Source organism: Cricetulus griseus, chromosome 6, assembly GCF_003668045.3.
Source record: "Cricetulus griseus strain 17A/GY chromosome 6, alternate assembly CriGri-PICRH-1.0, whole genome shotgun sequence".
NCBI classification, from domain to species: domain Eukaryota; kingdom Metazoa; phylum Chordata; class Mammalia; order Rodentia; family Cricetidae; genus Cricetulus; species Cricetulus griseus.
Window position 1 is genome coordinate 155,011,198 of NC_048599.1, and position 141,549 is coordinate 155,152,746.

At 49.0% G+C, this 141,549-nt stretch overlaps 4 protein-coding genes and 1 pseudogene across 10 annotated transcripts in view; 1 reads left to right on the forward strand and 4 right to left on the reverse strand.

Annotated features, from left to right (window-relative positions):
- The first annotated feature begins 9,568 nt into the window (after positions 1–9,568).
- LOC103163672 (natural cytotoxicity triggering receptor 3 ligand 1) lies at positions 9,569–26,786 on the forward strand. Of its 3 annotated transcripts, XR_004770541.1 has the most exons (7): positions 9,569–9,700; positions 10,709–11,055; positions 12,161–12,508; positions 20,386–20,706; positions 22,754–22,870; positions 23,849–24,597; positions 26,386–26,786. XR_004770541.1 is itself a non-coding variant. In XM_027420551.2 (6 exons), exons 2-5 carry the CDS (start codon positions 10,812–10,814, stop codon positions 22,846–22,848), a joined length of 1,008 nt encoding a protein of 335 aa, XP_027276352.1. In that variant the 5' UTR covers positions 9,569–9,700; positions 10,709–10,811; the 3' UTR covers positions 22,849–22,870; positions 23,849–26,786. The 3 variants fall into 3 exon arrangements, 2 of the variants coding, with proteins under 2 accessions (XP_027276352.1, XP_027276353.1); XM_027420551.2 differs by having other exon boundaries at positions 23,849–26,786; XM_027420552.2 differs by having other exon boundaries at positions 24,387–26,786.
- A 1,432-nt stretch (positions 26,787–28,218) lies between these two features.
- LOC100764986 lies at positions 28,219–29,671 on the reverse strand (annotated as a pseudogene).
- A 9,474-nt stretch (positions 29,672–39,145) lies between these two features.
- On the reverse strand, positions 39,146–40,318 carry Kcnj11 (potassium inwardly rectifying channel subfamily J member 11). The gene has a single exon (XM_027420550.2). The coding sequence runs from the start codon at positions 40,316–40,318 to the stop codon at positions 39,146–39,148; it is 1,173 nt and encodes a 390-aa protein (XP_027276351.1).
- Positions 40,319–44,510: 4,192 nt separating this feature from the next.
- Positions 44,511–112,137, reverse strand: Abcc8 (ATP binding cassette subfamily C member 8). 5 transcript variants are annotated; one of them, XM_035446631.1, is made up of 39 exons: positions 111,990–112,137; positions 110,645–110,786; positions 106,438–106,559; positions 104,481–104,647; positions 102,053–102,292; positions 101,106–101,294; positions 93,028–93,192; positions 90,160–90,315; positions 87,477–87,611; positions 87,052–87,214; positions 79,872–79,912; positions 78,371–78,516; positions 77,244–77,349; positions 76,992–77,108; positions 76,558–76,633; positions 75,846–75,951; positions 67,009–67,038; positions 64,968–65,006; positions 63,984–64,082; positions 62,962–63,046; positions 62,154–62,234; positions 60,653–60,790; positions 59,289–59,414; positions 58,316–58,415; positions 57,539–57,780; positions 57,283–57,449; positions 56,192–56,261; positions 55,544–55,701; positions 53,649–53,741; positions 49,985–50,087; positions 49,187–49,300; positions 48,779–48,899; positions 48,550–48,680; positions 47,118–47,196; positions 46,805–46,913; positions 46,424–46,527; positions 45,652–45,785; positions 45,320–45,382; positions 44,511–44,648 (listed from the first exon to the last, which is right to left on the reverse strand). In XM_035446631.1, the coding sequence occupies exons 1-39, from the start codon at positions 112,135–112,137 to the stop codon at positions 44,511–44,513; spliced, it is 4,743 nt and encodes a 1,580-aa protein (XP_035302522.1). The 5 variants fall into 5 exon arrangements, with proteins under 5 accessions (XP_035302522.1, XP_035302521.1, XP_027276348.1 ...); XM_035446630.1 differs by having other exon boundaries at positions 67,009–67,041; XM_027420547.2 differs by having other exon boundaries at positions 102,050–102,292.
- Positions 112,138–126,177: 14,040 nt separating this feature from the next.
- Positions 126,178–141,549, reverse strand: part of Ush1c (USH1 protein network component harmonin) — a 39,868-nt gene continuing 24,496 nt past the window's right edge. Inside the window, exons 16-26 of the mRNA XM_035446848.1 lie at positions 139,020–139,172; positions 137,804–137,920; positions 136,865–137,347; positions 134,637–134,756; positions 133,991–134,041; positions 131,582–131,623; positions 130,850–130,903; positions 130,465–130,564; positions 127,845–127,954; positions 126,612–126,667; positions 126,178–126,211 (exon numbers count right to left, since the gene is read on the reverse strand). Of these exons, the coding sequence (XP_035302739.1) occupies positions 126,178–126,211; positions 126,612–126,667; positions 127,845–127,954; positions 130,465–130,564; positions 130,850–130,903; positions 131,582–131,623; positions 133,991–134,041; positions 134,637–134,756; positions 136,865–137,347; positions 137,804–137,920; positions 139,020–139,172 (1,320 nt within the window). The remainder of the gene's footprint in view (positions 126,212–126,611; positions 126,668–127,844; positions 127,955–130,464; positions 130,565–130,849; positions 130,904–131,581; positions 131,624–133,990; positions 134,042–134,636; positions 134,757–136,864; positions 137,348–137,803; positions 137,921–139,019; positions 139,173–141,549) is intronic.

The following is a 141,549-nucleotide window of genomic DNA, read 5'->3' on the forward strand; positions in this document are numbered from 1 at the left end:
GCTGTCTCCCTCTATCAAAGCATCTCCTTTCTTGCCCTCCCCTTTCCTCCCCTGCCTCAGGCCTCTTGTTCTCCTCCCCCTCCCCTTCTTCCCTTCCCACCTCCTTCCTCCTCTCCCACCCTCCCACCCCCACTCCCATTTTGGTTCTTGCCTCCATCCCATTCTTCGAGGGACTATGCAAACTTCTCATGGGGTCCTCCTTGTTTCCTAGCTTCTCTGGCAGTGTGGATTGTAGACTGGTAATCCTTTGCTCTATGTCTAAAAATAAAAAATGAGAGAGTAATACTATGTTTGTCTTCTTGTGACTCACTCAGGATGGTTTCTTCTAGTTCCATCCATTTGCCTGCGAATTTCAAGATTCCATTGTTTTTTTTTTTTTCTGCTGAGTAGTACTCCATTGTGTAAATATACCACATTTTCTCTATCCATTCTTCAGTTGAGGGCCATCTAGGCTGCTTCCATGTTCTGGCTATTACAAACAATGCTGCTATGAACATAGTTGAACATATGTCCTTATTGTATGAGTGTGCATTCTTTGGGTATATGCCCAAGAGAGGAATTGCTGGATCTTGAGGTAGACTGATTCCCATTTTCCTGAGAAACCACCTGATTTCCAAAGCGGTTGTACAAGTTTTCACTCTGACAAGCAATGGAGGAGTGTTCCTCTTTCTCCACATCCTCTCCAGCATAGACTGTCATTAGTGTTATTGATTTTAGCCATTCTGACAGGAGTAAGATGGTATCTCAGAGTGGTTTTGATCTGCATTTCCCTGATGGCTAAGGATGTTGAACACTTTCTCAAGTGTCTTTCAGCCATTTTGGATTCCTCTATTGAGAATTCTCTATTTATTTCTGCACTCCAACTTTTAATTGCATTTTTTGGTGTTTTGGTGGCTAGTTTCTTGAGTTCATTGTATATTTTGGTGATCAGCCCTCTGTCAGATGTGGGGTTGGTGAATATCTTTGCCCATTCTGTGGGCTGGCGTTTTGTCTTGCTGACTGTGTCCTTTGCCTTACAGAAGCTTCTCAGTTTCAGGAGGTCCCATTTATTAATTGTCTATCTCAATGTTTGAGCTACTGGTGTTAATGTTCAGAAAGCAGTCTCCCGTACCAATTTGTTCGAGGGTGCCACCTACATTCTCTTCTAGGAGGTTCAGTGTGGCTGAATTTATGTTGAGGTCTTTGATCCATTTTGACTTAAGTTTTGTGCATGGCAATAGATACGGATCTATCTGCAGTCTTCTACATGTCTGAATCAAGTTATGCAAACACCATTTGTTGAAGATGCTATCTTTTTTCCATTGTATAACTTTAGCTTCTTTCTCAAAAATCAGGTGTTCATATGTGTGTGGGCTAATATCAGGGTTTTCAATTCGATTCCATTGGTCTATCTGTCTGTTTTTGTGCCAATACCAAGCTGTTTTCAGGACTATGGCTCTATAATTGAGCTTGAAGTCAGGGATGGTGATGGCTTTGGAAGTTCCTTTATTGTACAGGGTTGTTTTGGCTACCTGGGTTTTTTGTTTTTCCATATGAAGTTGAGTATTGTTCTTTCAAGGTCTTTGAAGAATTGTATTGGGATTTTGATGGAAATTGCATTCAATCTATAGATTGCTTTTGGCAAGTTTTACATTTTTACTATGTTGATCCTACCTATCCAAGAACATAGGAGATCTTTCCATTTTCTGGTATCTTCTTTAATTTCTTTCTTTAAAGACTCAAAGTTCTTACTACACAGGTCTTTCACGATTTTGGTTAGCGTTACCTCAAGATATTTTATGTTGCTAATTGCTATTATAAAGGGTGATGTTTCTTTGATTTCTATCTCAGCACATTTTTTATCTGTAGATAGTAGGGCTACTGATTTTTGTTTTTTTAGTTAATCTTGTACCTTGCCACTTTGCTGAAGGTTTCTATCAGCTGTAGGAGCTCCCTGGTAGAGTTTTTTGGGTGACTTACATATCATCTATAAATAGTGAAAGTTTGACTTCTTCCTTTCCAATTTGTATCCCCTGATCTCCTTTTGTTGTCTTATTGCTCTAGCTAGGACTTCAAGTTCAATATTGAAGAGATATGGAGAGAGTGGGCAGCCTTGTCTTGTTCCTGATTTTAGAGGAATCGCATTGAGTTTCTCTCCATTTAGTTTGATGTTGGCTGTTGGTTTGCTGTATAGTGCTTTTATCATGTTTAGGTATGTTCCGGTTATTCCTGATCTCTCCAAGGCCTGTTTTTTTTTCGAGACAGGCTTTCTCTGTGTAGCTTTGGAGCCTATCCTGGCACTCGCTCTGGAGACCAGGCTGGCCTAAAACTCACAGAGATCCACCTGCCTCTGCCTCCCGAGTGCTGGAATTAAAGGCATGTGCCACCAATGCTCGACTCTCCAAGGCCTTTGTCATGAAGGGATGTTGGATTTTTTTTTGGGGGGGGTGTTGGATTTTGTCAAAGGCTTTTTCAGCGTCTAGTGAGATGATCATGTGGTTTTTCTTTTGCAGTTTGTTTATATGGTGGATTACATTGGTGGATTTTCAGATGTTGAACCATTCCTGCATTCCTGGGATGAAGCCAACTTGATCATGGTGGATGATTTTTCTGATTTGTTTTTGGATTCGATTTGCCAGTATTTTGTTGAATATTTTTGCATCGATGTTCATGAGGGATATTGGTCTGTAAATTCTCTTTTTTAGTTGTGTCTTTGTGTGGCTTGGGTACCAAGGTAATTGTAGCCTCGTAAAAAGAGCTTGGCAATGTCCCTTCTGCTGCTATTGTGTGGAACAATTTCAGGAGTATTGGTATTAACTTTCTTTGAATTCCTGGTAGAATTCTGCACTAAAACCATCTGGCCTTGGGCTGTTTTTGGTTGGAGACTTTTGATGACTGCTTCTATTTCCTAAGGAGATATAGGTCTGTTTAAATTGCTTATCTGTTCTTGATTTAATTTTGGTAAGTAATATCTATTCAGAAAATTGTCCATTTCCTTTAGATTTTCAAATTTTGTGGAGTACAGGTTTTCAAAGTATGACCTGAAGATTCTCTGGATTTCCTCAGTGTCCATTGTTATGCCCCTCTTTTTCATTTCTGATTTTGTTAATTAGCATTATCTCTCTCTGCCTTTTGGTTAGTTTGGACAAAGGTTTGTCTATCTTGTTGACTTTCTCGAAGAGCCAACTCTTTGTTTCATTAAGTCTTTGCAATGTTTTCCTAGTTTCTACTTTATTGATTTCTGCCCTCAGTTTTATTATTTCCTGGCATCTACTCCTCCAGGGTGAGTTTGCTTCCATTTGTTTTATAGCTTTCAGTTGTGCTGTTAATTCCCTAGTATGACTATTCTCAAGTTTCTTCATGTGGGCACTTAAAGCTATGAACTTTCCTCTTAGCGCTGCTTTCAAAGTGTCGCATAGGTTTGGGTATGTTGTGTCTTCATTCTCATTAAATTCTAGGAAGTCTTTATTTTTTTATTTCTTCCTTGACCCAGGAATGGTGCAATTGCACATTATTCAATTTCCATGAATTTGTAGGGTTTCTGCAATTTATGTTGTTGTTGAATTCTAACTTTAAATCATGGTGGTCTGATAGAATACAGGGGGTTATTCCAATTTTTTGTATCTGTGTAGGTTTGCTAAGTTGCCAAGCATGTGGCCAATTTTAGAGAAGGTTCCATGTGGTGCTGAGAAGAAGGCATATTCTTTTGTGTTTGGATGAAATGTTCTATAGATGTCTGTTAATCCCTATTGGGTCATAACTTCTGTTAGTTTTTTTTTTTGTTTCTTAAAAGTTTCTGTCTGTTGGTCCTGTCTAGTGGTGAGAGCCGAGTGTTGAAATCTCCTACTATAAGTATGTAAGGTTTTATGTGTGATTTGAGATTTAGTAATGTTTCTTTTACAAATGTGGGTGCCTTTGTATTTGGGGCACGGATGTTCAGAATTGAGACTTCGTCTTGATGGACTTCTCCTGTGGTGAGTATGAAATGCCCTTCTTCATCTCTTTTGATTGATTTTAGTTTATAGTCTAATTTGTTGGATATTAGGATTGCTACACCAGCTTGTTTCTTGGGTCCATTTGATTGAGAAATCTTTTCCCAACCCTTTACTCTGAGGTACTGTCTGTCTTTGAAGTTGAGATGTGTTTCTTGTATGCAGCACAAGGATGGATTCCGTCTTTGTATCCATTCTGTTAGCCTGTATCTTTTTATAGGTGAGTTAAGACCATTGACATTGAGTGATATTAATGACCATTGATTGTTGATTCTTATTTGTTTTGGATTTGTTGTTGTTTGTGTTATTATGTTGTGGATTTCACCCCTTTTATTTTGGTGTTTGGTAAAGTGGGATTATCTAGTACCTATTTTTTTTTTTTTTTTTTTTTTTTGCGTAGTTATCTTCATTGGGTTGGAGTTTTCCTTCTATAATTTCTGTAGGGCTGGATTTGTGGATATGTATTGCTTAAATCTGGTTTTGTCATGGAATATCTTGTTTTCTCCATCTATAGTGATTGAAAGCTTTGTTAGATACAGTAGTCTGGGCTGGAATCCATGTTCTCTTAGCATTTGTAGTACTTCTATTCAGGATCTTCTGGCTTTCAAAGTTCCATTGAAAGTCGGGTGCAATTCATATAGGTCTGCCTTTATAGGTTACTTGGCCTTTTTCTTTTGCTTCTCTTAATATTTTTTCTTTATTCTGTAAGTTTGGTGTTTTGATTATTATGTGGCAAGGGGACTTCTTTTTGTGGTCCAATCTATTTGGTGTTCTGTAAGCTTCTTGTACTTTCATAGGCATATCATTCTTTAGGTTGGGAAAGTTTTCTTTGATGATTTTGTTGAATATGTTTTCTGTACCTTTGAGCTGAATTTCTTCACCTTCTTCTATACCTATTATTCTTAGGTTTGGTCTTTTCACGGTGTCCCATATTTCCTGGATATTTTGTGTTAGGGACTTGTTGGACTTGAGATTTTCTTTGGTTGGTGACTGTATATCCTCTAGTGAGTCTTCAACATCTGAGATTCTCTCTTCCATCTCTTGGATTCTATTGGTTATACTTACATCAGTGGTTCCTGATCGTTTACCCAGATTTTCTATTTCCAGCATCCCCTGATTCTGTGTTTTCCTTATTGTTTCTAATTCTGCTTTCAAACCCGGGCTGTTTGAATTGTTTCATTCACTTGTTTGGTTGTTTTTTCTTGGCTTTCTTTAGATTCTTTAAGAGATTTGTTTAAGATTCTTTAAGAGGTTTGTCTTTTCCTCCATTTCATGTAATTTTTTGCTTGTTTTTTCATCTATTTAAGGGAGTTCCTTCTTTCCTCTTTAATGGTCTCTATCATCTTCACAAGATAATTTTTAAACTTCATCTTTTCTTCATCCTCTGCGTTGGGCTTCTCAGTTCTTGTTGGTATGGAGTCCCTGGATTCTTTTTTTTTTTAAGATTTTATTTATTTATTATGTACACAACATTCTACTTCCATGTATATCTGCACACCAGAGGAGGGCACCAGATCTCATAACGGATGGTTGTGAGCCACCATGTGGTTGCTGGGAATTGAACTCAGGACCTCTGGAAGATCAGTCAGTGCTCTTAACCTCTGAGCCATCTCTCCAGCCCCGGAGTCCCTGGATTCTGGTGGTGTCATATTGGTCTTTCTGTTGTTGAGCGTGTTCTTTTTCTGTCATCTTCCCATCCCTTCTTCCAGTGGGTGCAGGTGGCATCTCTCCATCTCTGGACAGCACTGAGGGGTACAAGATGGCACAGCCCTCCTGTGCGCCATCACAAGCTTCAGAGGCTCATCAGGAGACTGAGAACATGGGTCCTTCTCTCACAATCCCTAACTATTAATATTTTTCTTTTTCCAAAGCTATCCAGGATCTGTTCCCATACATGGAAGCGAGAAGCCTTATAACTCTATACATAATATCTGGACAGTCAATTTTATGTACCTCTGAGTAAAAGATCATACCTTATGTTTTGACTAGGGTATGTGTGTTATATGTAAGCTTATGCCCCAAATAGCTTTGATCTGTTTTTTAGACAGGGTGTCCTGGAACTTACTATGTAGACCAGGCTGGCCTTGAATTCACCGGCCTCTGCCTTCCCTGCCTCTGAGTGCTGAGATCAAAGGTATGTGCTACTGTGCCTGGCTCTAAAATAGTTTTGAATACAAAACCATTCAGTGTCTTCAGAAAAAAAAATGTGTCTTTTGGAGTTAAAATATAACATTTTCATTATTGCTTTTCCTTTTAATGAAGAAAGCTATTGACTAGAACTGCATAGTAATGTTTCATTAACATTTGTTGTTAATGTTAAAAGACATTTAGTGACAGTTTATATATACTTTTTTGTTTTTTTGAGTCAGGGCCTCATGTAGCCCATGGTTTGAACTCTTGGAAGCTAAGGATGACTTAACTCCTGATCCTCTTGATTCCCCTTCCTGGTGCTAAGATTACAAATGTAACCCACAACATCCTCTTTGAAAGTCAATGTTTTAAAAGCCATTATTTGTTACTACAATTTTTGTGGTATTTTTGAAAAAATTAAGTCTAAATGTTGAATTAAAAATATAGCCTTGTGGTAGTTTGAATGTCATTGTCCCCTATATTCTCATAGGGAGTGGCTCCATTGGGAGGTGTGGCTTTGTTGGAGGAAGTGCGTCACTGTGGCAGTGGGCTTTGAGGTCTCGTATGCTCAAGCCATGCCGAGTATCTCAGTCCCCTTCCTGTTGCCTGGAGATCAAGATGTAGCTCCTTTTCCACTCTCAACTCCTTCTCCATCACCACGTCTGCCTGCCTGCATGCCACCACGCTTCCTACTATGATGACAATGGACTAAACCTCTGAAACTGTAAGCCACCCCAATTAAATATTTTCCTTTATAGGAGTTGCAGTGGTCATGGTGTCTCTTCACAGCAATAGAAACCTTAAGACAAAACTTTTGTAAACATGAAACTAGGAATGATTTCTTATTTTTAAATTTGGAAATAAAATTTTACTAGCCTAGGGATGAAATTTAATTTTCTTAGTTTATTTTGATCTTTAAACTTTTTTATTTTATGAGACACGATTTCTCTGTATGTAGTCTTGGCTGTCCTGGAGCTCACTTGTAGACCAGTCTGGCCTCAAATCACACAGATCCACCTGCCTCTGCCTCCTGAGTACTGAGATTAAAGGTGTACACCACCACCACCTGGCAATTTTTGGACTATTTTTTTTTTTTTGAGACAGGGTTTCTCGTAGCTTTGGAGCCTGTCCTGGAACTAGCTCTTGTAGATCAGGCTGGCCTCGAACTCACAAAGATCCGCCTGCCTCTGACTCCTGAGTGCTGGGATTAAAGGCGTGCACCGCGGCTGCCACCACCACCCAGCTTCTTTGGACCATTTTTTTCCTTTTTTTTTATTAGAAAGAAAATTATTTTACATGTCAATCCCAGGTCCCTCTCCCTCCCCTCCTCCCCTGCCCCACCCCAACTAATGCCCTACCCATCCCATACCCTTTCTGCTCCCCAGGGAGGGTGAGGCCTTCCATAGGGAGTCTTGAGAGTCTGTCACATTCTTTGGGATAGTGCCTAGGCCAACCCCCTTGTGTCTAGGCTCAGGGAGTATCCCTCCATGTGGGATGGGCTCCCAAAGTCCATTCCTATGCTAGGGATAAGTACTGATGCACTACAAGAGGCCCCATAGATTTTCTTTGGACTATTTTTAAAATTATAAATCAATAATTGGATTTCAAGACATAGAAACTTTATATAATATTTATTAATTTTGTTATTTTGAATTCATTGTATGGATGTTAGACTTCTCCCAGCAGTACTTGTGGAAAATATTGTTCGAAGTAAAGATTGTATATGTTCATTTAAAATTATGTTAAAATCAGGAAGATGCATATTTGTTATAATTTCATTTCTGATTTTTGCATGTGTTTATATATGTTGAATGCATGTGGGTGCATAATGTGGTGTATTGTGGAAGCAGAGGTTGCTGTGTTCTTCAATGATTCTCCTCATTATTTGAAGAGGCAGGGTCACTTGCTGATCCCAGAGTTCATCAGTTCAACTAGTCTTGCAAGCTAGCTTGCTCCTGAGGTGCCCTGTCTCCACCTCTAGCGTGCTGGGATGATAGGTGGGCCTCTACTCATGTCTGGCTTTTATGTGGGTACTGGTGATCTGAGCTCTGGTCCTCAGGCTTCCCACTGTGAGCCATCTCCTCAGACCATCCTTTTCTTTCCTTTTCAGCACTGTTGGGAACGGAACCCAGGGCCTTGCCTATGCTAGGTGAGCATTCTGCCATGAAGCTTTGCCCATAGCTCCATGTAAGGAAAAAGACAAACTGGACAACATTGAAAGAATATAGTTGGCAAACCACCAAGTATAGAGCAGAAGGGTCTGAGTGGACTCCATATGTGGGAGTCTGTCTCCAGAATTCCTAAAGGCAGTTATCCAGCCCCTGCAGGGTCCTTCCTGGCAGTGCAGAAGCACTATCTGGGCTTGCTTCTCTGCAACTCAAAGTTACCACAGAGAGTAGAGAACAGGGATCCCTGGCTTCCATGTCCCGGACAGAGATCCCATGTTACCCTGGTGAACAATTCACCTTATTGTCAGTTCTGGTTACTTTTAGCCTGAAGCAAAGGTAAGCAGGGCAATTGCTGTTCATTGCTGTTAGTTACTGCTTAGCAGACAGTAACCACCTAAGAAGGTGTGGAGGCAGCAAGCCCACAGGGTAGGAACATGGCCATAATTCCAAGAAGGGAGGGGTAAGAGTTGACTTTTTCCCCGTGCCAGTGAGAGCACCACCAAGGTACTAGTACTCTAAACTCCCAAATGCTCCAGTGGCAGCCAAGGCCCCAGGTCAGTGGAGGCCAGGACCCAGAACACAGTATGTTCTGGGAACACTGGTGCTGAGGTAGGTGGGCCAGTTTCACAGGGGAGACAAACACTGTAGGGTCTGGACGAACTGGAAGAGTGCCCTCATGTCTTACAGGGTCTTTGCAAATGTGATTCTAGAGGCCCACCTGGACGGAGGGTGTCCCACTTCCAATGACAGATGTGAAGACAAACAGGGAGAAAAGAGACTGACACAGAGGACAAGTGAAGGGGGCAGGCTAGAGGATGCAGCCAGGAATCCAGGATGCCTGGGGCCACCCCAAGCTGGGAGAGGCAGGAAACAGCCTTCCTTAATCTGCCAAGGAAGCAGGGAAACGAAGGAACTATGTCCTAGCTGCTGCTGTCACTGCCAAGCTCTAGTTCAGAGCTCTGGCCTCTTGTGGTGTACAGGCCATCGCCGAGGGGGCCAGCAGGCTGCGGCGGCGGCGGGGTTCCGGGGTTGCGGTGTCTGGGCTCTGTTGGGCAGGCTGCGGGGTTCCGGGGTTCAGGATTCCCTGTCTGGACTCTAGGAGTTCCCCTGTATGAATCTGTAGGCCAGGGTAACGGGTACCAAGGTTCAGGTTTTCCAGGCTCTGTAGGGCAGGCGGCCCATCCCGTCCCGTCCCGCCCGCTCTCGCCCCGCCCCCGCCCGCTCTCCGCCCCGCCTCCGCCACGCCCCCGCTCTCCGCCCCGCCACGCCACGCCCCGCTCTCCGCCCCCTCCGCTCCAGAGTCCAGGAACGCCGGCGGTGCCGCCGCTGTTGCAGCAGCCTGTTGGCCCGCTCTGCAGCGGTGCTCTAGGGTGGGCTTGCCCCTTGTAATTTCTAGAAAATCTGTGGACGGAGCAGACAGATTTGGTGTTGGTGAGTAAGACGGAAAAAATCTCTCTCTCTCTCTCTCTCTTAGTTTTTCGAGACAGGTTTTCTCTGTGTGACACTCCTGGCTGTGTTGGAACTCTCTCTGCCTCCCGAGTGCTGGGATTAAAGCGCCGCCACCGCCCGGCGAAAAGTCTCTTCTTAAAAATCTTTGTATAACTTCGAGACTCTGGTGGGAGCAGATCCAGGGGAAGGCAGATCTGGTCTTCCGAGTTGGGGTCCACCATCTTGTGTACTTGTCACGAGCTTCAGAGGCTACAGAGATTAGACCGGGGGGGGGGGGGAGGGGGGCGGGGCCGGATGGCGGGCGACGACGACAGAGGGACAGAGTGGGATGGAAGAGAGGGACCCGATCTAAGGGAAAGAGGACAGAAGGAGAAGGATTGTCTAAGAGTTGAGTTGGGAGAAGCGGGGCCCCAGGCTGGAAGGAGAGCTGTGATAGCACAAAATGAAGTTACCGCTTCTTATCAGACTGGGCATCTGGCTGAGGCGCTGTCTGGATGGTGGGGGAATGTTAGTTTGTTGAAGAATGTCTTAGAATGACTTTTTTTAAAATTTTTTCTGGGACTGCCTGTCTGCGCCAAATATGTGAGTGACAGGCTCAAACTTCTGATGCTCTGATCTTGTTTCCTTTAAAAAATTTTTTTAGGCAGGGTCTCATGTATCCCAGGCTGACTTGGAGCTAGAGCTCCTTGCTATTCCTCTTGCTCGGGGCTAACATTGGAGGCTTGCCTGGTGCTGGGAACCTGCCCCCTAAGCAAACACTGCCAACAGAGGCTTAGTCATCTTCAAAGACTGCACTTTGTAGAGAAGGCATGGGACTATGACATCCCATCTTTTCCTAAAAGCCTGAAGTTAATAATTGATTAAACACCTTCAAAGCCCCTGCCACACATATAGCTGAGGCACTTGGCTGAGGAGCCTGGATGTTCCTTGTCTTTCTGCTTAAGAAACACATTGACTATTCTGAACTTGTTTTCTGCAACACACTTCCAGGACCCAGGATTGCTGGCCGTGTGTGCCCCACCATGCTCTGAGGGGACCACCTCTGCTTCACTGCTCAACTGGTGAAATTGCATGTCCTGCTGCTCATGACAAGATGACTTCACAGAGTTGCCAGAGGGGTCCAGAGAGTGCACACATGCCCCACAAGGGGCCATGCCATACCATTCTCTGCAGTCCTGGCTCTTCACTGTGTGGCAGCAGCCTAGGACCACCCAAGAAACCTGGAGGGCACAGCAATCCAGCCAAGTCCAGCACTGTGGTCTCATCATGGGTTGCAGGGTGCCAGGCTGGCTTGCTGGGGTTGCTGTTGTTACTTCTGTGGTGCATGTCCATGGCAGGTAGGATGTGGATGGAATGGGAAGGAACAGGGAAGCTGCTCTAGCTCCTGCCATCCCTGGTGGGCTCCGATGGGGGTCTCACCGTGGTTGTGGCCTGCCATCCCTTACCTTGCCTCTTGTCATACATAGTACAGATATACATACCCTGCAAGCACTCTTGCCATAGTGCGGATACACAGACTGATGGCTCACACATGCTGTGAAGACCTGACTGTGCGCTCTTCCTGGGCTGCATCCCTCTCGGGGATGCCTTGCTACTTCACCCACGATGGGGAAACTGGGCAAGGTTGGAGAAAAATTACCTTTGGGCATCCAGACATCTTTACCAAAGTTTCGCAGAGGCGGGGAGGGACAGTTTTCATCTCATGGTGATGTTCTAAAGGTAGCTCGAGAATCTAGGAAAAGGGCCTGGCTAGTTTAGCTCTGGGATAACTTCCTGTTCCGTCATTATAGCAGCTTACACACTTGCCAATGGCTCTAATCCCATTCAGAGGGCTGCAACCTCATGCCATAATCATCTCCCCAAGTCCCAGTGGGGGTTCAGCCTCAACGTATAAATTTGGGGAGGATGAAGCATTCTGCACTCAGCACACCACCAAACATGTTAACTGAAAATATAGCACCTTTGTACACCCAAATGGTCCTACAGCCCCGAGGTGACTCCTATCAGACTTTGTGGAAATTGATCAGTTGGGACTGCTGAGATGATTCATCAGATTAAGCCTCATGAATTGAGTTTGCTGTCTAGAGCCCACATGGTTTAAGGAGAGAACGTACTTCTGCAGTATTCTCTGACATCTATATAGACACCACACACACACACACACACACACACACACACACACACACACACACCACTAACACACATACTCAATAAATATAATTTTTAGTTAAAAATTTAATTATCTGGTTCTAAAATGCACATGGACCCCTGATAGCCAAAACAAACTTGTAAAAGAAAGGATAGGGCTGGGGGAAATCTATCTGGATTAACAAGGGCCCTTAGGTAAGAGCTGTTCTGAGTTATTCAAGGGGCTGTTCATTGATCCCAGTCAGTGCCTGGGTACCAAGAGCCTCCTGTAACTGAGTTCTTTTATTGCCATAGGTGGGCTGGAAGTGAAGACCGCAGAGGAGACACAGATAGTATTCCTACATGCCAATGTCACTGTACCCTGTGAAATCCCTGGTTCACCCCACCTGGACATCAAGACTGTGGGAATCATCTGGTCTTTTAAGAATGTGTGGAATGAATCCGAGGTCCCAATATATGAGCTTTATGGAAATCACCTAAAGGTGTTACGACCTGGAGCCAATGTGTCACTGTTGGGGCTAGAGCGTGGAGATGCCTCGCTCCATCTGCCTAGGATCAAGCTCAGTGAAGCAGGGGAATACCGATGCAAGCTGGTGGTCACCCCAGAACATGCAGAGGGGATGACCAGGGTAGACGTTGTGGGTGAGTCCTTGTGCTTGCGATGGTGCCGGGTCTAGTGGTGGACATGTGGATGGCCAAGCAGAGCCGAGGGCTGTGGTTTTCAGTTCTGTCCTTTGCAACCCATGCTGGTGGGCAAATGCTAAAGAGGATGAGGCAGGAGGACCTTGGATTTAAAGGCATCTGGGATTACACATTCTGTGTGGAGATGTATGAAGCTTGATTGTAAAGTGTTTGCCAGGCTCTGGCTCCAACCCCCACTCCTGCTCAAACTAAACAAAGGCAAAACAGTTTGACAACCTTTAGGAACTTACCATTCACTCTGAACTTCAGCATCCTTTTCTGTCCTCATAGGTAAAGATAATCTCCCTAAGAGTTATAGGAAGAGTCGGTAAGCAGCCTGCTCTAGTGGCAGCCTTGGTAATTCTGTACTTCACCTGTGGCGTGAACCGTCCATCTGCACTTAAGAGGTGCCTCGGGAAGGTGGCTGGGAGAGGAGTTCGGTGCCTGGCTGGGCTCCATGATCTCAACTCAGATTCAGCTTTGCTACTTCCAACCTGAGAGACTGGACCAAACACTGACTATCTTTGGAGTGAAATTTTCCCATGAGTCAAATGGGACAGGGCCTCAGTAAATTGCTGAAAGGTGGCTTGAGCAGTAGAAGAATTGTTCTGCTACTCAGATCAACCTTGTCACAGTGCATGTCTGTGACCGCTTCTGCCTTCAACCCCACTGCATTCACCTGCAGTTACTTAGGTCAGTGTCATTAACTGCTTCCTGATGTCAGGGTGTTGTGCATTTTGGTATTTAGTTAGACTCATTGGCACAGTGTGTTTGCTTGTTTGCTTTGAGATGGTTTCATATATCCCAGGAGGTTGGTTCTGAACTTGCTATATATTTTGGATAAAAGTCGTTTATTGCATGCTTTTCACAAAGTGTGTTCATTTTACTTTGCCAACTTCTACACAGAAGTGTTGAGTTTTTAGTAATCCTAACTTGCTATTTTTTTTCCTTCAGAGTTTATGACCTGACATTATTTCCTTGTTTGGCTTTTTGGAAAGTGGTTTCAGGTAGCCTAGGCTGGCCAGGAGTTGCTGTGTAGCTGCAGATGGCCTTGCATTCTGATCCTCGTGCCTCCGTCTCCTGAGAGCTGGTATTGCACTTTGTGCCTCCACACCATGCCTTATTTGTCTTCTCAGTTATTGCTATCACAGCAGCATTCCTTAAGGATGCTTCCTGGAAGGTGCTTTCGTGCCTCTGAATAGATCCAGGGTGACTGCACCTTCCTACAGCATCTCTTTAACCAGGACAGGTCATTCCCAAGGCAAACATGCTGAGGATCAGTAGTGTTCACTACAGGCATGCTCCAGTGCTTTTTTATAATCTGAAAAATGTCTGACAATAGCTTCAAAAACTCTACTTGACAAAATTGCTTTGTAAATGAGGGTCACAGCACTACCACCAGCATACCCAGAACATTTGATTAAACAGTCTTAACCTGTTCACTCACCCACCCTGAGCGCTTGCCAGGGGTCAAACATGCCAATAAGATCTTCTCGGTCTATCTCCAGGGAGCTCCCAGTCTGGTGTGGTAAACTCGGGGGGGGGGGGGTCCCCCAAGCTCATTGCTGAGTTAGAAGCTGTGGTGTGAAGAAAGAAACAGGTGGTTTGCTCTAGCCAGATTGTGGTTCTTATTTTTCCCCAGTTTTTAATTTAAATTAGAAACAAGATTGTTTTACATGTCAATCCCAGTTCCCTCTCTCTCCCTTTCTCCCCTGCCCCCCACTAACACCCTGCCCATCCCATATCCTTTCTGCTCCCCAGGGAGGGTGAGGCCTTCCATGGGGGGCGTCTTCAGAGTCTGTCATATCCTTTGGGATATGGCCTAGGCCCTCCCCCTTGTGTCTAGGGTTAGGAAGTATCCCTCTATGTGGAATGGGCCCCACTACCAGAGGCCCCATAGATTTCCATAGATTTCACAGACACCCTTGTTCATGGGGTCTGGATCAGTCTTATGCTGGTTTCCCAGCTATCAGTCTGGGGACCAAGAGCTCCCCCTTGTTCAGGTCAGCTGTTTCTGTGGGTTTCTCCAGCCTGGTCTTGACCCCTTTGCTCATCACTCCTTCTTCTCTGCACCTGGATTCCAGTTCAGCTCAGTGTTTAGCTGTGGGTGTCTGCTTCTACTTTAATCAGCTGCTGGATGAAGGTTCTAGGATGAAATATAATTTAGTCATCAATCTCATTATCAGGGGAGGGCATTTAAGGTAGCCTCTCCACTGTTGCTTAGATTGTTAGTTGGTGTCATCTTTGTAGATCTCCAGACATTTCCCTAGTGTCTGATTTCTCTTTAAATCTATAATGGCTCCCTCTCTTATGGTATCTCTTACCTTGCTCTCCTCTATTCTTCCCCCGACTCAACCTTCCTTCTCTCATATGTCCTCCTCACCCCTCCTCTTCTCCCCTTCTCATTCTCCTGGTTCCCTGTCTGCTCCCCCCATGCTCCCAATTTGCTCAGGAGATCTTGTCCCTTTCCCCTTTTGGCGGGGGGTGGGGGGGACACCATGTATGTCTCTCTTAGGGTCCTCCTTGTTTCCCAGCTTCTCTGTTGGTGTGGATTGTAGGCTGGTAATCCTTTGCTCTATGTCTAAAATCCATATATGAGTGAGTACATACCATGTTTGTCTTTTTGTGACTGGGTTACCTCACTCAGAGTGGTTTCTTGCCTGTGAATTTCAAGATTCCATTGTTTTTTTTTTTTTTTTTTTTTTCTGCTGAGCAGTACTCCATTGTGTAAATGTACCACATTTTCTCTATCCATTCTCCAGTTGAGGGGCATCTAGGTTGCTTCCAAGTTTTGGCTATTACAAATAATGCTGCTATGAACATCATTGAACAGATGTCCTTGTTGTATGAATGTGCTTCTTTTGGGTATATGCCTAAGAGTGGAATTGCTGGGTCTTGTGGTAGACTGTTTTCCATTTTCCTGAGGCATCGCCATACTGATTTCCAAAGTATGAATTGGCACTCCCACCAGCAATGGAGGAGTGTTCCCCTTTCTCCATATCCTCTCCAGCATAAACTGTCTTTGGTGTTTTTGATTTTAGCCATTCTGACAGGAGTAAGATGGTATCTCAGAATTGTTTTGATTTTCATTTCTTTGATGTCTAAGGAGGTTGAACATTTTCTTATGTGTCTTTCAGCCATTTTAGATTCCTTTATTGAGAATTCTCTATTTAGATCTGTACCCTACTTCTTAATTGGATTATTTGGTGTTTTGGAAACTAGCTTCTTGAGTTCTTTGTAAGTTTTGGAGATCAGCCCTCTGTAGGATGTGGGGTTGGTGAATATCTTTTCCCAGTCTGTCAGCTGCTGTTTTGACTTGCTGACTGTGTCCTTTGCCTTACAGAAGCTTCTCAGTTTCAGGAGGTCCCATTTATTAATTGTCGGTCTCAGTGTCTGTGTTACTGGTGTAATGTTCAGGAAGGGGTCTCCTGTACCAATTCATTCAAGGGTCTCCTGTACCAATTCAATTATTCTCTTCTAATAAGTTCAGTGTGGCTGGATTTATGTTGAGGTCTTTCATCCATTGAGACTTTAGTTTTGTGCATGGTAATAGGCATGGATCTATCTGCAGTCTTCTACATGGCAGCATCCAGTTATGCCAGCACCATTTGTTGAAATGCTTTCTTTATTCCATTGTATAACTTTAGCTTCTTTGTCAGAAATCAGGTGTTTGTAGGTATGTGAGTTATTATCAGATTTTTCAATTTGATTCCATTGCTCTACCTGTCTATTTTTGTGCCAATACCAAGCTGTTTTCATTACTATAGTTCCATGTATAGCTTGGAATCAGGAATGTTGATGCCTCCGGAAGTTCCTTTATTGTACAGGGTTGTTTTGGCTACCTGGGCCTTTTGTTTCTTCATACAAAGTTGAATATTGTTCTTTCAAGATCTGTGAAGAATTGTGTGGGATGTTGATGGGGATTGCATTCAATCTATAGATTGCTTTTGGCAAGATTTCCATTTTTACTATGTTGATCCTACCTATCCAAGAGCATGGGAGATCTTTCCATTTTCTGGTATCTTCTTTAATTTCTTTCTTTAAAGACTCAAAGTTCTTGCTATACAGGTCTTTCACTTGTTTGGTTAGTGTTACCCCCAGGATATTTTATATTGTTTGTGGCTATTGTAAAGGGTGATGTTTCTCTGATTTCTTTCTCAGCTCATTTTTCATCTGTATATAGTAAGGCTACTGTTTTTTTTAGTTGATCTTGTATCCTGCCACTTAGGAGCTCCCTGGTAGAGTTTTTTTGAGTGACTTATGTAAACTATCGTATCATCTGTAAATAGTGAGAGTTTGACTTCTTCTTTTCCAATTTATATCTCCTTGATCTCCTTTTGTTGTCTTATTGCTGTAGCTAGAACTTCAAGTACAATATTGAAGAGATATGGAGAGAGTGGACAGCCTTGTCTTGTTCCTGATTTTAGAGGAATCATGTTGAGTTTCTCTCCATTTAGTTTGATGTCAGCTGTTGTTTTACTGTATATTGTTTTTTATTATGTTTAGGTATGTTCCTGTTATCCCTGATCTCTCCAGGACCTTTATCATGAAGGGATGTTGGATTTTGTCAAGGGTTTTTTCAGCATCTAGTGAGATGATCATTTTTCTTTTGTAGTTTGTTTATATGGTGGATTACATTGATAGATTTTTGTATGTTGAATGAACCCTGCATCCCTGGGATGATGCCTGCTTGATCATGGTGGATGATTTTTCTGATATGTTCTTGGATTCAGTTTGCCAGTATTTTACTGAGTATTTTTGAGTCAATGTATTTTACTGAGTATTATGAGTCAATGTTCATGAGGGATATTGATCTGTAGTTCTCTTTCTTAGTTGTGTCTTTGTGTGGTTTGGGTACCAAGGTAATTGTAGCCTTGTAAAAAAAAGTTTGGCAATGAACCTTCTGCTTCTATTGTGTGGAACAATTTGAGGAGTATTGGTATTAGCTCTTCTTTGAATTTCTGGTAGAATTCTGCACTGAAGCCATCTGGCCCTGGGATTTTTTTGGTTGGGAGACTTTTGATGACTGCTTCTATTTCCTAAGGGGATATAGGTCTTTTTAAGTTGCTTATCTGTTCTTACTTCAATTTTGGTAAGTGATATCTGTACAGAAAATTGTCCATTTCCTTTAGATTTTTGTATTTCGTGGAGTACAGGTTTTCAAAGTATGACCTGAAAATTCTCTGGATTTCCTCTGTGTCTGTCTTTATATCCCCCCTTTCATTTCTGATTTTGTTAATTTGCATGTTCTGTCTCTGCCTTTTGGTTAGTTTGGATAAAGGTTTGTCTATCGTGTTGATTTTCTTGAAGAACCAACTCTTTGTTACATTGATTCTTTGAATTGTTTTCTTTGTTTCAACTTTATTGATTTCTGCCTTCAGTTTGGTTATTTTCTGGAGTCTACTCCTCTGGGGTGAATTTGCTTCTATTTGTTCTAGAGCTTTCAGTTGTACTGTAAATTCTCTGGTGTGACTATTCTCAAGTTTCTTCATGTGGGCACTTAGAGCTATGAACTTTCCTCTTAGCACTGCTTTCAAAGTGTCACATAAGTTTGGGTATGTTGTGTCTTCATTTTCATTGAATTCTAGGAAGTCTTTTTTTCTTTCTTTATTTCTTCCTTGACCTAGGAATGGTGCAATTGCACATTATTCAATTTCCATGAGTTGGTAGGTTTTCTGCAATTTGTATTGTTGAATTTTAACTTTAAAGCATGGTGGTCTGATAAGGTAAGACATAGGGGGTTATTCCAATTTTTTGTGTCTGTGTAGGTTTGCTATGTTACCAAGTATGTGGTTGATTTTAGAGAAGGTGATGCTGAGAAGAAGGTATATTATTTTGTGTTTGGATGGAATGTTCTATAGATGTCTGTTAATCCCAATTGGGTCATAACTTCTGTTAGTTCCTTTGTCTCTTTGTTAAGTTTCTCTCTGGTGTCCTGTCCAGTGGTGAGAGTGGGGTGTTGAATTCTCCCATTATAACTGTATGAAGTCTTATGTGTGATTTGAGTTTTAATAATGTTTCTTTTATGAACGTGGGTGCCTTTGTATTTGGGGCATAGATGTTCAGAATTGAGACTTCTTCCTGATGGATTTTTCCTGTGGTGAATATAAAATGCCCTTCTTCATCTCTTTTGATTGATTTTAGTTTGATGTCTAATTTGTTAGATACTAGGATAGCTATACCAGCTTGTTTCTTGGGTTCATTTGATTGGAATATTTTATCCCAACCCTTTATTCTGAGGTACTGTCTGTCTTTGAAGTTGAGATGTGTTTCTTGTATGCAGCAGAAGGATGGATTCTGTCTTTGTATCCATTCTGTTAGCCTGTGTCTTTTTATAGGCGAGTTAAGACCATTAATATTGAGGGAAATTCAGGACTATTGAGTGCTTATTCTTGTTTGTTTTGGATTTGTTGTTGTTGTTGGTATTGTGTGTGGATTTACCCTGCTTTTTCTTTTGGCTTTTGGCAAAGTGGGATTATCTATTGCCTATGTTTTTGTGAATGTAGTTAACTTTCCTAGGTTGGAGTTTTCCTTCCAGTACTGTCTGTAGGGCTGGATTAGTGCCTATGTATTGTTTAAATCTGGTTTTTATCGTGGAGTATCTTGTTTTCTCCATCTATAATGATTGAAAGCTTTTCTGGGTATAGTAGTCTGGGCTTGCATCCATAGTCTCTTACTATTGGTAGAATATCTATCCAGGACCTTCTGGATTTCATAGTTTCCACGGAGAATTCAGGTATAATTCTGATAGGTTTGCCATTATATATTACTTGGCCTTTTTCCTTTGAGGCTCTTAATATTCTTTCCTTATTCTGTATGTTTGGTGTTTTAATTATTATGTGATGAGTGGACTTTTTTGTGGTCCACTCTATTTGGTGTTCTCTAGGTTTCTTGTACTTTTATTGGCATGTCTTTCTTTAGGTTGGGTAAGTTTTCTTCTATGATTTTGTTGAATTTGTTTTCTGCACCTTTGAGTTGGGTTTCTTCACCTTCTTCTATACTGTTATTCTTAGGTTTGGTCTTTTCACTGTATCCCATATTTCCTGGATATTTTGTGTTAGGGATTTGTTGGACTTAAGATTTTCTTTGTTCGATGAATCTATTTCTGCTAGTGTGTCTTCAACATCTGAGATTCTCTCTTCCATCTCTTGTATACTGTTGGTTATGCTTACACCTGTAGTTTCTGATGATTTACCCATCTTTTCTAATTCCAGCATTCCCTCAGACTCTGTTTTTCTTATTGTCTCTATTTTGGCTTTCAAACCTTGCAGTGTTTGATTTGTTTCTTGCAATTTTTGGTTTGTCTTTTCTTCCATTTCTTTGAAGGATTTTCTCATTTCCTCTCTTAGGGTCTCTATCATCTTCACGAAGTTGCTTTTAAGGTCATTCTCTTCTGCATCATCTGTGTTGGGATATTCAGGTCTTGCTGGAATGGAGTCCCTAGACTCTGCTGGTGTCATATTGGTTTTTCTGTTGTTGAATGTGTTCTTATATTGTCGTCTTCCTACCTCTTCTTCCAGTGGGTGCAGGTGGTGTCTCTTCCTCTCCTGGTGTGTATGGGTCCCAGTTTCTTTTCCAGTGGGTGCAGACGGGTCTGAGGCACTCGCTCTCCAGGTGGGTGGGAGCTGGACTAGCACAGCAATGTAAGCAGACTCAGGGTTGCCTGATCCTCAGGGGCCAAGTCGACCTGCCTTGCAGACCCCAGGACAGGAGTTCCCAGAGTGGGCAGGCCTAAGTTGGGTCCAATGCAGGGCCGAAGTTCACCTTTGCCCCGAGTGGGGGTGGGAGTAGCCCAGCGATCTCAGCAGACTCCAAATTGTGGTTCTTTTCTCTGGCAGCTGACCCGGCCATAGAATTTTTTGTGATACCAGCTACAGAGAGAATTGGTGAACGGCTCATATGCAAGCTAGATGGATTCTACCCAGAAGCCTTTGACATAAAGTGGGAGAGACACAGCCTGAAGGACTCCCATTTCCAAGTGATTACTGAGGGTGTAATCACTGGCCCCACTGTGAGGAATGATGATGGCACCTTCAGTGTTACCAGCTCCTTGGCCCTGAAACCAGCTCCGGGAGACCATGGGATTATCTACTACTGTGTGGTGTCACACAGATCCTTGCTTGTCCCCAAGAAGCTTAATGTTATACTGCCTAAGAAAGGTGAGCATCCTCCTGCTCTCCCCACTTGAGGACATGTGACAGGAAGCTTGGGATTTTGAGAGGTCTAGGATCTTTGCTGGGGAAGAAGAGGAAATTTGGGGTTGAAGGAGAACAAGTAAGGGTCTAGTTCAGCTCAGACCCCAGAGCAGCAGTCCAGATTTGGGTCCAGAGTCAGCTGCAGGGGGAATAGAGCCATCAGGGCTGTTTGTCAGCTCAGAACAGCCTAAGGGTCTGGATGGTCCTGTGACAGGGAGTGGGCAGCTGGCCAGCTCCTTGGAGACCGGGCCAGCATCATCCTCTGAGAATAAGAGACTGTCGGGGGCCAGGGGCCAGCAGTGCCAGCACCCTTTCTTGTCAGGTTATAGGTCCCCCTCGGATGCTGTTAGATGTTTAAATCCAATCGGTAGTCTATGGGCAGTGTGTCGAGATAAGGAGGCCACAGAGGATGGTCGTGATGACGGCTACAGCTTCGTACAGAAGTACTGTACTTCTAGGCTAGCACACCCACTGCAGTTATGCTCCTCCTAGTAGGGTGGGGTGTCTGAGCCTGTATCCTGGGCTGCCCCGATTGTGGCTCCAGTGTTTAGTGGGGATGACTCTGCTGATCAAACACTGAACCGAGAGGAATAAAGAAGGCAAGGACTGAATAGGGCTGTGTGTGTGTGTGTGTGTGTGTGTGTGTGTGAGAGAGAGAGAGAGAGAGTGCGTGAGTGTGTGTAGTGTGTGAGTGTGTGTAGTGTGTGAGTGTGTGTGTGCGTGTGTGCGTGTGCAGTGTGAGTGCGTGTGTGTGTGTGTGTGTGTGTGTGTCTGTGAGTACGTGCGTGTGTCTGTGTGTGAGTGTGTGTGTGCGCATTTAACTTAAATATGCTGTGTGTATCTAATATGCACTTTTGTTTGGGTGGATGTGATGTTATATGATGTAGCCTAGAACCTTGTGTGTGATGTGTTGTCTTTGATATTACTTAGACCATATTTTATCTCTCACATACTCCTTCCTTTTCTCCATCCCCTCTTTCTTTCTTTCCTCCAGCCCTCCTCCTTTGTTTCTTTTACAAGTTTGTATGTGTATATGTGGGGGCATGCACAATGGTGCATGTGTGGACCTCAGAGAACAACTTTATGAAGTCTGTCTCCTCCTTAAGTGGGCAGTAGTGACCCGGCTCAATCACCTTAACTCACCGAGTCCTCTCGCAGACCCTCCTTTCTCTAGACACAGGCTGTAACGTGGCCGTCTGGCCTCGAATTTGCTGTGTAGTCTACGATGATCTTGAGCTGTTGATCTTCCCACTTCTACTTCCAGAAGCTTAGAATTATAGGCACATATCAATCACTATGCCCAGCTTCATGCAGTGCTGGGCCTTGAACCCAGGGCTCGGTGCATGCCAGACAGGTGCTCCATAGTGGAGCTACATCTCTACTCCCTTCCTTTCCTTATTTTATTTTAAGACAAAGTTTCAATTTTCAGCCCAACTGACTTGAACTCATGAACCCCTTCAGGCTGGGCTTCCAAGCATGCTGCGTTAAATACTCAGATGTCTGAGGGTGTGTGTGATAGGAATGCTGATGCTAACACATGGCAGAGGCCTGGTGGTGGCTCTGTGATGAGAACTGACATCAGCCACACAAATTTTAGCACCAGTCCTGTGTAGTCTTTGACCTAGTAAGCTTTTTCTTTGTGTTTATATTTGCTACTTATTCCTGTTGCCATCATAAAATACTCCGACAAAGGCAACTCAATGAAGAAAGGGCTTATTCTTGGCTTACCATTCAAGGGTAAGTCCATTAAGGCAGAGAAATGATGGCTCCAGGTACCTGAGGCAGGTGGCCACAGTTTGTGTGAAGTCAGGACACAGAAGACGCTGAGTGCTCAGCTTGCTTTCTTCTTGCTTAGTCCAGGACCCCAACGAATTGAACAGTGTCGGCCACAGTTAACCTAATATAGACAGTCCTTCAGGCTGTGCACAGAGGATTGCCTGCTGGGTGATTCTCAGTCCTGTCCAGTTGACAGTATTAACCATCCCAATACCCAATTTCTCTTTCTTTCCAGGATCTGTGGAGATATATGTTACCATTGTTAGTCCCTGTGTTCTGCTGGTTTTAGTACTCATTTTAGCAGCAGTTTATTGCCTCTGGACATGGTAAGAGCCTGCAAGACAAAGCACAGGTCAGTATCAAGAACTTAGCTTCAGGTGTTTGTGATCACAGTCACCAGACAGTGTTAGGGTGTTCTGGGGATGGGTGCTGGGGTGTTCTGTATTGTTTCTGATATTGCTTTAGGAAGAGTTTTTCCATCTGGTCCCTCCGTGACTCTGTGGAGAAGGGCCATGGAGCTGCTGCCTGTCCATGGGGTACGGCTTTCACTGTGCGTTGCATCTGACCTTATTAGTTGAGACCATGAACTGTGAGTGGACTATAGTGTTCTGCCACACACAGAATCCTCAGTGGAGGGAGTCAGGTCCCTCATTGCTCATATTTTGTTAACACCTTAGCGGGCTAACTGACCACAAGTTTTCAGTGGGGTGACCAAGAATTTCTAACTTCCTGCTAGATCTTTCTAAATTAAATTTCTGATTATTACCCAGCCAATTGAAGAGAATGGTGCAGCCGCTTCAGAGGCTCAGGATCCAGTGCAAATGTGTTGGTTAGAAGGTTCTAGGTAGTCAGGTGCATTGTCATCACTTACGGGCCTGCCAGGGCACAATCTGTGCAGGGCTAATGCTTCTCATTGTGCTACATTAGGAGAGGTGGGACAGTCAGACAACAGGATGCCGGCTGCAGCGCCTGCAGATATGCTTGGCAGCTAAGAGCACTTGATGCTCTTGTAGAGGGTCAGGGTTTCAGTTCTCAGCAGCCACATGGTGGCTCACAACCTTGAAAACATCTTCTCATCTCCACAGGGTCATGCACACACACACAGTGAAATAAACTCATGTAGGCACACACACAAACACATACAAATAATAGAGAAATAAGTCTGTTTCAAAAAGAAGGAGAAAAGAGGCTGCTGATACAAGGCAGACAAGCTGTTTTCTGGAACTTACTTTCCTGGTTGGGCCTGAGCCAATGAGAAACCTGTGCATTAGGTTTAAGGAAGTGTTTCTTGTGACACTGATTGTTGTCTTTTATTCTTACCTTTCTCTAGCTCTGATCAAGGTGCTGCTTGTCATCTTGCAGGAACCCCTAAGTGAAGAAAAGGCACAAAGCCTGAACCTTTGCAGCTATCTCTTCTGTCTTTATTTTGTCCTTCAAGTGGGCAGCTTCTTGACTTGGGGTCCAACCATTTGGTGTTCTGTTTGCTAAGAAAGCCTAAGCTGCAATTTTTAAAGATCAATTTTTAGGATTATTTTCTACATGAGATACTTAATCATGAAAACACAGTATGCCAGAACTTCCAGTGAAAACAGTCTTCGGGGGACATTTACAGCTCTAAGTGCCTATTAATATAAACAATTTAATGATACACCATAGGGCCTTGGAAAAATAAGCTCAAGCCAAACCCCAAATCTATTGTTGGAGTTAAGATTAGGGCAGAGATTAATCAAATGGAAACAAAAAAACATGTTAATGACTCCAAGGAACAAAGGGTTTGTCCTTTGTAAATCTGATCAACAAATCCTTACCCAGGTTTATGGAAGTGTTTGTGACACTGATTGCTGTCTTTTATTCTTTACTTTCTCTAGCTCTGATCAAGGTGCTGCTTGTCATCTTGGAGGAACCCTTTGGCTACCTGGCCGAAAGCAAAGCCGACCTTACTAAAGTCAGAGCCACTCAGAAGCTCAGGGAGCCACTAGGGCATTCTTTAAAAACAGATATTCCACTAAATTAGAAAATTTTAAAGTATTGGATGAATTACTCGGTGCATATGATCTACCAGAATTAAACCCAAATGAGGTAAATAATTTAAACAAATCTGTTAGGGCCAGGTGGTGGTGGTGCACACCTTTAATCCCAGTACTCTGGAGGCAGAGACAGGCAGATCTCTGTGAGTTTGAGGCCAACCTGGTCTACAGGTCTACACAGAGAAACCCTGTCTCGAAAAACAAAACAAAACAAAACAAAACAAAACAAAACGAACAAACAAAAAAACAGAAGCAAAATCCCAGATCTGTTAGGAGCAGTGAGATTGATGTGATGATGATGATGGTGGTGGTGGTGGTGGTGGTGGTGGTGATGATGACAATACAACAATGTCTCCAGACAAAGCAGTGTTGACGGGCCTTCAGTGAAGTGCTCACACCAGCTCTTCTGAAGACAGGAAAGGTCACCACCAAACTCTCTTACAAAGCCAGTATCAGTGTCATACCAAAACTAGATGAAGACACAAGAAGAAAGGAAATATTTTTTAACATTTATTATTTATTGATTTATTGCATGTGTGTGAGTTTATCCGTGGATGTGGAGGTCAGAGAAGAAAATTGCTGTGTTTTCACTAAAGTCAGGCAGGAGACAAGGATGTCTACTTTCTCTGCTCTTATTCAATATACTTCTTGGAGTCTTAGCTAGGGCAGTATGATGAGAGAAGCAAATAATTCTTTATACCTGTCTGTTTACCAATCATCTGTCTGTCTGTGTGTGTATGTGTTGGTCTATGTCTGTCTGTCTGTGTGTGTGTGTCTATCTATCTGTCTGTCTGTCTGTGATCAAGGCAAATAGAAGGAATATCAGGACCAATAAGATGGCTCAGCCTGGGCACTTGAGTTCCATTCCCAGAATACAAGTGAAGGTAGAAGGAGAGAGCCAACTTTGTATAGTTGCCCTTTGACCTCCACACACTCCCCAAGGCATGCCCTCCCATCATGCACAAACACAACAAAATAAGGAGTGTGGGGTGTAGATAGATAGGAAGGACATGCCAAGGTCTCCTTGTGCAAGTGATACGAATGAGAGACCTCAACAACTCCACCAGTAGACTGCTTATGTTGATGTTTTAAATGACCTATTTGGAAGCAAGTATTTAAAAGTGAATTTGTAAAGCTGAGTATCTGAACTTGATGTGTTATTCAAAAGTTTACAAAGCCAAGTGGCCAGTGGTTGCTCTCTTTTATATGAAATATATTGTGACCAAGGAAAGACTTGACAAGTACAGCCCTGCTATTTGAAGCTCTTATCTACCTCTGTTTGCCTTGAGATAAGTGTTTTGTTATATGTATGAGATGCATTTGCATTTCAGAGAAAGGGTCTGTTTGTGGACCTTACAGTTTTACTGGCCAAAGAGTCTTAAGTTATTCTTCACTGATAGAGAAGAGATTTCTGTGCAATGACCATGATTAGTTCTGGCTCCTTTATGTGCTAAAGGTATTTGTGTTCTGTTGTGTTACATAAGCCTTCTAAGATGCAAAGCTTGGGGGAACAGGAATTTATGTTCTCCAAACTAGAACTGAGGCAGGATAGAAAAACGGGGGAGAAAATGGAGAGAGGATGGAACCCCTGCTCTGGAGTCTGGTTGGAGCCTCTCACCAGCTTAAAAGAAAGTTTTGGTGTAATTCGTGTTTATGAATTGTGTGACAGTTGTTATCAACAGGGACATTTATGTTAGGAGTGTTAAAATAGCAATACACCAGTCCTCCGTATCCAGGGTCCCAGGCAAGGCCTCCCCCTCCCTGTGTTTTGTGAACCTCCCAAATAAGAATAGCTTTGTTTACAATGGGATGTCTAACTGCCTGTATCTCTGCAACCTAGACTTGCTGCCCTGCCAGGTGCACCTCAGGGATCACCCTTTGGAGACAGTGACTTCCAAAGCCACCATAACTCTGTGTATAATTTAGACACAGCACTGCACACCTTTAACCTACCACTGGGAGGCAGATCTCTGTGAATTTGAGGCCAGCTTGATCTACATAGTGGGTTCCAGGCCAGCCAAGGCTGCACAATGAGACAATGCCTCAAATAAGTAAGATAAATAGTAAATTCTATGTAATAATACTATAAAGCCCATGAAGGGAGGTTGTTCTCTGGGAAGCCCACAACCATGGGCCTTGATTTATTTATTTTTATTTTTTACTTTCAAGTGCCTTATTCTTGATCCTTGTGTTAAAATGTATGGTAACATCTCTTTGTAATAAACTCCAAATATCCTTTACGATGGTTTGTTTTGAAATTCTTTTCTTCAGTGAAGTCAGAATCTGAGTTTTTCTGTGGCAAAGTTAAGAATCGATCTGTACCTGAGTCAAGATCTCTGAAAGATTAAAGAGCGCATGTGGCTGCTGGTGGTAGTTCTGTGCTGTCCCCACGGCCACTGCTACAGGCATCTTTTGTTAGATTGTTTGGAACCTTGTGGGTGTATGATACTTTTGTTTCTTTGTTTCTCCTGTTTTCTGTTAGGACCCACAGGGTATATAGTAAGTATCCTGACTTATGAAAAAGCAATCCTGGAAGACAGCCACTCTGTTCCTGGGTCAAATTAGGCACTTGGCAGCCTTCCTGGGGATATCATTATGAGGGTGATTCTCCAGACATAGCAAACGTCTTTTCTAGTTAGGGTTTCTACCACTGTGAAGAAACACCATGACCAAAGCAACTCAGAGAGGAAAGGGTTTATTTGGCTTACACTTCCATATCACTGTTCATCATCAAAGGAAGTCAGGACAAGAACTCAAACAGGACAGGAACCTGGAGACAAGCTGATGCAGAGGCCATGGAGGGCTGCTGCTCACTGGCTTGCTTAGTCTGCTTCCTTATAGAACCCAGAACCACCAACCCAGGAATGGAACCACCCACCATGGACAGGGCCCTCCCCCATCAATCACTAATTAAGAAAATGCCCTACAGGCTTGCCTACAGCCTGATCTTACACAGACATTTTCTTTATTTTTATTTTAAAGGTTGTGTAAGGCCAGATAATGAGGGTGTTACAGTCCTGGTTGATCTGTTAATGATTATCAATGAGGAAGAAAAGAGCAGTGGCCTAAGAAAGATTTCCACGTTGCATTTGGTGTAACCATCCACCAGTGATGTAACCATTTAGTTAACTATCTGTTAACCACCCAGAGACGTCATTCAGACTCATCTCTCTACACCAGTCATTTTATGATTGCAATTTCTAGACCTGAGGTAACAAAATACATTTATTAAAAAAGAAGCACATTAAATTTTTATTAAAACCACAGCTACTTAACTGAAATTAAGGCGTGGGTCACTTTAGAAAGCAGTATCTGAGAACAGTATTACTATACACCAAAGGCTGATGCACCATGACCGAACACCTTTGAGGTATGCTTTTTGTGTCTTAGTCTTTAAACTTATGTTTATTTAGACAGCACGTGGTAGCATGACAACTGACGGTTTATCATAAACACAAAACTCCTGAGAGATGCTCTGAGTGATGTGTTAACTGCTAAGATTGTGGGAACCTTTCTCAAGGCCATAGTGGCATGTACACCTCTCAACACAGCAACATCTGCCATTGTCAACGACAGCTTACAGCTTCTCCAGGTTCTCGTCCCTTCCACAGATGTCAGCCACAGCATTGTGTGACTAGTGACTCAGTATGAAATAAATTCTCTCCAGCACTCCTTATGGAATCAGTCCTCTATAAATACTGCAAAATACATTGTCAACCTGGATGGCAGAGTTCCATGGCCTAAAAGGTGTAACTCCTGTCCCAGCCGTGGCTGCATGGCCAGGAAAGTGAGCACCGTGATGAGCTCCTGCATTCTTCACACCATGCTCAAGCACAAAGTCAGTGTAGTTTCCATGTGCAGCCCAGGGTTGGGGCACAGCCCTTGAGATCCCCTGGTTTCCACCCCATTGACAGTGGTCACTGGTGGCAGAGAGCCATGTCCTGTTGAGTTGGTCTGCTGCAGAATTCTGTGGAAGGTTCTCTTTCTCCACCAGCAGAGGACCAGAGGGTGAGGAAGGAGTCACAGGCTCAGGAGACATCTCATCCCAAACTGACTGGGAGTCATTACTCTGGGTTGAAGCATTATGCATGCCAAGATCTTCAGGTTGTGTTGTGCTTACTTTCATCTGTAGGGAACGCTGGAGTATTGCTTGCTGGGCCTTCTTCTGCAGGAGGTCATCGTCTTGTTTCGTTAGTTTTGTGATCTGATACCGTTTTCCCACTATCTAATCATGATCCTGGCCAAATGAATCCTGATTGATGCAAACTTTTGGACAGGTCCTTGGAGGCAGAAGAAGGCCTAGTCCTCCATAGCCCACTTCTGTAAGCCTTTGCAGGCTTTGGATGAACTAAAGACAAAGGTGTGCTTCTGCTCTGTGCCCTGGTCAGCATCTTCCACAGCCACGGGAGTTAATTTATTCCTAAAATCCAATCTGGTTACCTTGGGCCATAATAAAAAGTTGGCTCCAAGCCATAGTCATTCCTATCTCTAGCTTTGACCACATGCATATCAACTCCATCCATTTCTAACTATTTGGCTTTATTCAGCTACTTGGTTTCAGTTTGTCCTGGAGTCTGACATCTGTATTCTTCCCATTTCTCAAAAAATAGCCAATTCAGCACATTCAGTCACCAAGTTCAGCTTGCTGATTATAAGCTGCCAACTGAACTGCTGTATCAAAGGGAAAGTCTAATTTCCCACAGAGAATATCTTGTTTGAACTGAAGAACAAGTAATACCAGTTAGCTCCTCATGAAGATTATTTGGTTTCTAGGAATAAAACTTAACTCCAAGATGAAGACAATAGGATGAACCATTTTTCACTTTTTTTTTTTTTCACACTTTTTGTATCTTCCAACCAATGTGCCACTTGGGCTGAATCCATGAATCTCAGACACAAACAGTCACTTCCATGAAGACCAGGTGATGCATAATTTGATCAAACAGCTCTTTCCCTTTGGCCTTTTTTGGTGGGTCCACACTTTCCACAAGGGACACCTGCACGTGAGGTGGGCTGGGCATCCTAACTGCAGGAATGTGTGCCGCACACTGTGCCTGTCTGAGTCACTTCTCAGAATGTTTGCACACAGATGAGTGGCCAAGTGTTCTTCACAGGATGCCCAGCATTTCTGTACCAGGTGGTGGTGGAGGTGGAGCTGGGGCTGGAGGTGGAGGTGGTGAAGACCACGTAACAACAGAGACCACAGTGACCTGACCGCATTCAACCCCTGGAAGAATCCCCGTGGAGGCATTTTCTTAATTGAGGTTCCTTCCTTTCAGAAGACTTTAGCTAGTGACAAGTTGACATGAAACTATCCAAGAGAGCTGCCAAAGACCCCAGCGAGGTGAAGCAAGCCTTCATTGACCCAGAACTGATCTCACGAAGCAGCAGTGTGTTTATCCGAAATCACCCCATCCTGTGAATTCCCAATCTGTTCCCTCCAGTCCTATAGGATGGAGATTTCAGGGTGTGGGGTGTCTCCATCATGCTTATCAGGCTCATAGGCAAGCCTAACAAAGCACACACTGCTTCTGGATTAGAAGGCATTTCATTGGCTCAGCGGGGGAAGACGTGTTGGTTGTTCCTTCAGTGTTCAATCCCCTTAACAACAAGCCCCAGTGTTGGGAACTGACTGGAGGACAGCTGAAGGAAGTGCTCCCCAGAGCAGTACAGTGTGGACCCCAGACAACACTAGCAATGGCCATTTGGAGGGACCCACAGTGCCTGCTTCAGGTAGGGAACTCAGAAGTGTGGCAAAAATCCTATCCCATGATGCTTTTTGTCTCTATCTTTTTCTTTCTTTTTCACACACAGGCAAAGCCAGGGGGAATTAAACATCTTTTCCTGAGAACTTGCCCTTCGCTGCATTTTATGGAATTGGGGCCACTTTAAAGCAGAAGATGTATAAAAATAGAGATTTGTTACATTTGTTTTCTGGTTTGGTCACAGAACAAGTTAGAAAATGGAAACTTGGACTATAACAATTTTATGCCTGGATTGGTTCTTTAGAGAGATGGGGATGGACCTTCAATCTTTTTCTTTTCTGTTCTTTTTGAATCCATTCTTGTTGTTTGAGAGTGTTACTTTAATCACAGTGTTTCTTCCTTCCCTTCCCCCACTCTGAAGGCTCTTCAGTTCCCAGTATTCAGACGCTGATCTCACTGTGTAGGATTTGCTATCCTCATTGAATGAATATACAATGATTCCTCTAACTTGGTGCTTGCTTGGGATGTTCTAGTCAGTGTTTACATATGTTCACTTTAAATGTCTTAAAATCATGAAAATTCATAACATTTGTTAAAATTCCCTTTTTCTTTTTCTGGTGGTACTGGGGATTGGTCAGGGGCCCCTGTGCACACCAGGCAGGTGTTCAACCGCTAAGCTTTAGCTCCAGCTCCTGGGATTTTCTGAGGCCAAAATGGCAAATTTGAAGACAACACAAGACTACAGTTCACAAACTGCTAACACAATAGTCACAGAGCCGAAGGGCCTGAGAACTTGTCACAGAGAAAGATTGTGTTCCCAGCATTCCCAGGGCAGCCATTCAGCCTGCTACTTTCCCCCTTCCCAGGGAATGCAGGCTTGTCCGCATCTCTCAGTTACCACGGAGATTAGAGAAGACTGATGCCTGGCTTCCATGCCACGGATTGAGATGCATTTCTTACACTTTATCTGATCAGTTTTGCACTGAAATGCTTTGGCTTCTGCCTTGAAGAACAGGACCCCAGGTCAATGCTGCTTCACAGGAGCTCACAGTCCCTCTCCCTTGTCACTATTCTGCTTTTTTTCCAGGGAAGGCCAATGCAACATGGGATAGAGACACCGAGGGCAGAGTGGGAGTTTGGCCACAATTCAGAGAAGGGATAGTGCCAGTTAATTTTCTTTCTTTGCCCGGAAGAGCTCCAGCAAGACACTAATACCACCTATTCCCAACTGACTCTCCAGGGTCACCTGTTCTGAGGAACAGGGTCGAGAACACAGTATAGTTATAGAAGAAAGGAAGGGAGGTGGGCCAGCCTCACAAGGGGACAAGTCCTGTATGGATGGGACTGTGACCCCCCACGTGTGCAAACTGTGAATACGGCCTCGTGTGAGAAGGGTCTTTGCAAATGTGACTAATTATTTAGGATCTTAGGATTCATCCGGAATAGCAGCCAGTGTCTGTTACTGCCAAGCCACCTCTCCAGCCCTGTGACATCATCATTGCTTTATTCTATCTCCACTGAGGAGCACCTGTGTGGCTCTATAAGTCGACTCTTTTGAATATTATAGCAGTATGCATGTGGTATAGGGGTAGTAGATATTCATATGGTTGCTTGAATTCCTTTGGACATATACCCAGGGGCTGTACAGTTGGCTTCTTTGGTAGTTCTACTTGTAGCTTTTTGTTTGTTTGTTCTGTTTTTTTTAAGAAATCTCACACAGATTTCCTCAGTGGTTGCATCACATTCCTACCCACTACCCTCAATATTTTCCTTCCTTTGTTCCTCCCTCCTTCCCTCCACCCTCCTCCCTCCCTCCCTCCCTCCCTCCTTATTTCCCGACCTCCCCTTCTTTCTTTTCATTCCTTGAGATAAGGTGACATGTAGCTCAGACTGGGTTCAAACTTGCTCTATAGCTGAAAATGACCTGGAACTCTGGATCTACATCCCAAATACTGGGATCACATGGTGCACTAACGATATCAGTCAGAATTCTCTGGAGTAACAGAACGAATCTCTCTCTCTCTTTGCGTGTGTGTGTGTGTGTGTGTGTGTGTGTGTGTGTGTGTGAACAAATGAGGGCATTCATTAGAATGACTTACAGGCTGTGGTTCAGCTAATCTAACAAGGGCTGCCTATGAATGGAGGATCCAAGAATCCAGTAGTTATTCAGCCCATGAGGCTAGATGTCTCATGTGGTCTTCAGATACACCATAATGTGAAGAAGTAGGCTCTCTTGCCAGTGAAGGCATGGACTTGCTGCTGAGGCATGGAGCAGAGCTTCCTTCTTCCACGTCCTTACACAGACTTTCAGCTGATGGTGTGGCCCAGACCAGAAATGTGCTCTCCATCTCAGAAGACCTGGAGAGAAGGTGTGTCTCCTCACTTCAAAGATCCCAGTTGGAAATGAATCTTCAAACGAGGCAAAAGTGCCTCACAGGCATGTTCCTCCATTTGGAGGTTCTAGTTAATTTCAGATGTAGTCAAGTTGACAAACAAGACTAGCCACCACAACTACATAGCCTGGTGACAGCCCTTGTGACCAAGGTGGGGCAGGATTTATCTCTGTTATTTGATGTGCATTTTTCTGACAGGGCCATGTTGAACATTTTTCATATATTAGAAATTCTTAAATTACATTTACTTATGTATACATGTGGGGTATACATATCATAGCATGCATGTGAAAAGCAGAGGGCCACTGGGAGGAGTTGGCATTCACCTCCCACCAGATGGGTCCTAGGGACAAAACTCAAGTTGGGCTCGGTGGCAGGCACCATCACTCACTGAGTCATAACACTGGCCCCATTTTCCTTATATGTTGGTGATTTGTGATTTTGTGGTTGATGTTGTTTGGATCTTGAGATGCAGTCTCACCCCGTAGCCCAGGCTAGCCTTAACCTTAGAATAATCTTTCGGCCTCAGCCTCCAAGTGCTGTGCTTACAGTCATGATCCACATGCCTGCCAAGCACTCCACTTGAGAACTGGTTATTCTACTTATTCGTGCATTATTGAAAGGAAAGCTTGTTCTTCTGGGTATAGCTTTTGGGTTCTTCATATAGTCTGCATATTAATCCCCTGTTGGATGACCAGCTGCCAAGATTTCCTCCCATTCTGCAGGCTGTTTTCATGGTGTTGTTTCCCTTGCTGTGCAGAAGGCTTTCAGCTGGAGTCACTCTACTTCTTGGTTATTGGTGTTGTTCCGAGAGGCACTGAAGTCTTTTCAGATCGTCTTTGTCTACGCCATTCTCCCTTTAGGGTTTTCAGTTTCCCACATCTTACGTTAAAGTCTTCTTGTGAGCTGCTTTTTGTGCAGGGTCAGAGAGGTGACGTAGGGATGTTCTGTCTTCTGCATGTGGGTATCCAGTTCCCCGGGTCGTTTGTTGAAGAGTCTGTCTTTTCTTCTGCGTGTATTTGTGGTGCCTCTGTTGAGAATCAGGTATATGGCTGTGTGGGCTTATTTCTGGGTCTCTATCTTGTTGTCTATGTAGATGAACCAATAGCATGCTGGCTTTGTTCCTATGGCTCTATAGTGCTATTTGAAATCAGAAATCGTGACCCCCCAGCAGGGTTCTTTTGCTCAGGACTGTCTTGGCTTTTCTGGGTCCTTGGTACTTCCATATGAATTTCAGGAGCTTTTCCCCTAAGGAATAGTTATTTTATAGAGCCTCTGTTAGGTTTGCTTGTTACATAGCAAAAACTGACTGGTACAGTCTCTCAGGAAGCTGACCTTTAGGGGAAGGTGAAGACACAAGGTCTCCATTGAGAGAGTGCCTGCTCTGGGCACTGTAGTCTGTAGATATCCTTCCTAGGAGCTTCAGGCCAAGGCAGCACTTCAGCAAATGTGCTCCCCCTGAATAGCCCCAGCCTGACCTAGTACAACAGGAGTTCCCTGTTGGGATGGAGTCTCTCTCCAAGAGCCTCTCTTCCCACTCACCAGCCTATGGTGAGCCTAAGACCTCCCCTCCTGCTTGTTCTCCTCTGTGTCTTCCAAAGAGCTACCCCCAAAACTCTTGTATTTCCAACTCCATCTCCACAGCTGCTTGGCTGGGGACCCAAAGCAACACAACAGACTCCATGGAAAGACTTGGCTCATTCCTGACTACCTCAGGATGGGTAGTGGTAGTTTTTACCTGGAGATGGCAGAGAACAGTTTTTCAGCTGATTTCAAATCAGTCTCTGGATGGCTTTCCCCAGTGACCTATGAGAGGTCACAAGGGTGCACTGTAGAGGAAGAACTCAGATGGTTTTCATGCTACCCCCCAAAACGAATGGGAAACTGTCCAGCAAGTGTATGGCGGGTGTTTGTTTCTCTCTTAGCTACCATGAAATACCTCCCCTCCTCTCCCAGTTATCATGACATCTGGCCAGAGTTGGCCAGATGGAAATACAAAGCAGGCCGGTAGAGCTACCCTGACTCTGGTTGGCTTTGGCTGCAGGGCGATGGTCTGGGAGGAGTTTGAGGTGTGCTTGTGCTGCAGCGAAGGGGATGGCTTCATGATGGGGAGGCTCAGAGCTAACCCAAAAGAGTCACCCTGACCAGAGGTGGAAGAGAGCTGCTGGCGCTGACCTGCACAGGCGGCTCCTCCGCTCCTCCAGTGGTTGGGGGTGCACACAGTCTCTGTGCGGTGCTGAGTCAGGCTGCACTTGAGGAAAAGGGCTATTATGGGGCCTATTAATGCCACAGACAGATAGACAGCCTGGTGAGAAGTATGAGGAGATAAAGTGGGGTTCCTCTCATACTTGTAAGAAAGGAACAGGGTCCTATGTCATAGAAGTAGCCCATAGGGTGCAGTTGCAGGCAGGTTGTGCCTGGCTGCTGTGTGGTTGAGGAAGGGTTTATTTAATGTGTGTCCTTCACATGAAATGGTCACCTGCAGCTCTTGGCTTCTAGGGGAACCCAGCACACTTCTTTTGGGGGAGTCTGGACTGAGACATTGCAGGGAATCACTCGTCCGATCTCTGAAGTAGTGAGCACAATGCTAAGAGGGTCAGGAAGGTGAAATGGGCAGGGCCTGGCCTGGGGTCTAACATTCAGTTCTTTACCACCAGGACCTAGGGAGAGTCAAGGTGAGGCATCAGACAGAAGGCCACACCCTGGACTCAGGTTGCTCAGTGCAGGTAGCCTGGTCCTCCCTCAGGTCACTTCAGAACTGGGCCCACCAAGGGTTGGAGCAGAATGGCTTATAGAAGGAACCCATTTCCCTTCCTGTGAGGGTATGTGGTGGCCCAAGCAGGTGGGCCTGCTAAAGAGGCTGCAGCCTAGAGTTATCTCCTGGTCCCGGCTCTCACTGTTCTTCCTCTCTCGTGGGAATGGAGCTGTGGTTCTTCAGATCTGTGGCAGTCTGAGGACATGGGGACAGGGGGACATGGCTGATGTGCAGAAGTCACGCCTTCTTTTTCAGTCACCTGCGTGCCTTGGTAAAACTCAAGCTATAAGATCCTGTGACCTTGGAAGTCTGGGGACAATGAGACATGTGGGGAGCCACGGATGTGTCCCCCTGGTGACAGCAAGCTCCCCAGGGAAGGTGTCAGGAAGGGACCCAAGTGAAAGACAAAACTGGACAGAGGCCACCTGCAGGGGGAGAGTGGGCCCTGTGTAAGTTTGGTATCATCTCAGAAGGGACACCCGCTGCAGATGTCAATCCCCAGGGGTTATGCCTGGATGGGTTTCCAGTGTATTTTGCCAGTTCATTTTCAGACCAACAAACAGCCCCCAAGAGGATGAGAGCAGCTTGGCTTCCCTCCCCTGCGCAACTCAGACCTGAGGTCATACACCATAATGAGCTGGGGACGGAGCGGTGGTATGTGCGCCTCCCCAGGCTTGGCTCACACTAGACTCAAAGGCAAGAGAAGATGGGGGGGGGTCTACATGCAAGTGGATCAAAGGCCAGGAAGGTCCCCTGGATGGCATGGGTATTTTGGACACATCCGAGACTGTCGCTTAACAGAGTGGTCCTGCTGCCACTTTTCAAACCTGGGAATTCCAGGCTTCCCTGAGCACATTTTCCCTCCAATTTTTGGGTGACTGTCTATCTCTTTTGTTTGTTTGTTTTGTTTTGTTTTGTTTTTTGAGACAGGGTTTCTCTGTGGCTTTGGAGGCTGTCCTGGAACTAGGTCTTGTAGACCAGGCTGGTCTCGAACTCACAGAGATCCGCCTGCCTCTGCCTTTCGAGTGCTGGGATTAAAGGTGTGCGCCACCAACGCCCAGCCTGTCTATCTCTTCAAGACTTGAATTTTCTAGTTCCTCCCTAAGCTAAACTTCAAGGTTTGGGATCTCTCATAGTGGAAATCAGAGGACCCCCCAGCCCATTTCCTGGGCTCTTTTAGGTCTTCTCTGTGTCCAGCAGGTGGCACCATAACATCATTTCTACTGGCTCCAGGCTTATCTGGGAGTTAGCAAGGTTATTTGGAAGGGACACGAAGGCTGCTGCTACTCAGCAGATTTTACAAGTGACTCTAGCTCCTCACCGTGGCCTCAAGGGTAGCTGAACTGAATCCCAGAACAGACACTGCACCTGATTCGTTGCCCCCAGCCTGAGGAGATTCTGAGGGGCTTTTCCTTCCTTCTTTCTTCTCTCCTCTGTGCTATGGGCCATCTTCTTCACCTTGTTTAAGGTCTGGCTCCCCATCCCTAAGTTCACATCTCCTCCAGGTCAGTGCCAAGTCAGCCTCTGGAACTGAGTAGATGCTTTCTTTCTTTCTTTCTTTCTTTCTTTCTTTCTTTCTTTCTCTTTTTTTTCATCCCCCCCCCCTTTTAAACTGGAAACAGCTGGTTCTGCTAAGAGGAGGACTCTGCACTGGGGACTGTGTGTGAAGGGAAGAGGTCAAGGAGAGAGTAATTTAGAGCTCTGGTTTGTAGCAACAACTTCCTGGCTGGCCATCCCTGCCTTTGGAGCATCCGGAGGCAGACCTTCCCTGATCCCTTAGGGGCCGCCATCTTTAATGTCACTATAAATGTAGCTCTGGTTAGAGGTCATGTGCATAGCCCATCCATCCACCATTGGGTCTTAGGTTGAGCATCTACTCAGTTCCAGAGGCTGACTTGGCACTGACCTGGAGGAGATGTGAACTTAGGGATGGGGAGCCAGACCTTAAACAAGGTGAAGAAGATGGCCCATAGCACAGAGGAGAGAAGAGCCTCTCTCTTCAGGGATGGTCAAGGAGAATCACTGGCCCGGGGTTTTCATGGCTATCGGCAGAGGAGGCCACCCTTGATGGGAAGATAGGGAGCTACAAAATATTTTGCACAGTAGTGAGGGATCACCACTCTTTTCAGCGCACTTGGGTGGCTGTGGGACAGATGAAAGCAGGTGGACTGCCATGGGGGGCGTGCAGAGACAAGAAGACCAACCCTGCAGTCCGGGTGTGAACTGGGAGGGCACCATGCAAGGAGTCCGACCAGGTAGAGATCATGGAGAGGCAGTGGAAAAACACTGTTTTGTCTTAACACGTGGCTAGTTCAGCAGCAGTCACAACAGTTAACATTTATTGAGTACTTGTTATAGACCAGGCACTTCTGAAGCATGGTACATGTGCTTTCACCTGCTCCCGAGTCAACTCAGTGAGGTAGGGACTATTAACATAGATGAGACAACCGAGTCAGCCATATGCCTGGAGTCAGGATTTGAGCCAAACAATACCCTAATTGGAGCCCAGAGCTCTCTGCCCCTCCCTCCCCATGGGTACCTCGACCTTGCAGCTGAGTCTCAGGAGGGAGGCCAGGCCTTCGCCTAAGATGTCTGGTGGAGGTCAAACGGCTAAGATGGCTAAACAGACGGAGCATTGGTTGCGGAGTGGGGGGGGGGAATGAAGTCCTCCCGAGTCGAGGGAAGGAGAGCCAGCTTTCCTGGCCTCCCTGCCAGGGCCATGTCGGGTGGCAGATCTGGCAGCGCCCTCTTTTTCCCAGCAGTGTACCCACTCCTCGCCACAAGAAAAGCCCAGAGTTCAGGTCACAGACGGGAGGGCTTTATTGACAATGGGACAGTGGAGTTCTGGGCAAGGACACATGGCACTGCTCTGAGAATCCAGGCTCAGGTCAAGCCCAAGGGCCTCTGCCTTCCCTCACCACTGAACTTTCCAGTGTTTCTTTTTCTAGCAACCGAGACAAGCCATCTCTGCCCACCAATATCCTCCAGACAAAGTGACTCACAGCTGCCCATGGGGTGCCAGGAACAGAGTTTTGCCTGAAGTGGACTTGTATGGCAGGCACAGGACCCTTTCCTGCCTCTTAACCAGGCATATCAGTGTTTGCCCAGAACCCTACTTCCCAGCCTCAGGGTGGGGACAAAATGAGGCCAAAGGACAGGGACACATGGTCTTCAGTCATGTTCTTCCTGCTTTGTCCCCTTTCTGGTACAAGTCTGCCCTATGGAGGGGAACCTAGGCACCAGCATCCTGGCCTGTCTGTGTGGGCCCCTGGCTCCCATGCTCTGACACCGACCTCCTCCTCTGGCTGGCAGGAGTCTTCAGCTATCTCTTTTACAAGACATGAATAGGGCTGGGGCCTGGCCAGGTATTTCTTAGCAGCTACAGAAACAACAGTAGGTGCCCAACTTGGGGGGCTGCTTTCCCACCAGTTACCTGTCTGCTTGTGGCAGGATGAATCATGAAGGAACCCTGCACCTTCTATAGCCTCCCCAACACTCCTCCCTGGTCCTGAGCTGGGCCTGGGAGGAGCAGGAACAAAAATAACCCGGTACAAGCTCCTGCTGGGGCCAGAAATAGCATAGTGACAAGTGCCTTGTAACACCCTGTGCAGGGAGGCTGAGCCATGGAGGGCTTTGTCTCACACCAGACCCTCACCCGGCCAACAGGCTCATACCCCATCCACTCTACATACCATACTTTACTCTCCGTGTGCCCACATAAGTAAGTGGGGCCTGAGGGACCGCAACTCAGGACAGGGAATCCGGAGAGATGCTAAACTTGGGTTTGGCCTTCGCCACCGCCACACTGCGCTTGCGTAGGGGCCCTCGCGTAGAGGCGAGGGTCAGGGCATCCAGCAGGCTGCGGTCCTCATCAAGCTGGCGGGCTGTGCAGAGTGGTGTGGGCACTTTAACGGTGTTACCAAATTTGGAGTAGTCCACAGAATATCGGCCGTCCTCCTCGGCCACAATGGGAACAAAGCGCTGCCCCCATAGAATCTCGTCAGCTAGGTAGGAGGTGCGGGCCTGGGTGGTAATGCCTGTGGTTTCCACCACGCCTTCCAGGATGACAATGATCTCCAGGTCTTGGTGGTGGTGCAGGTCACTAGGAGCCAGGTCGTAGAGGGGGCTGTTGGAGTCGATGACGTGGTAGATGATGAGTGGGGCCACCAGGAAGATGCTGTTACCACCCACGCCGTTCTCCATGGGGATGTCCACCTGGTGGAGAGGCACGACCTCCCCCTCAGGGCTGGTGGTCTTACGCACCACCTGCATGTGGATCGTGGCGCTGATGATCATGCTTTTGCGGAGGTCCCCCACCCGAAGCATGAAGCAGAGGCGGCCATGACGCAGGGTGATCACAGCGTGCTTGCTGAAGATGAGGGTTTCTGCTCTCCGATGGGCCTGGGCCGTCTTCATGAAGATGCAGCCCAGCATGATGGCATTGATCATTAGCCCTACGATATTTTGCACGATGAGAATAAGGATGGCCAGGGGACATTCTTCCGTCACCATGCGCCCGCCGAAACCGATGGTCACCTGGACCTCGATGGAGAAGAGGAAGGCAGATGAGAAGGAGTGAATGCTCGTGACGCAGGGCACAGTGGTACCCTCTCCGGGGGCCAGGTCACCATGGGAGAAGGCGATGAGCCACCAGACCATGGCGAAGAGCAGCCAACTGCACAGGAAGGACATGGTGAAAATGAGCAGCGTGTGGGGCCATTTGAGGTCCACCAGCGTGGTGAACACATCCTGCAGGAAGCGGCCCTGCTCTCGAATGTTCTTGTGAGCCACGTTGCAGTTGCCTTTCTTGGACACGAAGCGAGCCCTCCTTTCCCGAGCACGGTACCTGGGCTCTGTAGGGTCCTCTGCCAGCCGGGTCAGCACATACTCCTCAGGGATAATGCCCTTTCGGGACAGCATGGCTCCGCTGGCCCCAGGAAGGGGCTTCCCCCATGGGGGGCACCGCTCTGACTTGCTCTATGGCCTCTCTGTGGGGTCCCCTCTGGGAGCTCTCTCCCCCTCCGGCCACCCTAAACTTGTACCAACCTCGCTGGCCTGATATTGCCCCCAGCTGGGTCCTGCTTCTTTTGACACCAGCTTCAGATGCCAGCTCCACTTGCTCATTGCTTCCTGAACCCCCAGCCCAGCCTGTGCTCTACCTGGCCCTGGATCCCGGCTCAGCCATCTACCACCACCCTGGACTCCCCTGAACTCCCCCCCTCCCCGCCCCCAGGCCCAGCCTTTCTTCTTAAGCGACCTCAGAACTTATCACCTCCGGGTCTTCCAGTTCACCGGTCCTCACTCCATCCCCGCTGTTCTCTGGCCTCACCCACTCTGTCCCCTATCCCCTCCAAACCTCAGCTTCACTTCTCGACCCAGTCTCCCCTCCAGGTGTGCCCCGATTTCCCACCCCACCCCTTCCCTAGCGCTCTCTCGATCCTTCTCCAGCTCTCGTCCTCTCTGTCTCCTTGGGATCCCGCGCCCTTCGAGTCACCCGGCAACCAGCTGCGCTTGGGATCCCCTCGTCCCCTGCCGCCCAGGCCCCGATGGCTCCGTGTCGCGGCCTCCCTGCTGTCCGTCCGCCCGCCCGCGGTCCCCGCCGCTCCGTTCCCGCCCCGCCTGTCGCCGCCGCACCTGCTCCTGCTGCTCAAGCCGCGGCCACCTCCCTGCCCCCTCCCCTCCCACTCCGGTGCTCACTCCCGGCCAGCTTCCCGGGCGTGTGTCTGTGAGCCGGTCCTCGGGCGCCGCCGACCGGTGTGCGGTGGGGGTGGGAGGCTGCGGGCGGGGGGCTCCCCGGAGCGAGTGCAGCCTCCGCCGCCAGGGGCGCCAGATTGCTCCCGAGCGGAGGACAGGGGCGGGCCTGGGCATAAGCCCCGCCCACAGAGGGTTCTCGTCCCGCCCTGGCCTGCTGCCATCCTCAGCCAGGCCATAGGACTTTCTTCACAAGGATGGCTCTAAAGAAGTTCCTTTTGTGAAATGCTCTTAGTCTGGCTTAGCAGCCCCTGGAGCCCTGACTTCTATTTCCCCTGTCCGGTCCTAGTTGGGTCTTACCTGTGTCTCTCTCACACTGCACTTGATTCCCGGGGAAAGAAGGCAGTGTGAGATTTTCATCAGTCAATCCCAGGGCTGGGCTGAGATAAAACATTCGACTCGGGGCTTCTCAGCTGACGATTCTTCCATTTGGGGGTTATTCTTGATCCTACATTTATTTATTTATTTATTTATTTGTCTGTTTACCTATTTGAGACAGCATTTCTTGTAGCCCAGGGTGGCTTCAAACTTGCTATGTGGTGGAGGAGGACCTTAAACTTCTGACCCTCCTGCTTTCACATCCAGAGTTGCAGGTGCAGAACAAGGCCCTGACTTCCACCCCTGATTTTTAAGAGGCCTAGTTCTGCCGGCATTTGCTTTGCACTCTTTATAGCTTTAGCCTGATTTCTTCCCCTTTAGCCCTGGGAGGGATCTGGGCCTGAGCAGCCATTTTAAGGCTAGCTTGGGCACAGAGTGGGTGACCTAGGTTAGTGCCAAGATCAGTGGTGATGTTTCCATTGCAGATGCCACCCTCAAGTGGCCCCTGAAGGTTGCTGGGTCACCTGTAATGCGATGGCCGGCTCTGGGGCACAGATCCTTTGAGACAAACACCACTGGGTAGCTAGTGTGAGGGCTTGACTAATAGTGGTACCAGGAATTCAGGCCAACATGGAACATTTTCATATTGGGTAGGGGACTTTCAGAGAGAGTTGTGTTCTTTCTCTCCGAATCTGCCTATAGGTTGAGTAGACCCTGCTATAAAGAGTGAGTGAGGTCATTACTGTACTGATGGGGCATTAAGTCAGGGAACATAAAACAAGTTGAGTAGAGAATAGGAGTTCAAGGACACAGTTGCACAGGAAATCTCTGAGCCCTCAACTTTCAGTCATCAAAAAAGGACCTTTGGAAAGCTCCAGGAACTTTGGACATCTTTGCAGAAGTCTCTGGTGGTAAAGGAAGAATGACTAGTAGGTTTGATTGGCTCAATGGGTAGTACCAGGATAGAGTGGAACAGAGGCAGGCTCTGCTTGACATATGTGAGAGTCTGTACTGATGACAGTGACCAGAGATGGCCCACATAGTGGAAAGGTACAAGTCTGAGTTGGTGGACCACTAGTTAGATCATCGTGGAGGGATTTGGACCAGGATAGCCTCGGGTGTGCCCTCCCTCTGCTGCTTCCTTGGTGTGTGAATTTCTTCCCTGGCAAGGCAGAGTCCCTTAACCCTCCCTGTGCCTTCTCCTGGAAGTCCAGAGTGGGAGGAACTGCTGGGTCCATTGAGGCATCTTAGGGCTGGAAAGGCAGGTCCTACTCTTGGGTATAGCCTTGGCTAGTCCCTGCCCCAGGAGAGAGGAGGCTGGGTGTCTTGCCCAAAGGGCCCAGCCTCCTACTCTGATTTCCCCATTGCTCACAGCCATCTCCCCAAACACTGTACTTGTCAAGTCCTTTCCCCCATCCCCCACTCATTGTCCTAGCATTAAGGGTCTTTGATGCCACCCTGCTGCCCTTATCGCCTCCACACCCCACATGAAACCCTTGGCACACCATCACTCCTTCACTCTTGCTGTATGATCCCTGCCTTTCTCTCCATCCCTCTGTCTTCCTGATTATCTAATTTCTTCCCTCCTACACCCAACACGAATCCTGCCTTTCTTTCCCAGGCAGCCTGCCAGGTTGAGCTCTCCCTTGAGTTCCTCTGTCTCCTGGCACTTGGCTTGTGATCGGCTCCCTCTTGTGATTGGTGAACTTTCCTTAGGTTATAGAGCTCTGGCCCTCCGGCAGCCCTGAGAAATGAAGATAAGACTCATAGGTCTGCAACCCCAAGGTCTCATAAGCCAGAACTGTAGGCACTACGCAAATTATACCCAAATGTTATGCAAATGAGCACCTGCCATTTCTTGGCCGAGATGGCTCCTGTCCCCTGATGCAAATGGTGTTGGGACAAGCTGTTGTTTTGGTCTCCTGGTGTCTGGTCCCTGGTATCTTTGAGTCACCACCTGGCTGACTTGTACAGAGACTGCTTGGGGACCACCGTTCTCCCACTTGTATGAAGGAGGGAGGAGGAGATCCTGGCCTAGCCAGCAGAATATTCTGGACCTCTCTCAAATGACTGGTGGGGGTGGGGATGTGACCAGGTGAGTCACTGTGATAGGGTTCTAGGACTTTACTGGAGTATTGAGAAAGAACACCTCATTTCCCCCTGGTTGCTCTGGGACAGGATATAAATTAAAGCTATTACTAGCCATCTGTCACAAGACAGAGAGAGGAAGTGGGATTCAGAAACAAAGGCACTATTCCCATGTCAGAAAACTGGAGTAGCATTCCTCCAGGTCACTTCTGGTCAGTCACATACCACAGTGAATTCAAGTTCTTGTTTAGCCATGTTGAGTTCCTGTTAGTAGAGAGGCTGGGTGCCAGATCCCACCCTTATAACCCAGGTGAGCAGGAAAGAGTCCCAGCTGGATGGAGACCTGCTCCTTTATCCGATGGGACTGCCACTGAGTCGTTACCACCCCTGCTGTAGACCAAATTCCATCCCTGAATCACAGGATGCAGTCTCTAGTTACATTTATTTGTGGCCTGGGCCCATGAAGAAGAGGTAATTAAGGTTCAGTGAGGTTGTGGGTAGCTAATCCAATATGACTAGTGACTTAGAGGAAAAACAGAGAGGTGGGGAGAGGGAGAAAGGCGGGGTGGCGGTGAGAGGTTGTGAGGACACAGCAAAAAGCTAAAGAGGCTTCAGGAGAAACCAAAACAGCCAACACCTTGATCTTGACTCAGCCTCCAAGCCAGGGACAAAGACACTTTTGCTGTAAAAAGCCACCCAGACTGTGACATTTTGTTATGGCAGCTGGAACTGCTTGACACGGAGCAGGAACGTGGTTTTGCCTCTGTTCACATGGTATCTTCAAGTCTGCTTGGTTCCAAAGGCAGGCTGGTTCCCTGCACTCACGGGGCACTGCTGCCCCTTCCACAGAGTCAGGGCCTCCAGTAGCAAAGAATTAATTCATTTACAAGTGATTTACAGTTAGAAATCCTAGGCAAGCAAGTGGGACGTGGGGTGGCACTTTGGTTCCAGCAAGTCACTTGTCTGCACGGACAAAGGAGGCGAACACACTGTCCTTCTGGCTGAGAAGTGTCTCTGGCTTGTCAAACTCCAAGATAGCACCCCTCTTGAGGACCATCACCAGGTCTGCACTCAGGATGGTGTGCACACGATGCTGGGTGGGCAGGAATGGCTGGTTAGTGCGGTGGGCAGGACATCTGAGGAAGCCTGTCCTCACCCCAGCCAGGAGGAGATTCATGGCCTCATGTCCCCCAATCCCCTTTTTTCATGTAGCCCTGACAGACCTGAGGCTAACTATGTGGCCAAGGATAAGCTTTTGCTCTCCCTTCTACTTTCCAAGTGCTAGGATTACAATGTCACCACCACACCCCATTTCTGCAGTGCTGGGGACTGAACCCTCAGTTTCATATCTGGTAGGAAAGAAGTCTCCACAGCTCAATGTCCTGCTGAAGTGCTGGCTCCACCTGGAGTGGCTGTGATCCAAACCCTCTACTCTTTTTTCCTCTATCAAACCTTAGCTCTGCCCCCATTCCAGGCTTCAAGACTTACAGACTCCCTCCCCAGGCTCTCACTTTTAATCTTTCAATGGGAATCAGCCCCCGCCCCCGCCCCACCCTGCCCTCGACACCTAGCTCACAGGGCTTTAGGGAAGGTGTATCTTGGAATCCAGAGAAATAGGGGTAAGACCTGAGGCAGGTAAAGGTGTCAATATCTTAGACACCCCAAAATTCTGCTCTGTCCTCCTGCCAGCTCTCTAGACTCCCGGTTCTTAGCACTCCAAATCAGTCCACTGAGCTTTCCTCCACACACTCTAAGGCCCCTTACCGCGATGGTGACCACAGTGCGGTCTGCGAAGGCTGTCATCACTACCTTCTGGAGGATGTTCTCCTGTCAGATGGAGGTAGTATCTGGTGGCTCACATGCTCATGGATGGTGTCTGAGATGGTTCGGGAATCATGGTGCCCAGCTCCCATTCACCCCAGCTCCTAACTCTATGTCCATCTTCTCTTTGGCTCTAGTCCCAGAGGACTGACCAGGTTCCCAACACTCAAGGGCTGGACTTGTCTTTGTCACATAGCCCTTGATGTGAATGTCAACTTGAGGCTTAAGACCATTCTGTGCCAACTGCTCCCTAACATGCCATCCCAAGGACCAACCGTAGCCATGTCAATGGAGGCTGTTGCTTCATCCATGATGAAGATGCTTGTCTTCCTCACAAAGGCCCGAGCCAGGCAGAACAGCTGCCTCTGGCCCTGGCTAAAATTCTCCCCTCCTTCTGTGATGATGGCATCTGGAAGATGGAGGGGCGGGACAGAGTTAATTCTGGCTGTGAATAAAGTGGCTCCATGGCTTAGGAATTGTAAGGGGGTGTATGTAGAGCCCATGTATACGGCTGTGTCAGGGTATGTGCAGGGATGATGTGTCTGATACAACAGGGCTTCCGTTGGCATGGACGAAATGCACAGTGGCCATCCTGGTGCTGGGCACTGCTGGGGCCCTGGGCAATCCTGGTGAATCCTTGGCCAGAAGGATGAACCGGATGTCAACTTGCTAGCCTCACAGTGCCTACACCATGGCTCTGACTGACCATGGACTAGGCCAGCATCTCCCCAACAAGCTATATGATGCATACCTTATATCTATGCCCACTGTAACTCCTCTCCCCAGGGGAGGCGGATAGGCAAGGCAGGGCTAAAGATACACTGTGGTGTGGGGGATTTGCAATCTATCTCCCGGGGACCCTGAATGCCCCCTTGCGCCAGACTCTGAGCTAGGCAAACTATTTGACCTCTGAACCCTGTATGGTAAAAGGTAGCACTACATGGTCACTGAGTTCAAGCTAGATTCGAGGCTCCAAACTCGGGGTTCATTTTAGCCATGGCTGTGAAGCCCCCTACCCCCAAAGCCATCTACGTAAGGAGCAGTCACCTAGGCCTCCTGGCAGCGCCTTCACCACCAGCTTCAGCTGGGCAATCTCCAGGGCCTCCCACAGTGTGCTGTCTGAGCATTTCTTCTCGGGGTCCAGGTTGAATCTGGGGGGAGGCACAGAGAGTCCTCAGGGAGCAGGGTTCTGCCTTCATCCCCAGGGCAGGGCTTGAGAAAGAGCAGTGACTGTGACTGACCACCTAGTGCTGGGAAGGGCACACGGAGCCGGTGGCAGTGAGTGAAGCACTTGGAGGAGCTGGCTGGCAAGGGGGACCCACAGGGCCTGCTTAGGCCTAATGAAGAAGGCCGTCCTCTGAAGACTTCCCCATCTCTGCTCAGAGAGCAAAGCTGGCCTGCGGTTGGGACAAGAGTACAGGCTCTCACCTGATGGTGCCACTGAAGAGGACAGGGTCCTGTAGGATGATGGACAGGCGTGAGCGTAGTGTGTGGAGCGGCAGCTTGGCGATGTCAATGCCATCGATGATGATGCGCCCTGTGTGGTGATATAGGTCAAGTGCCACCAGGGTGGAAGTGGTGCTGGGGATGGATTCAGCATGGGGCACGGATCCCAGCAAGGACAGAGAGGCAATGCTGTCACAGGGTTTCCTGTAACATCCCAACTAGAGGCCAAGACTGAGGTCTTGCCTGGTGGCTGTGGGTACCCGTGTACATGTGTGGCAGCTAACACACAAATCACCTTCAAACATATCCACCATTCGGAAAAAGGCCAGAGAGAAGGAGGACTTCCCACTGCCTGTGCGGCCGCAGATCCCAATCTGGAAGCAGAGAAGCAGGGGGACACTGTGGCCCTGGGGTGTGCACAGGTGTGGAAGGTCACAGCACTGTGATCTGGGGTGTGCACAGGTGTGGGAGGTCACAGCACTGTGACCTGGGGTGTGCACAGGTGTGGGAGGTCACAGCACTGTGACCTGGGGTGTGCACAGGTGTGGGAGGTCACAGCACTGTGACCTGGGGTGTGCACAGGTGTGGGAGGTCACAGCACTGTGACCTGGGGTGTGCACAGGTGTGGGAGGTCACAGCACTGTGACCTGGGGTGTGCACAGGTGTGGGAGGTCACAGCACTGTGACCTGGGGTGTGCACAGGTGTGGGAGGTCACAGCACTGTGACCTGGGGTGTGCACAGGTGTGGGAGGTCACAGCACTGTGACCTGGGGTGTGCACAGGTGTGGGAGGTCACAGCACTGTGACCTGGGGTGTGCACAGGTGTGGGAGGTCACAGCACTGTGACCTGGGGTGTGCACAGGTGTGGGAGGTCACAGCACTGTGACCTGGGGTGTGCACAGGTGTGGGAGATCACAGCACTGTGACCTGGGGTGTGCACAAGTGTGGGAGGTCACAGCACTGTGACCTGGGGTGTGCACAGGTACGTGCAGCATCTCCTCTCGTCTTGGTTTCCTGACTAGCTTCTCTTTGGCCAGGCTGGACCCAGAGTTGAGCTTATTTCCTTCTGGGGGATCCAAGAGTAAAGCACAGGTAGAGATGGCTAGTTGGGCAAGCCTAGGTATGGGCCTGCAGGGAAGACCCACATCTTGTTTGGTAGCTGTCAGGCACTGGGGGCCCTGTGTGCCTCCCTGTGCATCTGTACGGCAGGACAATGTGGCATGGCGAGTGTGGCGCTCGGGGATGGATTTGACTTCTCCACCTGCAGTAGGGCCATGACCGATCCCATTGCTACCTGGTTCTGAGGTCTTCAGAGAAATTTACATAAAGGACTGATACAGACAGTGACGTGATACACAAGGGCCAGAGGGGAAGAGAAAGTCAGGGACAGAGATATTGCCCAAGGCAATGACAGTGAGCCAAAAGGATACCAAGAAGGACAGAGAGACAAAGGCAGAGAAAGAGGGGACATGTCAGAGATGGGCTGGATGAGGAGGAGTGTGAGGACAGGATTCAGAGTGCTGGACAGTGGCAGCCTCCCTCTGCTGGAGACCCTGCTCTCCAAGGGGATGCAGCAGGGCGAGCCATGGATCCCTGGCAGGGAAGGGGTCTGACAAAGCCCCCTAAACCAAGGAATTCCAAGATGTCTGCTCTGTGGTGGGTGGGGCCTGAGGGCGAAGAGGGCACAGGTGGCTGTTGTCCACCCATGGGCTCCCACCGCAGCTGACCTTCTGCCCTGGGGCGATGAGGGCGTTGACATGCTTCAACACGGGCTTCAGGGAGCTGTCATAGCGCACACTCAGGTTCTGAATTTGGATCTTCCCTTGGTCTGGCCAGTTCTTGGGGATCAACGACGGTGCTGAGGGTCAGGCTGGGGTCAGCCGCCAGGCATAGCCCACTTCTAGCACCCAGAAAGGCCACCTTCCCACTCCGGGGATACCCTCTACAGGCTCTCACCCAGGAGCCCCTCATAGTTCTCCGCCTCGGTTTTCAGGAGTGCATGGATACGCTTCACAGCCCCCAGTTGGATCTCCATGTCTGCCAGGTTCCTCACCATCCAGTTGAGGTAGTTAGAGACCTACGGAGGTCAGCTGGTCACAACTGCTCAGTGGTCACCGTTTTCCGCTTGGCCTCCCGATGACTCTGGGGAGGACTAGGAGCCCCTGGAAGCCTTCTGTGGACTACCAATTGCCTGAGCACAGTGGCGGCCTGGAGCCATGAGAGATTACAATGGCAATGCTCCTCACCCATCACCTTCAGCAAAGCCTAGGTGGGTGTGCACCATCTTTCCCATGTTTCAGTTGAGGACAGTGCCCTGGGCACACAAGAGCTGCATCTGACTCCTCCCTGCCCCAGCCCACTCACCATCAAGGCATAGGTGAGGCCCAGGCCCACCAGGCCAGCAGAAAGTTCCCTGTGCAGGGAGTTGGAGATGGAGGTGGCAGCCGCAATGAGCACCACACACGCTCCGATGTACTCCTGAGGAAGGACAGAAGCTGGCCTAGGCTGTTGTGTGTCAGAGCCACAGGTGCCTCATCCTTGGGGCAGAGAGCAGCTCAGCCAGCCCAAGCCCCAGCCCCACATTTGAACAGCAGGCACACAAGGGGCTGGCAGAAGCTGAGGCCTTGGAGCTAATGTTCACTCCAAGGTTACGCACCCTACTTCCTGAGGAATTGTGTCTCACCACCGGCCCCAGTGTGCCTTCGTGTGTATGTATCACATGGCCCACTGAAGGCACACACTTGCCAGCCACCCCCTTTCTGACAGGCTCTTCTAGCCCGGGTGGGCCTCAAACTTTGTAGCCTTCGGCTGCTATCCCCAGAGTGCTGGGACCATAAACATGGTGCGGGTCTTGAACCTAGGGCTTTGTGCATACTAGGCAAACCCTTTCCCAGCAGAGCAACACCCCCTGTCCCAACCTCCATTGTTCTTAATTTCTACATCCTGCACATTTCCAGGCTCCTTGTTCCTGGAACCCCACTGGGGTATTTGGGGTGAAGGTGCAGGTTAGACGTGGAGGACTACCAGGGCTGGAGAACAGGAAGGCTTGGATCCCCATTATCAGCTACCGCCTCTTCTATTCTTCATCTATGTTTGCCCCGTGTTCCAGCTCCACATTCTTAACAGAACCCGTCCCAGGCCCCAGGGTGGGGTAGCACTTACCATGCGGACTTCCAGCCATCTGTTGGCAGCCGTGAGGAAGAGGGAAGCGATATTGTTGGAGTCAGTATATTCTAGAAGCTTCTGCTGGAACCGGGCCTCATACCTGGAGTGTGAGCAAGATGTGATGGAACCAGGTGGGCACTCTCCTCACTTACAGAGGGCTCTCGGCAGCCCCCAAACAGGCCACCTCTTAGGTTGACCGCACATGTGGGCCCTTCTCTCTTTCTCTCCTGCTTCTGGCCCACTGGAGTACATCGGGTCCCTAACAAGTGTCCTGCATTTCTCTCTCTGGGTAGATAGCTTATTCTTTCAAAATCATCTAGAGTGTCCCCACTGAGAACATCAATGACATCCAGGATTAAGAAACTCCTCCTGGGCAGGGGCCAGGTATAGTTAACTTCATCTCCTGCCACCACTATGCAGCAGCCTCCTCAGTCTCTTCAGGGTTCATGGGCAATATCTCCCATCCCCAAGCCCTTGGCTCATGCTCTTTCTTTCCATTGCCTGGAAGCTTTCTCACTTGCTCTTTACAAATCTGGTCCCTTCTCAACTCTCAGGCCTGACCTTAGCTGCTGCCTCCTCAGACTCACCTCCTCTGGCTCCTCCCTTCTCCCTAGTGGCTACTTCCTGGCTCCTCCCTCCCCCACAGTGGCCACCCCCTGACTCCTCCCTTCCCCCCCCCAGGGTCCACCCCTGGTTCCTCCCTTCTTCCCAGTGGCCACCCCCTGGTTCCTCCCTTCTTCCCAGTGGCCACCCCCTGGTTCCTCCCTTCCCCCCAGTGGCCACCCCCTGGTTCTCCCCCCAGTAACCACCCTTTGGCTCCTCTCTTCTTCCCAGTGGCCACCCCTACTACCTCTATAACCCTGTCTCTGTGGCCCATTAGCCGCTTAGAGTTGGCTTGTACACTCACTCCTCTAGCTGTTTAGGATCCACCTGGCTCACCAGACTGGAAGAGGTGTGAGGATGGGAAGTGTCTGCCCAGCTCTGAAGCCTGACACTGTCATGAAAACATTAGTGGGACAAGGGAGCTGACATCTTAAAAGGCTGGGCACTCTCGGGTAGGTAGGGTCTTGCTGGACAAAGATCTCTGGGCTTTCTGTCTCACCCTCCAGGCCCTTGTCATATTTCTCCTGCATCACATATACAGATCTGCCTCCTCTGATGGTCTGGGCTCCTCTGTCACCTCCGTCAGACCAAGACGTACTTGTTTTATGCTGAGCAAATGAACCATGAAATGCCATCTTGATACCAAACTGGTAAAACCAAACCTGGGGACTGAGAGGGCCCCATGCCTTGTTGGGCATATGCCCCACCCCTGAAACGATTTGCTCTTGAATTATTTCTGGGCAGAGGACATGCATCTGAAGATGGTAAAGGGCATCTCTGAGGTGTAGGGGCGTGTGCATTGCATAGCCAAGTGGTGGGGATGTGTGTGTGGGTGACAGGACTGAGGTGTGAATCTTGGCATGAGAAAGATTTGAGAAAGTGGGTGTTGGTGTTGGTGTGTGTGTGTGTGTGTGTGTGTGTGTGTGTGTGTGTGTGTCTGCATATGTGCCTGAGAGAAGGTGAGGAGGAGTGTATGGCGTCTGAGGGCCTGTGTGCATGACAGGGAATTCGAGGTAGGTGACAGTTGTACCTAAGGACTGGGAAAGAGCTCCAAAGCAGTGCAAAGCCAGACTGGTATCCAAGCACCATGAGTACGTTAGGATCAAGGTTCCATCATAGGCTAACATCATGGGGACACTGATGTTCAACAGGGTCTGAGGGCTTCTGGACCACACCAAGCCCAGGGCAGGGCACTGTGGAAACTGCTGTTTCTGTCGCAGCCTCATCATGTTCCCACAGCATCTCTCTGGACAGATCTGCCTCCTCTATGGGGGCAACTGGGCTGGGCTTCTCAGCCACTTCTTCTAATTTTGCTTTTGTATGGCAGGACCAAGAAGTGCTCATATGATGATGAACAATGAAAAGCTGTCTTGACACCACTGCCCAGGGCAAGCAGCCTGGGTTTTAAGCTCATGCCTATGTCACGTGGCTACTGTGAGGATGACTGTTAGTAACTCATGTGCAGTATTTAGCCCTTGGCACTCCACCAGTGTGAAGTCAATAATGCTAGTTAGCTTCCAACGGGTAGACTTCTGGGCCAAAGCCAGGAAATTAGACACATACAGCAGTGATTAAAAGTCTTCTACTCAAATCTAGGAATTATTCACCATCACAAGCAGGGTGTGGACTAAGTAGCAGGTCTGTGGCTGACCACAGGCTCGGTCCAAGCCCTGGCCTTGGTCTGAGGCTGAGTAGTGATGCTCAGAAGTCTAGTCCACTTAAAAGCCAGTCTGTGATGCCAAGGCCTATCCCAAGGGCCTCTGGACCAGTTTTAAAACTTAGAGCAGAGTCTAGGACCAAAGGTGAAGCAGCTCGGCTGGAGTCTGGAGTCTGGAGTCTGGAGCCCTGTGCCAGGCTTTGGGGCTGCTGTGTGGAGATGGACAGGCTTGTGGGGGCTAAGGGGTAGCCAGGTAATGTAGCCCAGGCTAGGGCACAGCTCTGCTCTGCTTTCCTCATATGACATCTGAGAGGTGAATTCCCACAGACCCATTTGCCCCAGGAGCGTGCCAAAGCCTGGGGCACCCCCTAGGGCTGATCTTGGACATACTGGTAGGGGAAAAGATGAAAGTCTTGGACCCTCAGTTGGTCCTTAAGTCCTAGGGTTGCTCCTGACACAGGGCTTAGTGTCACATGGTTAATGCCATGCAGCTGTGCTATTCTAAAAATAACCTGTTACCCTCTGGGTTAGCTTGGAGATGAGAGTCCAACTACATGGGTCAGGGGTCTCTGGTTTGGTTGGGAGGGAGGCAGAGGCTCCAGGAGACCCAACCACTATTTGTCTGTCAGGGGCAAGGGTCTTCTCTAGTCCCCGATAGCCCAAGATCACCACTCAGGGTGGTGAGGAGGTGCCAGGGACATTGAACTTTCAGAAAATTCCCCCGTGTGGGTGAACTCTTACCTGTCCCCTGAGTCACAGCTTCTGTAACAGTTCCTCTAAGAGTCTTTCCCTGGCCATGTCCCTTCTGTGCTCCCATGTCTGGTAGAGCGGTGTCACATGGTCCATGAGGATTGTAAATGCCTCTGGGGCTGGGGGCATGTGGCACATGTCCAGTGCCTGGCACCAGTGCTGCTCAGAGGGTCATGGGTGAGTAGCCTCAAACCTGGGCTTTGTGGGGGCATTTCCCAGAGAGGTCAGGTGCCTCAGTTTCCCTATCTGGGCAGTGGGAATCATGCTCAGCCCCTCGGGTCACAGCAGAATGGACAGAAGTGGCTCTCAGCACAGTGTTTGGTAACAGAACATTAAGGAAGGGCTTCAGGGCTGGCTCTAGGTGTAAGGACCTTGCCAGTGTAGCCATATTTGTTCCAAGTTGGTCAGTCATGTCCTACCTTAATACAGAGGCCTGCACCTTGTCTGCAAGGCTAGGAGTCTACATCTGGAGTCCACATGGCCTGCCCTGCTAATGGACATTGCCCAAGGCCTAAGGTGTGACTTAGATGGGTATGCTCTGGGCCTTCCTAAGTAGGGTCCTTTGACTTGAGTCTCAGGACCTGTGACCACTAGGCCAGCCCCACTCCACTCCAGGGGGGTGGTGGTGGTGGTGGTGCTCTGGGCTTGTACCTGAAGGCACGGATGGTGGTGAGTCCTTCCACAGTTTCAGCAAAGTGTGAGAGCAGTGGGAGCTGCGTTGTGTCATCCAGCTGCTGCAGGTCCCTGTGGCAGAGGACAGTGATTAGGAGGGTAGCTCGCACTCAGCCTCAGCAGCTACAGCCACCAGGTTGGGCAGCTTCACCTCTTCCAGCCTCAGTTTCTCACTTGCTGAGAGCGACAACGATGGGATGGCCCCATCATGCTACCGTAGACAACAAAACGTTTATGTGGCCTGCTTCGACAGAGCCTGCTAAGCCCAGGTCCTGTCACCCTGGGCAGGGTCCATCTCACACCTGGCACAGAGATGGGAGCATGGGGTGCTGATTCCATTTCACAGGGGTGCACCCTGGATATGGGACAGCTGGCCAAAGGAGCACAAAGATCAGATTTGACGGTCTCAACTCCTCGTTTCCTAAGAACCACAACAGGCCTCAGAGCATCCTAGGCCAGGTTCTAAATATTTAGTTCCAGGGGGTGGGGAGGAGAGGAGGCTACAGGTCTCCATGGCAACAAGGGGCCTCCTGCTCCCTATAGTCATGCATCAAATGCCAGGTAGGCCAGCTGGGACACAAGAAGCAGCTCCCTAGACACTGTTCCAAGAGGCAGGCATCAGGAATGGGGCAAACATGGCTTACTTGGCAGAGAGAACTTTGTGTTACAGCTTGCTCTGCAGTGTGTGGAAATACGCAAAGTGCACAGCATGGTATAATGTCTGGAAAGACACTGTCATTTTGCTAATGCCAGTGCAGAATGTCCCCGCTGGGTGTTTGGAAATTCTGGACCATTTGGACAAAAAATCCCTTTATATCAATGTTGATTATTATGGGCAGGTGATTCGGGTAAAAAATGCATTTAAACATAATGATTATTGTTGCCAGCAGTATTTTACTCTTGTTTCTTACCAACTATATGTCCTAGGGAAAGGTACTTAACTTTAATGCACATCACCTGAAGTAAAAAGTACATTTTGTATCACCAATAAGAACACATGTCTACATGACCACAGCAAAAGTTTCACAGAGCTGTTATAAATACAGTCTGATAATTTATGTTATAGATCAAAATGGAATGCATACATACACACACATGTATGTGTATATAAGCACATATACATTATACATATGCTTATACATTTTTTATGGTGTTGGGGATGAAACCCAATGCCTGGAGCATGGCAGGCAAGTGCTCTACCTCGACCCACTCCTGATCTCAGTTCTGCCTCACTGTTTTTAACATGCTAGTTATGAATCAGGATATTGATTTGATGATGGTGGCAACTGGCAGTTTGAGTAATTGTGGCCTAGAGGGCCCTTTAAGTTTTCATTCTAATTTTTTGAATCAGTGAGTTCAACAAAATCACTTTTAGGAAGAACTCTCTAGAGAATTTTCTAGAATATTTTGAGTAGGAAAGGTGTGTGTGTGTATGGTGTGCCCTACCTTCACAAGGGCAGATATGACCCTAAGAACCTAGGGTGGCTGCACAAGCCCCAGTCATCACACCTCTCCCATCAGGTGCCATTTGAGTTCCCATTAGAGACCAGCCTGATTCCTAAGTCAGCTTGGCTCCTGGGATCATACAATCCTCATGGGGACCACTGGGGACAAATGAGTAAATTGTACTCACCTTGCACTAGCACATCTCCCAAGGAAACAATGAGATATGAACTATAGAGCGTATGCTGACAGGTGATATGTTGGGGAGCCATTTCCTCCATTTCTAATGCTAATTCTATTTTCAATTTTGGGAAAACACAACTCTATGCCTTTTATGATGATGACTCTGGCAAGTGTCCCAAACCACCTTCACAAAGGACCTCCCATCCCTGGTCCTACCTCCACCCACCAGAGGAGAATGCTGCTGTCACCTGGACGCCACTCGGAAGTACTTCTGGATGAAGTAGCATACAACAGCCAGGGGTAGGAGGGCCACAAGGAACACGGGTGTGACATAGGAGATGACAGTCAGGGCAGAGACACAGAGCAGCGTGGATCGGCTCAGACACTCCAGTGTGGATGGGATGTGCTGAGGAGATGAGGGGAGACAGTGGGGGCGTTTCTGTATTAGACTCTCTGGAGTGCTATTTGCCACCATGTTTGCCTCTCATTTTACTGCATGCTCATTGTGTATCTGTCCAGCTACCCTGCAAGCTCTCTGAGGGCTGGAACCAAGACCGTTTCCTTATCATCTAGCAAGGTAAGTCAATGAAGGAGATAGGCTGAACCCAAGGGAATAGTCAGAGTGTCTTGGAACCTTCCCTAATGAGCCAAGGGAATCTTAGACAGAAGCCAGAATGATTTGCTTTCCCTTCAGACTTATTATGCCCTCAAGGGCGGTTCCAGACCCCGAGGCAGTGTCCCTCAAATAGGAACACTGGGCTCCCCACACAGGGACTCTGGGCTCCCCACCCAGGGACACTGGGCTCCCACACTGGGCTCTAACCATCTATGCAGAGAGGCCAGCATCTAAGAGTTAAAGCATCCAGGGTCTCAGGGAAAGCATGCAGAGTCGATACCTGGTCAATGGTGTTACAGTCGGATGAAAATCTGTTCAGGATACTCCCCAGGGGTGTGGTCTCAAAGAATCTAAGAGGCAAGCAGAACCATTATTTATTGATTGATTGAGTTTGTTTATGGAATGATGGCAGCTGTTTGATTTAAATGTCTCTAGAACCATCTGTGGGTCAGGCTTCCTAGGAGCAGCTGCCATTGTGGGTCTGCAAATACCTGGCTTGTGTCCTTGAGAATTCCTATAGCTACTCAAAAAGGTGTTAGCTTCCATTTGCCTCCCTCATTCACAGGTGGTCACTGATAACCTCCTCGGCCTGACTCATCTGGCAACTGTTCCCTCAGGACACAGAGTCCTCTCCCAGGAGACTAGGCCCCTGGGGACAGCCTGTCAACTGGCTGACAGTGAGAGGCAAGGCTGGCTGTCAGCACTCTGGCTATGAACTGGAGTTGGCCCAACCCAACCAGAGAGCTTCTGAACTTCAGACTGGGGGCAAACAGAGGGTAGGTCAATGAGGCCGTCATGTCCACAGGCCACAGAGAGACAACAAAGCTGGAAGTACAACTGTAGCCAGACAGGGAGCAGCTATGAAGTAGGGTCCCGAAGCCATGAGACCAGGTAACCAGTATGCCTATGTGGTTCCATATCAGGCTGGCCAGCCAATCAGGTGTGATGCTACAGCTTCTTGACACCTGGCACTTCCAGGGTTCCAGTCCATCTCATTAGGACATTTTGAACAGCTAATCCTGCTCTCAGTGCCAGAAAATGCAGGCTGCGGAGGGAGAGGAGAAGGGAGGCAGAACTTGTGGGCTAAGATGGACAGATTATACCACTGAGGGAAAGGAATTAACCTTTACCCGAAGCCTGCAGATGCTCATGTTGAAGGCTGATGCGACCGTTAGATGAGCCAATCATGTAAAATACTCACAGGGTCTGTTGAGTAAATGTCAATTCTCCCTGCTTCTTGAATAAGGGCACTTCTACACACACTGACACCCCCTGCCTCAAGCCTGTGACAGAGATCATCTGTGCTTATAGATGGGGGATTTGGAATTCCAAGCACAGTGACCTGCACTGGTATGGTTGGGTCTGCAGTACCTCATGGGGGCCAGAATGATGCGGTTGAGCAGGCTGCGGTGCAGCCTCTTGGCCACCTTCAGTCCTGTCCACTCCACAGTGACAGAGGTGACAAGGCACAGCACGATACCCAGGCTGCAGAGTACGGTGAATACCATGGCATAGACAGATTGGTCCAGGGCACATTCCTAAGTGGGGCGAGAATGAGAGGGCCTGGGGCTGTAAGGGGGCTCAGCCCCCCCCTCTCTGCCAGCTCCGCTGTGGGCTGCAGTCATACCTGGCTGAGTGAACAGTTCCTGGCAGCAGGGCTCAGGACTAGGACACTGTCAGTCCACTTGGCCAGCCAATAATCAATGGCCACCAAGACCATGTGCTTGAGCAGCTGGGAGAAGACAAGCAGTGACAGGAGCAGAATGCCAGCAGAGGACAGATACTTAGTGCAGGCTTTCCAGGGGATCTTAGCTCGCTGATGCAGCACTGAAGATAAGTTGTCATCTTCCTCGCTCTCGGCTGCCTCCTCTGTAGGTTGCAAGAACCCACCCTGTAGCTTCACAGATCATAACCCTCTGAAGATGAACCAGGGACATCTTATTCCCACTTATAGACAGGAAAGCACTTAGAGAAAAGAAAGAAGCTTAATCAAACCACACTAGTTGACCATGCCCAGAACCCCGGGCTTTAGCTCTCTCTGTGTGATGGCTCACAGTCATCTGGAGCCACCTGTAAGACAATCTGAGAGGGCTGTCTGCAATAGGTTAATTGAGGGGGGAAGACCTGCCCATCACGGGCAGTGCCATTCCATGAGCTGTGGGCCTAAACTGAATAAAAAGGAGAAAGAGAGCTGAACATTCATGGCTCTCTCCTTCCTGACTATGGACACAATGTGACCATCAGTCTCACTCCTTTCCTGCCACGACAGACTATATCCCTAGTCCTGCAAGCCCCGATAAACCTTTGCTAAGGTTGCTTCTTGTCAGGCATTTTGAGATAGCAATAAGCAAAAGCACTAGCTCATTGTGGGTATTAACTGCACTCCCAGACTGGTGGTCCATACCTTCCTCCTCTTCCTCATCCAGCAGAAGGCCATCTCTGGAGGACATGGCACGGGGCAGGCCCTGAGATGGCTCTGAGGCTTTCCTCTCCATGACTGTCTCCTGAAAACAGATGGAGCCTGGCCTGTCTTTAGGGAGTGCTTGTGGGGAAGGAGATGCTGGGGCAACTACCCTAGTGATGGCTGGCTTACAGGCAGTATCTACTCTGGGGAGGGTACAAATGGGCATGTGCTCATCTTGCCAGATTAATCTTCTCTTTATCAACTAACAGAACCCTACTATCGAAGAGGAAGACAGTTTCTTTGTGTGTGTGAGGAAGTCTATGTAGTGTAGACCAGCCTTGAGCTCTCCATCCTCCTGCCTCATCCCACCACCCTCCTAGTCTAGGATCACAGGTGTGCACCACCACACCTGGTTCTCCCCTGTTCTTGGTATCTGAGATGCAAGCAACTCGAGTGGGCACATGACCATGGACTGGCTAACCCTCACATTCCACCATCCTAGCTGTAACGATCCAATCCGGGTGAGCCCATGACTGGACGAATTAGTAGCCTCTTCTCATCAGTGAGAAGTACTCTCTGGTTGCAGAAGGAAAGCCCAGAGCTGCTGAAACAGCTCTGGGGGCTTATTTGAGAGCAGTGGAGCAAAGAAACAGACAGAAACAGAATCCTGGTGGTGACTCAGTGACAAGTGAAGCCACAACTCTCCTGGGACTTTCTGGTTTCATGAACTATCCCTGCAACCCTTTCCTTTGTTGGCTAGTTTGAGCTGCTTCTCTGGGCCTGAAAGGTAAATGGTATCTGAGCATCTGTGTGCATCTGACTCTGTCCTGGGTCCCTGCACAGGTGCCAGCTCTGCCCTGGTACAGCAAGTTCAAGACAACCCTACATGTGTCCTTTTGGAGACTTCCTGGGGGATGGTGAGGACAGGCAGGCCTTCTGTTTAGAGATGACTGCCTGGTCCCCGTATCCTCACCTTCTCCAGCTCTTGGTCTTGCCGGTTCATGAGGGTCTTCCAATGCTCAAAGAGCTGGCATTCGGACCTCTGGAAGTCCTTGAGTGTCCCCTCCCTCTGAATGGTGCCATCTTTCATAGCAATGATCTGCCAAGGCAGCCACAGAACAGGTTTGGCTAGCGTAGGGGAGTCTGAGACAGAGGGATGGCCCCCTTGATCTACTGCGCTGTGAGGTCTGGTAACCCACCCTCACCAACATCATTCTCAGTGGGTGCCTTTGCAGAACTAAGGAGTGTAACTTGGCCAGGATTGGCGGGTTACCCACAGGACCCACCAGCATCTGTTTTGAGATGCTGAGCCGGCCAATTGCATGCACCCCAGATGGCAGGTTCTGTCAGCTGTGGCAACATGCTTGTTAATCCGAGAGGGTGTGGCTGATGCACCCAATGACACCATCGTGTAGTGCCAGCTTAACTGGGGCCCTGTGCACACACAGGCACCTCCATGTCTGCCTTATTGGACTCAGGGTCATCCTCAACTACAACTACACTGCCTTCTGAAGCCGTTTAACCGGTTTCAATAGCTTTCAGATTTTTTCTTTGCCTTTTTTTATACCGGAGTAGGCTCTCACTCCACAAGGAAGGTTTATTTTGAGAGAAATTAATTAACAGGCCTCTCTGGCTCAGACTTGAAGCTCAGAAAGGGTCTCAGATTGTGGCTTCTGTCCAGGGAAATTTTGATACAGGAGTAGGGAGGTGGTCCATCATCTTTATCTTAGCATTAAGTGATTCCCAATGAGATGGAGAGTAACTATGTCCTACCTATTGAAGAACTGGTTGGGGGTTAGTCAGCATGCGGTCCACACTACCACAATGTGTGGGAGTGTTGTCTGCAGGACTACTGTCATCCTTCCTTCCAGCATCTGCATCTCACTGAGGCTCCACCCCAAAGACCAGTGGCCTGGGAAGTCAGCTCTCCCATCTAAGCAGGAGCACCCACAGCCAGGGGAAGCTGGTTGGGCAAGGCTAGCCTAATGTGTACCAGAAAGGAACCAAGCCAGGCAGGGAATGTCTGCAGGCCCAGGTGACACCAAGACTCTGGACTATGAGTATTTCCTAGCCTGCACAATACACCCTAACGCTGGTGTCTTGTGCTTTGTGGCCATCAGCCATTGCTGCTGGGTTATATGACTGATTCTGTTGAAGATCACACACACACACACACACACACACACACACACACACACACACACACACACACCCCAAACATACACACACCACATACATACACATACACCACACAGACACATACCATGTACATACATAAACACACACTACACATACCCCCACACACCCTGCTCTCAGCCTGTCCCCTGTGGTCCCTACCCAGTCTGCATGAGGCAGGTACTGTAGCTTGTGGGTCACCAGGACCACTGTCCTCTTGTCATCCCGGAGCAGCTCAAGGATGCCGGCCTGCATCAGGTGGTCACTCAGATGGACATCCAAAGCTGAGAAAGGGTCATCCTGTGAGAGACGATAAGGTGTGTGGGGGATGGGTGGAGGGAGGCAAAGTCTCCAGAGTTCCTCTGTGGCCTTGGACTACCTACCTAACCTCTCTGGGGCTCAAATGTCTAACTTACAGACCTTATCAATTCACTTCTGGTCCCCCGAGCCCATCCATGGCTACCCATCTCCTCTGAAGCCTGAACTTCGCAGTTCAGTACCTGGCCTCTCCAGTCCTTAGGCTCCCTTTGAGCTCCACTTCTCACCTGTCCTTCCCAAGCTCCCTCCATTCCAGGTTGCCAATGAGCCTGTCACTCTAGCCTTTGCCTGAGCTGTTCCTTCTGTGTGACATGCTGTTCTGCCTTCTGCATGGTGAGCTGCTTTCCACCCACCACTCACCCAAGCACGAGTCCTTCTGTGTCTTGCCCTGATCATCTCTCCATGTCCCATCCTCTGTCCCAGGAGGCCCCCAGGAGCTCATACCCTGTGCCTGTGCCTGTTACCGATGGACTTAATGAATGGAGGAAAGCAGCCACTGGACTCTTATCCATAGTTGTTTAAATAGCGGGTGGGCCCTTGGATGATCTAGAACTTCATAAACTGCTGAGTGTGTCAAGTCTGAGAAGAGGGAGCTGTGTGTGTTGAGGGGTCAGCAGACAGAATAAAGCCAGGGTCAGAGGGCTAAGGTGGAGTATGCTGAGTCTTTGTCTAAATGCCCCATATCCCTTTTGTTTAACTGACTCTTCTAGGCTCTCTTCCAGGAAGCCCTCCCTGATCACTCTGGCCATCACAGCTGTCTCATGGTCTGGGCCACACAGCTTAGCTTTGAACCAGCTGTATTTCCTGCATGTATGTGAGTCTGTCTCCCTGATCAAACTTCAAATCTTCAAGGGCTGGGTCTTAAGATTCTTCAGTATCAACCAAGGCACATGACACAGAGGTGGACAAGTTCTATCTCATGTTTGATGGCTAGAGTGCTGTGTTGAGAAGGGTTCTGAGGCCAACCTGAGTTCCCTAGAGAAATAGCTCAGTAATTAATTAGCAGCATCTAACTGAGAACACGATGGGAAGCAGTGTCACACACTCCATGTGTGTGTACCCTGACAGTTGGGGCTGCCCTTTTGTCCTTTAGAGAGATAGTCTCTAACCACAGCTCACCTCCTCTCAAGGTGATTGGAAGGCTCAATGGGAATGGGTTATCAGCACTACCCTTGCCTGCCTCCTCAGTTTCTCTATGAGTGAGATAAAGTTCTCTTTAAGTGAACAAACCTCTAGTAGAGAGGTTTGTTCCTGGTTAGAGAGGTTGTTGTTGATAATGATGATGGTTAGGGAACCAGGCAGTCAGAGGTCAGGGTCCAAAGGAAGCTTCAGCTGGGACACTCACCAAGAAGACAACATTGGTGTGCTGGTAGAGAGCTCGGGCCACACTGATTCGCTGACGCTGACCACCAGACAAGTTGATACCCTGTCATCAAAGGAGAGGAAAAGGTCATGCCCTTAGCCCTTTAGGTTCTCACTGTGCACTTGGGGTTCTATGAGGAGATGGAGTCACCCCCAGACTGGGATGGCTGACCTCTTCCATCAGCCACGGTGCTGTGTAAATATTCCTACAAACTGAAGCATTCTCTCCTGGATGGAGAAAGGAGACTTATAAGATGCAGGGAGCTAAGGAACCTTATAGTATTCAGGAAGTAAGGAAAACTCACAAGGTTCGGAAAGCTTCTGAAACTTACAAGATCCATGGCTATAACAGCAGAAGCAATTGCTGTGGAGGAGAGGCTCCAACTGGCTACACTGCAGTAAGTTGTGCAGGTTGCAGCAGGGAGGCAGCTTTTCTGAGTAATAACTCAGAAAATAATAACCCATGCTATAACCCATGGGTAATAACCCATGCTGGAGTGGGCTTTGGAGTCACTCATATTTCTTTAATTAACCCAAATACAATTACGGGTTCACTAAGACAGACTTGGATGGAACTGGTTTTTGGTCTGTTGTTGGTGCCCTATCTGGTGCAAACAGATTTCTTTATGTCTCCCCAGGAGAAGTCACACAATACAGGACAATGGTCATTACAATTTCATACTACTTGAAGCTCCTCAGCCTTTCCTTTATCCAATTCCATTATTCATTCTTCCTAAGAAGGACCTCAAGGCACAGTGGAAACATGGGTAGGAAGCAGGATGGGGACTAACCCGTTCCCCAATCTGAGTCTGGTCTCCATGGGGCAGGATGTCTATGTCTGGCTGCAGGGAGCAGGCTTCAATGACCATCTTGTACCTGGAGAGAAAGGATGGGGGGGGTTATCTGACTGGCCTGGGGCCTCAGTCCTTGTATGGTCATTAGTCTGTGGGTTGCTGGGCCCCAATGAGCAATGACTTTAATGCACTTCCTGCCTAGTGCAAGCAAACACCAGGAGAATATGAAAGAGCTAAGGTCAGCGCTCACACAGCCTGGGGCAAGTTAAATATTTGAAGGATGAAATCGTGTGGGAGCAAATCGGCTGAGTGAGGGAAGAGAGGGGGCTTATGGTCCCTGAGCAGCAGGAATGCTGCAGCCAGAGCTCATGCTGGGGCACCATCTGGGAAAACCACTGCTGATTATTTGGAGGTGGTAATGACGATGGCTGATCAAATATTTGCCTAGCCTGCTCTTATCCTTTTCTGGCCAGCTCTTAGCCTGCACAGGTGCCAGCCAGCATCCATGGAGACATAAGAGTTTCTTGGTGACACACATCCTTAGGCAGCTTTGGATTCGAGACTAATTTCAGTAATTTACTGGCTGGCCTTGCTAAGTTACTTAAGCTTAGAACCTTGCTGCCCTCATCCACAAAATGGACACAGGAGTATTACTGTGTCAGGGACAAGCACATGTATGAGAACCTGGTGCCCTTCTGAGGCAACCGCTAAGTGATCAGTGGATGCTGGCAATGACTGTCATCAAGGAGCTCTCTCTCTCTCTCTCTCTCTCTCTCTCTCTGTTTGTGTGTGTATGCAAGAAGATTAACCATGCCTATAGTTCAGCCCCAACTCCTGTCCTAGCTAGACAAGGCAGCAATGTCTTCTGCTTCCTCTCATCCACGAGAAGGGACAGCTGGAACCCAGGCACATCTGATTCCTTTCCAGATGGACTAGATGGTGCTGGCTGGAATCTATGATGCCCACAATTGCCAAGACCACACCCACCCCTCCCCAGTCGCTCTCTCAGAGGCTGTTACCGCTGCTTATTGAAGGGACTCTCGAAGGTGATGTTCTCCTCCACAGTGGCATTTAGCAGCCATGGTTTCTGAGATGCGTAGGCCACGGGGCCTCTGCTCCTGGAACAAACTGGTGGTAAGGGTGAGGCTCTTCCTTGGGGGCTCATTCTAGAGCAATTGTCAGGCCAACCAATGGCTTAGACTGGGGCAAGAGGGCAAATGTACTGTGATAGCGAGGTCTGTAACAGGAATCTGTGACGGTATTGTGCAACATAAGTCATGTTCTTCCTGATGGTCTCAGTCCTTCAAAAAGATCTCTCGTTCCTCCAACCCCGCTCTGTGTCTCTAATTGCAGGGACCCAGCCTACAGCCATACACGAGGGTCTAGGTACAGTCAGGCTTGGGAACCTCACTGGGTGACCACATGGGTATATGAAGAGACCCAGGACTTGGCTCATTAGAAAGGAGAGTGGGGGAGGGCCCCCATGACATAGGCTTTAGAGGAGACATGACAGAAACTCTGCAGGCATGGTTGCGTCTGAGAACCAAGCAGTGTTCTGAGGCCTGGCTGAAGCCCTAGAGAGCCCAAGCCTCAGGTGGCTATGTACAAGACTTTCATCCTCCTACATTAGCCCTCACCAGCCCCATCTCAACCCCGAGTCAGAGAGGATCCCCAAGTGTCACCAAACCAAGCAATTCCTTACCCAGATCCCTGCTCTCTCAGCAGCTGCTGGACTCTACATAGAGGACATTATTACAGAACCAGAGCCTAGGCAATCACATTCAGCGGGTTGGTAATTTCCAAAGCCCTACTTCCCACTCCCCTCACCCCAGGAGCTGTGGAGAATGAAGTGTGATCTATAGAGGTATGGCAACTCCTGGACCACACTGGAGCACAGAGCTCTTCCTGGGACCCACAGCCGCTTCCAGGGCACAACGGCTCCACAGCTCCTGGACCCCTTTGAGGAAGCCTGCCAGTCAGGCACCTATTCTCAGCACCGGTACCTGATATCTGAGCCAGCCGCTGTCTCCCGCTCTGGGATGCTGCAGAGGGGGAAAGACACAGGTCAGCATCCCCATCATGGATTGGGTCCCCCATGGAGATTTCTGGCTCCTTCAAACTCTACCTTGTGGTTCTGTAAGGCATGGCTCTAGATGTATGTGGTGAGCCTGGTGAGCCTCACTGCCTGAACATGTGGGTGTGTGAAGAGGTCCAGTGCTTGGTTCATTTAAGGGGGAGAATGGGGGAAAGGCTCCGTGGGGGGAAACTTCCTGGGTCAGAGGAGGAACCTGAAGGCTTTGCAGCCTTAGCCTTGAAACAAAGGTTCAATGAGCAAGCCAAGGCCTCAGGTTAACAGGGTTGTACCCAGCTTGGGCCATAGTGTACCATGTGGGTGGCCACCTGCAGCTGGGAAGCTGAGAGCAAGGTTCCAAGCATGAACTGCAGCCCCCGCCCCATGGCACACCAGGAGGGTCTTAGAATAGGGGGACCAGCCAAGGAGTCACATGGGTACTGGTGCTGGTGGACTCTGGCCTGCTCCAAACAGCTCCAGTGCCAACTCTCCATTAATTTATTCTCATTGGACACATCTGGACTTTCACATGCCACATCTGGATTTTGGCTCAAGTCATACAGTCACTATGGTTTGGGAGGCTGGGCTGTCACCATAGTGGGGACAAAGTGGCAGACAAGGTGGGAAGTTGCAGAAGGGAGGTGTCTCTGAGGCGGGGGGGGGGGGAAGCCTTAGTTGACTGGTGAGCTGCACCACAGAGGATGGGCCTTGCCAGCCAGACCCACAGCCTCCAGGCTTCTCCTGTGTTCTCAGGAAAGGAGAACAAGACTGAATTTTCTGTGTAGCGGAGGGATGTGTATAGACAGGTTTGGTTTTTCTCATATCCCTGGAGCTTTTCAAGAAATAGTTTTCCAATTATTTGGTTTCCTATTACACTTTTTATTTTAAATTAAAGGCAGGTATTCTTGTGTTCTAGGCTGGCCTTGAACTCCTGATCCTTCTGCCTTCACCTCCTAGGTGCTGGGATTACAGGTGCACCATCAGCCCTGGCTCCTGGCATGTTAATTTGGTAGTTTTAGGTTTATTGGCAAGGTTACACAGCCAGCACTGCTACCTACTTCCAGAACATGGTCACCCCCAAACCAACCTCCTTGTGTGATGAGCAGTTACACCTCCTTTCCTGTATCTCTCTCTGGCCCCTGGCAAACACTCACCTATAACATATCTATCTATCTATCTATCTATCTATCTATCTATCTATCTATCTACCTACCTACCTACCTACCTACCTACCTATCTATCTATCTATCTATCTATCTATCTATCTATCTATCTATCTATCTATCTATCTCCTGTCATCTCTTTCTGACAGCAGTGGCTTATTAACCCAGGCTGGAGTCCAATTCCCTATGTAGATGATCTTGAACTTCTGACCCTCTTGTCTCTATACCCTGATCAATTTGATCAGGTATGCAAAACCATACCGGGTTTATGTGGTTCTGGGGACTGAACCCAGGACTGTGCTAGGCAAGCAATATACCAACTGAGCTACATCTTCAGCTTGGACAATTATTTTTTCTATAAGAAACTGTTTTATTGATTTCAGTGACAATCATTATGATTTTTTTGATTGTTGTTTGTTTTAGAGACCGGTTCTCCCCATGTAGCCCTGGCTGGCCTGGAACTCACTGTGTAGAGCAGGTTGGCCCTAAACTCATAGCAATCGGCCTATATCTGCCTCCTGAGTCCTGGGATAAAGGCATGTACCGCCATGCTCCTCTCATCATGGTATTATAATACCACAGGTGACAGGTACCTGTGTATGTGCTTGACCCTTGAGATGGGTACACAACATTGTCACATCTGAGATTCTTTCCTCCTCTCTGCAAACCATGTTTTGCCTTCATCAAGGCTGCATGGATTAGCCTCATGCCTCTGAGAACATGTGACCACACAACCTTGGATTCACACTTAGCATTCTCACCCACAGGCCACCCCACCTCACCCATGCCAACCCTGTCCAGAAGCAGTACCTGGGGTCTTCTCCCTCACTGTCCGGAAGGCTGCTGGGTCAAAAAGAAAGATGAACACCAGTTATTTTCTGTTGCCTTCCATCACACTGGAGCTTCACGGAGAAGCAGTCCCTACACCTCCCACCTCCCACCCTTTCTAGGGCCCGGGTGGCTTCCTGGGTGCAGAACTGACTCATCTCAATCTCTGCACTTGGCTGTGTAACCCCCAAACAGGACAGGCTCAGCTGCTCTCCTGGCATTGACCTGGGGCGTGAGGTTGGCTGGGCACCACGGTGGTTTTATACCCAGGACAATGAGCTCAGGGAGGGAATGTGACAGTCACCACAGCACACAGTGCTTCTCAAACTGCAGAATCTGATAGCAGATCAGAAATAATTGGAGCAACTGTTTTTAAAACGTAGAAGATGTCTGTGTGCACGGTAGGTGGTTTATACCCCAGGTTTTCTTGAATCTGTCAGTGCAGGGATGTGAATCCTCTCACAGTAAGGGGCAACTTTGGAAAACAGTGATCTGAATCTTGAGGCCACATTTTTCTGTGGTCTTTCTCCTGTCCCAGCCAACACCTCTCAACCTTCCAGAAACATCTTCCACCAATGAAATGTGCACTGTGGCCTACACGTGTGCCCCTTCTCTGTATTCAAATTCATTGATGATTACAATCACTAAATTAGTAGTACTTCTAGACAGGGCCTCACACAGCTCAGACTGACCTCAAATATGCTCTGTAGCTAAAGATGACCTTGAACTCCTGATGTGCCTGCTCCCACCAGATGCTGGGACTGTAGCTGCACAGTTATCTTATTTTAATAATGCTGAAGGCAGCCTTTGTGTATTGAGCTTTTTATAAGTACTGATAAATGCTGTAATAGAATGGTTATTTATTTATATGGGTATTTAACCTGGGTGTAAGTCTGTTTACCATGTGCATACCTGCTAACCCCAGAGGTCAGAAGAAGGTTGTATGCCCTAGAACTGGAGTTACAGATGTGAGCTATGACAGGTGTGAGCTGCCATGTGGGTGCTGGGAACAGAACTTGGGTCCTCTGGAAGAGCAGCCAGGGCTCTTAACTTCTAAGTCATCTTTCCAGCCCCAGAGTAATCATGTTTTATGTAAAAAGTAACCACATGGAGGTTTGTTTTGATTTCCCAACTCTATTTTGCAGATATATTAAGGCTCCGAGAAGCTAAGTAACTTGCTCAAAGTCACACAGCCAGAAAATGACAAAAGCCTGATAGGCTGGGGCAGGAGCAAGTGAGGTCATGACACATTTGTCATCACCAGTCCCTGACCCGTTCCTTTGGGCTTTGTGGTCCCTGCCCCTTCTCCCAAGGCAGCCTAAGGCCTCTAACCACCAGACTGCTGTGACTGACAATTCATAGACAGATCGCTAACATGGGACAGAGAAACCAGAGCTGACAGCCCTGCTCTGTGGCCACAGATGAGTTTCTCTCAGGAGATTTCCTGCATAGCAGCAAAGGATGTGGCCTGCATCTCCGTGGGGTCCCCGGGGACTCAGCACACCCACTCTAGTGCTGACTCAACCTTGACTCAGTTCATCTTGATCCTGGCTGCTCAATTATCCCTCCTAATGGACTGCCTTGCTCTCCATCAGTGCCTGAGCGAGCCTGGAGTGCCCGTTGGGATTTAGAAGCAGGAAAAGCATCTTTTCCAGCCCCCGCAGTGCTTAACACATGACAGATCTGTAATAAATGGAGCTTGTTAGCAGGCATATTGATCATTAGGGAAGTGGGGGTGGGTTCTTGGCCATTCCCATGCTCAGTGCCAAGGAGTTTGTGCTCATACTCTTGTCTCCCCCTACAACTGCATTTTACAGATGAGCACATTGAGGCTCAGGGTTGCAGAATAGGCTCCATGCAACAGAGTCAGAAAGAAGGGAAGCTGGGGTGCTAACCTGGGTTCACCTCCTCTTTCTGTTGTAACCCTATGTTTCTAGCAGGAACCATACTAAAGCTTTGTGTATATATTTTAAGCTAAAAAGTAAAGAACAGTACACTTGGCAAGCATTTTCTGACTGCTGGAGTGTATGCGTGTGTTTTGTATGTACTTGTTCGTGCAGGCATGTGCACATGTTGGCACATGCAGTTAGAGGTCAGAGATGCACACAGAGTGACTTCCTATATTTTCAGACAGGGACTATCATAAGCTGGAGCTCATTGATGCAGCTAGTGAGGCTGTCCAGCAAACTCCAGGACCCACATGTCAGCTTCCTGGGTGCTGGGATGGTACAGTACGGGCTTCCTGTTGCTGGACAAGCTCTTTACTGTCTTCTGTCTGCAGTACTCGCTTCTCCTTGCCTGCCTCCACTCTGCATGCTATGCGCATCAAGGCACAAAGCCTGCCATGCAGGGACTCACAGTCTGAAGGGTCAATCAGACGGACAGACAGAAGTCAGAGACTTACAAGATACCAGACAAAATACTAGAGAATTTTGAGGAAGATGATACACAAACATACAAAATGAAAAAGACAGGAAGCTTGGGGAGGTGAGATAGTACATGCTTTTATCTTTAAAGTTGTGCATCTTTCCTAATTTAAGGTATATTTAAATTTTTATTCTTGATTATCTGTGTTTGTGTGTCTGTGTACATGTGTGCGGGTACCTAGGAAGAGGGTGTAGGATCCCCTGGAACAGTTGTAAGTCTCCCAATGTGGGTGTTGGGAACTGAACTCTGCTCCTCTGCAAGAGCAGTAAAAACTCTTAATTGTTGAGCCATCCCTCCAGCCTTCAGTGGACCTCTTTTTGGAATTACAGAAAGTAGTACTAGGAGTTGAACCCAGGCCTCATGATGCCAGGAAAGCGCTCTACACTGGGTTGTGGCCCCCTCCCTACTTTTATTTTGAGCCGAAGCCTTTCTGGGTTGCCCAGACTGTACCTGAACTCGGGGCCTTGAATTTTCCATTCTCCTCCCTTAACCCACCAAGCAAATGGGATCACAAGCTCACACCACCAGGTCTGGCAGAAAATGTAATGAAGAGGAAGAAATGAGAAACGTTTCATAGAAGCCAGCTAAGCTGAACCTTGGGGGATGGGAAGGATTGAGTCACAGATATGGACTGATGGTATGGTCGGGTAGAGAGCGAGACAGGTAGAGTGAAGAGATGGAAGAACATGGCCCTAAGGTTTAAATCTGCGGCTGTGACCTGTGAAGCCCTTTACAAAGAGGAGTCCCTGTGTCCTGACCCCCCTGCCGAGTGAGAAGGCACAGTGTGTGAGAGCTTTACCAGCACAGCACACAGGTGTGTGTGCGCGTGCGTGCATGTGTGTGTGTGTGTGTGTGTGTGTGTGTGCGTGCGCGCGTGTGCGTGTGTGCGCGTGCGTGCATGCGTGTGTGTTGTGTGTGTGCGTGCGTGTGTGTGTGTGTGTTGTGTGTGTGCGCGTGCGTGTGTGTGTGTGTGTGCGTGTGTGTGTGCGCGTGTGTGTGCATGCGTGTGTGTGTGTGTGTGTGTGTGTGTGTGCGCGCGTGCGTGCGTGCATGTGTGTGTGTGTGTTGGGGGTGGGCATGAAGGGCTGGGGTGGGGGAGATTGCAGGAGGAGGGGAAATCAAGTACTCAATGTGCACTGTGTTCGGATATAAAATGTTCCCCGCAGGTTCACATGCTAAACATTGTTCCCTGTTTGGTCATTCTGTTTGGAGAGGTTGGAAAAGCTGAGAGGAAACTAGCTAGAAGTGGGACCTCCCTGGAAGAAGTATGTCACTAGGGCAGGACCCTGGCTATCTTGTTTCTGCCTTCTTGAACACCCTGCTGCTTCCTGCCAGCCACGAAGCTGCTTCCTCTTTCACCCTTCCCAGTGGCCATGAAGTTACAGCTCACCAGAATCAACTGAGCAAAAGGCTATGGATTTTGTTTTAAAGGCAGAGTCTCACTCACTATATGGCCCTGGCTGACCTGGAACTTGCTATGTAGACCAGGCTGGCCTCAAGCTCACAGCGATCCAAAGGGCTGTAACCATGAGCCCAAACAATTTGTTTACTACCCTTAAATGATTTTCTCTGTTATTCTGATGACAGTGGTTCAGAGTAACTAAGAGCCCTGGCATTCACTCAAGATCCCAGCAGCAAATAAGAAGGGAGAGGAGGGAACTGAGGTGGGACTCGGTTAGGACTCACAGAGCCTCCACAGCCCACCGTCCTCCTGCAGGCCTGTGACTGTCCTGAAGCATCACCTCCACTATTGGCTCCCTGTGCAGCTGGCACCAAGATCAGGCCTGAGTCAGGAAAGTCAGGGTCTTTTTCACTGCCTTAAAGGAGGAAACTGAGCTCCAGGAAGGTGATGCCACCTGCCCAAGGTCATGGATTGAGGGAGTGGCACAGTCAGAACTAAAGAGGCCACCTGGTTCCCAAGCCTGCCTAGGTCCTGCTCAAGGAGACCAGGGGCGCTTGAGTCTCCAGTCTCTCCTCCCTCGGCACACTTGGGTACAGCCGAGGGTGGATTCGGGCAACTTTGAGCCAAACACCCCAGAGCTAGGAGGGCCCTTGCTGGGCATAGCCAGACACACTGACAGGTCACATGTGGCACCTCAGTGGGTGGTGGCAGGAAGTCCCCAGGGAAACCAGATTTGTACTTCCTCACTGGGTGGGAACATTCTCCTGACCCTTTGCTTTCCTAAGCCTACTTCCTGATGACTTTTTGGGGACATTAGCAGTTATGCCAGGGACTAATGGCCTTACTTTTCACTTCCTGGGAAACAAATTGTACCTGAGTATATCTGCTAATATTGACTTTTTATTAACACGTTTTCTTCTTAGAGATTACACAGGGAGTTTGCAAATTCCCAGGTTGACAGTTCATTGAGTCAGGGAGCCAGGGAGAGGCTGATGACTCATGAAAGGGACTGTGTGGGAGTCATGTGGCTCTGAGACCCAGAACCAAGGTCTGCTTAGGACAGCTCTCCAGCGTTTACCTGCCTCAGCTGATGGAGTCTCAGTGCCCAGCCCAGGGCTCCTTCTACATAGCTCTAGCTACCTGGAGTTCCTGAGGGCAAAGGCCAGACTTCCTTCTGCTGTATTACGTGGAGAAGCACCCCAGATCCTGCACTGGACACTGGGTGAACAGCATGGAACCTTAAGGGGCCCAGAGCCACACAGACAGATGACAACTCAGAGTGCAAGGCGCAGTCACGGGGATGGCTCCTTCCCAAAGTGGGTGCGGAAGCCTGGAGCCCCTGTTAGGGAGCAATGTGGACAAAGGCTTTTGGGAGAGAGACACATTAATACAGTCCCAAGCTGTCCCTGGTTCATTCATTTGTAAATGAATTCATTTACTAAAGTGACTGAATTTGGAGAGAAAAATAAAGTGTGGTTCTTGTCTCCAGGGAGCTCACTATGGTCTCTCCTGGAAGACAGGCTGGGGTACAGTACAGGAATTTTGTTCTTGGCAAGGAGGCACATGGCTGAATACTGTTTATCATAATATTTATAGGGCTCTTGCTGTATGCTAGGTTAATCCTCTCATCAACCCCATGGGTTAAAAGGGGAACACTGGTACAGAACGGTTATGGAATTTTCCAAAACACACAGATCAAATCTGAACTCGGGCAGCTTGGCCCCGAGCATCTGCTCCTGCCTGCCCAGCCACGGGAATAAATGAGCAGTTGTACCAACAACCATCTCCCTAGAGCGTTCTCCACACTGCCCCTCCCGAATCCCCCAGCTTCCGGCCTTGTGCCCCCTGGAGCTCTTTCTGGCTGCCTAGTCACCAGGGCTTGGCCCTTGCCTCTGGCTGTAGGCATGCACCATCAGCAGAGACCTCTAGGGCAAAGCTATTTTGTTTTTGGCTCACTTTGAAAGTGCATCATCTCTGAAGACCTGAGGTCCAGCATCTTCGGTTCTCCTCCCAGGAATGAGAGGCATTTAACATACAATTCCCATTCTTAGCTCTAGCCCTGATATAGGTGCTCAGATGGAGACATGGGTACCCTTTTGTAGGACAACTAGCAGAAGACACAGTCAGTTTAGACTCCTTCTTGCAGCCATTGTAACAAGCTCCTAACTGGCCTCCTCTCTGGTCCCTTCTGCAACTCCATCATCCTTTATCAGAAGCAGGCACTTCTAGTCTTTCGGCTGGTACATCTAATCTATGTCAGGCTCACTCATCAGTCTCTCTCTCTCTCTCTCTCTCTCTCTCTCTCTCTCTCTCTCTCTCTCTCTCTCTCTCTCTCTCCCCTTCTCTCTCATCACTGCATCCCACACACTCAGTGCTCCAGGTACCCAGAGCCATCCTCTTCAGCATCAGCAGGCCTTTACCTGTGCAGCGACCTCACCTGGGATACCTTCCTCCCCACCCCTGCCTTTTCCATTAGATGAGCCCACACTCACCCTCAAGGGCTTCTCAGTGGGCTAACCCCTGGACCACAGACTTCCTTGTTCTCTGTATACTCTGCTGTCATACTGATTTTCTTGCCTTCTCTGGCAAGCAGGAGCTAAGACTTAACTATCATTGCATTCCTGTTGCTGGCACAGGGTCCGTCGTCACAGGTGGGATCAATAGGCTAATGTATTGTTGTGGAGAAGCCAGAGCTTGAATTGAGCCAGGAATGGGTTCTCAGAGGCATCTCTGGATAGCTACAGGTTAAACTGTTTTGCCCGGGGAAGCTGGCCCATGGAGGAGAGCAAGGTGGACTCTGAAGGAACAAGAGTCTTGGTCCCTCAGTGTTTCTCCATGCCTCAAGTGCGCCTGGACACCCACTGAGGAAGCAGGGTTTGCTGAAGGCAAAGCTGAGGGTTCATGTAGTGGCTCTGTGAAAGGTGTGTGTGTGAGAGAGGGGGGGAGAGAGAGGGAGAACGAGAGAGGGAGAGAGAGATGGAGGGAGGGAGAGAGATGGGGAGCAAAAAGGCTGCTAACTTCTGGGTCATCAGATGAGATGTTACTTCTTCCTGAAGCTCTCACACCCTGTCAGCACACAGTGGGAGCTCAGGTGCCCACTTGGATGCAGATTCTACTTCTGCCATGACAAGAACTGGGGAACTTGCCTCCTTCAGTTTCTCATCTGTTGAAGGGGAGAACAGCATCCACCTCTCAGGGTGAGGGAACTGACAGAGACAACAAAGGTCCTGTTCAGTGCCTGGCACATGAAAGGCACCTACCTAGCTGCACCTAGCCTTAGCCACTGCTGAGAGGCTCTTTGCATCCCCGTGGCTGGAGCCGGGTTTCCGAAGGGAGAGAAGCAGCAGCCAGACCCCAAGCCTGGCGCACCTTGGAGGAGAGGTAGGGGCAGAGCCAGTGGAATCCGGGGTGGTCAGAGGATCTGGCTGTCATGATGTGTGGAGAGAGGAGCAGAAGGGGAGGGCAGCAACCAGGGTCAGAGGCATTTCTGCTTGCCAGCTGTCAGGACACAGGCCAGGGAACCCCAGGGGAAGCTCCAGGCTTGAACACTGCAATCCCTTCTAGAAAAGGTTTACCCTGGGGAGAAACTGGACCCATACAGCCTCTAACATGGAATTTAGAGAATAACTCCCTGGCAACAGGATCCAGGGCACTGTATCCTGACACAGTGGCCACGCCTAAGGTCATGCTCTGATGTATACGCCCACAGAAAGTGACCCAAGCTCCCTGAGCCTCAGTTGCTGCTGCCATGAAGTGGACGACTTTGGTGAGATGCTTGCTAAGGGCCTGGTCCACAGCAGGGACCAACAAACACTGACTTCCTCAGCTCATACTCTGAGGTTCCTGCCTCCTTGTCACAGACACACAGCTAGTAGGCAAGGGCTCCTCATATTGGTCCCAGGGCTTCCCGGGGATCTGTGAGGGCCCTCTCAGTGGGATGAGAATGGAGGGAGGGACATTTCTGCACCTAAACAGGATCCAGTCCCCATGGGAATTACCCAAAGGGCTCACCTGCTCGCCCATGGCCACACTAAGGAGGGAGACTTGTTTTTGCTGGGGCCACCATTCAGGGAAAGTTTGGAAAAAGAGGCAGTGAGTGTAAAGCCTGTAGTCAATTTCAGAAGACTTTCTCTCTACCTAGCTCCATGCTCAGGCTTATCAAAACCTGCCATCTTGGGTAATTTCCTTAAAAAAAAAAAAAAAAAAAAAAAAAAAAAAAAGACCTGCAGGGCAGCATGGCCCTCCTGTTGAACTGGCTGCAGCCCTCGTCCCAATTAAGAGCTGTGAACCCCAGCTGGGGGACTAGGGCACCTCTTTCCCTTGGCGATGACAGGGCCAGGCTTTGCGGGGTAGCTGTGGCTCTCTCTCCACCCTCTTCCTATCTCAGCATTCCTGCCTGCTAGAGCTCCCACTTGACACTTTAGCAGCTAATATCACCTCCTTTTAGAAGCAGGTGGGTACAAATAATAGATTCATGAAGGGCTCTGCCTAAGGCTCTGGCTCTTTAATTAAGATCATGATCTTAGGAACCAGTGTTTTCTGGGATATCTGGGCCCTCCACACATACCCAGAATGGCCCAGTCTACTTTTCTGATGAAAAACCTGAAAGCAGAGTTGGCAGGGAGGGAACATGAGATTTAAGAGTTAGAAGAACTGAGTTGAATCTCTGCTCTGCCTCTGGCTAGTTGTGTGAGTTAGGGCAAATACAGCTCTTATTTTAAAATGAGAATTGATAATAGTATTCTGCTGATTATAAGCACCCCAGGAAATCATTCATGCCCAGAACTATGCAAGAAGCTGGCATATCACACAGCAAGGGCTGAATGGACACGGATGATGACAATATGAGAGAAACAGCAGCATGCACTAAGCGCTCACTCAATGCAGAGGCAACATTCACTAAGCGCCCACTCAATGCAGAGGCATTCCAGAGATGATTGGTGTATCCTGCACAGAGAGAGATGGCTGGAGGGAGAGGAGCCAATGTTACCTGTTCCAGAAGACAGCTCCTGACACCTTCTGCATCTCCCCCAGGGTGGCGAGAAGAAGCGAGGACTTGCCGCAGCCCACCTGCCCCACAATCATGGTCAGCTGGCCTGTGGCAATGGAGGGCAGCAGCTGGGAGAGAATCCGGGTGGAGTCTGAACAGCTATCACCCCGAAGAATGGATGGACAGGTGCACTCAGCCCTGGGCCCTCATCCCCTCCCCCACCCAGAATGCCTAAGATGCTCCCTTCCCCCGAGATTTTCCCTCCGAGTTGACAGCCTTCTCTGGCTTCCCAGGTCCTCCCTCCACTTCCAACATCTTCTGCTTCTTCCCTACAGTGCTCCCTGATAGCCCAGCTCTTCATCGTCGCTCCAAAGTGCCAGCCTGACCCTCTGCCACAGGGCTGATGGGAACATGCCCACGTTCAGAACCTCCATTTCCATACATCCTCCTAGACCTCTCAAGAGTGACACCTGTTAAAAGATCACTGGCAACAGATGTTTGACATCAAGGCATCACTGCCTTAGTCTGACCTTGGGGGTAGCCTGTTTCAGTCTATGGACACCTGGAGAGCATAGCCCACTTCTATCTAGAATTCAGACCTCAGAATGCGCAGCTAGGCAGCAGAGGGCAGGTACTTAGCAAATACTGATTTGGCTTTTCCTCTCTGTTTGGGACATGGGGGGCACATCTCAAGGGGTGAGCTGGACCATACCTCGGGGGATATGGATGGTGATGTTGGACAGAGTGGGGATTCCATCAGGGGTCCAGGTGAAGAAGCCTCCGATGATCTTCGTCGTCCATCCCCACGGTACAGAAGACAGAGGCAATGGGGCTTTCAGTGTGTAGTGTCCCTTGTATCCCTTCCCCCATGAAGGTCAATGGATGCTATTTCTAACCCCTGGAGTACTTTTCTAGGCAGGAACAGTAGGGGATTAAGCCCTCTCTGAGGTACCCTAGTGGGCATAAGGAGGGGGTTCCCCTTATAAGTGGGGGGGAAATGTTCTTGGCCTCAGGATTTCTCTCAGCAGGCAGGGGTCCTTTGGATGGAGGATTCAGAACCCAGGTTCTTGGTCCTGAGCTATTAAGCTTCTCTTGGGAAATGGTGCTGAGGCTGGGTGTAGGGTGGATTCAAGATTGAGGACTCACCTGGACACAGAAGTTGTCAGCATCCCCATCCATGCTGGGGGCCAGCCTCTGCAGTGGGCCCAATAGGTCCTGGACCTCTTCCCGGGCTGGGCGCTTGCGGTTCACAACCTTGAGGGGCTGTGGATGGTTAGGAGGTAAGGGCCCCTAGGCTGAGCCCCTTCTGGGGGAACGTGAGGGCCCAATGCAGTTGGGCACAAGCTGCAGGACTCAGATAAAACTGCTGGGAGGAGCAGGAGGAAGTTGGGCACTTACCACTGCCTGGTACTTGCTGGCTTGGCCTTGGGGTGCAGGCTCTCTGGGGGCACACTGCTCCTCACGGATCTCTGCACTGGACAGGAACTCACTCAGTTTTTGCACGCTGCAGGGGAAGCAAAGATATACCCTTCACCCCTGTGTAGGGCAGAGGAAGGGAAAGGAGGAAGAGTGCTGGGAAAACAGCTCTTCATGGGTGCCTGGTCCTAAGTGTACAACACAAAGGCTGGGCTGCAGGGGAGATGAGCAGTGGGCAACTCCATAGGGCTGAGTAACAAATGTTACCAGGAGTTTAAAAAATACGTTTACTCATTTATTGTGTGTCGAAGGGTTGGGGAGGCACATGGGCTATAGACAACTGTAAGGAGTAGGTCTCTCCTACCATGTGGTACTTGGGATTGAACTCAGGTCAAGGTCACTAGGCTTGGCAGCAAGACCTTTACCCACTAAGTCATCTGGACACCCCTCCACCCACTGCCCACTATGATTATGATTATTATTATTGCTGCATTGTTTTGAGACAGGGTTTTATATAGCCCAGGTTAACCTCACTAAGGAAAGCTTTGAATTTCTGATCCTCCTGCCTCTACTTCCCAAGTTTTGGGGTTACAGGTGTGCACCACTATACCCAAGTTTACACACACACACACACACACACACACACACACACACCAGTGATGGGGAGTGAAACCAGGCTTTGCCTATACTAGGCAAGCACACTACCATCAAACTAGCACTTCACAGCTCCTAAGACTTTTTAAAAAGGCTGACCTGTAGTAGTCTGGATTGGAGGTACCTTTGTTTAATTTGGGTTAGTTTAATGTTAAAGACAGTTGAACCATAAGGCTGCAGGATGGTTGGTGTTGGGTTTTTCTAGTTAAACCATTCAAGTTAAGTGTTGTTAAGTGGTCAAGGCTGGTGTTAAGATTAGTTGGGATTAAGAACAGTTATTCACATCGGCTAGTGTCTGGGGAGCATGTACTAAATGCCAGACGTCATGCTAATTGCTATATAAGCATCATAGAGTCTTTTCCCATAACAGCTGCTCAAAAGAGACCCAGATCACAGGGAGGTGTGTCCTGTGATGGACAGCCCTGAGGATGCCCTTGCCTGGACCCTTCTCTCACCTCACCAGAGCTTTGACAGTGGACCGAACCACACTAGACAGCAGGAACAGTGGTGTGACCAGGATGTGGAAGAGAGAGAGGGAGGCAAAGGCCACCGAGGGTGAGAAGTCCGACTCTTTGAAGAAGCTGACGTGGCCCACGAAGGTCTGTGGATAAAGGGAGGAGAGGGTGACTCGGGGTATTGGTCCCTCCCACACCGAACCCCACGGCCCTAGAAAGGAAGCTAGAGAGCTGACAGGATGGTGAGGAAACTTTCAGTTACAGTCATCTTCTTCAGTTGTCTCATGGAAATGTCCCCAGCAAATTCAGGGCTCATGCTAGGGGTGGGGCAGCTCCCTCTGGCCCTGCCCCTCTGTGCCAGGAATAAACAGGGAGGAACCCTAGGGTTGGATCTGCTCCTGTTCCACTTAGAATTCTGGGTGCTAGCTTCCCTAGTCCTCAGTCTGGTGAAGACACAAAAATAGTTGCTATAAAGCCATTGCCTCCTGGGTCTGTCCCCAGCTACCTGACTGGCTCTGTAGCACAGTTCCCAGAGTGCAGGCCAGGAATCAGCTCAATAAATCACATCAAAAATGAATTCCCAAGCAGGCCTTACAGCCTGTGCACTCTGAGCTGCTCAGGGATTCTGGTCTCAGGGGACATATCCATATCTTTTAAAAGAACCCCAGTCCAGGGCAGACACCAAGGGGAGGTTAGGTGGGGGTGGTGTGGGGGCTCTAGGGGCCTGGGGCCTTGCTGGAGGGCACATGATCTGCCTCCACAGCTAAGCCAAGGCACAGCTTTGGCCAAAGCAGATCATGTCAGTCCCTGATACGGGAGCTGTGTGCAGCATGCTCCTGAATCTAAAAAAGCAGGTTACACAACTGTGTAGCAACACAGTCCTATTTCTGTAGAAGTGACATATCGTCTGCTTAAAAAGGATGAGAAACACCCTGAAGATGCTGAGTAGGGTGTGGGGTTTACCTCCACTTTTACTCTTCAACAGATGTGTTCCATCTTTATGTGTTTGCAATTAACAAATATCCATTTTAAAATTCTATAAATGACACCATCCCCCTTCCTCTTCCTCCTCCTCCCTCTTTTTGAGACAGGGTCTTGTGTAGTCCAGGCTAGCCTTTTGTAGCCAAGAGTGACTCTAAACTGATAGATACTCCTGCCTCCACCTCCCAAGCGCTGGGAATACAGAACATACTACCATGTCCACCATATATGGTGCCTGGCCTGGAGCCGAGGGCTTCGTGCAAACCAGACAAGCACTCTACCAACTGAGCTACACCCCCAGCCCATTAGCTATTTTAAAAAGAAAGTTTCATTCCTCTATTATGTCTCATATCCCCCAGCACCTTAGACAGAGGCCCTGTCTGTGTGGAGTGGAGAGGGAACCATCTGTATTCACCCCCATTCTAGACACAACATTGGAGATCCTTGTGCCAAGGGTGGGGACCTGGATGGCTCTCCCCAGCCCTTCCCAGCCCTGTGCAGAAGAGAAAGGTCCACTTACGATGAGCACGGCAGCAATGGGGATGGCTGTGTTCATGAAGACTGTGAAGGAAGCACAAAGTGAGATTAGGGGAGGGAGGAGGAAAGAACAAGAAGGTGGCCGGCTGGGATGCTTGCTGGGTGCAACTCCAGAGAGGGTACCGGTGGCTCCTTCCCTTGCTTCGTGAGGGCCTCTGTTGCCCTTACTCCAGCCCTTACTTCTGTCCTCTGAAGAAGCAGTGAAGGGAGCCCCATGGTAGGATTGGCGCACTACTGCAGGATTGAACAGTAAGCAGCTTGTGTCTTAGGAGACCTCAAAGGCTGCTCCTTCCTCTCCCTTGAGCCCCTGCATGTCCCCTTGTGGTGCAGAAGCTTCTTAGTTTGCTGTAGCTCTTGGGAGAGATTCCAAACTCCTTCAGTCTAAAGGGCTGGAGACTGAGAGCATAAATTGGGATCTTCCTTGGATCTAAGACTTGGACTCCACACTCAGATTAGGTAGTGATTCCTCATTCTGTAAGAAGTATAGCCTTGGGGGCTGGTGAGAAAGCTTTACCAGGTAATGGCATTTGCCACCAATCGTGAGAGCCTGAGCTCAATCCCTGAAGCTCACAATGTAGAAAGAGAAAGAAGAGATTCCCAGTTTATCCTCTGGCCTCCACATGTATGACGTACGTGTGTGTGTGTGTGTGTGTGTGTGTGTGTGTGTGTGTGTGTGTGTGTCTGTGTCTGTGTGTGTGTGTGTGTGTGTGTATGTACAAGCACACACATAAATTAACTAAACCAAAAGTGTGGCCTCAGGTTCTTATCCACTCTTCTCAGGTAAGTCCTGGTGGGTGAGGCTGGTTCTGCAATCACCCAGATTAAAGCCCAAAGCCCAGGAGACAGGCACGATAGCCAAAGGCTTAACCATTATATATGGTCCTGCCTGCTAACCTTTGTGTGAGCCTCAAAGCTGTTTAATCAATACCAGCACTAACTGTGAGCGTGTTTCAGTTGCCCTTCCTGACAAAGGCAAGGTTGCTCTTCAGATCCACTTACACAACATTGCCAACCTGCTTTATGTTTTTTTTTTTTTTTGTTCTTTTTTCTGGGAACCAGTCGAAACATTTCTAGTTCCATCCACGGTATGAGGGTCTGGGATAGGACATAGCATAGCCATTGCTGGCTGGGGAGAGATGGGCAAAGAGGAAAAAACACACGCACCTATCAGTCCTGCACCCTTGACTGCTACCAGCCACATAGCTCTAAACCTGAAGTAGCCCCCCTCCTGCCCCTCTGCAGTCCATCAAGATAAAAGACTAATGTGGAGGACTTGGTGGCAGAAGCACCTTCCAGCCTCTGCCCTCTGCCTCATGCTGGGCTCTCCTCACAGCTTCGGGCAGGCTGGGATTTGGATTGGGGGTTGATACAGTTTGCGAAGGAAGCAACATATCTGCGTGTACCAAGAGTGACAGAGAAGTCCCTGCCTTCTGACTCTGTAATTCATTTCTTGGGCATTTGTCCTGAATACTCACTCAAGAGAAAGGAAGGCTATCAGCAAGATGGTGCCAGCCCCAGCACTGTCACCACAAAACACAGCTGCAGCTGTATCCACAAGCCATGCAGAATGAAGCAGGCTCCTCCAGCAGGAGGGGCCACTTTAGTAGGTGATGCCATACACCTCTTGGGGACACTTGGCAGGCAGACTGTGCAATAATTGATATTTTATTCTAATGCATGGTTCCCATGGTCATGGTTTTTAAAATATGTATATTTTCCTCTTTTATTGTCGTTATTTTTAGAGGTGCCTAGACTCCTTTGAGGAATGAGGCAAGCTATAAATAAATTAAAAACGAACATTTCAGAGCTGATGCAGCAATGTGGAGCCTGCTTGTGACAGAATTAATTTCTGCACTGTGCTGGCTGTTGCAGGAGAGGCAGAAGGACAGGAATGATTTCCAGTTCCCTCACTCTCCCCTGGAAGCGTGTCTGCTGCAAGATGTCCCTGGTCCCCTTTGGTGTGGGAACCGGGGGAGTGGGATCATTAGTCACTTTGCCTCTTGGAAGATTACCTCATCACCATGTGAGGGATGTGGCCACCTTGGGAATGTCACAGCTTCAGACTGAGGGCCCTGCCCCTCTCTTGAGTATGGCAGCCAATTGTGTATGGGGGGGGCAGGCATCGGGACAGGCAGCTGTTGTGGGTGAAGACTGAGGTCCCATTTTCCTGGGCCATACACAGCTCTACAGGATTCCACAATGGTAGAAGAGGTAGAAATACATGGAGAATAGACTTTTCTCTAATTCTGGCACAGAGTGGGTGATTCTCTTTGATGTGTTTTAGAACCAAAACAAAACAAAACAACACCCCCTAAAAAAAACCCATAAAAACAAACTGCAGCTGGTCAGCACCTGGGAATCAGAAGCAGGTGAATCTCTGTGTTCAAGGCCAGCCTGGTCTACAGAGTAAGTTCCAGGACAGCCAGAGCCACACAGAGAAACCCTGTCTCATAAAACCAAACAAAAACCCAAACAAGCAAGACAAAGACCGAAGGACATAACAACACTTAAATTTTGAGTGTGAGGAGCATGAACTATGGGCTCAACGATGTCACATAAAGTCGAAGACTATAGAATGGTGTATGTCCTGCTTTGCTTTAATTATCAACTTGACACAACCTAACGTTACCCAGGAAGAGGGTAACTGTCCTGTGGCCTTATCAGTGAAAGACTGTCTCAGCTGATGTTTTATATGAGAGGGCCCGTCCCACTGTGTGCAGCACCAGCTGGTGGGCCCCTGTTGTGTAAGAATGCTAGCTGAGCATGAGCAGAGAGCAGGCTAGGAAACAGCACTCCATGGTTCCTGCTTCAGGCTCTTGCTGGAGTTCCTGCCCTGCCTTTGCTATGATGAACTGTGACCTAGAAGTGGAAGCAGAATATATCCTTTCTTCCCCTAGATTGCTTTTGGTCATGGTGTTTATTAAAGTAGCAAAAAGCAAACTAGAACCCCCCCCCCGTGTGTGTGTGTGTGTGGTGTGTGTGTGTGTGTGTGTGTGTGTTTATGTGTGTGTGTGTGTCAGAGAGAGAGAGAGAGAGAGAGAGAGAGAGAGAGAGAGAGAGAGAGATTGATTTTTGGCTTTTCCTGGACTTTCCATCTCTACCCCCAAGTACTAGGATTGCAGGTGTGTGTCACTGCACCTAGCTTGTTAGGGTAAAATGAATTAATCTCATGTACCCAGGCCCTTAAAAGCCACTATAAAAGCGAGTTCCATCTGCAACGGTACAGAAATATGAGTATTTACAAAGACCCTTTAGGAGTTATTCACTCAATTCAATAATGATTTTTAGCACCATTCCCCCATTGCAATCTCTGTCCTGAGCCAAACTTGGTGTGAGTTTTCCCCACTCCATTTCAAAGAAGATGACAAACCCACCAAGACCAGAGCAGACCCAGTCCTTGGCTCCCTGGCTTTGTTCAAGGAATTCTGCTCAGCTTTGTGGGCACCAGCCTGGCATTGTAATACCAGAAGCTTTTCATTTCCTAAGTTGACATAAATATTTTAGGAGTCATGTGCCAAGGAGGCACAGAGGCCATTTGTGCCCTGGTTAACTCCAGCTTGGCCTCCTGTGGAGCGAAGGCTGAGGGCGGGCACTAGTTGCAAGCTGTGCTTGGAGGAAGGGAAATGTATCTTGAAGTGCATGGGAACTATTTTCCACTTGGTCTGATGTCAGCAAAGTCAGCAGAGGGTAGAGGAGGGAGGGCATGGTACCCTGTGGCTGGAGGCATCGGAGAAGCTCATCAGGAGGCCCCAGAAGGACTGACTTCTGCTCTCTGCCTGAGGACTCCCCTTGTTCCTTCTCAGCCAACCTCGCTGCCAAACCAAGTCAGGATGCAGAGTGACCCTCAGTGGCCACACTGACTGGCAGAAGGAGGACAGGTAAGGAAGGAGAGGAGCTGGAGAAAGAAGAGATCAGGAGCTGGGTTTGGTGGTACACACCTGGAACCCCAGCACCCAGAAGGTGGAAGCAAGAGGATCCAGGTTCAAGACCATCCTCAGTCACATTGCAAGCTCCAGGCCAGTTGTAAGAAATGATCTCAGAAAGACAAAGGCATACACAAAAACAAAACAAAAGACTCAGGGCTTCCACTGAGGAGACCAAAGGGAGACAAGATAGTAAGACAGGCAGTATGTAGAGTGTGAAGAGCGGCTATGCCACGCCCTGTGGGCACTTGTCCCCAGCCCTCGCACTTGTCCCCAACCCTCACATATGGCTGAGCTGATGTTCTCGCCTTTTGATTTTCAAGACACAGCCTGAGACTGTCACACTGCCTGTCTGGAGTCCAGACCCCTGAGCACAGGGCACTGAGAGAGATGGCAATCACATCTTTCCATGGCTCCGGGCTGCAGGAACAAGCCCAGCAGCCCGACACAGGACACATTTTCTGTGAGTTGGTCTCATCCTACTAAATGAAGTTTGAGATGGAATCCAAGGCATTTTCCCCGCCTCAAGGCCTTTGTGCCTGGATGTTCCTTCCTCATCTGGGCAACTGAGGCTTGTCCTGGAGAGCCACTTCCAGGCTTCACCTCCAACAGGCATTCTCTGACACTCACCACCTCTAGGGTTGCGCACAACTCATAACTTTTATGGGCATTCAGAATGTCCCCTTGTGCTCTTGTCAACACTGCACTGTTACATGGTGGCCTTCCCCTACAAACTATAAGCAACATCTGGCTAGGATGTCCGTACCTTCTCACCCAGTGCCTGGCACATAACAGACAACTGGTAAATCAGTCGATAAGATCTTGAAAGAAACAAAGGTACAGGCCCAAGTAACACAAAAGACAAGCATCTAGAATTGACCCCGTGGCTGTCACATGTGCACAGCCACTGCTGATAGTCATAGCCAGTGTCCCCTAACTATGTAGTCCATGCCCATACCTTCCTCATGCTTGGGGTTTCAGCAAAGCTCAGCACAGAGGGAGCTGGTGGCATTTGGCTGGCTGACTGGCAGGACACAGAAATGCTCTGTCACTCATCTGCAAAGTTGGGGATGTGGATATTCCCATGACTCTTTTAGCACCCCCACTTGCTGCCCAAGACCCCGCCTGTGAAAGAATCACAAAGTGTCAGGAGGAGGAATCATGTCTGTGCCACAGCCTGCCCGCAGGGTGTGTATATGACCAGACTGTAAACCCATCCAGCAAGCCCAGGCTGGGCCCCATCTGGAAACACAAGGCCAGGACTCTTTCATGTTGCCAGGACCCCATGGCTAGTGCCAAGGGCGAGAACATGAGATTCCCATTAGCTCAGCCTAATGACCCATGCCTTGATCCCTGGAAACAGAGGCAGGGAGTCCAGGAAGATGACAGTGAGGCCCCACCTGAAGCACGAAGCATGTGCCTGCAGCTAGGAGGGGCCCCCATCGGACACTCACTCCCTCTCAGCAGAGACACCAAGCAGAGACAGCAAGGATCAATATGCCAATCAAACAGCATGGGCTTTCAGCACTCTGCTGAAGGACAGGGGAGCTGCACTCAGTTGTGCTTTTATACCTCCATGTAGCCTCCTCTCTCCGCTACTCCCAATCACTGTTTATATTGAGATCAACTGTGTGTGTGTGTGTGTGTGTGTGCGCGCGCGCGCGAGCATGCCCACTTCAGGTGTCTTCCTTGGGAGGCAGCCTCTGTTTAGTTTTTGTTTGTTTGAGACAGGGTCTCTCCATGGGACCTGGGCTTACTGATTAGGCCTGGCTGGCTGTCCAGCTGCCCCAGGGAACCTCCTGCTTGGGCCTCCAAAGCCCTGGGCTTACAAGCACAGGGCCCCACCTGCTGTTTTCTATATGAGTTCGGCAGATCACACTCAGGTCCTCATGCTTGTGTGGCAAGCACTTCACTAATGCTTCACTAATGCTTCACACCCAGCTTCAAGGCTGGCTTTTCAGAGCTTCTTCCACACAAGAGAGAGAACTTGCACCAGCTGCCCTTTTGTGTCCTTCTTACTCTTCTTTCCTAGCATCCTCATGCACAACTTAGGGATTAGAACTCACAATAACTTCTTACGCGTTTCTGAATGACTAGAGATTCTGCCCAAAGAGCTTAACACGAGCAACGATAAGGAAGCGGTACATTAATGACCTAATTTGATGTATGCACATTCTGAGCAAATACTGAACCCTCAACTGTCTCAGAAATATGTACAATCATTTTATGTTAATTATAGTCTGGAAGATACATGTAAAGGAAGTAGTAGGGGCAGACTTTGAATGTGACTGTCTCTTTTGGTTTGGCAGAGCTGAAGGACACTTTCTGAAATGCCTTCAAAGAAGGAAGGTCAGTTAGTTGCTCCTCAACCTCTCTGAGCTAGCAGGTTTTCACCCCACCCTCTGACTCCCGAGTCTTTATCGGTAAACAGAACAACTGAGATATAGTTAAAAACTGTATTTGGTGGCAGCAGCAGGAGGCAGATATGGCGGGATGTAGATGTCCAGCTGGCTTGCAGCCTGAGAAATGGGCCAGTAACTGCAGGGCCACAGTTATTGGCTGAAACAGCAGTAGCTTCAGGTACAGCTGCTGTGCTGGTGAAAACAACAGAAACCCTTGCTATTTGTTTGCTCTCTGCTGCCTGTCAACATGAAGAATGACCTCATCTTTCTTTCTCACTGGTGTGTATTAGAGCTAGTGCAGAGACCAGCACACCAGGTTCTCACACATTTGCAAAAGTGAATTACAAACACTGATTTCTGGCTGGCAAGAGGGCTCAGTAGTTAACAGCATGTATTGCTCTTGAAGAGGAACCCAGTTTGGTTCCTACCAGCTACAACAGGCAGGTCACAACCACCTGTAATTCCAACTCAGGGAGATCTATGCCTCTGGTTTCCAATGGTGCTTGCACTTATGTGCACATACCCACACATATATACACATAATTAAAAACAGTAAAAAGAAATTTTTGGCTTTTTTTTTCTTTCTGAGATAGAGTTCGTCTGTGTAGTCCTGGCTGTCCTGGCACTCACTCTGTACACCAGACTGGCCTTGAACTCACAGAGATCTGCCTGCCTCTGCCTCCTGAGTGCTGGATTAAAAGGCATGCACCAGGAATTTTTTTTTTAAAGAACACTGGTTTCTGGAAGTTTAGCCAGCATCATCAGTCAGTCACTCTGGCTTCTGTAACACACCCATCACCCAAGCCTGCTGCTCTCGGCTTGCAGGCAGCACACTCACTGGAGATGGAAGTATAGACAGCGAAGGCTCTGAGGCTGGTCATCTCCTTCCTGCGAGTCATCTCCACCCTTGAGCAGAAGATGTTCTCCCAGGCATACAGCTTGAGCAGCTTGATGCCCCGGAGCATCTCATTGGTCTGCTTCAGCCTCTCATTGGAATATTCCTGGGGGCAGGAGTGGTGGTGTGTTAGTACAGGGGAGATACCTGTGGCCCTAGCTCAGCCCAGAAGGTACCAAATCCATGCCCTTACCATCTGCCCAGCTCCTGTCCCTACAAGCATATTCCTGGCCAGCCTGTTAAGTGTATTTCATAGAGACTGAGGCCTGGACTGTGAGTGTGGGGAGAAGGAGGCCACTAAGATGAGGGCCAGGGAGGCAGACATGGGGAAAGGCAGAGATAGAACATGCATATCCTGGGACACTCACCAAGGTGCTCCGTTGTGCCTGGGAGAGCTTGGTGGCCACAAAGTACTGTACAGGAGCCAGCAGAATGATGACAGCTGCTCCAATCAAGGCACTGACCCCAAGGATGTAGTAGAGAAGAATCACTCCCACAATGATCTGGAGAGATGACAGAGGAAGAACTCTGCTCCAGGGCTGCCTTGCCAGAGACCATTGCCACCACTCCCACCATCATCCCCTTAGAGTGGGGCATACATAGAGCCCAAGTTTTCCAAAAGCCTTGGAGATGGAGTAGGGCACATGACCAGGTGTGGGAAGGCAATATATTGATTGGGTGCACACACACAGTTGAGGCTCTGAGCTGGTAACCAAGGGCATTTACCCGAAAGCTAGCTGAAGGGCTGATTTCCTCTCTAAGTCTGCTTTCCCAAGGAGGGTCTGAGGATTGAGACAACACCATTCATTCTATTTGCTGAGACTGACATCTCACTCAAAATAAGCTACTGGTGGGTGGCGTGCATGCCAGGCAGAACTGCACAGGCACTGAGAAAATGCTGTGCATTTATGGTCTAGGTGGCTTGCCTTCTAATCTTATTTTTTATTTTTACGAGAGTCAGAGTCTCATGTATCCCAGACTGGCCTTGAATAGGCTGTGCAGCTAAAGATGGCCTTGGAGTTCTGATCCTCCTGCCTCCACCTACCTGAGTAATAGGATTAGAATAGGCTAGGCAAGCACCCAACCATCTGAACTGTATCACCACCTACCACTGACCCCTTTTGTGCTACTGGGGATTGAATTGGGGGCCTCTCACTCACTAGGCAAGTGCTCTATCACTGAGTTATACCCTCCAGGCATGTTCTCCTGTACCCTTTCACTCAACCCATTAAAAATTGGTTTTTTTTGAGACAAGGTCTCACAAAGTTATCTGTGTAGGCATCAGTCACTAAATCACTAACCCAGGCTAGCCTTTCACTTGTAATCATCTTGGCTCAGTCTCCCAAATAGCTGGGATTACAGGTTTAGTTTCCGTTGTTTTGAAACAGTCTTGTGGCACAGCCCAGGGTTACCTGGGACTTGAAAGTGTCCTACTCAGTCCCTCAAGTGCTGGGATTGCTGGTGTAAACCACCACACCTGAGCCTGGTGTCTTCCAATTTTTATTGAGCCTGACAGGCTTTCTAGCTTTATGTAAATGACTGCCTATTTATAACTATTCATGAGAAATGTAAATCAGCTCCTGGATGACCATTTTCCAGGCTGTAGTCAAAGAGGAGCACCTTTCACTGTGGGTTATGCTATAAGAACAGACGTGCCGGCCTTCTTAGTTGAAAGAAGAGAGAAAAGGAAGTCCGCTTGGCTTGGTCCTGCAGTTGGCCAGAACTGTGCCAATCTGGCTTGAGACTCCCTGCCTCAGTTCTAGGATGGAGTAGATGGGGCGCTATGCTTTTTATTAATCACAGAAAGCCTCCCTCATTAGCAGGTGACAGAGGCTGTGAAACAATCCCATCACTACCCTCCTCCTATGCTTAGCTGACATTAGAGGCTAACCCAGTGGGCAGAGGGCCATGTGAAGAGATGAGCCTCCTACTTGATAGCTCCACTGACTACTTTCCTGGAGTCCTGCCTGGCGCAACCCTTCATTCTTACATGAGCTGTGCATGTATAGGGACAGGCAGGATGTCCTTCAGACATCAGGGTCATTCCAGACTCTGAGGAACCTTCCAGGGTGCCTATCTAGGATTATTTGTAGGGGCCTCCACATCACTAACTCCAGGGTCTCACTCCGTAGCTCAGTTGGCCTGACACTTGAAGCAATCCTCCTGCCTCAGTCTCCCAAGTACACACTAGCACTTTCCACCAGAATGTCATTTTTAAAATGTGTGTGGTTTTAAAACAGATTGCAAACCTGGGAGAGGAGCAAATTTCAGTATCATAAAAGGCCCATGAGTACTGGGTCACCAGGCTAGCCCCAGAACTCCAACCAGGTGGGCTCTCCTTGCCATGAGGTTAAGATGATATCATTTGTGTGTGTGTGGGGGGTGAGGGTGGTGGCCAGGAGCTAACCCAGGACTCACACATGCTAGGCAAACACCCTGCCACTGAGCTACATCCCAACCCTCATTTCTTGTGTGCTGGCCAGTTTTATAAGCATGAGTTGCAGCCTCTGATGGATTAAAAAATGAAAATCAGTTGGGTGTGGTGCTAGTATACAGGAAATGACATGAGCTCAGAACCCGGGGGCTAGTCTGGCCAACAAAACAAGACCCCATTTCAGATAACTTCAACAGAATGGCGTTGAACTTGCTCTGTGGCTGAGGATGACCCTGGGGTTCTGATTCCTCCCCCCTCCACCAACATCTCTGGTTTATGTGGTGCCGGGGATGGAATCCACTGAACAATCATGCTACCAACTGAGCTACATCCCAAATCCCTACAATACAAAACTTTTAGTATTTACAAAACTGTTCCTTGTATGACTATCCTATGGGTCGTTTAAAGTTGGCTATCTGTCCTAATGATACTATCTTCTATGATCATGGAGAGATGTCCAGATGGCCTGCAGTGCCTGGGGAACTGGGGGAACCAGGAGTACATCTCATGGTTAGACTCCGGGTATAGAAGACACAGGTAGCCACAGAATGGACACAGGTAGCCTCTGGTTTTGTGTCCCTCCCCTGGTACCCTCCATCCCCAGCACAATCTGATACCTGTACTGGCATAGCCCAGAGGTTTGGGCACAAGAAGAAGAACCACATGAGTTGATTTGTGTCGATGGCCACCAGGTTGCAGATCTGCCCAGCAGTCATTTCCCCCATTGACAGGTTGGAGGTGGACAGGTGCATGATTTTATTGTAAATCTTGGTCTAGAAATGAGAGTAGAAGAGCTCCACATTTGTCATCATCACCATCTCTGTCACCACCCCAGACCTGGACAGGGCCAGTGGCTTCCCTGACATCCATCCCTACAGAGCCCTAGCACAGATCTGTAAGGGGCTCTGTCATAACTTTACAGTGATCTATACCATAGAGAGGCAGGATCCAAGGCCAAAGCAGCTACTTCCCAGCAAGCATGACCTCTCCCTTGAGAGACAAGACATAATTAGCTCCTAAATCTTAAAAGTGGGACCTCTCATATCTATTTGAGTTCTTGATTTAGTGGGGGCCAGTGCAGGACACATTCAAGAGACATAAAAACGATGAATTGAGGAGCATCCCGTTTTAGTTGGGTCACCTCACCCTGGGGCTACATCAGTCAGCCTCAACAGACCTGGTCAGTCAGCCTGCAACATCCCTTGAAACCCAGCCACCCTGAAAACCTTCACAGAGCAGCATGGAGGGTGAATGCTGCCTCCAGACTCAGACCTGAAAGTTTTATGTGCTGGTTGTTTGCACCTTCCAGAAAGATTGGATTTTCAAGCTACATGCTCTGGAACAAGGAAGAATTGTGTCCTGTCTTAAATGTCCACAGGGCGCCTGCTCTTGGACACAATTGTACCACACTTCTGTGGCAAAGCCTTTAATCATCTTTGTGTTAAGCTCAGCTTGCCTTTGGTCAGGTTTTCTGAAAGCGTGAGTCTCTTCCAGGTCTTCCTGGGGTTTGCATACAGCAGGGGTGGAGGGGAAGGCTGGAAATAATGGCGATGGTATTTTTGGACAAATTCATTCACTTTCCTAGCTATATAAAATTAAGCTTTAAAGACTAACCAATAACTTTTTTTGTGATTATCTTTTCCTTTTTTCCCTTTCTCTCCATTTGTCACTTAAATTAGAAACAAGATTATTTTACATGTCAATCCCAGTTCCCTCTCTCTCCCCTCCTCCCCTACCCCCCCTACAACTAACACCCTACCTATCCCATAACCTTTCTGCTCCCCAGGGAGGGGGATGCCTTCCATGGGGGATCTTCAGAGTTTGTCATATCCTTTGGGATAGGGCCTAGGCCCACCCACTTGTGTCTAGGCTCAGGGTCACCTCTATGTGGAATGGGCTCCCATAGTCCATTCCTATGCTAGGGATAAATACTGATCTACTACCAGAGGTCCCATGGATTTCTGAGGTCTCCTCACTGGCAGCCACATTCATGGGGTCTGGATAATTCCCATACTGGTTTCCCAGCTATCAGTCTGGGGAGCAAGAGCTCCCCCTTGTTCAGGTCAGCTGTTTCTGTGGGTTTCACCAGCCTGGTCTTGACCCCTTTGCTCATCACTCCTCCTTCTCTGCAACTGGATTTCAGTTCAGCTCAGTGTTTAGCTGTGGGTGTCTGCTTCCACTTCCACCAGCTGAACCAGCAACTTTCAATGAAGCACTGGCATAAGTAATCCATTAAATAAAGCATTATTAAGACTCGAATTCACAACCAACTCTGTGTGTGTGTGTGTGGGGGGGGTGTGAGTGTGTGTGTGTGTGTTTGTGTGTTTTAGGAATTTTGCTTGGCAATTTACATACAGGTTCTCATCTACAATAGCACACTTTCTGTAACTTTCTGGAAATCTCTTAAAAGAAAGAGGTCTTCTATTTCTACTTTTTTACCATAATGAATGTTATCATTTCCCTTTTGAGGCACATGAATTAATCTCTCTTATTAATGTAAAAGATTCAGTTAGATTTAAAAAAACAATTACAGGCTGATACATTAAAAACCCATTGTGGGCTCTTTCAGCATAATTGGAAAATACTGGGCTGCTGTGTGATTTATGACACACAAGCAGAAAACAGATCTGATGAAAAAGCTATCAAACCAGAAAGTTGGTTGTGGTGGTACAAGCTGGCCTGTCTTTGGAGGGACTGGAGCCAAGGCTGGGGTTCAGAACTGGTGACAGTTCAGTTCCTCTTAGCTCTGAGTGCCCCAGGGACTTGTGAGGGTCTTGGTCTGTCAAGGGTGCGTCCACTTTTTCCATCTGTTTATATTGTTGAGCACATACGGCTTTCTCCATGGAAAGCCACTTTAGCTGTACAGCATCTTTTGTGCATCTGCATCATTAATTCAGACCACCAGATGACTGAGCTGCATCTGGTACTGCCTGGTTTAAGCTGTACTTTCTTCTGTTCAGTCCCTTTCAGGCATCGCTTCTGAATGGGATCAGTCGTGTTGGCTTTGACAATTCTGCCAAACAATTCTAAAAGGTAGGACTTAAAGCTTAGACCTATACATAATGAATCTCTCTTGGGGACCCTAGATTTGAGAGTTTAAGTAGACCTTAGATGTTTTGCTGATTGGTTGTGATATGTTTGCATTTCTGCACCCAAGCATGTGATCTGCTGGACCTCCTGAATTAGAGAAGGATTGTGAGGCCACAGTCTGTATGCAGCAGGAGAGAATGTCACAATTGACTGGTGATGCTGCCACTTTCAAGGATGGGGAAGAACCAATGACTGAGTGGCTGACATCCTGAATCAGTCTAGTCTAAGGCAGAACCAGAGCTACCACTGCTTCCAAGTCCCCATCCCAGCCAATGGCTGGTTCTAAACACCAGAAGAACATCAAAAATAAACTCACAAAATAAACTCTGATCTACAAGAATGAGCAAAGCATCCCGTTGCAAAAGTGAAAACAAAAAAAGGTATGACCCCAGTACCTGGATGGCTCCTCTCAGGTTAATTCCGGTTTCGATGGCGACATAGTATGAGGCTTGCAGGAATGTCCTTTGCAGTAGCAGGGCGAGGAACAGAAGCACAGCCAAGACATAGGCATTGCCAAGGAACTCTTGGGAAGAGACAAAGTAAACCCCGAGAAACTGTGTCTGTGGGAGAGAGAAGGCCAGTGGTGGATGTTGCTGCCAGAAAAGTGACACTCACTGTCAGTATAGGTCACAACGTTATGGTTGGATTACTGTGAGAGCCTCCGTGTTTGCAAAGCCTGTGTGATTCTTTGTGAAGAACTCGGGATGAGGACCTGGGAGGTTGGCTCTGTTGGTAAAGTTCTTGCTGGGCAAGCCTGAGGATCTGAGTTCAACCCTTGGCACCCACATAAAAAAGCTGGCGGTAGCAGTGTGTAATCCCAGTACTGGGGAGATGGGTAGGAAGATTCCCAAAGGACTAGCTGGCCAGCCAGTGGCTGAATCAGTGAGCTCTGGGTTCAGTGTGAGTTCTTCTCTCAAAAAATAAGACAGAACTGGTCAGATGGCTCAGTGGATAAAAGTGCTTGCTGTGCAAGCCTGGCCACCTGAGTTTGGTCCCTGGAACCCACATTAAGGAGGAAGGGAAAACCAACTCCAGAGAGTTGTCCTTTGACCTCCACATCCTCCACATGTGTACTGGGGCACACTCATCCCCTCTCTCTAATAATAAATAACATATTTTAAAATTAAAAATAAAGCACAAAGCAATTGGGGAAGACACCTGACACTGCCCCCTGGCCCCACATGTGTGCATATACTGTACACACACACATACACACACACACACACACACACACACACACACACAGACACACACACACACACCTAGACTGATGAATACAACAAATCTGCAGCAAAGACTGCCTCTACCTCTGTCATCTTCCCACTTGGGGAACAGAATGAGGCTCAGTTCTAACCTCAGGCATACATGACTCTCAGCATCTCTACCTCCATGCCCCTGGGAGTTTACTCTGAATGGAACAAGAATAAATAGAGCAGATCATGGAGGAGTCCAAACAGAACAGCTACAGCAAATGGCATGTGTTCTCTGCCTCAGAAATGGAATCAACAATCTGCTGAGCAGTGACTTCTGTATGTGTGGGGAGGTGGCTGGGAGTGGGGCAGACGGGGACAGGGTGAGACCTGGTGTTGACTGTTCCCGGGGGAAGGATGGGAATGAAGGGAATGAAGCATTGACAAGACCACATGGGAGCTCCAGCCCCGTTGACTCCCAGGACCTCTTTTTAAGTTTCAGTCAGCTTCTCTGAACTCCAGCAAGACCCCAGATAATAATCATGGAAAACATTCTGCCTTTGTGCTAAAGATACCAGGAAGCACCAGCTTGCCTGTTTCCCAATCCAGCACCACTGGCTCCCAGGAAAACTTTGATTTTTGGCTGCCATCACCCTCCAGCACTGCCATGTCAATCTTCCCATGAAGACGAAACTCTCACCTTTCTGACACTGTACCCTGACTGTGGACATCTGGAAGGATGTGGGAGGTGCCATGGGATAGATAGAGATGGGAACAAAATGAGGAGAAACTCAAGATCATGACCTTGGCAGTAATCAGGCCAAAGAGACCAGAGCTCCCTCAGTAACTCTTCCAAGAATCAAAAGTTCCTGAATGTTGGCTTAGGGGCCAAGATGGTGGAAGACTTTACTGTCTAGAGTATCAGAGGAGACTTGTCTACTAGCCTTCGAAGCTCATGGAACTGCCTGGTCCTGCCCACAGCCACCTCTCTGTAGCCACACAGGACAGGCACTAGCAAGGAGGCCAAATGAGAAACACTCTAGGAAGGCCCTGCTGAGATCCAGAGCTGCTGAGATCCAGAGCTCCTGAGTCACGGTGCCACTGCAGAAACCAAGGGAAGGGTGGAAGGCAGGAGGGTCATGTGGACTAGAGGCAGCAGCTCTTAGCCTTATGGATTGGAAGGGGTGAGAGATAAGACATCAGGAAGCATAGTGCTCCTTCTGCTACATCTGGGGCCCTGCTTTATTTACACAGGAGGAAATAAAAATTTCATCGTGGTGAAGTGGCTAGCACAAGGCTATGTGCTAGTTAGAGACAGCATGTGAACATGGACCTGCGTGATACTAAAGACTGCCTCAGACCCACTGTCCAGATCTCATTTGGCCGTCTGACTCGGAGTCACACTCAGATTTGTGGCTTGTGGCAGATGGAAATATACCCATTTGGCTGGCTCTGGATCAAAAAACACAGGCACAATGAACTGTTTACAGTTTACTGCTTAACCGGGTCCTGTTTAACAGTCCCTATTCCAGCACCCTCTCAGAGGCTCAGCTCTGGAGAAAGCCAAGCATGAGATCAGTATCACCCTTACTAATGTAACTAAGTAATGGCTGTGTACACAAAGCTATTTATCCCTGAATTACAGCATGGTAGGGTGCAAGAGCTGTGCAATGTCCAGCCACAGGGACGGTTAGGGACACTCAGATACTCATGGGAAGATTATGCAGCCAACATCCCTGGTCCTCATGATGGACAGCCATGACCTGTGATGCCACAACCACCAGAGTGCAGCTGGGCTAGAGCGAGGACAGGAAAGCCAACTGAGCATCTATGCTGGCCAGATAGGCGGTGGTTGCTGTCAAATGCACTCGCCAATATTTGTCCATTTTTAAACACAGCAGCAGGTTCCCCTTTTGTAGCTCAGCCCTCCTTCCCCCAGACACACACACTCTAGGGCCAAAGATCACATCACTGCAGATAAAGACATTTGTGCCCTATTGAAAACAAGAATACTGTCATTAGGCATGTCACTGGGTCTTTTTAAGGCAGCTTCAAAGGGGTAGAGCCAGAACATCTAGGGTCTTATGAAGAAGTAGGTACCAAGGCCTGTGGGACCCCTCTGTATATGCAGTACAGCACCCAGGTGGAGACAGGGTCAGGGGTTCAGTTATCCTTTGTTCCATAGTAAATTTGGATCCAGCCTGTGCAACATGAAACCCAGTCTTAAAAAATAAAGAAAAGGAATAAATGGGTACCAGGCTAGGCAAGAGGCCTAAGAAAGGAGACCCTAGTAAATGCAAAAAAAAAAAAAAAAAAAAAAAAAAGGACACTACGGGTCCCAGGAGGGGGTGAAAGGTCTGTGGCAGAAGAGAAGAGACCTGGCTCACAACTTGACATTGACGGAAGACAAGGGCTTTGGAAGGCCTATGCCCTAGACTTGTGTTATCACAAACTTTTGGGGAAGCTTTTTTTTTTCAAGTTGATGCTTAATATTCTTTTCTTCTAAATTTCAGCTACATTTAAATTTATTCCTTCTGTGCGCACCCAGGTGCACAGATGTGCGTGTGCCACAGTGCACATGTGAGGTCAGAAGGCAACTTGGGAGTCAGCTCTTTTCTTCAACCACGTGCATTCATTCCAGGAATTCAATTTAGGCTACTGGACTTGGCAGCAAGCCTTTACTCATGGAGCCATCTCTCTGGCCCTAAAACATTCTTCTAAATGAATTCAGTACATGGGCTTTCCGTGCCCCCATGTTTTCATCCGTAGTGGAGGCCTGCCATAGAAGCAAAGAGGACTGATTCCAGAGGGGGTGTGAAGCAGGGCTCCTAGGAACGCAGTCCTGCACTGCTCGGCCAGGGCATGGCTGCAAAGGCCCTGTCCTTGTCCTCTGGAGCTTACAGGGTCCCTGGGCTCTTTCTGCTTCAGTGGGGGTTAAAAGGTGATCGTCTAGGAGGGCCTGAGTAAAAGCGACAGATGCCCTGGGCAGCACTTCTGGCCACACTCCACACTCACCTGTCACAACTACCCACCCACCATTCCCACCTGACACGGAGGTGAAGAGCCTGGGCTTACAGATGAGCTGTACCTGACCTTTGTAGGGAAAAACCTATTAAGCTTGGGCCTGGCCAGTGGTACCTCTAACTGGGGTTTCTCCCTACAGACTTTAAAACCTGACTAATGAGTCAGGGTTTAAGACTGGGTTTCATGCGGGAGCTATCTGCCATGTGTCTTTGGAGAAGTTCCCCACCTCTCTGAGCCTCAGTTTTCTCATTTGTAAAACAGTGGCATCTGGAAGCATATTAGTCAGTATAGGACAGCTATTGCACTCAGTGCTAGTGACTCTCCCCAGGCTGGCCTTGGACTTGTGGTGATCCTCCTGCCTCTGATTCCATTTCTGAGTATATGTGGTAATGTCTTCATTTTTTACTGAAGTATCCTTTTCCATTGTGTGTGTGTGTGTCTGTGGTGTGTGTGGTGTGTGTGGTGTGTGTGTCTGTGGTATGTGTGTGTGTCTGTGGTGTGTGGTGTGTGTGTGTGTGTGTGTGTGTGTGTGTGTGTGGTGTGTGTGTGTGTGTGTGTGTGTGTGTGTGGTGTGTGTGTGTGTGTGTGTGTGTGTGTGTGTGTGTGTGTGTGTGTGTGTGTGTGTGTGTGTGTGTGTGTGTGTGTGTGTGTGTGTGTGTGTGTGTGTCTGTGGTGTGTGTGTGTGTGTGTGTGTGTGTGTGTGTGTGTGTGGTACTGTAGCTTGAATCCAGAGCTTCATGAATGCTAAGCATGCACTCTGTCATTGACGACAACCCACTCCAGGGAGGCTTTCATGTGGGAGCAGAGATGAAAGGTGTCTAACACAACTAGGAGGACCTCCTTGAGGATACACAAAGCTGAGGAGTCAGTGACTTGAAAGCAGCCACCTCAGGCAGTCTGTGAGAGGCCACTGACACACTGGCATCCTAAACCACAGAAACAGCAAAATATCAACCATCATTATGTCACCAAGAGTGAGAACAGCAAATCTGGCCACCCAGTGAGAAGGGAGGGGAGAGAAAAGGAGAGGAAGAATAAGGAGAGGAAGAGGAGGAGGAAAGAGAAATCAAGAGGATATTACACACAGAACTATCAACCTTTTTTTTTTTCAAAATTTGTTTGGAAACACACATAACCAGCCTGCATACCCTTTCCACTGTAGCCTAGAAGAGTCAAAGCTTTGGCCTTGGACTTAACCCCAGCTGCTTTTTTTACAGCTCAGCTGATAGCCCAGAGTAGTGCTGGGAGGTTTCAGATACCAGACATTCTTTATGATTCCAATGCCATTGCCTTCCAGCCAGCTCAGTAGCATCCCTGACAGGTGACAGACTGGAGAAGGAGTTGGGCAAGAGAGTGGGGCTGGAAAGAATTAGATGCTGGGGAGAGCCCAGATTCTCTGGGAAGAGAGGCGGCAGGGCCAGGAGCTTCAGAATGGATACTGTGGGCTACAGATGAAAGAGCAAATCAACACGGCTCATCTTTCTGGGTGCCAAAGGCCCTTTGTTCTTTGCCAATTGTGTGTCCTAGAAGGGAAGAGAGGACAGACAGCTGCTGACAGTCAACAGTGGGTACCAGCTCTGCAGACTTGGGCAGGCTGGACATTGGCTGGGCTTCCTTATCCAGCCAGGCTGAAGCCCCGTGGCTAGCTTCCTCCTTGCCCCAAACCTAAAGACCACAACAACACTGGCAAGGTGAGAGGACAAATGACTGCACTGAATGAGCTTTTTCCACATTTTCTGGGCTCTAGGATGCCCAAGTGAGAATTAAGCCAAAGGAGGCAACCTTGGGCTGGAGAGCGAGATGTTCCAGAGGCTAGGGCCTATGTTTACTCTCAATTCTTGTTTCTATGTCGGAAATTTGCTGATTGCATTTGGGCAGCAGGGAACAAGTATTAAATCTGATAATGCCTGCTGCCACTGAGGCAGAGCCATCTGTCTCAGGGATCTGTGTGCTGATAAGAGCACTCCATCAATAAGGCAATAAATCCTTGCCAGCCCAAGGGCTGAGACAGGGAGGCAGGCTGAGATACAACCTTCTTGGGGCTGTTCTCACCATCCCTGTGGGTGCTTTCTCCTTAGGAGACATTCCCCAAGGGCTTGGGGAAACACAGGAAGATGGTTTGCCAATCTGATGGGGGCTCTGGCCTGGGATATCTCCCCCTAACATGTGGAATGGAAAGGTGGAGGATTCTGGGGTTGTCTATGGCCAGACTAAAGCTGGAGATGCCACTGCTGGAAGCAAAAAATATAATCTCTCCCTCTCTGCTGGTAGAGACCAGAGACTCAAAAGGCCAGAGAAAGAAGCCAATGAGATGGCTTTGAGAACTCATGTGGTAGAAGAGAGCTGATTTCAGCAAGTTGTCCTCTGACCCCCACATGCATGACATGGCGTGTGCATGTACACACACACACACACACACACACACACACACACACACACACACACACACACAGTAGTAAAAAAAAGAAAAAATATTTACAACCAGAAAGGCCCCCAAAGGTATCAAAAACTAAATATGCCAAACAAATGAACAACAAATGCTCCTAACACATAGGAAATATCTCTACCTGGCTAACCTAATTCATCTTGAGGTCCTATTCAAATGCCCTTCTCTCAGGGGACAGAGTCTTGCTATATAGCACAGGCCGGCTTCGACTTGCTGACACCTTACTGCCTCAGCTTCCTGAACACTGGGATTACAGGAGTGTGCCACCACACCTGGCTTTCACAGTCCATTTGTGTCCTCTTCACAGTCATATGTAGCTACAGATGTTTCATTTGGATTTCTCTATCGTGGGGTTTCCCAGCCCTAGGGCCAGGGTGATGATGATAATAAAACTCAATCACCTTAGTGACACTGCTTTAGAGTCCAGAGCAAGACAGACATCAGGGTTCAAATCCTCATGCTGCTAGAAACTGGCTGAGAGACCCTGGGCAAAGTTACCTAACCTGGCTCAGCACTAAGGTAAATGGGTTACAGTGTCTACCCCATGAATTACATGGCCTGGGAATTATATCTCCATATACCCACTGCCCACCCCCATTGCCCACCCCAAAGGGTTCCTTTAGGGATTAAACATGAAAATGGGAAATGCCTGCTCATAGCCTGTGGTGGCAGGGTGGGCACTGTTGCTAACGGTCTTGCTCATGAGTCTCCATGACCCCACAGTCCTGCCCAGGGCCAGCAAACATTAGGATCAGTAAACATATTCTGAGCAAGTCAGACCCGCAGACTTGGCCTGTCTGGGATTTCAAACTCAGAAGTGCTCAGCTGACTAATTACGTTAGGAGAAAACTATATGAACCTCCAGAGGATTATAAGCTATCTGCAAGGTCAGTGCTCAGGGACAAACGATCATTACATACAGGCACCACAAGCTATCAGGAGCCCTAATTACTAACTCTCAGTGTCACCAGAGCCTGGGCATGCTTGAAATGTTGTAATAGTCTTGTCACTGGGATTTTACAGTGCAGCATCCCACTGCGGACCAAGTTTCTCACCATGGCCAGCCACCTTTACCCAAGTGACTGCAGAGAATCATCAAACACCTCAGTCCTCAAAGTGGACAATGTTGCCCCAAATGGAGAAAAAACACTCCTAGAAGAGGCTTCTGACACCCTTTTCATATTTACTGTGTGTGTGTGTGTGTGTGTGTGTGTGTGTGTGTGTGTGTGTGTGTGTGTGTGTGTATGCACGCGCACACACACACAAGTGTCCCTGGAATTATAGATGGTTGTGAGCTACCTAACATGCATACTGGGAAACAAACTCAGGTTCTCTGCAAGAGCAACAAGCATTCTTAACTGCTGACCCAACTCTCCAGCTCCTTCAACCCTTTTAACATTAGTTAATGTACCAAAAAATGGGTTTCTTTGTAAATTATCACACATCATAATAATTTGCTCATATTCATCCCATCACCCTCATCTGCCCCCTTCCTGTTCTTGTTGGTCCCCTGTGCCTTAATAGCTCCCTTCTGCTTTATGTATGTAATACATATAATATACACCCCCCACACACACACATAAATTGGCTCTTGTCTGAAACATTTTAGTTGTGGCATCTTCTGAGCTCAAGCTTTCTTCTTAGTGTTTCAGCTGACTGGACACAGAACCTTTTCCAGAAGTAGACACTGCTGAAGAGCCCCCAACCCAGTCACAGCTAACATGGCCTCTCGAACTCACATGCACACCTGCACAAGACAGTTGTGGGGCAAACCTTCTAGAGGGTGCCTAGCCCTGTCCCAAGGATGGCCCACCTTGGGCTGGAAGACGTGGTGTTCCTTCCCCAGGTGGTCCACAATCCCAAAGATGCAGAGTGGTCCAGCGAAGCCCAGCAGGTCAGCCAGGATGCGGAATGTGCTGCTGAGGATCAGGCGTCTCCCAAAGGCATGGCAGAGAGCCCTCCAGATGGCCCGGGCACCTTGTGGGCTCTGCATGTCCTTCCGCTGCCAACAGTCCCACAGCCAGGTCAGCATGGATGAGGGCTCAGCTATGGAGAGCCCCTCCTCTGTCCCCCCTAAACCCTGCTACCTGGGGAAACTCTGTGGCAATGCTGTCTATTGACAGGCAAATTTCAGTAGGAAATCATGGTATCAATGAATGTATGACAGGGCAGGTCAGATGGGGAAACTGAGGCCAGAGGCATATCAAGTCACAGTGTCAGAAAAGGGTCATATAATCAGCATAGCACTATCTTGATGGATTGGCACCTGCTATGTTCGCTCATTACCATGGTTTAATGTTTCTTTGAGTACCCAGCAGACACAGTGAAGGAAGGAACACTGTACAGGGAGCTCAGAGCTCTGGGTGGGGCATGGGAGTTCTTAGGACCTCAGGACCTGGTAAGAGCTGACCTCATCCTGGCCAAATTTGCAGAAACAGTATAGGGACCAGGGCAACATCTTGCACTCCACACTGGGTGGAAACCCCCATCACGGCAACCACTATACTTTAAAATGAAGAGCACAGGGAATGGGGAAGTCATATAAAGCCATATCCCTCCCCAAGCCTCAGTTTCCCCAGTGAGCATTTTGGACATGCTGACCAAAACTTTAAGGGCCATTCCAGCCATGGCCTTCCTATGAATATTTGGTCCTAGTCCTCTCCTGTGCCACCGAGGGTGAGCCTCTTTCCCACCCCAGGGGTTTGGCCCACTGCCCTCCAAAATCCTTGGCTGGATGGTATGGCTGGACCCACTGACCGCTTGAGCATCGAAGGCCTCGCAGAGGCGCTGATAGTTGGTGAGGGCTCTCATGGCAATGGGCAGCTTGCCGATAGCCCGCAGGTCGATGGGCTTCTTGTGGGCTGTCTTGATGAAGGCATTCATCCACCAGTAGGTCCCCTTTGACAGCAGGTTAACGAAGGGCTGCAGAAAGCGCACACCCAAGTCCTGCAGGTCCTCAGGGGGCTTCACCTCCCTTGGCGTTTTGAAGAAGATGTACCTCTGTGGGGCATAGGAGTATGGGGTAGGGGTGGAGGGTGGGCAAGTGTAACACCTTCCCTTCCTCACCATCCAGCAAGGGTCTAGGTGTGGTGGTCTGTACTTGACCACCAAGAAATGTGGCCATCTATGGCCTCCAGGAAAAGAGCCTCCTGGGCCTCCTTGTGCTGTGTTTGTTCTCTGAGGCTGGGTTTGAGTTCAGCTAGGGAGGAACAGGGGTCATCACTGTGTTTTGTACAGGGTGATGATTAGTGCTGACTGTCAGCATCTCCTAGACAGCCTCTGGGCATGTCTGTGGGGCACATCCACTCTGTGGTAACTGAGGACAGAAATCCACCCCACATGTGGGTGGCATCATTCCAGGATAGGTGCTCCCAAGTGAACACAGAGGAGAAAGCAGGTGTTAGAGAGGACCCCAGTTTGGTTCTGAGCACACAACTGGGTAGCTCACAACTGTTTATGACTCCAGCTACAGGGGATGTGATGGTCTCTGCAGGCACCTGCACTCACATACACAGTGCCCCCCAACCCCCGGGACACACATTCATGTAACTAAAAAAACATTTCTTTAAGACAAAGTCTCACTATGTAACGCTGTTTGGCCTGTAACTCATTATGTAAACCTGGAATTCAGAGATCCGCCTGCTTCTGTCCCCTAAGTGCTGGGATTAAAGATGTGTGCCTCTATGCTTGGCTAATTTAAAAACTTTAATATAAATTTAAAGTCCTCTTAGAAAGAGGGAGAGAAAGAAAGATGAGCTAGGCACCAGCCAGCACTCACCTCTCCCTGCTTCTCCTAACTGTGGGTGTAGTGTGACCAGTTGCCTCACCCTCCTGCCTACCTGCCTTTCCTGACACACTGACTCTAACCGTAAACAGCAAGCCACAGTAAACCCTTCCTTCACAGAGTTGCTTTTATTAGACAATAAAAGTAACTAATACCTACTGAGCTTGCAGAGCTTGAAGTCATGTGGACCTGGTTCAAATCCTGCCTCCTGAACATGTTAGCAAACCTGTCTAACATATTATTAAAGGGAGTAAGGCGCACATCGCAAGGTCTCGGTGAGGATCAGTTGTGGGAAGAAATGTATAGAGGTCAGCTCTCCTGGGGACCACTAACTCAAAGCAGAAAAGCTGATAGGCAAATTTGAGAGCACTTTGCAGCTGCAGAAGGCCCAACTGAGAGGGGCCACTCACTGCAGGGAGCTCGCACCTTTCTGTCAGCAGTCTATAACACTGGTTTCACTCTAAAAAACGCATGTGCATACCCTTTGCTTAAGCAACTCCCTTCCTTGCTTTCTCCACACCCATGGAACGGTGTGGCAATACATGGAGAGGGAAGCATGCTCAATTCCATTATCTGTGAAATCAAGGACTCAGCAGTGAAGTGAATGACCACCTACAGAAAAATGGCTGCACCAACTACAGCTCATCTGTATGGTGGAATATTATGCAGCCACTAGGAGACTGGACTTGCATCTCAAGCAGCATGGAGGGAGTCCTAAGAAATACTGGATGAGAAGGGCATAACACATAACACAGTATATAATATGATCCATTTTCGTGAAACAAATAATGAAGGGAAAAACTATTTACTCTTGTGGGTTGAAGGAAAACCACTTGGCACAGTGCCTGTAACTTAGTTGACTTCAAGAAGCCATTTTCCCTGTCCTCGTAAGGGAGTAAGTAGGCTCTTAGTTTGCGTTAACTGGGAAAGCAGGGCTGGGGTCAGGGCAAGGTGGAGAAGAAAGAGGGAAGGAGAAAGCGAAGGATGACAAAACAAAGGACACAGGTAGGCACTCAGGAGACTGAGGCAGGAGGATAGAAAGTCTGACGGTAGCCTGGGCTACATAGTGAGACCTTGTCTCAAAAACCAACCAAACAAAGCAGAGCATAAAAGTCACAAGAGCAGTGGCCTCTGCTCGCTCATGAGTGCTCCACTAAGTGCCCCTGTCCCCAGCAAGAGAAGCAGGCCCTTATGCTTCCTCTTCTCCATGGGAGCCAGCCCACCCTCCTACTCCCCTCTCTCTCTGTACCTGGGGTCTGATGGAACAGCTCCCCTGAAATCTACCTATGGTCCCCATCCAGGGCAGGAGAAGCCACTGAGGTCCTTGAGCTCTGCCACATGGTGGCAGTGCCCACAGGCAAAGCACATCTGGGGCTGGAGCCCTACTTCCCACTCCCCTCTTACCCTCACCCTGATGACGTTAACCTCCACGAGCAGCAACATTCCGTACAGAATCACCAGAAGCCCCGTGAGGCAGAAGCGGAGCTGAGAGAAGCCGATGGCATGGTCATAGAACTTGACAAACTTGATGGTCTTAGTGATGAAGGCCAGGGTCCAATAGATGAGCAGAGCTGAGGAGGAGAGAGACAGTATGGAGTGCTGAGCAAGGCATGTGTGTACCTCTACAAGCATGCAAGCATGTGGTGAAAGAGAGGCATGGGGGCGGCGTTCAAACACATTTTTGATAAGGGGGTGGGCCTGTATGACTATCACATTATCCCTTTGATCAACCAATCAATGAGTTGACTTGAGACAGAGTCTCATATGTATCTGAAAATGACCTTGAACTTCTAATTTTCTGGCCTCCACTTGCCAAGTACTGTGATTCCAAGTGTGAGTCACCACAACTGGCTCTACTGTCCCTCTGAGATTCAGAACAGGCATTCTAACACTCATGACAGACATGCTTAGAAACACTGGTACCATGAGTCCAACAGGTCAGGCAAACAACGAGGACAGGGAAAATGGCTTCTTGAAGTCAACTAAGTTACAGGCACTGTGCCAAGTGAGCACTTCAAACACATTTTCTCATGTGTTCCTTACTACTGCCTTGAGAGGGAAGTGGCTTGTTATCCCATCTCAACCACTCAAGGGGACTAAGGGTCAGCAAGGTTGGGTAACCCATGCAGGTCATGGCAGCGTTAAACGGCAGAGCAAGGGCAGAGATTGGTGAGTTCAGGTGGAATTCCCAAGCTGGGAACATCTTAATGATCCAGCCTGTTTGTTTTAGATAAGGACACTGAGGCCCAGAGAGATGAAGCGAATTAGTCATGTTTACTGTCAGCTTGTGATGGTCAGAAGGTGAGGGAGCCCTGAGTCCATAGCACCCCAATAATGTTCCCCTGGAAGCCTGGGGCTATGGTCAACACAAGAAGAGTGCTTTTTAGTACCATGGGGCAGTGCAGTACAGTGGTTAGAGGTGGAGTCCTGCAGCCAGACTCACCCAGATTTACACGTAACAGCCATGAGTAAACCATGGAGCACCAAGTGCATCCAGCCTGTGGCCCAGGATAGCTATGCATGCAGCTCAACACAAAATCACAAACTTACTTAAAACACATGGATTTTGTTTTGTAAAGCATTGAAGAGTCTTCAAGTGTAGGTTTTGAAGATGGCAATATCACATGGTAATGTCAAAAAGTCGAACACACTTGGCGCTGTAACCCTCTTATATCTGAACTTCCCCATCCATCAATGGGGGCAGTGACAGCACTGCCCAAAGGTATTTGGGGGCAGTGTGTGGGAAGCATTTAGCACAGGGAGCCTGGCGTGCAGTGTGGCTGCTCTTTGGGCATTAGCTGTGACATTTTTATGAGGCTGGATTTCAGATTTGGGGTGGTCTGCTTCAGAAGTCCTGGGTGGATTCTGTCCCAGGTTCTCATCTCCCCCCCCCAAACTGTCAACTTGTCACTGTTGGCTTGTGACAGAAAACATCCAACATTCATGAAACCCTGGTCCACGTCCACATCTTGTCCCTACCTCTGACTCTGGGGCCATCTCAATGACCATTCCCCTGGTGGTCAGGCTCCAGATTTCTACAGGTGGCCCTGCTCACTGGGCTTGGCCATGTTGGCCTCACTGCCAGGCATATTCAGGTCAGAAGACCTCTGCAGGCTGACTCTGCAGGCGTCTCCCTGACTGACAACCACACCCACCATTCCCTTCCCTACACCCAACTTGCTCTCCTCCACAGCATCCTCAGCACCTGCTCCTTGGTTAATGTACCATCTTTGCCCATCTGTCTCCTCCTCCAGACCACGAGCTGCATGGAGGCAGAGACCATCTCTTTACTTCTGACTCCTAGCCTAGAGTAAGTGCTCAGAAGATGCTGGCTGAGGAAGGGAGGCCTCCCCATCCTCACCAATCAGAAGCTTGGGAAAGTTGGAGGTCTCAATGTTATGATAGTAGACCACAGAGGTGACGGCAGCCAGGAACGCCATCCCAGCCGGCATGTACAGGTGCAGGTGGCGGGATTCTGTCACCCTGTGACACAAGACAGAGAGAAAATCAGAAAGAGGGTGTGCATGTGGACAGCACAAGTACAACAGCACAGGTCTTGTGCTTACTGCTCAGCACACAGTAGGGCCTCAGATAACCACGGCTTGGGTGCCCATATGATGGTAGCTCTTCCTAGCAGTCTGTATCCCAAACATTCTGTTCATCTCAATCCGCTCAGCACAGATAAGCAGGGGCAGTGTGGGCAGGCTCTGCTCTAACGATGCTGATGGCGGCCCACATGTGCTGAGTGCCTGCCCCATGCCAAGCATGATTCTGAGTACCCAACGAATAGTCTATAACCAAGGGAACTGGCTAAGTCACATGCCCAAGACCACGCCTTTGCCCTCCTCCTGTGGGCTTGGGGCGGAGACTATTAGATGGTGCCCTCTTCCTTTGACTCACAAAGGCCTCCATGCTGGCAGGAGGGAGGCATGGTGACAATCAATCCACATTTGGAGCCAGAGTCTCCTCCCAGACCTCAGCTTCAGCCAAGAAGTGCAGATGGTTGCCTTAGCTTTCCTGACCATGCTTTTCCTACAGACAACAAAACACAGACCCAGTCCAGCCCAGCACCAAAGGCCCAGACAATAGGGCCTGCAGCAACCTCTCTAGCACTGCCCAACCTGTTCTTTCTATACCAGCAGTGCTGGAAACCCTCTCCATCCTCAGAGCATCCATTTCAGCCTCCTGCCTCAGTAATATCCTTGCTTATACTATTGCTGGATCCAGCAGGCCAAGTGCCCCTACCCTGTTAGCATAGGCCAAGTCCAGAGCTGCTATCTGACTCAACAGTCCACAGAGGGATACTCCAGATGGCCTGAAGGCCGAGGGATGGCAAAGGAGGGGTTGGACAACCAGGGAAAGTTCCCCAGAGGGAGCGGAACCAGGTTGGACTTTGAAGGACAAATAGATGTTCAGCAGAGGAGTCACGTCATATGGAAAAGCATGCCATGTCAGGAGTCTGACGACTCTGGAGGGACCCAAGTGCAGGCATGGAGGCAGCATGGCTGTTTACCAAATAGCATCCTCCTCTGCTGCTTGATGAAGAACCACAAATTATCCAGCCCCTAAGAAATAGATGGTGACCAGCTTAAGTGGGCTACCAATTCCATACCCCTCTGCCAGGGGGTTGGTCTGAGGGTGGCCACGCAGTCAAGACTGCAGAGTACAACTAAGGCAGAGGCATGGCTGGAACAGACCTTTCCAAACTTGCCCCTTCCTTCTTATGGGATACTTGTAGCAGGGCAGCCACTTTGTGTTCACGAGGAAGGGGCAGCTGACCCACAGACAGTGGGGAAAGGCTGAGTCCCTGAAGACTACCAAAGTGCAAAATCAACCAGAAAATGTAAATTTCTAGAGTTCTTGTTAAATGAGGCTGTCATCGATGTCCTTCCAGCCTTGATATTCTCAGCAAAAGGTCTTGCTAATAGAGGACATGCAAAGGGGTAATGGCAGGCAATGGCAGACAATCACTACTTGGGGACAGGGGGCTTCAGAATTCTTGCCTCTGTACTAGAAATAATGTTGAAATGAATTTAATATTAGCTATAATTGGAACAATTATGCCACAGTATCAGTTATCTTAAATGCTTTGCTGAATGACTCAGAATGAAATAGCCAAGAAATTAGGTACAAGTTTTCTTTCTGTCTGTTGGGTGTATGGTGATTTGGGAGCCCCCCTTCCCCCACCCATTACCCTGTATGCTTTGGCTGCTCTGAATTGACAGGATCGAATACAGGCACAAGCCCCTAAGGAGGCAGCTTCACTACAGAGTGTAGATGCTCAGTTAGTCACTAAATGTGGCTGAGCCTGAGTCAGATCCCAGCTGAAGACTGTTGTCTTACCCAGATCAGGCCCCATGGCCCCACATGCCACAGGCCAGTGGGAGCCACAGGGCAGGTCTATGACATCACCCATCTGCCCCCCCTGTCCCTTCCTTACACTTGCTGACTCAGAATGTCCTCCCCAAAGATCAGGAGCCCAGTGTCCAGCTAGAGACATGGATTCTGCCTTGGAGGAGACACACTCAGTGGGCCTGGGGGGGGGGCAGGTACAGCTACACAGGGTGGAGGGTCAGAGAGTAAGAATGGGTGTCTGGGCTACTTCCTTCCAGTCCCCATGTCCTGGGTGTACGTCCTCTGCCACATGGCTAGGCGAGACCCTGTGCATTTCCCCATTTCACTCTCTTGGAGTAGACAAGTGAGAGCCCGAATACCCTTTCTCAGGTAGGAAGGGCAAAGTCCAGAAAGGCTGAGAGACATATAATTCACACAGCTGGCACTGGGCGGAAGGTTCAGGGCTCCCTTCTCTTCAGTGGGGTATTCTCCTGTCACCCAGCCAATTATAAGCTAGGGGTGCACAAGTCCCTTTCCTCGGTACTCAGTGACACACTGGAAGGGTCCTGAGGAGGGGTACAGACTGGTCCCTGGCTACATAAGCATACACATGCCTGATGGTATTCTTGTTGGTCTGGAAGGCTTTGAATCAGCAATAAGACCCAATGCCATGAGGAGTCGAGGTGTGACATTGGTGCTGACACCTGGGATACCAAGGAGCAGGAGGTGGCAGAACAGAAATCCCGCCCCCTGGGGACAGCTGCAGGGTTGAGCACTGTCTAATTACAGCTCAGATGAGCTGGACCTCAGATGCTCCAGCCCAATGTCCATCCACAACTGTGACACCACCTCCCGAAACAGTCCCTGAGACTCACCGATGCCTCCACTCTTTCTTAAAGATGGCTGTTCCGTATCCCTTCTGCACTTTCTGAGGACATGCTGCAGTCACCCTTTACCTATCCGACTCATCCTGCCTCTGACTAGACCAACTCGCTTGGCCTCTCACTCGGGAGTGCTGTGCTGAGGGCATCTCTCCTGGACTCGAAACTGAAATAAATCCAACTCAGCCAGGCAGTCTGCCATTCAAATGCCTCCCTCTTGAGCCCTATCTGATTCTCAGCCTGAGTCCCATGACTCCCTTCCATGTGTCAACTGCTTAAGCCTTCTCCATTCCTCCTGCACCTCATGGCTAGCTAGCCTCAATCCCAAGGCCATCTCTACACACCCAGCTTTCCCCATCTCTCAAATCATGACTGCCCAAATCACACTTGTCACCTGAGCTGTAGGCCCGACACATGTGTTCCTGGTCCCTCTTGCTCCAGTGCCACAGTCTTCCCACTCCTTAGACCCTTCCTCTGCCTGTCAGAGCACTTGTCATCTTCTGGGCTCAGCTCCAAAGCCCCCTCCACCATGGAACCCGTCTAACACTGCCTTCTCCTCTCCTCCCAGACCATGTCCTTGTGGTATGATTTTATTTATCCTTCTGGGATTCAATTTGCAGAGCTTTTGTGTGCCCCACACTGTGAATACAGAGAACCAGCTCCTAAGATCTCACTAGGCATTCATGTAACCTTTCTGACAGCTTTGCAAACTGTGTGGGGAGAAGAAGGCGGCTAGAGACAGGTGGGACTGTACTGTAACAAATATGAGTACCCAGAGAGAGATTCAGGGACCAAATCTTTTTTTTTTTTTTTTTTTTTTTTTTTTTTTTTGGTTTTCAAGACAGGGTTTCTCTGTGTAACAGCCCTAGCGGTCTTAGAACTCGCTCTGTAGATCAGGCCATCCTCAAACTTGCAGAGGTCTGCCTGCCTCTGCCTCCCAAGTGGTGGGATTGAAGGAGTGCACCACCATCACCAGGCCCCAGGTCCCAGGACTGAATCTTGTAAATTGAATGAGAACCAAGGAAAAGTCTTCAGTAAGAAGAAGCTGCATGTTTAACTGTCCTCCCACCCACTTAAATCACTTGAGAAAGAGACCAGGTAATTTCCATAGTAGCTGGGACAACTTTGACAGGTTCTAGAATGGTTTTCCAGGGAACTAGTTCAGAAACCTGCATTCTGTGTATGTGTGTGTGTGTGTGTGTGTGTCTAGGGCCTGGCACAGTTCATACCAGGCAAAGGTTATAAGACCTAATACCCATGGTACTGGTTTGTGTAAGGCATGTGAGCAGGCACAGGGAGGGCCTTCTTGGGTTTCTGATCCACTCAGTCCCCAGTCCTCAGTCACACACTTACCCATCAGACAGGATACCCTCAGCGATCTCACACACAAGGACAAAGAGCAAGATGAAGGTCAGGATCCAGCGCAGGTTGTGCCCGGGGAAGTGCAGCCAGGTGCTGTGATGGATGTGCACCTTGGAGCTCTGGCTGCCCCATCCTGCAGGGAGATATGCAGAAGGTGGGAAGGCCTCTTGGAGGAGGTCCATGCTGGGGTAGGGACAGTACACACAGATCCCACGTCCCCATTGCTGAGCATACGAACCAAAAGTCTAAGTACAAAGCTGGGACCCACAGCACGGTCCTGAACAGGTAGGTACTGCACTGACCTCTGTGTGACCCGTTATCCATTCTGCTTCGTTTCTGATACACATATGGGCATGTATAACATTTTCTTTGTTTCTAGCTAATCGTTTCTCTTTGTCAGTAACTAGCAACTTCCTTCAGTAGCAGCTTTTTATTTTTGAGACAGGGTCTAATGTGGCCCACACTAGGTTTGAACTTCCTAGGTAGCTGAAGATGACCTTAACTCCCTGATCCTCCTGCCTCCACCTCCAGAGAACTGGGATTATTAGGGTAGCACGGTTCAGCAACTTCTGACTAATTCAGTTTGACTTGACCCTTCTTCCCCAAAGAATGTTTAAGATTTGTTATTTCTCTTAATTAAAGTAAGTGAACAGTTGAGGAATTGCATTAACACCCTCTGTGAACAGAGATGATTGGCCCAGGAGAGTCAAGGTATTGGGAGAGGAGGGGACCAAAGTGAAGAGGACTGTCCTGCCCCGGGCGCCCAACTTTAAAGACCACTTTCTGGCAAGCGCGCTGGGAGTCGAAGGGGTTGGCAGATCTGATCTGAGCTGATCCACAGTCCTGTAGAAGTTGCACTCGGAAGACTCAGCTTTGTGGGGCGGTGGGGTACCGGCACCTATCTCCTATCTCCTCGCCCAGCGTGCACTAGACCTCGGGCCCAGGAGGCTTCTTGCCCACGTCCAGCTACGCCGAGACAGCTCACGGGCTCACCGGCCTTCACCACCAACCTCCCCAGCTGCAGCCAGCGCTCCGGTGTGGGTCCAGCTGCAACAGTAACAGCGCGGGCCTGGGGAAGGGTGTGGCCGACCCCCCTCACGACCTTCCCCGTCCTGGGTTAGGCCCTGCGGTAGCAAAACTTGGGGACTCCCTAGAGTCGTGAGTGCCCGCCGTGTTCCGCGCGGGTTCAGGGATGGGGGGGGGGGTGCAAGGGCGGAGACGCAGAGCAGAGGACCTAGGGAGACCGGCAAGCCGGTGCGGATCCTCCGGGGCCGCGCGCCACCCCCGGGCCGCGCGCCCTTTCCCCGCGCGCCCTCCCGCCGCGGCGCGCGCTCACCGATGAAGAGGATGGGGAAGGTGATGAAGAGCAGAAAAACGTGCGGCACCACATTGAGCGCGTCCACGAAGCAGCCGTTGTTCAGGACGCCCTGGTCCACCCGGTAGGCGGCCGAGTGGTTCTCGGTACCGCAGAAGGCCAAGGGCATGGCGGCGCGCGCACGGGCTCGGCTCGGGCTCCGCGCGCCTCCCGCGCCTCTGAGCCTCGCAGCTCCCAGAACTCCCGCACGGCCGGCCCCGCCCCGCCCCGCCCGCCGCCCCACCTGCCGCTGGGCCCCGCCCCATCCCACCCGCCAGCTGCTCTGGTGGGGTGAAGGTGGGATGCGCAGGCACCGCGGTGTCGGTGTCTTGAGTGGGAGCCGTAACCAAGATGTTCTGGGTGAGCCCGGAGTGCATTGATTTGGAATTCCCGAGAGTAAATTCGCCGGAGCATGTGAGCCATGGATGTAAGGAGGGGTCCCCACGGGAACAGAGTGGCACCCTATTCGGTCCAGAGAAACTGTGAAAAACTTGAACTTAGGAGAGTGCTTGGGAATTTTCCAGGTAGCTCAGGAGCAGGGAGTTGCAGAGGGACCTCACAGACTGTACTGATCTTTCCCCAAAGGAAAGCCTCCTTCATAGCAGGTGAGAAGCTAGCCTAAACCCAGGTCCTCTGCTCTTGTGATGAGTAGATATTTTTATATATTTACAAGTTTTATTCAAATACAATGCTATTTTATAGATGAGACTTCAGCATTCATGAATTTGGGTATCTAACAGACACCTTGGGAAAAAAATCCCCCATCGAAACACAGTGGCAGTTTTACATGCATATTACACAACACAAAGTATTAAACATCTACATTAGGCAAAACTACTTCCATCTCTTTTTGTATTCCTATAAGATATATTTATTTTAATTTTTAAACTCTTTTTACATCCTGATCGAAGTTCCTGCCCCTTCTTCTAGTCCATCCCAACTCCCTTCTCCCCACCCCTCTCCTCCTTTTCTCTTCAGAAAAGGGCAAGCCTCTCATGGTATATCAAGTTGCAGAAAGACTGGGCACCCCTCTACTATTAAGGCTGGACAAGACAACCCAGTAGGAGGAAAGGGTCCCAAAAGCAGGCAACAGAGTCAGAGACAGGCCCTGCTCCCACTGTTAGGAGTCCCACAAGAAAATCAAATTATTGTAACACATAGGCACAGGGCCCAGGTCAGTCATGAAGGCTTCCTAGTTGTCTCTTCAGTCTCTGAGCTCTGATGAGCCCAATTTAGTTGATTCTGTGGATTTTTGTGTGGTGTTCTTGACAACTCTGGCTCCTACAATCCTTCCTCCCCATCTTATATAGGATTCCCTAATGTTTGACTGTGGTTCTCTGATTTTGCTCCCATCAGTTGCTGGATGAGGCCTCTCTGATGACAATTGGGCTAGGCACGGATCTATGAGTATAGCGGAATCATTTTATTGATTTATTTTTATTGGTTTTGGCCGGTTGTGTTTGATTCTATCCTAGGACTCGGGGCTATCCAACCTCTGGGTCCTGGCCCACCAGGCAGTGTCAGGTGTGGGCTTCCTCTTATGGCATGGGTCTTAAGCTGGACCAGTCAGTCATTGGTTGACCACTCCCACAATTTCTGCTCCACTTTTACCCCAACACAGCTCATAAGCAGGAAAAATTGTAGGTTGAAGGTTTTGAGGCTGAGCTGGTTTCCAAATCCCTCCACTGAAAGTCTTGCCTAGTTACTGGAGGTGACTGGTTCAGATTCCATATCGGCCATTGCTAGGAGTCTTAGCTAGGGTCATACTCATAGATTCCTTCGAGTTTCTATTGCACTAGATTTCTAGCTCATCCCAGAGATGTGTCCCCCGCCCATTCTAGTTGTTTCTCCTAGTACTTTCTCTCCATCCTCCCCCTCACCTAATCCCTCCTGTTCCCTCACTCAGAAACTGCCCCAATCTACTGGAGATGTCTATTCCATTTCCCCTTCACAGTGAGATTTGTGTATCCCCCACCCTTGAGCCCTTCTGGTTACTTAGCGTCTCTGGGTCTGTGGATTGTAGCATGGTTATCCTTACTTTACGGCTAATATTCCCTTAGAGTCAGTACAAACCGTGTTTGTCTTTCTGGGTCTGGGTTACCTCACTCAGGAAGATCTTTTCTAGTTCCATCCATTTGCCCACAAATTTCATGATGTTGTTGTTTTTAATAGCTGAGTGATAAATGTGTAATTGTATCACTTTTGACATCTGGGTTGTTACCCAGTTTCTAGTTATGATAAAGCTGCTATGAACATATTTGAGCGAGTGTACTTGTGGTATGATTGAGTGTCCTTTGGGTATATGCCCAGGAGGGGTATAGCTGAGTCTTGAGGTAGATCAATTTCCAATTTTCGGAGAAACCACCATATTGATTTCCAAAGTGACCATACAAGCTTGCACTCCCACCAGCAATGGAGGAGTGTTCCCTTTGTTCCACACCCTCACCAACATGAGCTGTCACTTGTGTTTTTGATCTTGGCCATTCTGACAGGTGTAAAATGGAATCTCAGAGTTGTTTTGATTTGATTTCCCTCATGGCTAAGGATAATGAACATTTCTTTAAGTGCTTCTGAGCCATTTTATATCCTCCTGTTGAGAATTCTGTTTAGATCTGTACTGAATTTTTAATTGGATTATTTGGTTTGTTGATGTCTAGTTTCTAGAGTTCTTTATATGGTTTGGAAATCCACCTTTTTGTTAGATATGGGGTTGGTGACGATCTTTTCCCATTCTGTAGACTGCTGTTTTGTCCTAATGATGGTGTCCTTTGCCTTACAGAGGCTTTTCAGTTTCATGAGGTCCCTTTTATTAATTGTCCATCTTAGTACTTGTGCTATTGGTGTCCTGTTCAGGAATCGGTCTTTTGTACCAGTCTGTTCAAGGCTATTTCCCACTTTCTCTTCTATGAGGTTCAGTGTATCTAGGTTTATGTTGAGGCATTTGATCCACTTGGACTTGAATTTTGTGCACGGGATAGATGTGGATCTATTCTTCTACATGGTGACATCCAGTTAGACCAGCACCATTTGTTGAAGACGCTTTCTTTTTTCCACTGTATAATGTTTGCTTCTTTCTCAAAAATCAAGTGACCATAGGTGTGTGGATTTACTTCTGAGTTTTTGATTTGATTGCATTGATCAACATGTCTGTTTTTATGCCAGTACCATGAGGTTTTTATTACTATTGCTCTGTAGTACAGCTTGAAATCAGGGGTGGTGATACCTTCGGAAGTTCTTTTATTGTACAGGAGTGTTTTGGCTATCCTGGGTTTTTTTGTTTTTCCATATGAAATTGAGTATTGTCCTTTCAAGGTCTGTGAAGAAATGTGTTGGAATTTTTATAGGAATTGCCTTGAATTCTGTAGATTGCTTTTGGTAAGATTGCCATTTTTACTATGTTAATCCCACCTATCCATGAGCATGGAAGATCTTTCCATCTTTTGGTATCTTCTCCAATTTCTTCTTCAAGGACTTGAAATTCTTGTCATACAGGTCTTTCACTTGCTTGGTTAGAGTTACTCCAAGATATTTTATATTATTTGTGGCTATTGTGAAGGGTATTGTTTCCCTGATTTCTTTCTCAGCCCATTTATCCTTTATATATTGGAGAGCTACTGATATTTTTGAGTTAATCTTAGGTCTAACCACTTTGTTGAAGGTGTTTATCAGTTGTAGGAGTTCCTGAGTAGAATTTTTGGGATCACTTACGTATATTATCATATCATCTACAAATAGTGTTACTTCGACTTCTTCCTTTCCAATTTTTATCCCTTTGATCTCCTTTAGTTGCTTTTACTTATGAGGAGCAGAAGAGAGAGAGAGAGAGAGAGAGAGAGAGAGAGAGAGAGAGAGAGAGAGAGAGAGAGACACAGACACAGACACAGACACAGACACAGACACAGACACAGACACAGACACATGCAGAGAAAATGCATGCAGTTGAAAGCAGAGGCCAGAATAGAACTTGGGTCCTCTGAAGTTGCAATCACTAGTGGTTGTGAACTGCCTGGCACGGTGCTGCTGGGAACATAATTCAGGGACTCCACAAAAGCCCCCATGGGAGTGCTCTTTACCATGGAGACATCTCTCCAGTGCCTGATAGTTTTTAACTGTTTTTGCCACAACCTGGAATCAATCAAGAGCCTGGACTGAGGAATTGCCTAGATCAGGCTTGCCTGTGTGTAACTGTCTTGATTATTAATTGATATAGGGAGATCCAGCACGCTGTGGGCAACACTACTTCATGGGCAGGGCCCTGCTCTGTATAAGAGTGGAGATAGCTTGTTGAGCACTAAGACACTAAGAGAGCAAGAAAGTGAGGTCTGCCATGTGCTTATTCTCCCTGCTCTTGCCTGTGGATGACATGATTTAAGAGCCTATATGTATTCACTCCACCACCACCACCACCACCATCGGCTGTAGAATATTATTTTAAGGTGTGTTACTTTGGTTTATGTTCTGGAACATGCGTTTAATGTTGTTTAATGCAAAGGTGTTTGATTAAATGAAATTCACCTGTGGTCAGGAGGCTGGGTCAGCAACTAGCTGATAGGAAATTGTAGGGAGGAGCCAGGTGGAGAAGGATTTTTAAGGAGGGGTGAGGAGAGGCGGGTGAGGACTTCTGGAGAGACTCAAAAGAGGAGGTGGGCTACTTGCTCTTCAGCTTCAGTGATGTCATCACCCAGTGGCATTTCCCAGAGCATATCCCCATGGTGACACAGCATATGACATACAGGGTTCCCTGTTCTGACTCTCCCACAACTTCTAGTGTGGTTGGGACCAGTCACCTTTCTGAGCTTTGATTTCCTCATTTCTAAATGGGAAAAAAAAAAGCCGTATGGGTTGGGATGACATCACTGGTACAAAGTGACTTTTCATGTGAGGAAGGGATGTTCCCTGTGGTCATTCCTGCCCACCACAACTCTACTGGGTCCTGAAGTTCTAGTGACAAGAGCTGCAGGTGGGCAGGAAAGTGCTTAGTCTGCAGTCTTGGGGACCCATTTACCTCAGGGACAAATACTGTGCAGCTGCCAATCCTCCCCCCCCCACTTCTAGCCCACTGCCTGACACTTGGGGTTGAGAGTTCTCTTGAAAAGCATGGTGTCACCTGCCCAAGGAGATGCGATAAGATTGTTCTGTAGCTGAGTCACCTCAGGATTGTGGAATCACCCCAAGTACTCATCAGCACAGGGCCAGTGTTGTCCTTCCAGGGCTGCAGTAGGAAGGCTGCACACTGAGATGGAAACAGCTTCCAGACACAGGCTCACACTATGGAGGAGAATGCAGAAGGCTGCACACTGAGATGGAAACAGCTTCCAGACACAGGCTCACACTATGGAGGAGCATGCGCTATGTGGCATCCTTTAAGGATGAGAAAGACAATGGGGGCTGGCCTCTGGGTTTGCTCACTCTAGAGGCCCTGACACTTCTCTTGCAGCAGACAGTAAGGTCAGAGACTGGAAGTGAGCTCTAAGCACAGGTACCTCACTTTGAGAATTCACAATCAACTCTGGCAGAACAAAACTTGACCTAGATTTAGGAGTCTGGATTCTCACTTGCTGACTGGCAGGGTAGGAATGGCTCTTCTGGTGCTGATGTTGCTCAGGCTTTTGTGTGGCTAACTGGGTGTCTAGTGACCATGGCAAAGGACCTCCTCATGACGATGATGTTAACAATGGGATAGGTGGTGGGGCGGTGGTGGTGCACACCTTTAATCCCAGCACTTGGGATGCAGAGGCAGGTGGATCTCTGTGAGTTCGAGACCAGCCTGGTCTACAAAGCTAGTTCCAGGACAGCCTCCAAAGCCACAGAGAAACCCTGTCTTGAAAAACAAAACAAAATAAAAATAATTAAAAAATTAAAAAAAAAATAGGAAAGAACAATGGGATAGGTAGCAATTCAGGAATGGAATCTTTCCACTAATCCCAGGAATGGAATCTTTCCACTAATCATCTCGACCAACAATGGGCTTGTTAAAAACACAAGCACAATTCAATGTGTATCCGTTGTATTGTATTTAGCTACCTTGCTGTGACAAAAACAACTTAGGAAGAAAGAGTCTGAGTGTACAGTGCATGGTGGCAGGGAAGTGTGGCAGCAGGAGCAGGAGGTGGCTGTCATGTTGCTTCTGAAGACAGATGGATACTGGTACTCAGCGCTCTTTCTTGTTTCTATTTGGTTTAGGATCTTAGCCCATGGGATAGTGTGACCGGCACTTACCAGGCATGTTTCTATTAGTCTATTCTAAAACCCCTTATATGGTATGCCTAGGGGCCTAGCTCCTCTTTGGGGATTCTAGAACCTGTCACACTGACAATGTTGAACAGTCACTCTTATGCTGTAGAATATCATGACAGAAATACAGAGAACAATGCAGGGCCATTGGTACCATCAATGTATCCATACAACAGCAGTGAAGCTGTGGCCAGGTGGGCAGTGCTTCTGTGGTTCCTCAGAGGAACTGAGGTGACACTACTGAGGTAGAGGCAAACATTTTGCCTGGAACTCTGGAGCAGCAGTGTCTGCCCTCTCAGTCCCACTCTGGCCTGCATCAGGAGAGAGGAGAAAGTTCTAGACAGATGGTGTCTCACTACCTGACTAACGGAGAGGTGGCTGGGGACCTAGCCATCATTGATGGTGTGTGTAGGCTGTATTAGATAACCCATGTAGATCAGGCAAGCTTTCCTCACCCTAAGGAGGAGACACAGGCTGGTGGAGGCAGGGGACCCTCAGTCATACATGAATGGAGGGTTGATGCAGGAGCAAGTCTTGACACCATATAAATGGAGGCCTGGCAAAGGAACTCCTAACAAAACCAAGGCTAAGCCTCAAACTTGCTGTCAATATTCTATTGCTGTGAAGAGACACCATAACCAAGGCAACTCTTATAAAGCAAAGCATTTAATTGGGGCTAGCTTATAGTTTCAGAGGTTTAGTCCATTGTCATCATGGTGGATAGCTTGGCAGCATGCAGGCAGACATGGTGCTGGAGAAGGAGCTGAGAGTTCTTCAGCTGGATCCGCAGGCAGCAGGAAGACAGACTCTGGATTGACTCGGGCTTTTGAAACCTCAAAGCCTACCTCCAGTGACATACTTCCTCCAACAAGGCTACACCTACTAATCCTTTCAAATAGTGCCACTCCCTGGTGACCAAGCATTCAAACCTATGAGCCTATGGGGGCCACTCTCATTCAAACCACCACACTTACTATGTAGTCAAGGCTGGCCTTAAACTCCTGATTTCTTGACTCAGCTTCCCTAGGGCTGGGATTATAGACATATGTTACTGCCATGTCTGGAAGTAGTGTTCACAGAGCAGGCCCCCCTTCTTATTTAGCCTTGTCTGGTCAGTGTGTGCCTGTCTGTAATTGACATACCTAACTTCCTTGCTGCAAAGGGCTGAAAATTTGTCTCCCAATCCTAATACCCAATACAATGGGCAGGGTCTTTGGGTCACAAGGGCCTCACCTTCATGATGAGACTTGTGCTTTTATAAGAGGCCCCAGAACATTGGGTTCAGGGAGCAGGCAGCTGTCTGAGAGGAAGCAAGCTTCCATAGGTGTGGTATCTCCTGGCTTCCTGGCCTTGGACTTTGCGGCCACCAGAACCATGAGTCTGGTGTTCTAGGCCATCCAGTTCATGGTACCTTTGTCATAGCAGCTAGAATGGACTTAGATGCTTGTGAGCTGGTGATGGTGGGTGTATGGTGGTGTTGAGTGTAGGAGGAAGCCCCTCCACCACAGACTCCTCAAACAGGTGGACATGAACCTTAAGGGAGACTCCCAGCCATGAGCTGACATTTGTCTGCCCTATGATTGTATCGCTGAAGTGCTCCCTCACGGCCTAGGTAAAGCCAAATCTGTGATGTGTACATTAAAAATTTAAATTGGTGAATATATTTAATGTTGAGGTGAAGAGCACCACAGTGGTTTAGAGAAAAATGTTCTTCTTTCCTTGGGAGTTGGAGAATCACATCACATTCTCTTGTTGCAGAGGCTAGGTTCTGGGGAGATGGAGCCTAGGGTGCTGGGATGGGCAGGACGGGGTGGAGGTCCTGCTTGCTCATCTAACTGGAAGAGCAGCGTGCTTCAGCCAGTGGGTGCTGTGAGCTGCAATGAGAAAGCTGGCAAAGGACCTTCAGTCTACAGTTGCTGTGTACAGACTGGGTTCCTTTGTAACCTGCAAACCGAGTGGTACTATGTCCTTGGGAGACAGGCCCAGAGATGCTAAGTGACTTGTCAAAGCTCACACATCCCAGTAAGATACAGAACTTCTGCTAAACCCAGTTTGGTCCCCGTGGCTCTTGAAGTGTCCCCGGCCATTAGTATTAATTGGCGCTTTGTTGGAGGTGCCCATTTTTTCAGAGCAACCCCAACCTATGGAGTCTGGAAGTGAAACACCAAAACTTGTCCTCTGGTGATGGGCATGCTGGAGTGTGAGAGCCACAGCTGTCTACCACACTGCCTCCTAGCTAGGGACAACAGTAGTCTCTGCTCTGGGGCTTCTGGTCTGTCTGGAAAAAGAAGATAAATGGTGAAGGGTGTTGAAGAGGAGGAAAGGAAAAGAGAGGAAGAAGGAAAGGGAGATAAATTGACTGAGCTTGGAGACAGGGCTTGCCTGGAACTTCAGGGGAGCACCGTGGTGGCAGGTGCCCAGTCTTCCCAGGTGAAGAAAGGAAGATTATGACGGGGCTGCTGAAGTGCACACACGTGGAGCTGGGATGCGTGTCCCAGACACATTAGTGAGCTCCTGATTCTTGGCATGATGAGGTGCTCTGAGAAAGTCATGCAGCATGATGTGGGGTGCCCTAGAATGTCCAGCTGGGGCCTTCTCCATATAGCTGCAAGATGTCCTTGCTGTGGGGACAGCATCTCTGCTCTCCCTGACATCCTATCACCAGTTTCTATGCTCTCAATACTGGCTTCAAGTGTCCCTTCCTTCTGAAGGTTTCTTTGCCCCACCCAAGGCAGGTTCACTGGAAGGTCCCACCTCCAGCCCCCAGCCCTGCGTTAGGTTTCAAACATGGCAATGATTCACACTTGGGTCAGTCTCCCCTGCTGTGCTGGGACATCTGAGGGCTCAGGCTGAGTCTCATGAGGTATTGGCTCTGGCACAGCATTAAGTAATCGCAATCAATGTTTGTTAACTGCATGAATGAATGAGTGGATAGATGAATGACTGACTCAATCAGTGCCAGTGTTTACCCTCCGGTGTAACAGCTGTCTGCAAGCCCCGTGAAGTGGAAAACGGATGTTTATAAGCTGGTTTCAGCCTTCTCCTTGACGTGCCTTATGTCATTAGGCATGGTCTCTTCTTGCTTTTAGCAGGTCACTCTTATTTAGTGATGCATTTATACTAAGCACCTACTGTGTGCTGGACACTCTAAGACTTGCTGGAGAAAAAGTGGGGAGCACAGTGCATGCATTGAAGGAGCTGTTTCACCTTTGGGGTGTTTCCAGTACCTCACTATTCAGGTTTCTGTTTATTTTTTAGTGTGTGTGTGAGAGACAGAGAGAGGGACACAGACAGAAACAGAGAGAGAGAGGCAGGGAGAGTCCTGTGTGCATGTCTGTGTGTATGTGAGTGTGGGCATGCATACACCATGGTCTGAGGACAACCTCAAGTATTCGTCCTCACTTTCCATCCTGTTTGAGACAAAAGTCTTTGTTTCTGTCTGCTCTGGACACCAGGCTGGCCAGAAAGCTACCAGGGATTCTCCATCTCTGATCTCACTATGGCTAGGATAACAGACTTGTCCACTCGACTGTGTGTGGGCTCTGGAGATCCGAACTCAGGTCCTCATGGTTGCACTGCATGTGTGTAACCTCCTGGGCTGTCTCCCCAGCCCCGCACTTCAGGCTTTTGTTTATTCTGTTTAATTATCAGGGTAATCTCTTGTGAGTCAGAGGCACTTTTGAAAACTCTCATAAAAGCTTTGGAATCCCTCCTGAGATTGGTAAACCTTCGATAAACCTCTCTGTGGACTCTGACTGGGAAACAGCTGGGTTGCTGGTGGACTGTGCCATTGGACTGTGCCAATGGTTTTGCTCTCTATCAGGTAGCATCTGGCTGTGTGTTTTCTGTCAGCTGACCGACAGGGCCTACACTGTAGACTCTGGCTCCCTGGCCCTAGAGTCCCTTACTGATGACTAGCCACCTGTGCCACCTGCAGGCAGAGGGTGCATCTCTGCTGTCACTGCTTCCCAGCATGCTCTCTGCTGCCCTCTCACCAGCACGCTTCACATCCACCTGTGGACTGTGCAGAGGTCAAATCTCTGGATTTCTCCTTTCTCATGTAGGAAGCTCTGGGGCCTCTGTACACCAGGAAATCTGGTGTGATGTTGGGAGACTTGGCTTCCATTTTCCCTAGAGATGTTTTGCCCTTTGTAGACGTGAGGATCAGACTGTGGCTGTCTGTTAAGGTGACAGTTCTGTCCCAAAGGGCTCAGAAATCATATTTGCAAGTTTGTGCCTGCTGCTGAAGCAAAGTCTCAAAGGGCTAGACAAATATGCATGTGGTGGGTAGCAGCCAAAGAACAAGGTGAGGAGAATGTTCCCCATAGCTGAGGGCAAGTTGGGGTATGCAGTATCCAGTCTTTAAAAAGGCAGGAGGGAGGGACTTGCAGGCAGGAGGGGGATCTCAGTGGTGACTGTCCAGTGTGTGAAAGCCCTGAGTGCCATCTCCATACCACAAAAAGGAAAAAAAAAAAAAAGAAAATGCCAGCACATGGTACAAATGTGTGAACCACAGGGGCATAATTGTGCCCAAAACATTTTTAAAGAGGGTCAGTGATACAGCTCAGTGGGTAAAGGCACTTGCCACCAAGCTTATGGCCTGAGTTGGATCTCATGACACACGTGGTAGGAGAACTGGCTCTTGAAAGCTGTCCTCTGACCTTCATACATGTGCCATGGTACATGTGTCCCACATATACAAATGTGCACATGAAAGAAATTAAATTGCAGTAAAAATTTTAAACATTTTCATAAATACATGTTAACTATACACAATAAGGGGTTTGCATTTGTGGATCTAATGCACTTTGATCATATTCAGTCCCTCGGTCTGTAGGGGGAAATGCTGATCACGCCCGCTTGAAGGCTGGCACAGGTGACGCTGACCACACACACTTGGGCATGGTCGGAGTGGTGTAGCATGGCTTTAAATATCAGGGGCGCACATGTATTCGACTCTCTCTCTCTCTCTCTGTTCCCTCTCCCGCCTGGCTGTATAGGACTGGCTTCCTAATAAACCATCTGTTTTCAAACTAGTTCTGACTCCGTTGCGATCTACATTAATTGAGTTCCACATTATCAGTCTCTCATGTTTGTTTTGGTCAAACTCAGGTGTAGCTCAGGCTAGCCTCAATGCCTTGAACTGAGGATGACCTTGAGCTGACTCTCCTGTCTACCTCCAGAGGGCTGGGATTAAGGTGTGTGCTGACACATGGATGGGCTTCCTCTGTTCTCTTCATTATCACTTCCTCTCTTTTCACTTCCCTCAACCTAAGGGTTTTTAAATTTTCATTTTATTTATTTATTATTTATTTATGTACACAGTGTTCTGCCTGCAGGTAAGAAGAATATTTAAAACCCAGCATACACATGTGGTCATATGTGTAAGCATGCACACTCAGCCTCCTCCCCTAGAGAAAGGGAAGGTGTGTGTGTGGGTGTGTGTGTGTGTGTGTGTGTGTGTGTGAAGGCTCTGCACTAAGCTGTACATGGAGAGGGGAAGGGCTCCCTCAATTGATGCAGGTACAAGTGAGGGCTCAGAGGCAGGATAAGGGACCACCATTTGCCCAGAGTGCACCTTTCAGAAACTCCCCCCTTGGGCGACATGGCCCCAGCCTGCTCTTTCTGGCCTGAATCCCAGACTCTTGAGAAGTTAATACTGGTCAATGAGTCAGGGGTTTCTCCAAGCTTCTTGTCCCTGATCCTCTCGACCTTCACAACCCTACTATGTGCCAGTGAGTAGTTAATGTGGCTAAGGTGAGACTGCAGGTGTCACTTCTCAGGGCATTTGAGGACCAGTTGTTGGAAACCCCAGCATCTAGTCCTAGAGTCCCAAATCACAGGGTCCACACTTGGTTCCCCACGTCCCATGTGCCACCAGAAGCTGGGGCCACACACTGGGAAAAAGGCTCCTCCCAGGCTGGGGGACATGGGGAGGAGGAGGACATGGGAAGGTGGAGGAAGGCCCTTCTGAGGTGGACATCTGCAGATGCCCGGAGCATCAGCCCGGGCCACTTCCCTTCCTGTCTCCTTCTGCACAGATTCTCCCTCTTTGTGGAGTCCACACAGTCAATGGTGACGTCTTCCGGCCCATCAGGATAGCCATACTCTGCCTTGAGCTACAAGGAAAGAGGTTTAGAATTCCATCTGAGAACAAAGCCGGCCAAAGTGGGGGTGGAGCCCCAAGATGGTATGGTGGTTAATTTCACATGCAGCTTGGCAGGCCACAGCACCCAGACATTTGGGCAAACACATGTAGATGCTTATCCATGGAGGCATTTTTGAGATGGGGTTAATTAACATTAACATCAGTGGGCTTTGGGTGATTGACCTCCATAATGTAGTAGACCTTACCTTGTTCAATCAGTTCACAGTCTCAACAGGAAAAATCTTATTGGGGCTGGAGAGATGGCTCAGTAGCAAGAGGGCTTGTGCAGGCTTGAGGACGAAAGTGCAAATTCCTAGCACCTATGTAAATAGCCAAGTATGTGACCCTCCATACATGTGTACATACACCACCACAACCTTCCGGTTTTTCATTTAACAGCCTTGAATCTGCTGTCCACGCACATTCATCCCAGAAGCTGGAGAAGGAGCCAGTCTTGTTTATTAGTGAGCTCACAGTCAGGTTTTCAGCAGTGATTACAGCAGGAGAGAGAAGAGGGTGCTAGGGATGCAGGAGCGGGGTGCTCCTTGGTCTCAAGGAAGGAGCACTCCAGAGCTGGGAGGGGCTGAGTTAGTAGAGCTGGAAGAAATGGGAGCTGGAATCCCCCAGGCCACCTCTAGAACAGCAGCTGCTCTTTGCTCCACCTCTTGGTGGCCTTCTGAGGAGGGGCCAGGCCATTTGGATTCCTGGGGTGGTGGTGGTGGGGGCTCTACACCTGGTGACTGTGTTTCTCAGGCTGAATTCAGGGAGGACAGGTGCAGAGCTTACTGGACTCCAGGATGGAGTCTGGCTGACTTCTCTCTCCAGACTTTAAAAGAAGGTCCTGTGGGGGAGAGGAAACAGACAGGGTAGACAAGCCTTATGAATGACCCTAAGCCTACAGCTGGCCCCACTGTAGCAGCACACAGCCCTGGCAGCCTCCAGGGACCCATCTCTTCAGCTCACACCAGCCACAGAGCACAGGAAGCCAGTGAGAAGGCAGAAGAGTTGTCAAGATGAGGGGGGATGGGAGCAGCAGGAAGGACAAGAGTCGCTTGTCAAGAGCAAGTGATGAAATGGCCATCAAGGACACAGCAGGCCAGGCCCACCGTCTCTCACCGTCTTGGTGCATGAAGCATGAGCAGTGCTTTGGGAACATTGTAACAGAAGCAGCTAATAAGCCCATGCTTGGTGCTGCCCTGGCTGTTGGCTTCAGGCCACAATCAACACCAGTATCACAGCTACCAAACACAGGACACACACAGGGAAGCACACTCCTATGCCAGAGAAGGCCCAGACCAAGGTAGAAAGGAGATCAATGACAATGTCCCAAAGCAGGACTTAGGGCATGCCAAGGCATATCAATGGAACCCACCACCCTGGTTCTTTGGACCAGCTTAAAGAGCCTGAATGGCCTGGCTCTGCCTGAGCATGGCACAGGGGCCCAGCAGGTGGGAGGCACCACTGTGCTCAGTGCTACCCTGTTCCACTAGTGTGACCCAAAGTAGGTCAACAGGCTGTGGGCATCAGGACTCCCAGGTCCCAAGCCATGCCCCCAACCGGGCCTTGTGCACCCCCTTAAGCTCTAATGTCCCAGCCACTGACAGCAGCCCCAAGGGTGACACTTCTGTTGCCTCTACCTCCCTTCAGATACCAGTCCAAAGAACGTGCCAGGACCGTTGGCAGCACATGGCACACGGCATGGGCAGACAGGGCCCTGCAGCTGCCTGCCTAGTCACTGTGGGCTCCAGCTGCAGGAAGAACCCATGTCTACACACAGGCTCATGGGCTTCAAGCTGCTTTCGGACCAGCTGGGGGCTTTCGGCTGCAGAAGAGGGAAGAGAAGAGCTGTACATGCAGGGTGGGGCAGGAGACAAGAGGGCTCAGTTACTGCTGGGCGAGGCTCTGCAAGACCTCTCCCTGCACTGGGTCTCTGCCTCTTCAGTCCTGCCTAGGCTGTGAGTTCTAATGAGCACTATAGATTCTTCAAGACATGTGGAATGGAGGCTCTGCTGGGCAGGTGAGAGTGGGCCAGTCAATGTGAGACAACTTTACTAAGGCCCCACACTCTGTTGCAGTTGTCTCTAGCCCAAGGTGTTCTAGGCCCCAGGATTGCCAGCAGATGTGTTCCCAGGGCATCCCTTTCACTGGGTGAGGCTGGAGGAAAGTGGCCAGGATCCTGGGAAGACAGGGGAGGCAAGAGAAGGGTGCAGAAACACACTTACAGCTCATCATCGTATTCCTTGGGGGGGCAAACGGCAACCACAAGGTCTATCCAGTCCTGTGGAGAGAAACTGTGTGATCATAGGGCACACAGAGGGGTGAGTGATGCATCTTCCGGGTGTTCTGTTCCATTCCTGGGCTTCATAGGCCAGGGTCATCCAGGGCACAGTGAAAGCTGGGGTTCCCTTTTGGAGGCCCACACTCTAGGAAAACCCTCCCCCAGAAGCAGGGCTGTAAGACCCTCAGTTGGCACCAAGTTCCCATGCAAATCTATGGACCAGAGCTGGACAGTCACATGGACTCATAGATGTGACCCCTGGAGTCTGGGGTACATCCTAGGAAAGTGTACCACTGAGAAGCTGCACCTGTAACCCAGAGCCATCTATAGCAAACACAGGCTCTTTGGGCCTCACTGTCTAATCTTGACACTCAGTCCCCTCAATGGCACTATCACCATTGCTAGTTTGCTCATCACTGTCCACCCGGCCTTGGGCGTGTCCACTGGCAAGTCCTGAAAGAGCACCGCCCTCCCCCATGCCAAAGTTCCTAAGGCTCACCTGACCTCTCTCCCCACCCTGTGACCTCCCTCCAGGAGCACAGAACACAACTGCTCCCTCTGTCCTAATGCAGCCCTTCAGATCACCAAAGACGGTCATCATGTTACCCGTTGGTCTTCTCGTCTCCATATCCTTTCATGTGGGTCCCAGGCCCATCTGGTCTGCTTCCTCGGCACTGACCTTAGTACCTCAGGCTCAGCTGCCTGCACACAGTGGCACAGGTTGTGCACTGCACAGTGTGAGTGGGTGCCATGTACATGATAGTCTGTAGGAGGGCACCCCCTCAGACTGTGCAGTGCACATCCTGAGAGACGTCACGTGGTAGCCCTGGTCCATGTGGCATATCTGCCCGCTGGTCTGTTCACTCTCTAGCAACCCCCCCACCCCCCACACATGCTTGATTCCTACTTAGCACACACTCAGAGAAGACCTTGGAAGTTTCTGTGGGTTTTTTGAGGAGGGGCGGTAGATGGCCATGTCTAGTCTTCTGGACTCTGTGTTTGTGCCACTGACTGTTGGGACTAAGTAAGAAGTGACAGAATTCTCAGAGCTGAAGCCCTTCAGGTCTGGACTTTGGGTACCAGCCCTGGACTGGGCCATTGCCACTGTAAGGTCAGGCTCCAGACAACAGGGTCTGAGGCAGGTGGGGAGGGAGGAGGGAGAGAGGCTCATTCTCACCCCGCCCTGATTCCAGGCTTTCTGCAGTGCAGCCTCAGCCTCGGCCAGGGTGTAGTCCGTCACAATCTTGCCATTGATGGCCATGATCTCATCTCCTTTCACAACACCACCTTCAGGAAGAAGCAGATTGGCCACCTGGACTACTTACGACATGTACCTGATTTCAGGTCTTTGTGTGGCTCCTTACTGTGGGAGGGGGGAAGAGACCCCACTCTGGGCTCTGAAAGCTCTTGAAAAGCAAAATAGGCTGTGTTTCTTAAGGCCCCTCCCACAGGTGTTCTCCGGGCTCTGCAGAGCCGCTGGACCACAGGAGTCCTTGGCATCCCTGATCTGCACTCTGCAGCATTTCTGGTGCAGTTCAAGGACGGCTACACCTCTCCAATGCCGCCACACTAGCTCCATCAATTCCCTCCTAGCATCCCTTTTCCCCATGCTCAGCATTTTCTGCAGTGTGACCACAACCATTCCCCTGCTTGCTGATGGTCCCTCCCGTCCTCTTCCCAGCTCCACAATGCAGGGCTGTCTTCCTGGCTCACTGTTCTCACCTGAGCACTTCTCATAGCACTTAACACAAAATAGGGACTCAACAGGAGAGTGCTAAAACAAGAACATTGTGACATGTGCTGCTGGATACACTGTCCTGGGATCTAATGGCTTTAGGAAGGCAAGAAGTACAGATGAACAAGTTTCTCACTGCAAGGCCTGTCAGAGCCTCAGATATGCTAATATGTACCTTGGCTCTAGAAATAAGCAGATTATTTATGATATCCCACACCTCTTGGCCATCAGGCCTCCTTTTTGGACAGAATTCTGGTTGACGAGCACAGAACTCTGGGTTACATGGCAATCAATCACTTGGAAGCCTTACAAGTGTGAAGACCACAGGGATGTGGCAGTCAGTAAGGAGGCAGCCATAGTAGTTTGGAACTGGTGTTCTTGGGAATGTCCTGAGATTTCTAAGCCTCAGGGACCAAACCTCATACAGCAGATTTCCATCTGCAGAGGGACTGAGGATAAGCGACTCCCAGTAAAGCCATGAGGTGGCCCAGGGAGTGGCGCAGGTGGGCCTGGCAGCAAACTGTCCTTCGGGTTGCAGAGAAATGGGGGTAGAAGAGGACGGTGTGGTAACAGGAAGTTATCTGAGCAGAAGTGAGATGAAGGCTCTGAGTGGGACTCGGTGGGTTCTCTGAGGCCAAGGCCATCTTGGCAGTGCTGGACGGCACCCAGGTGGCCCAGGGTGCATTGCTTACCTCAGTAACTGCCAAGCCCACCTGCCAGCCAGCCAGCAGGTGCCTTTGATTCCAGACTCCTGTGTCTCAGGCTCTGGTCCTCTACCCCTCTACCCTAACCCCCTCTGGCCATGGGAAGACCTTGTTCTAGTCTGAAGGGAGCTGATTCTAGGATTTCCGCACTTGCCTAGGATGGAGGGGGCATCCGGGTTCTACAAAGAGCTCCCGGTGTACAGAAGCCCTTCCTGGTGTGGCAGAAGCATCAGCAGCAGTGGAGTTTGATACAAGGTTTCAAAGGCTGAAAGGTGAGTGAGTTGGTAGTGTGAAGCAAGAGACAGCCTGGGTCCTAAGTCAGTAAACCATGGGTTCTGGGATTTTGTTCAGTTTTGAAACAGGGTCTCACGTAGCCCAGGCTGGCCTCAAACTCACTATGTTGCCTTGAACTTCTGATCCTCATGCTCCCAGCTCCCAAGTGCTGGAATTACAGGCACTTGCTGCCAACCCTGGTTTATACAGTATTGGGGATGGAACCCAGATCTCAGCAAGAGCTCCACCAGCTGAGCCACATCCCCAGCCACAGCAGAGGGTGTTTTTGTTGAAAGGGAAGGAGGGCTTGGGGGAGCCAGTGTGTATGGGGGAGTGTGGGAGGTCTCTGGCCCTGTGGGAGGGGCCAGGCTGGTGAAGACCTCCCTAGAGGTGCTACTTATACTGAGCACTAAACCAAATGGCCAATTTGCCTGGGTTCAAGTACTGCATACATCTTTTACTGGCTGGGGACCCTCGAAGAAGTGGGTTGATCTCAACATGCCTCAGCTTCTAATTTGTGAAATGAGAATCACTATGGTGTATACATGGGGGTTGTGAGTGGATTCAGTAAGTGACTATCATGAAATTCTTGGGCCCAGTGCTGTGGGCCAGGTTTTTAGATTAATGCCTGATATGTGACTCATTCCGCAGACCACCTGCTACATCTGCCAGGATGCTTCTCCCTGCCCTCTGCATGCCCCTCTCTCCCTGGAAGGCTTCCTTCCTTCACAGGCTTCGGTGCTTAGCTTTGTAGGCTTCACTGCACCCTATGCCCTCTGGGTCCTCATGGCTTCCCTCCCACCATCACCCCCCACCAATCCTCGGCTGATGACCCTGCTGCTATAAAGAGCTGTGATTCTGAGCCCATTTCTGTCACTGGCCTTGGAGTCCCTAGAGGTCAGGGTGGCATCTGGGCATGCCACCTCAGGTCCTGGCACCATGGCACAGCCTCAGACAATATCTGAGACTAGCTAGATGGTTTTCTGGACAGGCCTGGCATTCTTGAAGCCAGATGTCTGCTCTCCTGGGTCATCTGGTATAGCCATCACACCATCCCGCAAATGGCAAAGCCAGTCCACACTCACCATGCCGCTCAGCAGCTCCACCTTCATAAACAGCAGAGACGACTACCTTCCCCACAGGGGAGTCCACTCCACCCTCCAGGGCCAAGTCTAAAGATCCCTCCTGGGCGGAGAAAAGCAGGTCTTAGGTGGCCACACAGACAGCAGCCCGTGGAGCACCAGGAAGTCTCTCACAGGACTACAGAGTGCAGGAGGCATGGGACCATGCAGTGTGGAGGCCATGAGAGAGTCATGGGAAAAAGCGGGCCTGGGTTGAGTATGTGGCCCCCACAAGGAGTTAGGAGAGGAGCAGGAACCTGCTGAGTCGCCTAGGAGTAGAATAAGCAGGGAACCAAGATGGCAGGAATAGAGAAGGTTGGTGACCAGCCTCCACCCTGTGACCAGGTACCTTCTTGATGCGCAGAAGCCGGACATCCTTCCCTGCTATCTGCTCTGGTGAGAACTAGAAACAGAAAACCAGGGTGGGGACAGCTGTGAACTTGCTGAAAGGTGAGAGTGTCCGTGGCTTTGACAATGGACACAGACACAGACACAGACACAGACACAGACACAGACACAGACACACAACACACAGACACACACACACACACACACACACACACACACACACACACACAACACACACACACACACACACACACACACACACACACACACACACACACACACACACACACACACACACACACACACAGGTACATACTCACGAACGCATGAGCTCTCTCACTCTTGCAGCCCCAAGCCCCACTGTTGTAGGCTTACTGGGATGATGGAAGAAAGCCTTGTGAACACATGGCTGGTTCCTGGCATGAAGCTAGTGTTCAGAAAAGTAGCTGCTACAATAACTCCATACCACACGTATATATGTGGGTATGTAAACATGCATCCATAAAACACATTCCTGTACATGTATTACACACATGCATGTACACATGTATACATATATACACAGCACACACACCATGGTTCTCATCGAGAAAGGTGGCCTAAATGGAACCTTTATGGGAAAGAGCATCTGGGGCATTGTTAGGACTCTTTGTATGCCCAAGGGTCCAAAATAAAGCTCCAATTCTTCCTCATTTGGGGGGCTGCTCCCCCTGATCTGGAGAGTCCCTCTTACCATGGAGTAGGGGTCAAAGCCTTCTTCATATTTTCTGAAATCCTGGAAGCAAAGGAAGGGCTTTAGGATGTAGAAGCCACCGAGGCACATTACAAACACAAGCTCAGACAGGCAAGGAAGGCAAAGTGGGCCAGATTCCAGGGGCGAGAGGTGGGCAGGGGATAGGGAGTAGTTGTGGTCAGGGTGGGGGTCGAGGGAGGAGGTTGGTAGTGATAGCAGATGGAGTCTGCTTAGTGGTGAGCAGGAAGCGGCAGGAAGCTTTTGGAGGGGCAAGGCCCTGTCTCTGCTCTGGTCAACAGCTGACCATCTGTAGCTTCAGGGATACCACTGGGATCTGGGTGTCTAGTCAGTTGGTCCTTGCCTCACAGAAAGTCTCATTCAGCAGGCCTTTTGGGCCCAAGATAGCCTTCTACGTCCCCACTGGAGGATGTGACCAGGTCATAGGGTAAAGCCATATTTCTGCCCTCAGTGCTCTGACCTCATGGAGTGGCAGGTCTGTCTAGGAGGCTGCTTGGCCTGGAGAACACAGCCACAAAGTGACTGGGGAAGGCAAGTGGCACTCTAAACCAAGGGGAGAGGCGAGGGGGTGGCGAGTTTGGGGGCAGGTGTCTGGCCACTCTCTCTTCGTTGATCTAGGAGGTAAGAGGCCTTCCTCCCCAAGGGAGATGGAAAGAAAACACAGCTCTGGGACCCTGGCTCAGAGGTTGCTGTGGTGAAATGGCCAGGACTTGGAAATAAGATGGCGAGAAGCAGGCAAAGCCAGAGCGAGTGTCCCAGGAGTCACACACAGTAAGCCAGGCTAAGGCACCCACCAGCCTCGGAAGCCAGGGTGCTATTCCACAGTTAGTCCCTACTGGAAAGGTGGTCACACAGTTCCCTAGGCCTCACCAGGTCTCCGTGAGCAGGCCAGGGATCCATACAGCTATGAAACTCTGGGCACAAGATGAGGGCCCAACTTCAACAGATGGGTCCCTGGATGTCTGTCCACACTCTCTCTCCTTTTATTTTCTAGTCTGAACCCCAATGAGGTCTTGGATCTGTCTAACCAAGGTCAGGGACCATATCCAGGCCAGTCTCTGCATGTCAGACAGCACACAGAACAAGGGACACAGCACATCTAAGCACCAGGGAGGTTACTAGGCAGAATCTGGGACCCGTGCCTTTGTCTCCAAGAGAGGCCTATCTATCCCTGGCTGTTCCTTCTGGAATGCTGGGCCATGCTGGCCGCAGTCCCCATTTTGGGACTCTGAGTACTGTTCTTAGAGATGGCTGGGTGGTAGGTCTTGCGTGAATTCTGAGACTTAACGTTACTGCTGGTTGGCCTTAAGAGAGCTACACCCTTGTTTCAGCAGATGGAGAAACTGAAGTCAGAGAGGTGCCATGAATGCATAAGGTCACGAGTCAGGAGGAGGCCAACTGCCCCTGAGGGTGTTTGTGTTCCCAGCTACCGGCCCTTGGGTGCCTACTGGGCAAGGGCAGTGCTTTGAGAGGCAGGTGACACAATGCTTAAGAGCTAATGGCAGAACCGGTGTCCTGGATATAAATCCAGGGTCTGACACTAGTGGAGACAGTCGAGCATGGCTCCCTGCTTCTGCTTCCCAGGGAAGACAACAGTGCTCTGCCTCCCGTTGCTGTGAAGGTTAAGACCCTGATGAATTTAGAAATAGGGCTTGGCACAGCGCACTTCTAAGATTAGCCATCTGCTGTCCATCTTGGGTTCTGGGCTGTCAGCAGTCTCTTACGGATACTCTGCCTATGCTCCCACCCCCACTACTTCTATTCTCTGCCTATCAAATCAGCTCGTGAGTGTGGGAGGTGGAGAGACTGCTAGCTAGGTCACCTTTGATTTGGGGACCTCTTCCATTGGTGGTGAAACTGTCAGTTCAACAGTTGGCTCTGGATGGAAGCCCCAGGATGTGGGGAAGCTAGATAGCAGCAAGGACTTCCAGGGCCCTGTGAGCCCCAGACAAATGGAGAGGCCAAGCTGCTGCCATCTCCTATGACTAATGGGAAATTGTGATCTGCTTGGAACAAGTACAGACTAAAGGAGCGAGGAGGTATCCAACCACCCCACCCCCACCCTTCCTTCTCTCCTATGGATGGAGCCAGGGCCTCCAGAGATTCCCCTGTCCTACTTCCTCCTTGGACCACCAGAGGGTAAAGGTGTCCATCCTGCTGGACACCACTGAAAAGCCACTGGTCCCCTTTTGCTCAGGGTGAGGTGTGTGTGTGTGTGTGTGGGGGGGGGCAACAGACTGCAAGCCTGAGGCGTCCCAGTAGGTGGCACTTGGGGTACCTTGAAACCTCCAGGCACTAGAGTAGAGAAGGAGGAGTCAGGCACACTGAGACGTGGGGGAGGACCAGATAGGCAGAACTACTAGACACACGACTACATGGGTGTCATTTTACTTGTCTGAACGCTGTCTGATACACCACCATCCTCTTCAGCATCTCCTGTGGCTGCCAGGAATAAAAAAACAAAACAAAAAACAGTTCCCCACAAGATGTTAAAAATAGATATCGTCTGCCCCCTGGTGTCAGGCCCTGGGGCTGCCAGCCTGAGGCTACCTTGTTCCTCCCCAAATAGACTTATATTAGGGAGCATTCCAGGCCTCCCATGCAGCAGTTGCTGTGCAGCTGAGGAGACACCACTCATCATGAACCAGAGAACACAGGTGGACTCAGCAGGCAGGCCCTTCGGGGGAGCTGAAAGGACAGCTGAAGTTCAAAACTAGAATGGGAGTGCCCCACCCTGACATCTGGGTAGGCTTTCCTTGAAGGGAATACAGTTCTGCCACTGCTGTGCCCCCACTGTGGGAGGCCAATCAGAGGTTGGAGCCCGTCGGGTGACTGTGAACCCCGGCTCCCTTAGCTGTGGGGACTGGGGTCAGTGGACCTCTCCACTGCAAATCATGTGGGTTCATCTCTTGACAAGATGACGGCTGATCTGACTTTGTGTCCTATCTCACTTCCCTTCCAGAGGTGTCAGAAACTGGGAGACAGAATCCTGGTTTGCTGCTCTGGAAATGCCCCAGAGGGGTCCCAAGGGGCTTACCAGGACCTCCGATTTCACAGCTGGCCTGTAGATGAAGTTGGGCTCCTGGTGGACCATGACAGGTTTGGAGATGGTGGACACGCCAGGGCCTCGTGGAGGCTTTGGGCTTGGGCAAAATGTCTACAGGGGTTAGTTTAAGAGAGACCCATGTGAAGTCATGGCGAATGTGGCCAGGGATTGCCATGGTACTTCTACAAACATGCAAATCACTCCCATGCACGGAGCCAGCCCGATTCAACCTCCCTGACAGGTCTGGGGTAGGCTCTTGTCACAGTTCTTGTACTATCTGGTGAGTTCCAACCATGCACCTGCCTGTCTTTTAAGTATTAACTCAGAATGCATTCTATATCGTGGAGATGTGACTCAGTGGGTAGGGTGCCCCAGGCTCACTCCCCAGCAGGCAGGCGCTACATGCCTGCAAACTCAGCACTCAAGAGGTGGAAGCAGGCATATTAGAGGTCATCTTTGGCTACATAATGAGTTCAAGGCCAGCCTGGCCAATATGAGACCCTGTTTCTTTTTATAGTTATTTGTGGGGTTTTGTTTTGTTTTGGTGTCTCACTCTATAGCCCAGGCTGTTCTGAAATTCATGTGTAGCTCAGGTTGTTCTCAAATTCAGTGTCCTCCTGTTTCAGCCCCTGGAGTGCTGGGATTACAGCTTTGATCTAGCATGCTGCCCCCCCCCCCCAGTGTATTAACTTGTCTGGTTCTCACAGTAGTTGGGTGCCACTTGCATTCCTATTTTATAAATCAGGCTGTCCAGGCTCACATATAAGGAGTAACTGGTGCCCAAAGTCATTCAGCCAGGGAATGTCAGAACAAGATTCCAGACTACACAGTCTGACTCATTACTGTCCCTCCTGCCATCATTGTGTTCCTTGTTGTACCGATGCCCTTCCTCTGCCCCGTGTTGTACTGTATCCCTCAAGGCTCAGCTCTAAGCCCTAACAAGGCAGTGCTCCTAAGATGGAACACTTAGCTGAGCTAACTTAGAGAAGAGCCCTGTATCTGTAGTGGCTCTCCCTTCATATGGCAAACGCCTAGAAGGCAGGTGTGCCAGCCTCATGGTACCTTCTTCTGCTCTGCCCCTATCTACTTCTCATACCAAGAGGGACAAGGCATGAACCTGGTACCTCATCTCAGAATCAGATTTGTTAATGAAAAGCTACTGCCCACTTTTGGGGGGTCACTTACAGAGAAAGATGGGACCTTCTTGCCAGGCTAACACAGTGTCCTAAAGCTGATGGCTGGTTGGGCTCTGGGGAGATGTTCCTGGATTGAGGTCTACAGGGTTCCAGTCCCTCTGTGATCCTCCAGCCGGGAACTGTCAGCCAGTCAGAGTCAGGAATTTGACATTGCCCATCCCCCTGAATGATCTGAGCTAGACCCACTCTCTCCTCGGGAACTTGAGTGGGAGGCTGATGAAAGCCATTGGTGGGGTGCTGCTGACCACCTCCAACACCTCCTGTCCCAGTGGACAGGAGCCCCCTCAGACCAGTCACAAGCCTGGCCATGAGCTACTAGGATCAAAGTCTCAATGGTCCTCAGGGATTGGCTCTTGCAAATCAATCTTTGGCTAAAGATCAATCGATGGGAAATATGTCTGTCTGAAAATACCACCGCTCAATCTCTTGACATCCAAGAAAAACATTTCTCATCTTTTAATAGTAAACTTGAGAATTTCTAAGAACTCTCTCATCTTCAGTGTTTCTTGGGTGGTGGCCAGAAGTGTCTGAGTATTATACACCAAGCCAGTACCGCTGCTAGTGCTATGGAAAAGGGTGCTGTAATGTCCTAAGGCTACCCTGGGTAGTTATCCCTTTATTTTCAGAGCTAGGTACCCCCCAGCTTTCCCCCATGCCTCCAGTTAAACCAGGGGTTCACTTCCCACTTAATAGATGTTCTCAGTTACTATAAAGACAGTTGGCTATTCATCCACACAAGAAAGGCCCACACTGCAGATCACCAGTCTCCACTAGCCAGGAGCTAAGAGGACAATGACACTGACCCAACACATTACTGCTCATTTCATGGTCACAGCAATTCACCATGTAAACACAGGACTTCAAACCCAAAAAGCACACATATGCAGGACAGGACATCACACCTGGGACATGGGGAGAGGTGATGTTTCCCCTGTCTCCACTCACTGGGGCAGTGGAGGGCACAGGAAGCACCACCCACATCCCACTTTGTTTGCAAGTGCAACATGCAGAATAAGGTGGTACCTTTGGGGTAGGTGGGAAGCTCCGCTCAGGGATGGGGGAGCTGGTGGGCTTTCCACTGTGGGTATTTGCCTCCCAGTCATCGGCTGGATGGCCTGGATCCCCAGTGCGGAAGGGGTGGTTGCCCAGGGCCTCTTCTAGGGCTGAGGGCAGTGGGCGGGTAGGAGTGAGGTCTTGGGTGGGAATGGATGGAGGGGGAGGAATGGGAATCGGGGGTGCAGTGCGTTGCACCCAAGGTGAGGATGAGGTGCTCATGTGACCTGATGAGGGAAGTACGGGAGGGGCAGGGATCTTGGAAGGTGGGTTGACGGGTGGGGGGTGGGGTACCACAGGCAGTGCTGAGGGAGTCTTGGGGGGATAGTAGAACATGTCCAGGGGGATGTCATCCAAGTCAGTGGTGTGGAGGTGGAGCCCACCGGCGAAGCGTCTCAAGGGTGGGACCAGAGGAGACGCAGAAGGTGGGGGAGGTGGGGGCCCTGTGGTCATCTGGGGGTGGAGAAGTTCTGTCATTGTCCACTCCACAGCATATCAACAACAATGTTCCTTTCTTTTACTGCTAGAGCCCCATCACTCAGACCAGAACAGGGTGTGCTGCCACCCAGCTCCCCAGCCAAGGAGAGGCCCGAGCTATGCCACCTGGGCATGATCAGACCATTTACCCTCTAGAGCAGGACACATTTGAGCATGTAGGGAGAGCCTTGGTGCTACAGCAGGGACAACAGGCCCAGTGGGGACTGTCTCAGGGCAGAAGGGACTGTGGTCACTCAGAAGATAAATCCATAAATACAGACATGTCTCCCCTCACCAAGACAGGAGGTGATAGGAGCTATCAGGGCTGGGCTGCAGACAAGGAAATGTACACCAGTGTGGCTGGTGACAACCACCAATGGCCACCATGCCTCCCACTGTCCTCAGAGTGCATGCGAAAGACCATCCTGTTACCTCGGCAATCTCATTCTCAGCAGAGGAAATCTGCTGGAGGCGGGTCTGACAGAGCCTCTCCACCCAATACTGAGTCTTTTCCGATTCCTCTAGGTCTTCCCGCTCAGTCTCAGACACCTGGGACCCAGGATCAGTGTCCACAGGAGAGGACAAAGGGCACAATGAATCACATGGGCAGTAATACACAGAGGCACTGCTCTACCCCTCCCCAAGTACAGGCTGGCATGTCAGTATCTAGAAAAAGGAACAGACCTCTTCTGCCAGGGCTCCCAAGGTCCACAAAACCCGAGGCTCTTGGACTTGGAGTTCTTTCGTAACCTTTTTCCCCCTTCTGCGCATTTACTCTTGCATCCCCGCAGGGCTGCCCTGTCCTCAGAACTGCAAGTTCAATCTTATTCTTCATTTTGAAGATAATCTATTCTTAGTGCCAGACCTAATCCACTTCGCATTTCCCAGGACTTCTCTGGTTTTATAATCTAATCAGCCTGGCTTTGTGATTCATGGGAGCATTAGAAGCAGAAAGAGTATTGCCTGCAGTCAGGAAGCTCAGGAAGCTCGGGCCAACCACCTCACCTAAGACACAGGAGCTAAGACTCATGCTGTGAGAATACTATTGGCATGTTTAGTCTTAGGTATATTCCCTAAAGTTATACAGGTCTAGCCTCAGACACACTGTGTTGATGGGAGCAGCCTTGGACTCTAAGCCTGATTTTTTGGAGATAGTTTCATGACTACACTTGACAAAGGCTGGACCCATATACTGAGAGCCATGCAGCTCGGTGAGACTTGGTAGTAAGAGCAGACTGAATGAGACTGGTGAACCAGACTTTCAAGAGAGACAGAGGGGTTAACTTTAACTAGACTGTGAGCCAGAAGACCAGCTCCATTGCCACACCTAAGGAGAAGAGGCCTTGTCATCGAATTTTACAATGGTGGAGTAAATAAAGGGGGCAGACATGTATCAGTGACACGCCTGAGACTTAGTCTGGGCAGAGAGGGTAGCCTCAGACCCAGACCCTAAGCCAGGAGACTAGCCTTAGTCTCAAACATGCACCTTATCTAGAGCTGACCTCAGATGACCCTGGGTAGGTGGTGTAGTTGCAATCTCTAGACTTGGAGGAAGGGCCTGTCTTTACACCCTGTCTGTGGAGAACGATCCCAACGGGCCCTTGGAAGTCCAGTGGAACAATGTGTATACCCGGGACTGTGCACACACCTCCTGAGCTAGCCGGTTGATCTTCAGCTGCTTCTCCTTCTCCAGCATCTCTTCCTTCTCTTTGTAGAGCTTTTGCTCAAACTCCAGTTCCTTCTTGTTCTTTCTCAAGTCCTGCAGGCTGTCATGCTTGGCTTTCTTCTTCTCTGCTCCTTTCTGGGCAGACGGGGTGTTGTGTGTGTGATAAGGGTAATAAGGTGGTGTTGGCACTAGCACAGGACAGCAAGCAGGGCATCCAGCTTACAGACAAGACAAGGCAGCCTGCCTCAGTGAGCCCCACTCACTGCTCTGTCCTACCACACTGGGCACTGACCTCTGAGGTCTGGCAGGCCACAGTTCCCATTGTAGAGTGGGAGACATACTCATCCACCAGCCAGAACTGGCTTACTGGTTCACTAACTAGCTGTGTGACCTTTTGCCTAAGTTCTGTAGCCTCTCTGGGCCTGGGCTCAGCATGTCTCTACAGTAGTGGAAACAGCTGCCCCACAGGCTTCTAGCCAGCGCCCATGAAATACCATCTGTGAAAGGGCTTTGTAAATCTCTAAGGACTGCTCAATAAAAGGCATCGTGTTCATTCCTGGGACCTGGGTGCTTGCCTTCCCCAGCATCAGAGGAGGAAGGTGGCTCAATGCCAGAGACACATTGTGGGAGATTCTAGTAAATCTGAGTGAACTAGTTCACCTGCTGTGCAGAGGTCTTCTGTCCTGGTCTAGACATGGGACCCTAAGCCAGGGATACTGGATTCTGTCTTGATCTGTAAGCTCTACATAGTGTCACCCAGAGCATCCAAAGCCAGGGTTCCCTCTAAACTGTGTCTTCAACTGAGGGTTCTCTGAAGACTCCAGGACTGGGAGATGCAGGAGCCACCAGCTCAGAGAGGTCAAGTCTCTTGGCCAAAATCAGACCTGAGTCCTCCAGGTCCCAGTCTTCATCTGGGGCAGAGGAACCCAGCAGTGGGAGATCACTCCCATCACACAGCAGAGAGCACAGAGCCAGTGCTCACAGTGGGTGTGGAGAAGGCCAGATGTAGGACAGTTCCCAGAATAGCTGTGCCTCTGCCTAACAGGCTTCCTGCTTTTTTGCTTTGAGTCAGCTCAGAGTCTAAGGCCCAGAATGAGGAACTGAACTTCCCAACAGTGGATGTAAACCTTCCATGTCAGCTGAGGGTAGGGGGTATCTACAGACCTCTGATGGGCTCATCTTGCCCCACGGAAGACAACCCTATCTGCAAGAAGAGCTAACATGCTTTAGAAGTGCTTGCCTCTGGACCTGCCTCCAGAGCAGTCCACAGCATCCCAAGGAGATGCTTCTCCTTGCTTCAATTCTGCTTGGTTCACAGCCTACCCTGCTCACCAGGCCCCTAGCTCAGCTCATGTCTCACATCATGTTGAAGACAGCATGTTTGAACAGCACTCCTCAACAGGAGCCAGAAGCGTTCTATTCAGTGGCAGCTGGCTAGAGTAAGGTCATGGTCTCCTCAGGGGCCACCACAACAGGAATGGCCATTCTATTTGGTTAGAAAAAAACAAAACAAACAAACAAACAAAAAAACCTACAGCAACATCAAGATTTCACAGCCAGAGTGGGCTCCTGAGAGGGGCAGTGACAGGAGATAGCTCATGTCCCATTCTCAGTAAGAGCATCTACTGACAGATAGGCAAACTGCTAATGAGCACTGCCAGTGAGCTCCTCTACCCCTATGCTGATAACTTAGCTGCCCATGAGAATGTCTACCCAACCAGGCTGGGAGCTCTGCACATCAGGCCATGCATGATTTACAGAGGCAGTTCCTTGTGGTGTGTGTGTGTGTGTGTGTGTGTGTGTGTGTACAGACATGCACATACATATGCTTGCATGGACAGTGAATGCTGTAGGTACATATATGTAGAGGGCAGAGGACAACCGTAGGTTGTGGTCTGTTGTTTAAGACAGAACTTTACTGCAAAGGCCTGTGAGTCTCTAGGGGTCTGCCTGCCTCTGCCCCCATGTAGTCAGTCATCTCTGAGATTACAGGGGCATGCCACCACACCCAGGTTTTTCTGTGGGCTCTGGGATCTGAACTCAGATCCTTGTACTTGAGAGGCAAGCACTTTGCCTGCTAAGCCATCTTCCCAGCCTCAAGCAGTTCTTGTGAAGGGTCCTGGACAAAACTGTAACTCCTCCAGGGTCTGCACAGACTGGTGTCCTTGAACTGAGAGTATGTGTTGCCCGTGTAGGAATAGGAGACATGCAATCTCTTCTCTCAGATACTGGGGTTCCACTCACAGCTGTGGATACCCCCTTACATTCCTTAGCTCCAGCTGCTGAGAAACAAATCATCTCTGGTGACACTGGACAAAGTGATAGTGGGTTTCAGAGCTGGTGTGAGGGATATGGTTATGTTGTCCTATTAATTGTCAGTTATATTCATGACAACGATCGGTTTCCATCTATCTACAACAGCTCTTCTCTTTTGGAAATGAAAACAGAAACCAAAATACCAGCTATTCTAGAATGACAATGGAACGGTTTTGGAGAATCTAGCCTGACCCCT

Excerpts from the sequence above, each read along its gene's own strand:
- LOC103163672 (XM_027420551.2), top strand. The coding sequence starts at position 10,812 with ATGACTTCACAGAGTTGCCAGAGGGGTCCAGAGAGTGCACACATGCCC. Across the intron at positions 12,509-20,385 it reads GACCAGGGTAGACGTTGTGG|CTGACCCGGCCATAGAATTT; the intron begins GTGAGTCCTTGT and ends TTTCTCTGGCAG. Across the intron at positions 20,707-22,753 it reads TGTTATACTGCCTAAGAAAG|GATCTGTGGAGATATATGTT; the intron begins GTGAGCATCCTC and ends CTTTCTTTCCAG.
- Kcnj11 (XM_027420550.2), bottom strand. The coding sequence starts at position 40,318 with ATGCTGTCCCGAAAGGGCATTATCCCTGAGGAGTATGTGCTGACCCGG.
- Abcc8 (XM_035446629.1), bottom strand. The coding sequence starts at position 112,137 with ATGCCCTTGGCCTTCTGCGGTACCGAGAACCACTCGGCCGCCTACCGG. Across the intron at positions 93,193-101,105 it reads ACCACGTCTTCCAGCCCAAG|ACACAGTTTCTCGGGGTTTA; the intron begins GTGGGCCATCCT and ends TCTCTCCCACAG. Across the intron at positions 47,197-48,549 it reads TCATCGCCCCAGGGCAGAAG|ATTGGGATCTGCGGCCGCAC; the intron begins GTCAGCTGCGGT and ends CTCTGCTTCCAG.